This window comes from Stenella coeruleoalba, assembly GCF_951394435.1.
Source record: "Stenella coeruleoalba genome assembly, chromosome: 1".
Lineage (NCBI taxonomy): Eukaryota > Metazoa > Chordata > Mammalia > Artiodactyla > Delphinidae > Stenella > Stenella coeruleoalba.
Genome location: NC_137169.1, coordinates 6,793,179 through 6,931,330, shown reverse-complemented (window position 1 = coordinate 6,931,330; position 138,152 = coordinate 6,793,179). Strand labels below are relative to the sequence as shown.

The 138,152-nt window shown below is 51.1% G+C and overlaps 1 protein-coding gene across 3 annotated transcripts; it reads left to right on the top strand.

Annotated features, from left to right (window-relative positions):
* Positions 1–73,207: 73,207 nt before the first annotated feature.
* LOC307195692 (solute carrier family 2, facilitated glucose transporter member 5) lies at positions 73,208–132,444 on the top strand (the record flags this gene model as incomplete). Of its 3 annotated transcripts, XM_079940038.1 has the most annotated exons (14): positions 73,208–73,691; positions 86,057–86,270; positions 117,170–117,268; positions 118,063–118,223; positions 121,561–121,685; positions 126,542–126,694; positions 129,398–129,523; positions 129,638–129,825; positions 129,944–130,054; positions 130,528–130,629; positions 130,925–131,000; positions 131,452–131,579; positions 131,672–131,901; positions 132,031–132,444. In XM_079940038.1, the coding sequence occupies 13 exons, from the start codon at positions 73,309–73,311 to the stop codon at positions 131,873–131,875; spliced, it is 2,070 nt and encodes a 689-aa protein (XP_079796164.1). In that variant the 3' UTR covers positions 131,876–131,901; positions 132,031–132,444. The 3 variants fall into 3 exon arrangements, with proteins under 3 accessions (XP_079796164.1, XP_079796165.1, XP_079796166.1); XM_079940039.1 differs by lacking the exons at positions 73,208–73,691; positions 86,057–86,270 and adding an exon at positions 99,788–99,841 and having other exon boundaries at positions 131,672–132,444; XM_079940040.1 differs by lacking the exons at positions 73,208–73,691; positions 86,057–86,270 and adding an exon at positions 109,781–109,813 and having other exon boundaries at positions 131,672–132,444.
* Positions 132,445–138,152: the final 5,708 nt, after the last annotated feature.

The following is a 138,152-nucleotide window of genomic DNA, read 5'->3' as shown; positions in this document are numbered from 1 at the left end:
TGTCTTTGTTGCAGAGCACGGGCTCTAGGCGCATGGGCTTCAGTAGTTGTGGCTCGCGGGCTCTAGAGCACAGGCCCAGCAGTTGTGGCGCACGGGTCTAGTTGCTCCATGGCATGTGGGATCTTCCCGGACCAGGGCTCGGACCCGTGTCCCCTGCACTGGCAGGCAAATTCCCAACCACTGTGCCACCAGGGAAGTCCCCCAACTTTATTCTTTTGCATGTGACTATCCAGTTGTCCCAGAATGCTTTGTTGAACTGTCGCATAATGTGCCCCAAACACATATGCTTGGATTTCTATGCAACACTGACATGACCAAAGTCCCTCCCTGGTGCAGTAAGACAGACCCCAGCAGACCAATGCCTGGCAAGCAGCAGATCCTCAAAAAATGTTTGTCAGATGAATGCCCCCAAGTTCAGGGGTTGGAGTCCCCTTCATTCTGTGCATGACTCTGGAAATGTTTCCTCCAAGCGGCCACTTGGCCACAGTCTAAAGAGGTGCCTTGGTACCCTTGAGTAAAGGGGCAAACTAGCAGCGCTCCTACTGCCTGAACCAGATCTCAGGAAAAGAAATCCCAAATTTTTTTTTGAGGCTGCCAGGGAACATGGTGGGTCAAGGGAAAGGAAGAGAGAAGATTGGGGAGCCGCTGGCTTGGATGTGAAACAGGACAGGGGACCTTGAGTAACAAATGAAGAAGCACCTGTACTCAAGGTCAACATTTCTTGCCTTAAGCTTCAAGAGGCAAAAGCAGGGGAAAGCTCTTGGCTGGCAGATGAAATGAAAAGATAAAAGCGCTGGCAGCCACCCCAGACATCTCTGCACCGGCAAAAGCTGCATCATATCCTTTGGGCCAAGTGGAGACGCAGCCTGGGGACAGCCAAGCTTCTGGAGCAGGGGACAGATGAACCTGGGGTCTGTGGAAGGAGAAGGCACCCTTGCAGGGGAAATGTGCTGGTCAGCAGAACCTCACGAGACAGAGGCTGGCTTCCCGTTGGCTTCTCCAGGAAGCAGGCACTGTCTGTCTCTCTCAGCCCTGACACTGCAGTAGCCTGATAAGAGGCCAGGAGCTGGGGAGCCTCTGGTGAGCCAGCAGCTTCCAAGTGGCTGCAGGGTCACAGCAGGGGACAACTCCTTACTCCTCAGCCCCTTCTACTCCCCTCTCCAGTCCTGGAAACACAGGTAAGGTACCCCTCATTCATTCATCCAGTACGACATGCCAGGCTGTCTAGGCTTAGGGAACACAGCCATGAACAAGGCTCCCGTTCTCAAGGAGCTTATGTTCTACTCCATGTCGGGGTGTGGGGTAGAGAGATGGACCATAAAGCAGCAAAAGAATAATTACAGAGTGACGAGTGTGATGAAGAAAATAAAACAGAATAATGGAACAGGGTGTCTGACTGTACAGTTAAGGAAGGCCTCTCCAGGGGTGATATTTGACTGAGACTAGAGGGAAAAGGGCCAATCACACAAAAGCTAGGGAAAGAGTGTTCCGGGCAGAGAGAACAGCACGTACAAAGGCCCCAAGGCAGGAAATAGTTCGGCATCTCTGCAGAGCTGAAAGGAGGCCAGTGTGGCTGGAGCACTGAGCAAGGGGAGACCTAAGAACAGGTTGTAGAAGCTGGGACACGTGGTGCCTTCCAGGCTACGGAAAGGAATGTGGATTTCATTCTAATTTGTAGTGGAAGCCCCTAGGGAATTTTAAAGAAGAGGACACAATCCGTTTTCATTTTGGAAAGTCCCTGGGCTTCTGGGCTGCAGGCCTGGAGGAGAAGCACATTGAGTGGATGGGGGTTATTGTAGGGTCCAGACAGGCTAGGGGCACAACTCCAGGATGTATTAAAATGTAGATGTTATTACTATTCAGGTACGGCAAGGCCAACAGATCAGGAGATGACTGCCATTGAGAAGGTAGTTTGTTCCAGTTCCCAAGAAGAGTGGGCACGCCCTGCCGCCCACGCAGGGCCACGTGGGGATGCACCAGGGTCAGCCAGGAGGCAGAGGGAGTGAGGGAAAATGTGTACAAGGGCCTTTATAGTGGTTTCCAAGGGAAGCATGGGCAAGGCAGGGTCAGCAGGCTTAGGATTGGCCAGTTTGAAGAGTTTCAGCAGGCTCCAGGGCATAGGGGCTGTCCCCTAGTTGGCTGTATCGGGTCCCGGGTGAGTAGGACAGGTAGATAGTGGCCTGAGTCTGAGAGCCTGATAAAGAAGGAGGTCGGAGCTTAGGGCTCCGGACGGGTTTGTCTGCATATGAAAGGCACTTTTTGCGCCAGAGTGAATCACAGACTATTTCTAGGAATTGGCTAGCCCTGGGAGGGGCAGTCCCTCCAGGGTCAGCAAGGCCCGGATGTCAAAGGATCAGAAACACATGGTCAACATACAAGGGACATCTGTATTCTGTGGAGAGAGGCTTCCGGAGAGGAAATTGATGGGATTTGCTGATGCGTTAGACGTGGGTGACAAGGGAGGAGGAATAATCAAGGATGCTGCTTGGCCTTTTGGCTTAAGTAATTGGTCCCCCCACTCTCAAGCAAGTCTTTTTTTTTTTTTTTTTAATACTTTATTATTTATTTATTTTGGCCACACTGCACGGCATGAGGGATCTCAGTTCCCTGACCAGGAATCGAACCCGTGCCCCCTGCAGTGGAAGTGTGGAGTCTTACTGGACCGCCAGGGAAGTCCCTCTCAAGCAAGTTTTTGAGGGTCCAGGAGACACAGCTACCCTCAAGGAGCTTAAACTCTCGTAGGGGAGCGAGGTTTCAAGTGGGGAGAGTTGGCAAGTTAAGTCAGTGCCATTAGGCTCCCTGGAATATGAGTGTACGTTGCCTTAAGCAACAAAAATGTTGCTGGAAAACAACATGTAATTCAGATGCAATATTTCCCTCATGCACTTGTATCGCCATTTCAGCAGCCATGATTTCTGATTGGCTTTCACTTGTCCAGGGCCCAGGACTCGTGATGAGGGTCTCTGCTGATATTGTCCAGAGATGTTTTTTTTAATTAATTTATTTTTAATTTTGGCTGTGTTGGGTCTTCGTTTCTGTGCGAGGGCTTTCTCTAGTTGCGCGAGCGGGGGCCACTCTTCATCGCGGTGCGCGGGCCTCTCACTATCGTGGCCTCTCTTGTTGCAGAGCACAGGCTCCAGACGCGCAGGCTCAGTAGCTGTGGCACACGGGCTTAGTTGCTCCGTGGCATGTGGGATCTTCCCAGACCGGTGCTCGAACCCGTGTCCCCTGCGTTGGCAGGCAGATTTTCAACCACTGAGCCACCAGGGAAGCCCTGTCCAGAGATTTAATGCTTCTATAAAACCATCTTATCTGTGCCAGAAAACCCCTTCATAAGAATTTAAGATGAAGGCTTTCAAAGCTACAGACTCCTTTGATTATATAAATGACTGCCTTTTAACTTTTTGGTTTTGTAAGATCTACTTCTGTTAAACTCAATGATATATAACAGTAAATAACTTTTATTATTATTATTATTTTAAGATCAAGATTAAGAAAACAGAGCACCCATGACATAAATTAGGCGCTCAATAAAAAATGTTCCTGTAATTTTTATTTATTTATTATTATTATTTTTTTTTTGCGGTACGCGGGCCTCTCACTGTTGTGGCCTCTCCCGTTGCAGAGCACAGGCTCCGGACGCGCAGGCTCAGTGGTCATGGCTCACGGGCCCAGCCGCTCCACAGCATGTGGGATCTTCCCGGACCGGGGCACGAACCCGTGTCCCCTGCAGCGGCAGGCGGACTCTCAACCATGGCGCCACCAGGGAAGCCCTGTTCCTGTAGTTTTGATGATGTAGCCTCCATGAAAGGTGGGACTGCTGATGTATTTATATGTTTCAAAGCTACAAAGGAGCTCTTTCCCCAGAAAATAATAATCTTGACCTGGTTAGGGACCAACTGAGCTGGGAATGCTGTAACACCTAAAGTTAATGTTCTCAAGTTCTTGCTAGCTTAGATGCCATACAGCGTATGGCCTACGGTCCAGATGCTATACTGTGAGGATGGCAATATTGATTGCTGGTGGTAAATGTGATCGTGCGGTTTGGGGCAGGTGATGCGGAGTTGTGTGGCTTCCCCGACCAACCTCCTTTGGTGCGGGGGCACTTCCTGTCACATCCGATTGGAATTCACACATTTGAAATGATCGCATGTCAGTTGCCAACATCAACTGTGGGTGTTTTTCAGCCTCTCTGTTTTACAGGAAGTGACTTGTTAACTAGACTATAAATGCTTCGAAGGGGAGCTGTCTAGTGGCGACTATATCTTGTGAACATAAACCCCAGAACGAGGGTCTCCTTAATACACACTTGTGGGTTAAATAGATGAATTAATTGACATGACATAGCTGTCAGCTGGCAGATCTTTGTCAAATCAACTTTTTTTTCAACGTATGCAAAAAGCCCCATTTGATTGTGCATCGAAGGACCCTAGAGAGTGAAAAGATAACCCACAAAATAGGAGAAAATATTTGTAGTGTTTAGAATATATAAAGAACCGCCACAATTCAGCAACAAACGAAACCAAACAACCCAATTCAAAAATGGGCAACGGATTTGAACAGACATTTTTCTAAAGAAGATGTGGGAATGACCAAAAAGCACATAAGAAGATGCTCAACGTCATTAGTCATTAGAGAAACGCGAGTCAAACCATGATGAGACGCCACTTCGCACCCACTAGGATGGCTGTACTTAACCAAACAGAAAAAGGGAAAATAACAAGTGTTGGGGAGGACGTGAAGAATCGGAACGCTCATGTACTGCTTGTCGGAATGTAAAATGGTGCAGCTGCTTATAGGGAAAACAGGTTAGAGGTTCCTCAGAAAGTTAGACACAGAATCACTCTATGATCCAGCAATTCCATTCCTAGTTACATACCCAAAAGAACTGAAAGCTGGGACCCAGATACTTGTTCACCAACATTCGTAGAAGCATTATTCACAATAGTCAGAAGGTGGAAACAACCCAAGTATCAGTGAACAGATGAACAGATAAACAAAATGTGGTACGTCCACACCATGAGATATTATTCAGCCACGAAAAGGAACGAAATTCTGATACATGCTACAACATGGATGAACCTTGAAAACATTATGCTAAGTGAAAGAAGCCAGACACAAAAGGACAAACGTTGTACGGTTCCATTTATTTGTGATGCCTAAAACTGACGCATTCATAGAGACAGAAAGTAGAATGGTGGTTGCCAGGGGCTGGGGGAGGGGAGAAATGGGAGTCGGTGTTTACTGGGTACAGAGTTTCTCTTTGGGAAGATGAAAAAAGTTGTGGCAATGGATGGTGGTGATGGTTACTCGGCACTGTGAATACTTAATGCCACTGAACCGTGCACTTAAAATGATTAAAGTGGTGAACTTTATGTTGTGTGTGCTTTATCACAATAAAAGAAAATACTGAAAAGAAAAAAGAAAGTCACATTGGGGCAGCATCCCGTAGATGAGGATCTGAGAGGTGTCTGGCTTGTGCAGTATCATTTAGCCCAGGATACCCTGCCCACCTGTCTCCCCTATGCCCTGGGATTAGAACAAGTCAGTCATCCTTTGACCTTTGTATGGGGAGTGCTAGACACACAGAAGTTTATCCCCAAGACTGACACTTTTCAGACCTGGGACAGCAGTCAATGTCCACACAGCAAAAACCTCTTCAAGGGCCCAGTTCTCGCTTCTACTTCTGTATCCCTCTCAACGCCTCCTCAACTGCCCAGCTGCAATTTTATTGTAAAAGGTAATTATGTGTTAGCTAAAATCAGACACTTTGCCTTGATATCAACACCAGTCCAGTGTAGGAGAATGTTGAGTACGTGAGTCCCCATTACAAAGTAAAAGGCATATGAAACTCCAACATGTGCCAGGGTCTCTGAAATACTTCATTCTTAGAACCCATGCAATTGGGTAACAGGCTAATGACGTTCTCCTAGAATGAGTTTATCTGTATTAAGTTCCAGAAAGTTGGCTAATATTAGAGCATGGCTCCCAGGTACTTAAAGAAATCCGAATTACAAATAGAACAGGAATGAGTGCAGCCATTAGAAGAACCAGCTCCCCATAAACAGGTGCTTAGAGGTGAAGCAAGAAGTGTAAATGGAGCCCTAATTAATGCCTTATTGTGCTTTGCTGCAACTGGGAGATTAACCCTGAGATGTTTTTAAAGTTTTCACATGTAGCTGGTGCCTTGAGCAAGTGGGACTCATTGGGTGCAAAAGACGAAACTTCATCTCGCCCCACCGCCGGTTCAAACCTGCTGGGACGCTTACTCCACCTCTGGATGAAATCTGAAACTGAAATCTTGGATGAGACGTGACTTTCTCAGCCTCTCTCTCCAGCCAGGATTTAAAATGTCTAGTCCCATATAATAGTCAGAACCCCAGAGTTACAGCTTTTCCCTGCCCCCAGCTCCTGGAGGGGAGGGGCTAGGGTACAGTTTTTCTACCTGGGCTGCTCTCCGGTTGCTAGCCGTGGCCTCTGCCTGCTCTCGAACTGCAGGAAGAAGACACGAGAAAGCGACAGATGAGGTTTACCTGGGCTCAGCAGATATTCAAAGCTTATCACACCAGGCACTTTGAAGGGTCTTTGGAAATTTCAATAGGGAAGAGCTGACACCTGCTGTTCTTTTGACTCCTGTGAAAATGCCTTCTCTGGCTGGCTTTTTGTTATTTGTAATTCTATCCCCAGTCCCTGGAGATCAGACCTCTTCCTCTGAGGTCTCTTTTCCCCTCCAGGCGATCTATTGGGAAGATCAAAGACTCTCCCAGGCGCACACCTGGTCCCCAGAAGCTCCCACCTTGAACCGGCTCTCAGGGAAAGAATGTCACTGCCAGGGGGTGCTTTAGCCAGGCGTCCCTTCTCCACCTTTCGATTTCTCAGGCGGGAGTTGCACGGGGCCCTGGGGCACCTGTGTTGCCCTCTTGAGCTCTTTACGTAAAGATCCCTTCAGCCCGCTGGTGGTAAGGGGAAGCAAGTCCCCGATCCTCCACGTGGGGGCGATACTCGCGGGACAATGACCCCTGAAAAGCATTCTTCCCTCGTCTCAAATGTGATGCATCTTTTTCTCTCTCAGAGTAGTCATTGAGCTGACGGATGCAAAGCAGTCACTTGACCCCTCCTTCGCATGTTTGTCCCCGTGGAGCTGGGAATGGTGGCCTCCCAAGACTGGACCCATGACTGAAACGGAGCCGGTGAGTCCCTTTAGAACATCTCATTACACACGCTTTTAATGATCCAGATTGAGGGCAAAGCAAGGATTTCTTTCTTTCTTTTTTTTTTTTTCCACCTTTTAAGAGTTTTGCTTCGTACGAAATCTAAAAGGTGAAATATTCTCAGCAGAATTCAAGAGACCTATGCAAATCACTGAGTGATTTCAGGAGACGCAGAAAATTGCCCCAAAACCTGTCACTGAGAAGAGCTGCAGCTGCTAATGAAGGTCTTTACAGCCCGCGTGGAGCATCATAGGACCGGAATTCTCCTCCACTGGATGAGTTCTGTCAGGAATATGAGTGATTTCCCCACCCAACGTAACCAGTCTCTTTCCTCACCTAACCTAATCAGGAAGGAACGCAGGCACTATCTCAGGCCATTTCACACCCATGTATCACCTCCCAGAGAGCAAGCACCCCGTGGGTGGGCGCCACGCAGCCCTCCTTTTATCCCCTGCTTCTACACCATGTCGGGCACATAGCAGGATCTGGGCAAAGCCTGAATTGAATTACGATCTAAGGGGAGAGCCACAGAGACCTGAAATTTATTCTTCAAGGAGTTTACTCTTCTTAAAAAATTCTTTTAAATTAGATTTTAGATATAAAAAGATCAATCTGCTGCTTTATTTTATTACTCTTCTGTCATATTAAACTGTAACCCTTGGTGACTTAGGGTCGTAACAAGTGAAGTCTATAAAACAAAACAGCAGGTGTGTTAAAATTGCCTATATTTTTCAAAAGTGGGCCCTTAAAGTCGTCCTGCGGAAAGGCCAGGTGTTCTAATATGCAAGGAAAGAAGACATAGTGTTTTATTGTCTACTTGCCTACCTAATATCCATTCTCCCCTTCTTCTACTAACAAATCCTTGATTTTTTACAGTGTGGCAATGTACACAGTTATAACACTACATTTCCAAGCTTCTCTCGCCGCTAAATAGGGCCACGTGATAAAGTTCTGGCCAGCGAGTTGTAAGCAGAAGTTATCAAGTATTACAGAATTTATGAAAAGGGGGATAGACAGCTGGCATGTGCTTTTTTCATATTCTTCCTCCACCTGCTCCTTGCTTCTTGCCTGGAATGCTGATGTGATTGCTGGGGCTCCAGCAACTCTCTTGGCTCATGAGGTGACAGTGAGTCTGGAAGTCACAGGCTAAGAATGAGAGAAGAAAAAGGTAGGAGGAGCCCAGGTCCCTGATGACACTGTGGACTTTTGACCTCTGGAATTTTTTTATATGAAAGAGAAATAAACCTCTATTTTGTTTAAGTCTCTACTTATGGCTTCTGTCATTTACACAGTTCTTCTCTTTTTTTGGCCGTGCTGGATCTTTGTAGCTGCATGCGGGCTTTCTCTAGTTGCAGCAGGGGCTACTCTTCGTTGCGGGGCGTGGGCTTCTCGTTGAAGAGAAGAGTAGCAGGGGCTACTCTTCATTGCGGGGCGTGGGCTTCTCGTTGAAGAGAAGAGTAGCAGGGGCTACTCTTCGTTGCGGGGCGTGGGCTTCTCATTGAGGTGGCTTCTCTTGTTGCGGGGCACAGGCTCTAGGTGCATGGGCTTCAGTAGTTGCAGCACACGGGCTTTAGTAGTTGCAGTGCATGGGCTCAGTAGTTGAGACTCGTGGGCTCTAGAGCGCAGGCTCAACAGTTGTGGCGCACAGACTTACTTGCTCCGTAAGGCATGTAGGATCTTCCCAGACCAGGGATTGAACCTGTGTCCCCTGCATTGGCAGGGAGATTCTTAACCACTGGACTACCAGGGAAGCCCCCATTTACACAGTTCTTATCTGTTACATCTGTTACAAAGGATCACTTGAGCACTCATCATTTTATTTTACCCATTTTGGAAGGAACTCTCTCTAGAATACATTGCACATTCTCTTCCTTTTTAAAATCAAACATGTAGTGAACCTAGGGTTGCTAGATAAAATACAGGATGTCCAGTCAACTTGAATTTCAGATAAGCAACAAATAGTTTTGGAGTAAAAGCATGTCCCAAATAATATATGGGCCATACTTAGACTAAAAAATAATTTGTTGTTCATCTGAAATTCAAATTTAACTGAGAGTCCTGTATTTGTCTTTGCTGACTCTGCCAGTCCTCACGGCACAGGCTCTTTTCCTGCTGTTCTCTATGATCAGTGTATGGTGATGCCTTGGGGACCTTTAGAGGATTGGAGGACTCTTAGCCCTTATGGAAATGGACCAGGTTGCCATGCTTTTTATTCCTATTCTGCTCTTTCTAATGTTGCCATCTCTTCATTGGTTGCCAATCTATCGACTGCCCTGTCTGTTGCTCTCTAAGTGAGCCTGCCTGTCCTAGCCCCTCACCCCACCGATGATGTGCCCTGGGAATCTGTGGGCAAACATGGTGTTTGGAGCACATTCCCTGAAGCTGAAAGTCTGGGTTCCACTCCAGGTCCCCCCACTTTCAACTCTATGACCTGGGGCAGGTCATTCGACCTGTCCAAGCTTGGTTCCTGCCTACATAATATGGGGACAGTCAGAGCCCCCTCCTGGGTTATGTGAGGTATAAATGTGGGAAGTGCGGGGGCAGCACCAGCCCTTAGTGAGTGCTCAGCAGACGGGGTAATTGCTGTGCAGTGGGCTGAGCAACCGGATGGCCAAGCCCGAGAAACAAGGATCTGAGCAGAAAGCTTCTATAAGCAGAACGTGAGCAATGGGGACACTCAGATAAGTAGGAGTGGGAAGGAGAATGGGGGCCGAAGGCCAAAGTCAGAGAAGAGTGGGAGAGCTCACGCAAGGCAGCCAGTGATGGCGGGGGTGAGTGGATAGCAGGTGTGTTATGAGGTGCCCCCCGCCAGATTCGTATGCTGAAACCCCACCCCCGGTACCTCAGAGTGTGACTGTATTTGGAGATGAGGTCTCTAAAGAGGTGATTACCTTAACATGAGGTCCTTAGGGGGCCATGATCCAGTCTGACTGGCATCCTTATACGAAGAAGAGATTAGGACGCAGACACACACAGAGGGAAGAACATGTGAGGACACGGTGAGAAGACGGCCGTCTGCAAACCGAGGAGAGAGGCCTCCGGAGAAGCCAACCCTGCTGAAACCTCGGGTCTTGGAGTTCCAGCCTCCAGCACTGAGAGAACACATTTCTGTCGTGTAAGCTGCCCAGTCTGTGCTGCTTTGTTACGGTGGCCCCGACAGGTCAATACAGGTGTCGAAAGAGAGGGCTGTGGCGACACGGACATAGGCTGCCCGGGAGCAGTCATGTGGCCCTTGATCCAACAGACATTCTCGTTGATGTTGGAGGGGGGTGGGGCTGGCATTGATACCAGGTATTCCTCCTGCACAGGGTATCCAGGGATGAACACTGTCCTTCTCCTGAGAGAACAGATGAACCAGAGAATCACAGACAGTGACAGACGCCGGGCTGCGGGGACTGATTGGGAAAGAGCAGGGAGCCAAGAGCCACTCCAGGGAGCCCATCAAAAGAGGCTCTTCCAGGAAGGGTGCCGGGCTGACACCTGAAGGTGAGAAGGGGCTGTTCAGGAAGACCAGCAGGAGGCCAGGGGCTGCTGGAACTGCTGAATCTGAGCAGGAGGGAGAGGTCGGCCAAGAGGAGGTGGGAGGCTGGAGGCAGGGGTCAAGGCTGGGCCTCACAGCCTCCTGGGCCTTGGTACGGTGTTTGCATTTTATTCGGAGATGAAGGGCAACTCCAAAGGGGTGCACTATGGGAGAGGGACGGCCTGCTCGGCCCGCCCTTCCCCCCGGCCCACGTGTCGGGGAAGGACAGCAGTGACTTTCCGTGGGATGTGATCTGCAGAGTCGTCATGTGGGCTTGTGGGAAGCCAGCTTTCACTTATGGGGGAAAATTAGAAGTCCCCAAGTGGCAGAGATCGTAGGTTTGCCTGGAGATGAAGAATTCCACTGGCACAGATCAAAAAGAAAGGGAATACGTTTGTTCATTCATTCATTCAGTCATTCATTGACAAAAACGTGAAAGGGAATATGTTTGTTCATTCATTCATTCATTCAGTCATTCATTGACAAAAACGTGTGGCGCTTCTACTGCCTCCTAGGCACTGTCCTAGTGCTGTGAACACAGCAGTGAGTGCAACGGCCAACCTCTCTGCTTTGGGGCAGCTGGCACCTCGGTGTAGGGACGCAAATGCTAACGAATAAACAAATAAGTGTACAATGTCAGGTGCTGATATACCCGCTCAGAAGGCAAGGAGTAGAGTGAGGAGGTGGTCCTGGTGTGCTGTTTTGAAGAAGAGAGTGACTCTGATAAGGGGACATTTGGGCACAGGCCAAGAGATGCAGGTTCCATGGGCACAGTGAAAGATGCTTATGGCCGAGGACCCCAAGAAGGCTTCCTTGCACTGAAAATATTTTTCATCAGGCAGCCAGGGCCTGAAGTTGCCCCCATCATCCCTTGGCAGTTAACACAGACATCCTGGGGAAGAATCTCAGCTTAAGCTGTGAACCTCCAATGTCTCAGCAAAGATACATTAACAATCTATGGAGCGCAAGCTCACCTCTAGCCCAGTGTGGACGGAATGTGTGGCTCTCTACTGCTCTGCACATAGAAGGCGCTCAATCAACACTTTTTTTTTTTTTTTTTTTTTGGCCGTGCCACACAGCATGCGGGATCCTAGTTCCCCGACCAGGGATCGAACCCGTGCCCCCTGCAGTGGAAGCTCGCAGTCTTAACCACTGGACCTCCAGGGCAGTCCCTCAATTAACACTTTTTAAATGAACAACTGAGAAAACTCACAAAGTGCATATGTAAGCTGGCAGATCTAATATTTGAGCATTTATGGTTTTTGTGTTTAAACAGACTACGAGACAGATCAGGAGGGTAGGAGATTGCTGTCCCCCAGCTGACCATGAAGAAGTAGGAGGAAGAAGCAGTGTGATTGTTTGGGGTGGAAGAGTTCTCACTAATGATAAAATGCATTTGACTCTGCCATCCTTGTGCCCTCACATGGCATTTCTCGGAGCAGAAAGCACTCTGCTCAGCACAGCTGTCAAACAACGTAGGAGATTCAAGGCGGGCAAAGCCTTTATCTTCTGTTGAAGAGGATGAAAGCCACCCTCTTGGACCCCTCCCTAGTGATGGTGATTTTGTGTTGATAGAGAAGAGGCCAAGCACATGGAAGTCATCACAGAAAGCTTTACTCATCCGTAAAGAAAAGCCACTGTGATGCATTCAACTGATGTTCTCCAGGCCCAACCCAGATGCTTTGCTATGTAAAGGTCGAGGGACTTTCTATGATGTAAGAGGCAGGGAATCTCCTGAGTCAGATGGCCATCTCAGCTTATCTCCAGGCAGCACTTCTCCTGGGCCTTCAAGGGTTCTGCCTTGTCCTTAAAAGGGAAAGACCCTGATCTAGAGTAATATTTTAGAACAACTTCCAGATAGGACACTTTCCCTAGGTTGAACCTAGTTTTCTACTACTGCTACTGAACATATAATATAAGAGACAGTGGTATTGTTGCATATTAACCCTGCATACGGCAGCCAATGAAAAAAACTGGGGCTGTATCTGCCTTCCACCCAGCAGTTTGTGTGCAAAGTGCTCAAGTTATTTCTCAAGGCCTAAGAAGAAATCTAACACGGATTAGAACTTGTTCTTTCTTTTTTAAAATTTATTTATTTGGCTGCATTGGGTCTTCGTTGCTGCGTGCGGCTTTCTCTAGTTGCAGAGAGCGGGGGCTACGCTTGGTTGTGGTGCGGGCTTCTCATTGCCGTGGCTTCTCTTGTTGCGGAGCACGGGCTCTAGGCGCATGGGCTTCAGTAGTTGCGGCATGTGGGCTCAGTAGTTGTGGCACACGTGCTCAGTAGTTGTGGCACGGGGGCTCAGTAGTTGTGGTGCATGGGCTTCAGTAGTTGCGGCATGCGGGCTCAGTAGTTGTGGCACACGTGCTCAGTAGTTGTGGCATGGGGGCTCAGTAGTTGTGGCGCATGGGCTTAGTTGCTCTGCCGCATGTGGGATTTTCCCGGACCAGGGCTCGAACACGTGTCCCCTGCCTTGGCAGGTGGATTCTTAACCATTGAGTCACCAGGGAAGTCCCCTAGAACTTGTTCTTGAAGAAAGTGAAAGACTCACCAGGTTTGCTAAACCAGCCTGGGAAAGAGGATCCGATGCAAGAACCACGATGTCGGCATCTCCCAAAGACCACCGTTGTTCCCAAGCTTCTTCTTTCTTGTTGTTTTGAAAATGGTTGCTTGTTTTTGTTTTTGTTTTTTTCGGTACGCGGGCCTCTCACTGCTGTGGCCTCTCCCGTTGCGGAGCACAGGCTCCGGACGCGCAGGCTCAGCGGCCATGGCTCACGGGCCCAGCCGCTCCGCAGCATGTGGGATCTTCCTGGACCGGGGCACGAACCCGTGTCCCCTGCATCGGCAGGCGGACTCTCAACCACTGCGCCACCAGGGAAGCCCGGATGCTTGTTTTTGTTTCATGTTAATTACTGACCTGACAGGTGTCTTGTTGATCATGAGGGACAAAGATGTGCAGTGACATGTCCCCTCCGTTCTTAAGGTAACCTCGTGGGCTTATCTGCGTGGTTTACTTTCCTGAGTCCCTCCCGTGTGTCTAAAGGCTGAAGAGGCATCCCTGGTAGGGACGGCAAAGGACAATGCCCAGAATTTAGATCAGCACAGAGCACACATTCAAACATGCCCAGTAAATACCCGTAAACGAAACAAAGCAGAGATGTGGGTTGGATAGAAAATCAATGGTGTCAAGTTGAGAGAGAGAGAAGGATCTGCAACCCCAGCACGACTGAGCAGAAGTGTGGTTAAGGGCACGGGTTCTGGAGCCAGATGGCCTCCATCCTGCTCCTCAGTAGCTGTGTGGCCTAAACCTCTTTGTGCCTCAGTTTCCTTGACTGTAAAATGGGGTTGATGATGACAGTACTTACCACAGAGGGTTGTTGACAGAATTAACTAAGTCGACACAAATAGAGCACTTAGAGGCCAAGCATTACGCACACGTAGCTCTTAACTCCTTTTTTTTTTTTTTTTTTGGCTTCACCGCAAGGCTTGTGGGATCTTAGTTCCCCAACCAGGGATCGAATCTGGGCCCTTGGCAGTGAAAGTGCAGAGTCCTAACCACTGGACTTCCAAACTTCTCTTTTTTTTTAATTTAATTTTTATTTTATATCGGAGTATAGTCGATTTTCAATGTTGTGTTAGTTTCAGGTGTACAGCAAAGTGATTCAGTTATGCATATACATATATCCATTCTTTTTCAGATTCTTTTCCCATATAGGTTATTACAGAATATTGAGTAGAGTTCCCTGTGCTATACAGTAGGTCCTTGTTGGTTATCTATTTTATATATAGTAGTATGTATATGTTAATCCCAAACTCCTAATTTATTCCCCCCCTCCCTGCACCTTTCCCTTTTGGTAACCGTAAGTTTGTTTTCAAAGTCTGTGAGTCTGCTTCTGTTTTGTAAATAAGTTCACTTGTATCATTTTTTTAAGATTCCGCATATAAGGGATATCACATGATAGTTGTCTTTCTCTGTCTGACTTACTTCACTTAGTATGATAACCTCTAGGTCCAACTATGTTGCTGCAAATGGCATTAAAGGGCTCTGTGTTACGGCAGCTCCAGAGACTGGGATGGGATCAGACCGTGATATTCCATTGCCGGTGCCGCTCATGTGAAAACTTTCAATGCACAACGCAGTGGGTTGAAGGACGCCCCCCACCACAGAAAACAGATGTGGAACCTGTGATGACCTTATGTGGAAAAAGGGTCTCTGAAGATATAATTAAGGGACTCAAGACAAGATCATGCTGGATTAGGATGGGCCCTAAACCCAATGACAAGTGTCCTTATACGAGAAGAGACAAATGAGAAGGGAAGACATCACACAGAGGAGAAGGCCACGCACATGAAGACCATGCCTCACGCAAGGTCACCTGGCCAGTGAGAGGCAGAGATTGGAGCAATGCATCTACAAGGCAAGGAATGCCCAGAATTCCCATCAATCGGCAGAAGCCGGGAGAAAGGCATGGACCGAATTCTCCAGAAGGAACCAGCCTGCTGACATCTTAATATCAGACTTTTGGCCCCCAGACGGTGAGACAATAAACTTCTGTTGTTTTAAGCCACCACGTTTGAGGCAATTTGCTCCAGGAGCCCCAGTGCGGATGACCCTGTAGGCCTCACAATCGGAGGAGACTGAAAAACACTTGCTTTGGTTCCTAAGCCTTAAGTATGGTCTTGCCTCTGAAGGCGAGAAAATGACTTGGTATTTTTCCCATTTTCAAAGAGCTGAAACTCCTTGGCCTAAGTCTGCATACCATCTAGGGAGGGGAAATTGACTCACAGAACAGAGAGGCGATCCTCAAGGTCATATGAAGAAGGGGAGAGGAAGTGGGCTCACCTAAGGGGCAGGGGGATGGCAAATACAGGGCGGAGTTCACAGGACCAAGGATCTGGAGATCCAAATTCGAATCCAGGTTCTGCCTCTCACTGGCCAGGTGACCTTGCGTGAGGCCCTGCCGTTTCTTGGGTGTCAGGACTACCTGTCTGTGAAATGGGGGGATGGGGCTGTGTGCTCTCTGGGGTCCCTTCCACGGGGACCCTCCGTGAGTCTGCGGCCACCCCTGCCACAACAAGGGGTGCAGCACGGAGGGTGCCAACAGCCTGACCGTGGCTGGTCCTTGGGTCTGCCTGCCAGCATAGCCCATGCCGCACAGCCTTACCTGTCTGCCAAAGCCTGAGAGCCAGGAAAGTGGGTGAGTGGCCGGCGGATGCGGTGCCCACTTCGGTGCTGGCGCACTGCAGCAGGGTGGCCCTGTGTGCCCCAGGCAGGATGCCGGCAGCACAGCCTTCCCCCTGGGTCTGTTTAGAAACCAGTCACACAGCAGGTTTTACTTCAGTAATGAAATGTACATGAACTTGATGCAGTTGGTCCTTCTGAGCAATTGGTTTAGGAGTCTTAGTTTTTCTCCCTGCCTTTCTCCTTCATTGACTTTTCTCAGACTCTCAGTCTGCATTAAGTTCAAAATCTGGGAATCCCTTCTTCTCCCCTCACCCTGCTCTCCATCTCAATTTATCTAGTCTGCTTTATCTCTCGTAGATTATATTAGGATGTGCTATTTCAACCGTATCTGCATTTAAAGTGCTGCTCTTTCCTAGAATTTTCCCAATTAAATCCCTATCTCAATCTTAAAAGATATTAACTTTCACAGAGGTAGGAGCAGAAACTTTAAGAATCACAGACACATCAGAACAAAAATTTACACTTTGTGGCCATCTTGGACATTTCATGTGCCTGCCAATTTTTAAAACGGGATTTTCTTGAAGGGAAAGCAAAAATAGAGATTTTCCCAAACTGTTGAAAATTTGCCAGCAGACAGAGAGGAATTTTCCTATTCTTCTTACCCTGTGTCTACCTCTGTCCTTTTTTTGGTAAAGTGATGGTATAGACTTTTGTCTGAAGCAAAGCAGACTTGTCACTCGTTGCTTCTGCTCCCTCCTGGGCATCAGGCTGCAGTTCTCAAACTTCTGAACAAGTCACACCTTCTCTAAAATGTGGTCCCAGGAAGGAAGGAATTAAGGATTCTGCAGTCCCTGTCTTCTTTTCGTTGTTTTTTTTCTTTTGCCGGAAAAGCACCTTCAGGTGAACAAATGTGGGAGGTGGAGCAAAGCCTTGGACCTGGTGGTAAGGAGGGTTTTTGGAGATGCGCCTCTGTAGGAGCGGGCATCTTGCAGTGTCAGGGGTTTAAATTAAACCAGGATGGGGGAGGGAGAAGGGGAGAGACCATCCCCGCGCCTGCAGCGTTGACTCCTGGCATCATTTCGGTGCAAGGACCCAGCTGACACTTCTTATTTTGGGTCCTGCCTTCCCAGCAGAAGTCTGCAACTTGCCGGCATCGGGGCAGGACGGCAGCCGGCAGCCGCTGAGCAGAGGAGAGAGGTAACTTTCCGGGAGGGGTGTGTGGGTTTCTTGATGCTAGATCATCAGCTCATTTTACCCGCTCCTTAGGTAGCCGGCAGAACGATTCCCTTTTCTTTGGGTTTTTAAAAAAGCTTTCTTTTCTAAGAAGCTGAAGCCCTCTCCCTGCACTTTACAGCAACTCCGGGCTCCATGAAGTTCATCCAGGTCCCTCCCCGCATGGCTTTCCGTGCAAGGAAAGCTGAGTCAGTTGCTCACAGGAGTAAAATTTTCCAAATAATTTTTAAATGCTGTTCGAATTATTTTTTTTTAATTCGGTTTCTTTCTCATGTTGGTTTTATGTTTGCACCTTGTGTTTTAATTCAGCTACGATGAATATAAATTTGTGGAGGCAATTCTGGTGGTGGTTTTGTGATTTAAAAAAAACTACTCCATTGCAGTCGTGCTGCAGTCCCAGCAACCTGGTTTAACTGCAGAGGCTATCACGGTGCAGTCTGCCTCTCCTCTTTACCCTCGCTAGAGTCTGAGTCTCTGATTCCCACCCGCCTGGCTTCTCCAAGCAAGCCTCCCATGCCCAACCTCCTTGCCCACCCACCCTCTGCAAAGGACCCCGGTAAGTGCGCTGATGTCTGTGACACTTGGGGTTTGAAGGAGAATTTGGACACTGCAGCTTTAAGAATGCCGTACTGCGAAATCTTTCTCCTTCAAGTGACTGCAGAACCTCAGTAGCGGGGGGAGGAGGAGAGAGAAAGGGATACCCACTCTCAGGTCAGCCCGTTGGGTAACTCAGACTGGGGAGCGCCGAGCCCTGGGCGAAATCCAAAGTGCGTTCAGGACCTGACTTCGGGTTGGTTCACATGCTTGGGCACAGGGAGACCCCACAGACTCACTGATGAGTTTAAGCGTAGTCCTTGCCTCGGCGCGTGCGTGCGTGCGTTCGTTTGTGTCTGGTTAACTGGCTCTTTAAGCCGTATGGAATCGGGCTGGAGATTTCTGGTCTGATCTCTGTTGTGATCTTTCTAGCCTGGCTTGAACCCTGGGAACACAGAGGCAGCCTTCACTGCCTTATTCACGGGGCGGGGTGGTGGTGGAGGTTTTCTTCTTGTGGGTTTATTGAGATGTGCTTTGGAGGGAAATTTGAAACAATGATTTGCGACCGCAGGGGCAGAGGCTGTAGCATTTAAGAACGGATGAATTCACTGATGTGTTAGTAGTGGGTGTTGAATTATGATGCACGGGGTGCCAGGCCATTGTGGGGGGGGGGGCTCCAGAAGACGCCCATCTAGATGGGGATGGGGTTCGCACAGAAGCAGCAGAAAGCACACTTGGGGCAGTGGCTCTTTCCGGGGGAAATGCACAAGGAGCCCAGGGTGTCTGAACTCTGGTCTCCGGCACCAGACTCCTCCCCATCTGGCCAAAGGGCCGCCCCAGAGGCAGTTGCTGCCTCAGTAGGTGCCGGCTGGAGGAGCGCCAAGGCTGGCACCACTGGCGTGGCATTCCAGGACGTGCAGTGCCTGGATCCAGGTCTGCATTGGGGGTGATACCACGCAGGGCCATGTGGCATGTGCCCAGGTGGTCCCGGGCACTGGATGGGCTGAGCTCCTGTGCAGTTCTCCCCAAAGCAAAACGGTATCTTTTTACCAAAAAAAAAAAAAACTTTAGGTCTCTCACTAAATCTGCTCTAAGGATGTGCAGCAAACCTCTCAGATATAAGTTATCCAGGCGAGTCCCTGAAACAGCAACTGGGCCAAGGCTGGCAGCGTGCCATGACCTCTGTGGGTTCTACACTGTGTTCTGGGTCTTGCTGTAGACTGGAGCCAGACTTAGAGGCTCATCTTTAGAAAACCCTGCCTGCCCTCTGGCAGGGGCTGCAAGAGCTGAAGCTCCTTGGGGCATGGGAGGTGGTCCCATTGAAACCTCTGCAGGCATTTGGGAAAATTCGGGCTCATAGACAGATATTTTATAGGGTCTTAGACCACATAATTGCCTAGATTGGAAAAGCCCTCTGCAGGTGAAAACAAACCTCCCCCAAATTAGGAGTACCTTGATACTTCTCTGCTTTCAAAATCCCTGTCTCTCTGACTCACTCCACCCGCTTCTATATATTCCCTGTGTCTTTAACACCATCTTTGACCTCGGCTCACAGATCTGTGGCATGGGCTTGCACAGCCTCCTGAGACATAGAGCAACTTAATTCTTCCAGACTGACCTCCTTGGATGTGGAACACTTTGAGCCTGGTGTACCCAGATGAATCACTGGGGTCCCGCACACTAGGGTCTTTGGTGGTCAGTATCGTGTGGTGCTGATGATGGAGCCTCATTGGTGCAACAGGCAGAACTTGCCCCTCCCCCCAGAAAGCTGCTAGGATGTGCTGTTTGGACAAACCTTGACGAATTTTCCCTTATCAGTGGGATGGAGGTGTCAGCAGGCTCTCTGCCCCGGGGAGCGAGAGGCTAGAGCTGGCATGCCCAGGCAAACTCCTCTCCCATTCAGTGCCTCCCTCCCCTGCCTGGATGACAAACGAGCCTCCTTTACATCTGGAATTATTTCCTTTATATCTGGAATTAGCCAAGAGAAAGGACTCTTGTCCGTGGCTGCAAAGCAAATGCCACTGTTGGCCCCAGCATCCCACCCACATCCACTAGTCTCTGGTCCCCTAAGGGGAGGTCAGGTGAGACAGGAACTTCACAAATGTGCCCCAAGGAGAGCAGGTGACCCCAGAGCCCAGCCCTCAGACATCACTGGAGCTTGTGAGATGAATGACATGCACTACCAATATGAGATGAAAAAAGGGGTTTCTACAAGCTTCTCATTGTGAGAGCTCTCCTTCCCTCTGAGGTGCCGTCGGGGCCAAAGGGACCCCATCAAGGCGGTCGGGGAAGAAGTGGCGCAAAGGGGCGCAAGAGCCTCAGGGATGGACAGGTGGGTCTTAGCCCCTGCAGGCCCCTGGACGCCCTCATCTCTCAGGGAGTAGAATGGGGAAGCCAGCTGCTGAGGAGCTGGTATGGCGAGAGCTGGCCCCATGCTGGACAGCAAGGGACCAGCATTTCCCAAGGTTTTCCTCAGGCAGAAAATCCAGTGCAATTGATGACGACCACTACCCTTTCCCCATTTCCGCCAGGCCCGACCCACTAGTCCAGGGGCTGCCGGAGGGTGGGAGCAGGAAGAAACTCTCCCCCACCCGGCCCACGGGTCAGACCTAGGGGCTGCCATGGGCCTGGGTTGATCTTTAAAAAGAATTCTCTCTTTCCATCCCCCAGATCACTTAGAGCAGGCGCATCCTAGCCCTGCGATTGTGGCAGGGAAACAGTGAGACTAGAGCTGGTCCCTAAGTTCGGTGGGAGGTGTGCCTGGAGGGGCAGGAGCGGGTGTGCGTCTCGGTCCCAGGCTCCCCGGCGGCGGCTCGCAATGCACCAGTGCTGACTCAGTGCTTCCCGCGCGCTCTCCTCTCCCAGCCCGTCACCTGCCCCGGCCTTGGCCCGCGGAGCCCGTGCTGCTGGTTCTCCGGGTCTCCTTGCGCAGGGGCGGTTGGAACCCAAGCTGCTGCAGGCCCTCCCCCGCCCTCCCCGCCGCCCGGGCCAAGTCAGCAGTGCTGGCTGCCGCGGGGCTGCAGCAGCGGGCGGTGCAGAGGCCCTGCACCACTGCTCCGGGCTGGCGGGCGGCGCGCCACTGCCACGCTCGCGTCCCGACGGCCACCTCCCGGCGGCTGCGCGCAGCCAGCGCCGAGACAGGACTCGGTCCCTGATTGGTGCAGTGAGTGAGTCTCGGGCTTTATTTATACAACATTTTCTGCACGACTCTACTTCATCGGAGTTGAGGGCTGGGGCCGGAGGCAGCCTCCCCGGTTGGGAAGGATGACAAACGGAGGCTCTTGTACAGACCGGCTTCGCGCATCCTTGGATGGGCCATTTTCACAGGCGCTTCTGTATGGAGCACCCAGCAAGAGTGAGGCGTGATTTGCCGAAACCTCCCTAGAAGAACAAGATGTGTGGCACCTCGGAAGGGATGGGAGGTTAATGAAGCCTTTGGGATGAGCCCAGGGATGCTGTGACTGGGCCCTGGCTTTGGACCTCCAGCTCTGAATCGTGAACACCGGTCTGGAAAGTGAGACTGTCTTCCCAGTTGGGGTGGGGGGGGGGTAAGAAGGGATTCCCAGCCCAGGCATCCTCTTGGGTGAGGGCAGAGGGACCTTCTCGGGACGTATTCTTGAATGCATCACTCAGGATGTCTGGGAAAGCCTCCAGAGACAGATTGAGGCACAAAGGCGCTGGCAGAAAGGGTTTTTCCCAGTGTCGAGTTAGTTGCAGAAGGTTAAAGTTGGATGTGGAAGAAGTCCAGCTTCCCCTACAGAGGGAAGCAGGGCCAGCAGATGTGGGTGGGGTCTGGTAGCTGCTGACCCTCCTGGGTGATGTGAGGGGCTGAGGTGGCAGGAGGCAGGGGCTGGGGATGGAGAAGGCAGCCCCAGGGAGCCCAGACAGCACCTTCTGCCCAGAACAGCAGCCTCTGGTGCAGGTCTTCATTTATGCCAGTGGCATGAAAATGCTGCCCGACTCATCCCCTGGGGCCTGTTCCTGGCAAAAGCCCTGTCTCCTGGCAAGATGGGAAGTGATGTCACACTGCACACACGAGCCTGCTCTTCCGGGGCTGTTTGCAGCTGTGAGACAGTTCGGAGACCGGTGCCTCTCACTGTCCGGGACCCTGGACTTCTGCGGGGAGAGCCTGGGTGCTGGTGGCTGCTTCCTCCCATCGCTGGCTTGAGTCTCCACCTTGGAGGCTGCCCTTGGAGCCTGCATTGTGCTGGGAGGGGGAGGGAGATGGCAGAGGGGGAGGAGGAGGGGGAGATGGCAGGGGTCAGGGGTCATGGGGCCTGCAGACCCTGCTCCCTGCTGATGTCATCAGTTTGGGGGCCTGCACAGATCTGACATGAGGAGCCTCCCTGCTCAGCCTGGGACAGGCGCAGTGCTGAGGCTGCCAGTCTTCCTGCCAAGGACATGGGGACAGGCAGCTCTCGGGGGACTGCCTGCGCCCTCCAGGCAGAGCCAACTGGCCAGCCAAGTCCCTGGGGCTCCTGCAAGGACTAAGGTATAAGGCAAAGGTAAGGGCCATGAGAGCAAATGGCGGGCCTGGATTTCAGCAGGAAATGGGACATTGGAGGTGCCCCCACCTGGTTAAGGAGCAGTACCCCAAATCCCGCAGGCAGGGAGGGCCAGGAGGCAGGCTGGGGTGGCGGGAAAAGGCTCCAAGGTGCTGCTGGGACCCTAGGGCCCCAGGGCCAGGTCCTGACCCATGGCACTCCCCCACTGACCGTTTTTGCTTTTCACCCAATGCAGAGTCAGCGGTTTCTCTGCTGTGCCCATCCTCTGCAGATCTGATTAAGGTTCAGAACCTGTCTTTCCTCTTATGAGTGCAAATTTTAGCCCCACAAATGAAAGGTACTTTGAAATCATCTGATGCCAGCCCCGAGCTCAGAGGCAAGGACCGGGAGGCCTAGAGATTAACCGACTTGCCCAAGGAGACAGAAAGCTCAGGGCAGGCCTGCGCGTCCCTGGGCTGTGTCTCGGCCAGCATGTGAGACGAGGATGAAGTCGTCAGCGCTGGACCCCTCGAGTGCCCCGACTCCAGTGAAACAGGACAAGGTAAGGAGATGGGGGACCTGGAGGTGACACAGACCTGAGGTCCTAAAGGCCATGGGCAAAACTTACTGGACGTCAGGAAGTGCTGCTCCGGGAACTGAACCCTACCTTTGAGCAGGTTTGCAGCACCTCTGGCTCACTGGGCAAAGTGTCCAGGGGAGAAAACATGGGGCTTCGTTTATAGTTGTTCCTCTTTGCAATTCCGGGAAATCGGGGCCCCTGGAGTCTGGCGGCTGCCAGTCTGGTTATTAGTGCTGTAACTCAGGATCCCTCCAGCAGAGGGCGCCCGAGGACGCAGGAAGGAAACGAGCCTCTCACTGCGGGGCTGGGCGTTTGCGGAATTGGGGGTGTGCGTTTTACTCGGTCCCATGCATTCAGGCAGAAGAGTTTTTCTGCATTGTGTTTTGACGCATGAAACAGAAAGTTCACCTAGAAATTTCCCTGCCATTCAGGATCTGTGTCATCTCCTAGGTCTGCCCACACTTCATTTTGGCCTCGTAGAAAGGTTGTGGAACACAATACAAAGGGGTGCGCTGTCGCTTTCCTTGTTCGCTGTTCTCAGAATGGGCTTGATGGGTCGTTTGCGCCTCTGTTGTCCAAGGAAATTTCACAGAATTCCCAGGGAGAGCTGGCCATTCTTGAATTTAGGAACGCAGCTAGAAGTTGACCTGTCCCATGCTGGGGCTCACATTCCTACTGCAGTGACCTGTCAATACCTGTCACTTGATTTCTGGGGGCAACTTGTTTCAGGATCTATCTGCTGGGAGTGAGGCCTCTGGCCTGGGCTTCATGTTCAAAAAGGTTTTTAGATTTTTTAGGTCATTTCTAGCAAACAGCTCAATTCTCTCATATTTGAGTCGCGTGTTAAAAGCATTCAATTTTATTTTATTTTTTTAAATTTTTATTGGAGTACAGTTGATTTACAATGTTGTGTTAGTTTCAGGTATACAGCATAGTGATTCAGCTATACATGTACATAGATTCATTCTTTTTCAGATTCGTTTCCCACCTAGCTTATTATAGAATATTGAGTGGAGTTCCCTGTGCTATACAGTGGGTCCTTGTTGGTTATCTATTTTATATATAGTAGCGTGTATATTGTCAATCCCAAGCTCCCAATTTATCCCTCCCACCCATGTTTCTCCTTAGGTAACCACAAGTTTGTTTTTGAAATCTGTGAGTCTGTTTCTGTTTTGTAAATAAGTTCATTTATATCATTTTTTATTAGATTCCACATACGAGGGCTATCATATGATGTTTGCCTTTCTCTGTCTTACTTCTAAAGCATTAAATTTTAAATGTTTAAAATGCATTTTTCTAATCCTGTTTTGACATTTCTTCAGTCTGTAACCTCCCAGGTCCCCTAAGACACGGCAATGGCCTGGATGTCTCACGTCCTCTGAAAGGCCCTGCCACGTGCAAGGCACTGCCCCTTTGTGGTCTGAAGGTCACCTTGCCCTGCAGCCCCAATATTGTAAATAGTCCATTCAAGGTCTCAGAGATACCAGGCTTCCATCTGTGTAATAAACGTGCTTATTTGACAACAAGGGCTAGACCGGACATAAATGGTTTTTAAAGAAAAGTACAAATTAGGTTTCTCTTCAAAACAGAAGGAGTGAGATAGGGCTGGCTCACGATAAAAATGTGAAATGCGCCCAGCTTGTCTTTGATGTTCCCCTACTGCCTTCACCCCACTGGCCTCCCAGGCTACCCCGGAGGCTCAAAGGGACCCCGGGTCACCAAGGAGCCTCCACTCAGCGCCTCTGCTCAGCCTGGCTGCCTGAGCGCCACATTTCTGTGGCGTCTGACCCGTCTCTCTCTTCCAACCTAGAAATTTTCAGAGGTTCCTCCTGGCAAAATCCCCCTCTGGAGAGAAGGTTGGTGAGGGAGACTTGAACAGACCTGCCAGCACCTGCAGGCCGCCTCCTTGCGTACCTGGTGCTGGAACTGGGTTGTTTTTCACAACTGCTTTGCTTCTTGGCTTCTCTAGGTCCCCGGAGGTCAAAAGTGGCTGCTCTCCTGGGGCGTTCCTACCAGGCAAGTGGGAGAGACACAGCTCCAGCAGAGAAGCCCCGTGAGTGCCGCTCGTCTCTTCCAGATGCTTGCAACACATGGTTTTCTGAGGGCTGTGCTAAGCATTCTTCCTATTTATAGAAAGACAGGGCGATGCTAACCTGCAGCAAACTACGGTGAAAGGAGCGACGGCGGTAAATACGTAACTTGGCAGCATCCATCCAAGGGATTGAGGATGTTGCTGCGGCCGCTCAGAGAAGGGGTCCCACTCAGGACAACGGTCCGGTGCATCATGGGTGAGAATCATTCCTGTGGTCCTCGTGTTCGAGATGCTTACGTAGTCTAGGATCTGGGAGCCTTTCTGGCTTTCTCGTTGATCTCAGCTATCCTTTAGGGTAGACTTACTTTAGGTGAGCAGCCCCTTCCACCAATTACTGCGTCTTTTTAGAATCTGTCCCATTTCACAGGGGCCCCACCTGTCCTCGGCATTTCTAGAGTATGCGCCACTCAACAACCTCAAAGCCCAAGTGTGGAATTCTGTTCAACTCAACCCCCAAGGATAACCCTCTCTTCTGTAAAACAATCCACATTTCCTACTGGCGTGGGTTGACTTTTCCTTTCTTTTTCTTTTTTTTCTTTTTCCTTTCTAGTTAATCAATAGAATAACGTAGTTATCTATGTCAGAAATAAAGTGCTTTGGGGAATTCCCTGGCAGCCAGTGGTTAGGACTCCGTGCCTCCACTGCAGGGGGCCCAGGTTCGATCCCTGGTTGGGGAACTAAGATCCCTCAAGCTGCGTGGTGCGGCCAAAGGGAAAAAAAAGTTAAAAATAAAAAAAGTAAAAAAAAGAAAGCGCTTATGTTAATATTTTCTGAATTAGAAGAGGACTATCACTTTTTCCCTCCATGGCCCTTTGACTGTAAGAAATGACTATTGTAACCATGGGCCTAAGGGCCTCCCTAGTGCTATTTCCTCCGATGTCCTCCCGGAGGCCAGGATGGAAACCGGCTTAATGGTTTCAGCCTCTGGTCCTCACTGCCCATTGATAACGATGATGGTGGTGACCAAGGATGGTGGATTTGGGCCTCCAGTGTCCCTGTCTGGTTCCTTTGGCCTCAGGGAGGGGAAGAGGACTTCTTGGTGTGTTCCAGGACCAGCAAGGGGGCTAGTGTGGAACAGAGTCAGCAAGAGAGACAGTAAAAAGAAGTGAGGTCAAGAGTCGGTTGGGGACTGATTCAGTTGAACTTTTCTGGCTTTGACTCTGAGCAAGGTGAGGTACCATTGGAGGGTTTGGAGCAGCAGAGGGACGCGATCGGATTTCATTCTAAACAGATCCGTCCTGGTTGCTGGGTCGACGACAGACTTGGGGAGCAAGGGCCGAGTGAAACCAGTTAGGAAGCTATGACAGTCGTCCAGGCAAGAAAGTGATGGTGGTTTAGAGTGGAAACGATGAAAGTCACGAGAAAAAGCAGAGAATGGTCTGGATTTCTGCTGTATTTTGAAGGTGGAGCCAGCAGGCTCTGCTGAGGGACTGGATGCAGGAGAAGAGAGACAGAGGTCAGGGATGAGCTGCAGAGTTCTGGGAGGAAGGAGTTGCCATGTGTGGAGATGGGGGAGGCTTCAGAGGGGGAGTCTGGGGAGTCAGGGTGGAATCAGAACTGTAGTTTGGAATGTGCCGTGTTTTTGGATTCTTATTACACGCCCGCAAGGCTTTGGATTAGCATTTGGCCATTGGAGGCTGGAGGTCGTGGCTACGGATGTTAATTGGGGAGTTGTCAGTGTATAGATGTGATTGATAAGCTTTGAGGCTGGACGGGATCACCCAGGGAGGGAGGGTAGGTGACCCGAGCCCTGAGGTCCTTGAACACAAAAAGGGTGGCAGTAGGGGAGGAACCAGCAGAGGAGACTGAGAAGGAAGGAGTGGTGGGTAAAGTAGGTGAGAACCAAGAGACGGTGGCACCCCAAAATCCAAATAGAGAGGAAAAAGAGTTTCAACGATCAGGGAGGGACCAGCTCTGTTAAACGATGCTGATGCGTCATGTAAAGTGGGGGCTTGGAATTGATCATTGGGTTTAGCAACGTGGAGGTCATTGGTGACCTTGATGAGGGATGAGCAGAACAAAAGCCAGCTTCAGTGCTGCCTTCCTAGACCCAGTGGGCAAGAAGGAGCATCTGCCAGACCCGGGCCCATGGCAGCAGAGCGGGCGGGCACTGACCCGGCAGCCTTCAGGTCCTGAAAGCCTCATGGGCTCAGACAAGTCCCCTCCCTTCTGCCATAGGTCTCAGCAGGTGCAGCTGCAGGGCCAAGGGGCCTGTCCTCTTGTCTCCAGTGGCTGCAGAGAGACAGCCTCCGGGCCATTAGTCTACGGAGCCATCCAGATCTAGTTCTGGTCCGATTGGGAGCTGCCGGCACAAGTGACCCATCAGACCTTTCCAAATATTGTGCCCAAACTCGATCACGCTACTACCTGTCAAACACCCTCGTGTTCATATCCAGACGGCTGCAGTATCGTCAGAGCACATCGGTTGGCTTGATACTGAAAAGCCTTCTGCCTTGAACTAAGTTAGAGGACAATTTGGTGATCAAAGAAAAGTCTCCTTACCAGGGTGCATCTGGGTATCCCAGCCCCCCAAAGTGGATGGTCATGGAGACCCCTATCAATACCCATTATGCTTCATGTAATGAACAGTGTCTTAGAGTAAAGCACAGTGGGTAGGGAACCCTGTCTTAGGTCTCTTTCCCATAAGACCCTAAAACACAAGCCAGCGTGTGATGTGGCCCAGGTTGGCAATTCTCTGATGCTCTGGCTTAACTCCGGATACACTTAGAGCTGCGTTGTTCCATACGGTAGCCACTAGCCACGTGTTCTAATGCACTGAGGAACTGAATGTTACATTTTACTTAATTACAACAGTCACACGTGGCTAGTGGCTACCGAATAGGACCGCAAAGACGTAGCACTTTTCCACCAACACAGACAGTTCTATCGGACAGCATCACGCCGTTTTTAACCTTTTAAATTTGATGCGAGGAGGAGATAGGGAGGATGCAGGCAAGGCGTCCTCTGAAATTGTAAGTAAAATTTTGTGTGATGGGAGTTGTTGGGTTTTTTCTTGGAAAAGGTTAATAGCTTTCATCAGATTCTCACAGGATTACGTGACCCAAAAAAAAGTGAAGAACCGTCGAGACTGGCAGCCTTGGCGTGAGCTGCGGCTCCAGGGTTCTTTGGGGGGATGGGTCCTTGTGCTTCTCACAGGTCTCTGGAGGGGCGCTTGGGGCCCTTGTCAGTTTAGACATTGAAAGGAAACTGGCCCTATTTTCCTCTTTGAACTGGGAGACATGGGAGGTAGCAGGTATGTGTATTTAATGAAAGCTGCAGGCAGCAAACAGACCTGGGCAAAGTCTCCCTTCTCTGGACTCAAGGTAGGGGAGTTTTCACTCATCGCAACAAAAATGGCTGGGGTGCCCTCGTGCCTGCCGCCTTTGTCAAATCGTGCCCTTGTGTTTGGAGGTTAACTGCCTTTGGGATTCAGCAGAGGTCCAAACCCCAGGTCTGTTGCTCAGAGGCTGTATGATCTTAGATAAGGCCGTGGGACCGAGGCTTCTCTGAGGCTCAGTTTATCACCTGCTAAATGGGCATAATAGTAGGGATTTCATAGACCTGCTGGGGGATCAAATGAGATCAAGTCTGTAACACACATAACAGTGCGTAACGTATATAATAAGGACTTGATCGATGGTAGCTAAATAATGTATGTATCAAATATCTATCGATCAATCAATTGCTCCAAAGATGGATGTCTCCTAAGAATAAGTTGACCTCTCTCTGTCCTCAATTAGGAAAAAGGTGAATTTGATGCATAAGCCACAGGGCAACTTTAGGAGCTGGAAAATAAAAGAAACGTAAAGCTATGTTTAGTTTAAATGCCCAGTCAGCATAGCAATGAGTAAACGCTTAAAAGTAACTCTCCCCTTTGTACAGCATTTTGACTTCTTACATTTATTTGCTCTTTTTAATCCGGTGGCGATTTCTTCACCAACCCAACAAGTCAAGTTGCCCTTCCTTATTCAGAGGTGGGGCTTTGAAGAGTGCTTGCTGACACAAGGGCTTCGCAAGTGCTAGGTAGGCTCCCTGGAACACCCCCGCATGATACACACAGGTACCCACCCTGGCCTGTCCACCATCACCCCACCAAATGACTCTCTGATGTGCTGACTGAAAAAAACATGCACAACCTAAAAGATGAGAGTTATAGTTTATTCGGCAGACATTCTGAGGACTTAAGCCCAGGACACAGCCTCTCAGCTCTGAGGGGCTGCTCCAAAGAGGCAAGAGGGAAGCCAAGAGATCTAGGAGTTTTTGCAACAAAGACCAGGTAGTCAGAACATCAAAAGATGACTGTTAAAGAAAACCAGACATCTCAAGTTCAGGACTTTAGCACTTCTCTATGTATGGGAAGAGGCAAGAGTCTGGGCTCACTGAAATCATTCCTTTGATATGCACCTCAGCTCTCTGGGGCCGGTGTCCTGTGCTTTCTCATCCTGAGGTTCTTCAGGGTGCACGGTTGCAGGGTGACTGCAGTAGTTGACTGCTAGAAGCTGGGGGGGGCACCCTGCTTCCATCCCGAGTTCCCTCAGGGCTCACCATCAGGACAACTGTAATATGGTGGCTTGGTGGCCCCAACACCCTTTGCTTACTTGTATGGCAGGCAACATTTTTCATTCACAGATGCAGGGTTGCAAAGAAGAAAGTCCTCCCCCAAACCCCCTTTCTTCTGCAGGGTCCAGTCTAGGAGGACCCTGTCTCCCCATAGTTCTGTATTCGAGGGCATAAAAGGCAGGCTGCCTTGGACCTGTGGCCGCTTGTTCCTGAGATGGCCACAACCAGGGCCCCAGCAGAATGGCTGCAGCCATAGGATGACTGACCCCCTCGTGTTACCCACACTGGGATTAGATCTTCTGTGTCAGGGGAGCTACTGTTTATCAAGAGTGCCGGGGCTTTCATGCTGGGTTCATGCCATGTATTTCCAGGCGGTAAGGAAGAATAGTGACTCCTTTTTTTTCTTTTTTTCCTACTGAGATATAACTTACATACCATAAATTTCACCATTTAAAAGTATACAGTTTGGTGCGTTTTAGTATACAGTCAGCCCTCTGTATCCGTAGGTTCTGTATCTGTGAATTCAACCAACGGTGGATTGAAAAAAATTAAAAGAAACATTTCCAGGATGTTCCAAAAAAGTAAAACTTTAATTTGCTGGTGCAACTATTTACATATCATTTACATTAAATTTACAATTATTTACATTGTGTTTATATTGTACTAGGTATTATAAGTAATCTAGAGATGATATAATGTATACGGGAAGATGTACCTAGGTTATATCCAAATACTACCTCATTTTATATAAGGAAGGTGAGCATTCTCAAATTTTGGGATCTGAGGCGGGTCCTGGAACCAATCCCCCTTGGATACGGAGGGATGACTAGATTCACAAAATTGTGCAACCGTCAGTATGATCTAATCCCAGGACATCGTTATCCTATTTTTTAATTCACATTTTTGGACAAGATCAATCATCATTAGGCCGACTGGGGAACAGCACACCTGGGGCCTCGGTGGTTAGATTTAAGACATGAATGCCTCCCGGGTGCACTGTTTCGAAGCTGTGTCTGGGGCGGGGGGCATAAATGGAAGCTTGTCCTTGTTCCTTCTGTAGCCCCTTTCTCCGTAGCCCCTTTGCTTGTTAGTCAGGGGCGTGTGTACATCCGGGTGCTGGATGGATTCTAGGGGAAATACAAATGGGCTCAACATCCTGGGGTAGGAAGTAGTGAGACAGACTTTGGCACATGGAGAGGCCTTTGTCAGCCGGTCCTCACTTCCACAAAAATGATTCAAGACAAAAAAAATGAGGCCTAGATACGGTTTGGCTTCTCTGGATGGAAAAGTGGATACAAATCTGGTTATTTCAGTCCTCTAGTTACCAGGGTCTGGTGTCTCCCAAGTGTACTTATTCATCTGTTAGTGGCCCAGGGCAAGGCATTTTGGCGGCTTTGAAAAGAAAATGAGAAGAAAGAACCAATGAGGGCGGAGGTCTCAGCTGGAAATGCTCCCAAGTGTCTATACACCTGGAGCAGGAAACTATTGCTTCCTTGGGCCTGTGGCTCCATAGAGGTTCCTTTGATGAGCTGACGAATGCATGGGAGTGCCTGCTACGTGCAGGAACTCCACTACTGCAGTCCTTACAGTTACTCTGAGGGCTGGGGGGGGGGGGGGGTCATTCATTCATTCCACCAATATATATTGAATCCATACCATGGGCCTCACGCTGTCCGTACACATGAGGACACCAAGGCTTGGAGAGGCTAAGCAACTCGCCAAATTGAGGCCGGATGGCAGGTGCTTAAGGAGTGAGGCTTGGGGGTCAGAAAGGCATGGATTTGGGTCCCGGTTCCACCCCCGCACTCTCCTCCTTGCGATGGTGGCCGAGTTTTACCTTCTGGTCCTCGATTTTCTCACCTGAAAATGGGGCAGTACTAGTACCTATCTCATAGGACTGTTTTGAGGATTGAAAGAGATGATCTGGGGTGGGTTTAGGGTGATGCCTGGCACACTGAACACTCAATGTGACTTAGCTTTACTATTTTTTTTAAAATATTTATTTGTTTATTTCTTTAGGCTGTGCCAGGTCTTAGTTGCGGCATGCCCATGGGATCTAGTTCCCTGACCAGGGATCGAACCTGGTCCCCCCTGCATTGGGAGCACGGAGACTTACCCACTGGACCAACAGGGAAGTCCTTATTATTATTATTATTATTGCCAGAGGTCACACACTGAATCAGGATTAGAACCCCCTTTTCCCTTCCATCAGCTTGTGCTCAGGATCCTCAAAGCCTTCCCCACCCCATCTACTCCGCGGCGATGGCCACCCTGGGGCGAGGGTGGGCGGGGAATTGTCCTCTCCCCTGGACTGCTGGTGTGGGGAAAGGTAGACCTGACCTGCAGCTATCCAATGCACCTGGGTGTTCTCACCTGCTGACTGGCTCTTTCCTTCTCTAGGACTATTCTAGAAACCCCGGGAAGTCTGGGAACATGGACTCCACGCAGACTCATCCCTGTGAGCCTCGGGACGGTCGTCTGTCCAATGGGGACAGCTCACACCTGGCCTCCTCCTGCCCACCCCCCCCCCCGTGTGCCCAAATGGGATTACCCGTCTGGACAGCGGCTGCTTCCCCCTCAAGGACCATTTTCTCCCAGTGCGAGCCTCATGAGTCTCACGGGGCCGAGAAGACCTTCGCCGTCAGCTTTGCGTCTGTGGAGGAGACAGGTGCCTGCCGGGTCGCAAGCGCTGAGGCTGCGAGGAGGGTTTGCTTCGGAGGAAGCGATTTCAGTCCTGCAACAACCCTGAGGGCAGAAACGCTCGCATGGGGAGGCCCCGGGAACTCCTCTTTCCTTCATACCTGGGCGCGCGGGCCGCGGGGCAGTTCGTCTCCCAGGTCCAAACCTGGTCGGACTGGGTGTGATCTACGGTGGTTGGGGAAGGGAGAGGGGCTGGGGAGCCCCCTCCGCACAGCAGAGAGGGGTCTTCAGGGCCACTGCTGCACGTGCGCCCCCATCTACCCCGAGGGCGTCCCGCGCCACGCGCAGGGCAGCGTGGAAACGGGAGAAAAGGGAGGCGCGCACTTCGTGGGCTGTGCGGCGCCTCCCAGAGTCTGCGTTGGTGCCTCCGGGAACCTTTAAGGCCGATGCTGGGGGCTGCGCCCGGCCCCTCGGCTCAGCCGAGCCCTGCCTCACGCGGTCCCCGCCCGTAGCACCCGACTCTCGAGCGCCGCGCCTGGGCGATGCCCGCCGCCGGCCTCTGCGCCCCGGGACGCGCGAGCCCAGACACCCAGCGGCCCGCAGCGCCGGAACTTGGAGGCGAGGTGAGTGGGGGTGGGGCGCCGGGCCGGCGGGCGGTGGCCCCAGCGGGGTGCCAGTTTCTGGCCCTATAAGTCCTTTCCCGTCTCCTGGAATCGGGGCTGCGTAGGGCTTCCTAGCTCTCCAGGCTGGCAATGTCGCGGACACGGCAAATCCAGACCCAGGGCACCTCCCTCGCCCGCGCCCGGGACGCGGGTTTCTCTTTCCCTCTTCCCGGGGAGAGGCCCGCGGGCTGGGCATCGCGGCGGGCGGCCGCGTGGTTTCTGTTTGCTTTCTTACAGGCCCACTTCGGCCCGCCCGGGCTTCGGTCCCGCCGCGGAGGGGCGAGGAGCTCCCGGATGGGTCGCGATGGCCGTGGAGTCCGGTCGTCGGCTCCGGGAGCGCGCCCCGGGATCCCGCCCCTGAATCCCGCGGCGGGCGGAGGCGAGGGGCGCTGCGCTGTCCGCGCTGTCACCAGGGCAGCACCAGCCCAGCCGGGCGGCTGCGGTGGAGGGCCCGGGACCCGGTGCCCGGGGGGACCCGCTCCACGGCCGAGCGCGCCCGGTCCCCCAGCAGCGCTCCCCGCCGCCGCGCCCCGGGCCTCTGTCAAAGCGTACACCCCCCACCCTGCCCCGACGTGACCCGGGCGCCTGCGGCGCTCCCGCCCTGCTCCGCTGGGCTGGCGCCGCCCCCAACCGCCCCTCCTTGCCCTACCTGGGCCCTTTTCCTTTTCAGTTGGAGGAGCTGCAGGCGCCCGGCCTGTCTGGAGCGAGTCGACTCCACCTGCCCCTCCTGGGGCAGGAGAGACGCGTCTCTCGCCCCGGGGCCGTGTGGTGCGCGCAGGAGGGAGGACCAAGAAGCGGACTCTGCCTGGACTTGCCTGGGCTTGTTCAGAGCCGGGCTGCTTCCCTCAGTGGCCGCGCAGATCCGGGGCGATTTCGAGATTTTGCGGGAGCCTTGGAGCCAAGCCCCGGGGAGGAGGAGGCTGGAAGCCCGCGCGACCTGCTCGCCCCGTCCAAGGCTGAGCCCAGGTAAACGCTTGAGTTCTCTGTCAGTGTGAAAGTTGGTAAAGGAGGCAGGAGCTAAACTAAGTACTTTAACAATAATAATAATGGGAAGCCTGTTGAATTGTGTGGCCTCCGAGTCGAAAGAAGAATGTCCAAGAAACAACAAAATGCTCTTCGATTTCATAATCTTTGGAGAGAAAGGATTCCTTTTTCGGGTTTTGCATGGCTGGTTATTTCTTTCTTCCTCACTCTCCGTCGTGGGTGCAGGAGGGCTCCCTGGTCTGGGGGTGGAAATGGGAACTCTGGTCTTCCTGCCGCTGCTCAGCCACGTGCTATCGGAGCAAATGCCTTGACCTCCTGCAAGTGGGGGCATTGAAACTGCCCCCAAGGTGGTCGTGAAAAGTCTCAGATGTGAAGAGTGCTTTGGTCGCGAAAGTAGTGTTATATAAGAAGTCGAGTCCGCCAACTCGCGTTTCAAAGAGAGGAACAGGAGAAAGGGGTTTCAGACTTGCAGTCCCGCCGACCGTCTTCCACCCTCCCCCCATTCCCTCTCCTGCCCACGCCGGCCTTCTACCCCCCCTCCAGTGGTGGGAACAGCGTCCAACCTGGGAGCGGCAGGTCAGGACGAAGACTTCGAGGGAGGGCGCTTCTGGTAATCCACCCTCCCGGCAGGGAGCAGCAGGCGGCAGTGCATGGACGCCCCTTCTCCCAGCTTAAGTGAATGAGGCTGGTAGCGCCGATGGGCACCTGCTCCAGTGCCTTCACCGTTTCTGTGCCTGGTGGGGCACAGGGAGCAAAGGGACAGCATGGCTGGGCAGAAAGACCCAGGGCCCGTGCCCTCCTGTTACATCCGTGCTGGTCTCCTGCAGCAGGAAGTGGCTGGGCGTCCTGGATAAGTGCCTGTGGAGCTCTGTAGCCAGGAATCTTGTCGGGAAGGCAAAGTGGTGCCCTGTAAGTTATGTGGGCCCATTTCTGCCTCTGCCCCCAGGCCCAAGAGAGCTTTGGGACAAATGGCCGCTCCCCTGAGCCTCTGTGTAGCCATGGCTGGGGTGGGTGGGCTGAGCAGGAGGCGGGGCTCCTGTACTCCCTGACATTTCCCTTGAGGGTCTTTCCAGGAGCAGAGGGCTGATGGGGCAGCATCAGCTGGTACCCTGGGGCCCACTGGCATCAGCTGCCCTGTGGGTTAGTGGCCTGTTTCCTGAGCTTCCCAAACCCTAGGACTGGCCAGGACCGTCCTGCTCTGCCTGCCAATCCAGATTTCTCCCCCGCCTCAAGAATCCCCTGGTTAACAGGCTGGGCAGTCCCAAGGACCACACTTTTACACGCCACCCCGGACCCCTGGCACACAAATCAATGATGCTAAACCTAGACCGGCCTCCGGGTCCTTTTTGTCACAGCACGCCAGGCAGCACCTTCCACTGATCATGCAACCTGATTGTCTTCCCAGCCCTGAACTTGCCCTTGTAACTGGCCGCTGGGCTAGGAGGTACAGGAAGATGAAAAGATGTACAAGATGCTGCCTCTGGTTAGAGGCTGCTCAGCCTCGGGTTAGAGGAGGTCAGACGTATGCAACGAGAAAATGACTAGGCAGCACCCGTTCATGCATTCACTCAGCAAATACTTACTGAGTCCTTGCTGTGTGCCTGCATCACTTAGCGTTGAGAATACAGCAGTGAACTAGGCAGGCAAATCCTTGCTTTTGTGGAGCAGCTGATCTTCTGATGGAGAAAAGAGGTGATACATGAACAAAATAAATATTTCAAATAATGTTAGGTCGTGATAAATGCTGTGAAAGGATTGGAGGATGAAGAGTGCGGGGGGAGCTGTTAAGTCACTGAGGTGAGGGGAGGGCTTTTCAGGGTCAGCAGGTGCAAAGGTGCATTTGAGAAATTTGCAAGGAAGCCAGTGAGGCTGGAGGTGCGTGGTAACAGGTTAAGTCAGGCAGGGGCTTTGTATGCCTTGAGGACTTAGAATGAAATCCAAAGGGTGACGTTCAGCAGCCTTTGGAGGGTTTTGAGCTGCAAACATCATGATCTTATGTTTTAAAACAATCACTCTGGCTGCTGTGTAAAGAAAATACACAAGAGTGGCAGCTGGGAGACCTGCTGGAGGCTGTTCCTTGGTCTGGCTAGAAACCACAGTGGCTGGGCTAGGGCTGTATCCTGGAGAGGATAGAGGCAGTAGGTTTTGAAGGCAGAGCCGAAGGAGTCTGCTGCTGGATGGACATGGGGGGATGGGCAGAAAGAAAAAGAGGAGACGACGATGACTCTGAAGTCTGTGGCTCGCACAGATGGGTGAATCATTTATCGAGGTGGGGAAAACTGGGAGGCGCAGGCTGCAGGGTTTATGGGGGATCTGGAGGTCTGATCTGGCTACAGTAGGTCACCTGTTAGCCATCGGAGTGTTGGAGAGAGGTCAGCGCAGGGGGTCTCAGTGACTAAGATGGTACCGACGCCGTGAGACCGGGTGAGATTGCCGAGGGAGGGCGGGGGGGAGGTTTGCGGCAGAACAGAAGGTGGGAAGGAGCCACCTTGGGAAATGAGGAGAGAATGGACAAGGGAAGTGACAGAACAGTGCATATGGTACGTGCTTAATAAATATTTGTCGGGTGGATGGGTGGACACGTGAAATGTCAGAGGACTGCTGTGCAGTACTGAGTATCTATAGGCCCAGTGGGGAATGTAATGGGTTAGTAAATGGGCTGGGATTTCAGGGACTCAACAGGGCTGGGGAGAGGTCATGGTAGTTTGTGGAAGTAGAAAGGATTTGATCTGAGCCTGGGAGAGCAGCCAGGATTCTGAGACAGTTGGAGAAAAGGGAAAGGTAAATTGAAGGGAATGGCATTAGCAAAATTAGGGATGCCTGAGGCGTATTTAGGAGTCTGATACAGGTAGTGGAGTTAGACTGGGTGGAGGGTTCTTACAAAGGGGGAGTTGGTAGAGTGGAATGGCTGAGGTTCCCTCCCCCACAGGGGTGGCTGGAGGACAGACAGCCCATCCCCAGGCCCCGTCTTCATTCCCAGGCCTACACCCTGTCAAATATTGGGTGAACAGGCCCGCTTCTGCCGCCCGGCCTAGGCAGAGCACCTGACATCTTCAGGTCTCTGTTTGCCAGGGAGAGCGTGGGGGGTATGATCTTCGTTTTGTTTTGTTTTGTTTTATTTTGATATCGGTCTTAGCAATATTTTTTTGGTTTTGTTTTCACTGAAGTACAGGTGATTTACAATGTTGTGTTAGTTGCAGGTGTACAGCAAAGTGATTCAGTTATACATACATATATATGTATCTTTTCAGATTCTTTTCCCTTATAGTTTATTATAGAATTTTTTTATTTATTTTTATTTTTTTGCAGTACGCGGGCCTCTCACTGCTGTGGCCTCTCCCGTTGCGGAGCACAGGCTCCGGACGCGCAGGCCCAGAGGCCATGGCTCACGGGCCCAGCCGCTCCGCGGCGTGTGGGATCTTCCCGGACCGGGACACGAACCCGCGTCCCCTGCATCGGCAGGCGGACTCTCAACCACTGCGCCATCAGGGAAGCCCTATTATAGAATATTAAGTATAGTTCCTGTGTTATGCAGTAGGTCCTTGTTGGTTATCTATTTTGATCTTCATTTTTGATTGCTGAAAAGTGAGGAAGACCTTGGAACTCACCTCCCTAGGGAGTGATGTGGATGCAGGCTCCCCCCAAAACTCGCCATCCAGCAGTTCCTGCTGAGTTTGCCCCGGTGGCCATTGCTGAAGGGATTGCCTGTGTCTCATGTTTGTACCCCATCTTGAGAAAGAGAGTCCTGGCTCCAGCACCCAAAGAATCGGCATCATTTTGTTTTAATCTGTCTGACAACAAGGGCTGTTGTGTGTGTGTTAGTCAGCTGGGGGGGGTGCTGGCAGGGGCTACTTTAAATCCCAATTTCAATGAAAGAGTCCTTAGGAATGAAAGCATTTGGTGGCCAACCTTGGGCGTCCCCTCCCATTCTGGGTCTGGCTGTGGATGCCATGCAGATGCTGCCGGATGCTGGGGTCCATTAGCAGGTATGGGTCTTTTCTCTCCATTCAAAGGCATCTCAGTTCCCCAACGTCCATGAAGCACATGGCTTCAAGTCAAGGGCTTGTCTTCCAGGCCCATCTCTGTCACTGGCTGCTTGAATCTGGAAATAGGACTTAACCTTCCTGGATTTTAGTTTCTCATCTGTAAAATTGGGCTTATGTTAGGGCCTACTTCGTAGCGTCACCGTGTAAAATAAATGAGATAATGTACATCAGCCATGCAGCAGGGCGTTGTGGTGGCCATTAGGTATCATCAGTGATAGCGAGCTTTGCTTTCACAGATATTTAATACTTTCACTAAATCAGAAGAACCTTCCTTTACACTGATATAATGTAGTGAGGTTTGGGAATTTTTTGTGTGTGTTGGATTTTTGCATTGCAAATATCCCTTTCTTCCCCTTCCTAAAGATTGATGCTTTCGGGCTTCCCTGGTGGTGCAGTGGTTGAGAGTCCGCCTGCCGATGCAGGGGATACGGGTTCATGCCCCGGTCTGGGAGGATCCCACGTGCCGCGGAGCCGCTGGGCCCGTGAGCCATGGCCGCTGAGCCTGCGCGTCCGGAGCCTGTGCTCCACAACGGGAGAGGCCGCAGCAGTGAGAGCCCACGAACCGCAAAAAAAAAGATTGATGCTTTCATTTTTGTTGTTAACTAGTGTTGCAGATGTTGAAGTGGAGCAAAATGCCTTGGGTGGGTGCAAAAAGAATACACTCTGCTCCCATAGCCCTGGCTGTGGGCAGGTGGTAACCAACCCCGGGCAGCTCTCATGCATGGCGCCCGTGGTTGACCAGTCTAGTCCTGAGGCCCCACCCTGACCTCCATGGTACCAAGTGACCTCTTACTGCACTGTCATCTGACAGTGACCTCTTACTGCACTGTCATCTGACGCTTGTCTTGTCCCTTCCTGAGAAGGGTGCTGACTCACTGCTCCCAGCCTCCCCACCTCACTTAGCATCGGGCTGGGCAGCTCCTGCCTGATTCTCATCGCCTCCTCTGAGCGGGCCCATCCTCCTCCTGGCAGATCAGCCGCGGGCTGGGTGCATCACGGCTCCCTATGAAGAAAGTGGGTGGAGGAAAGGGAAGTTCCATCCAGAGGAGAAAGAGCCGGCCTGACAGTAGTGGGGGAGGGGTGTCCATACTGGGGGAGGGGTGTTAGGTGACTTGAGCTGAATTGATTACTAAACTTGGCGTTAAACTTATTCTGAAGCTGTCACATCATCTCACAACAAAATTAATTAAGCTAGACTTGAAAGTGGGTGACTACTGCCGTTATAACCCCCTTTGATTATGAAACTCACCACCAGTGATGGGGTAAAGCAAGTTTAAATTCCTGGACCATGTCATCGGCCACTGATGGATACAGTTCCTCCTCCAGGATCACCGCAAGGTAGGTGGTGGTTCTCAGAATTATCTACCCAAAACCCAAAGCAAATTCAAATCCCTTGCCTCCAACCTGGAGCTACAGAGAAACAGTTCTGGATAATCTGCTGAGAAACAGCTACTTGGGGGCCTGTGTTGAATTTACTTACCCTGGGTACCACCCAGCCATCTCCCTGCCCTGAAAGCCCACCTCCCTGATGGGGCAGAGCCAGGGGAGGGATGTTGGCTGGGATGTAGAGAGACCCTGCGGGGGTGAGCAGGCAGCTGTGGTGGCCTTTTAGCAGGAGAGAAGGGAGGACGGGCCCAGAGTAATATTTCACACCAAGCCTGCACCGTGGGGCCCGAGAGCTTTCCACCTCAGCACCCACTGAGGACTGTCCCATCCCCTCAAAAGCCGTTTAACCCCAACGTACTTCAAAACTTCCCTTCCCTGCGAGCCACTCCTAAGCCACATCATTCTACACCGAATTTTTTTAAATAAATTTATTTATTTTATTTTCTTATTTATTTTTGGCTGTGTTGGGTCTTCGTTGCTGCACGCGGGCTTTCTCTAGTTGCGGTGAGTGAGGGCTACTCTTCGTTGCGGTGTGTGGTCTCTTGTTGCGGAGCACGGGCTCTAGGCGCACGGGCTTCAGTAGTTGTGGCACGTGGGCTCAGCAGTTGTGGCTCACGGGCTCCAGAGCACAGGCTCAGTAGTTGTGGTGCACGAGCTTAGTTGCTCCGCGGCATGTGGGATCTCCCCGGACCAGGGCCCAAACCCGTGTCCCCTGCGTTAGCAGGCGATTCTTAACCACTGTGCCACCAGGGAAGCCCTGAATTTTTTTTTTAAAAGCAAACCCTTCCCAGCCTCTCATTCCCTCCTCTTCACCAGAGAATCACACCTTCTCTAGAATGCTTCCAGAAATGCAAGCTTGAGTGTGTACACATAGTGCTAATTATGTTCAGTTATGTGAATTGTTTCCATTTAAGTCTAATTACCGTACTGAAGGCTAACAGTTATCCTTAAATACGTGTCAGATTAACTTTGTTAGAAGTCGTGTTAAAGGCAGTGGAGAAATAGAAAGAACACTGTTTGGTAGTGCGATGGCCCTTGTTTTACCCCTCATTTCCTCTGTGCTGTTGGGTAAGAATTTAACATCTCTCAGTCCATCTTCTCGGAATAAAAAATTCCCGTCCTGCCTGCCTCACAGAGGATCGCATCATTCACAAGTATTCTGTGATCCACCCCGTGTCCAAGGCTCTGTGCAACCGTGGGCAGGACAGACCATCGCTGCCCAGACGGACTTTACCGTCCAGTCAGGACAACAGAAGGTGAATAAGTAATGCATAAATAGCAAACACTTATTGAGTGCTTACTGTGTGCCGCACGCTGTGCTAAGCACTTTTCAAATATTCCCTTATTTAATCCTCGTAACGAGGCTGTGAGGAAGCTACTATTGTACCCATTTTACATATGGGGAAACTGAGGTGTAGGGGGTTTACATTGCTGGGCACAAGTGTGGTTATGGCTGAGGCCGGGCTTGAATGCAGGTAACATGGCTCAGAGTCTGCAGTCGTGGTCATTCTGCTGCTTCACGCACGATGTGCGGGAGACTGCAGGGCCACCTAGAACCCGAATGGTGTGAAGGCACTTTGAGATCCGCGATCCTGCCACCTTAGCCCTCTTCTCTTGTTCAGAAGTAAGTCCCGGATCCCATCCATACCCAAGGGGAGGGGATGGCACAAGGGCCTGAGCACTAGGTGGCCACAGTCACGGGGCCTGAAGGGTCTGTCCACCACCATTTCTAACTCTATTGTGGACCTTTTGTTCCTCGTAGTTTCTTGTCCTGCCAGCAATTTACAATTTTTAAAAAAGTTGAGACACTGGCGGCATTTCTTACAATTTTTCCTGATCCCCCTGGATTTTGAGGACTGCCCTCGTTAATATCGTCACGGCTGTTTCCATGGTTAAATGGTCCCAGGAATTTTATGAAAGAGAAACAGAGCCACGGGAGCTTGAGGCAGAGTCAGCAGAGAGAGAGGCCAAGCCCAGTGAGGAATTCAGACATTTAATCAAAACTTTAAATTCACCCATCTCTTATTGTTCCTTTATCCATTCATTTATGTGTTCCCGCGGCTGGCACGCTTGGTGAGCCCCTTCTGGGCTGTGGTCCCAGCTCTGCGCCAGTCCCCTCACTGCATCCAGGGCAGAGTTCACAAGAGGAGAGGGTGGGACACCCTCTGCCTAGGACCGTGGGCGGGGGTCAGGCGGACAAAGGGAACAGTATGCTTCTTAAAGCAGAATAAACACTGTTTTACCTTCTCCTGCTGAGCCAGACCATCACTGAAGGTGCATGGCTGTGCTGTGCAGTGTGGGACGACGGCCTCAGGGCGCTGGGCTGTTGTACGCGTTAGTAAGTGTGCTCTATAGCATTCGCATTTCTTCTCTGGCTCTGCAACCCTCACCTGTCTCTCCTCGGTCTTGTCAGTGAATCCGATTGCAGCAAACCTGTTCCTCCCTTCTGAGTGGCTGCTTCTAAATTGCTGCGGGACTAGAAACCCCCATCCCTGCAGCAGGTTAGCACTGTGTGTAAGGTACGAGTTACTCAGTGGGTCTCAAGGGCAATCGTGCCCCACCCCAACATCAGAATAAGGGAGTGGGTGTCATTTGCAAACAAAGCTTTGATGCGTTGCTTTTAATATTAGTCACGTCGTTTACTTGATTTTGACTTTCATCTAACTGTAAAGTTGGGGTGACTAGGTTTATCCAAGGAGAGTACTGATAACAGAAAGTGAGGATATGAACAGAGCACAGTATTGGGGGTAACAGTACATTCTGAGGAAGGGCAGGAGTTTCAGGCTGCTCAGAGGTCTCTTCTCACTCCTCCCCCACAAGCCCCTGTCCCCTCCCTCTTCCTGTTGCAGTGAGTTCCCTGACGACCCCAGGGGTATTTGAGGGTCTTGTGGCGACCGTAACAAATGACCACAGACTGGGTGGCTTAAAACAACAGAAATGTCCTCTCTCAGTGTCGCAGAGGCGTTTCCAGATGCCTGAGGTCGGCTCCGAGCACAGGCGCTCAGTCAAGTGGACTCCCCCCAGCTGGGTCAGCGCACCTGCACACTGACACCGTTGTCCCTTTGGGCTGCGGCATTCCTGGTTCCAGGTACCCAACGAACAAACTTCTGAAGAGTCCAAATCACTGTTACCTTAGGAATCACGTGTGCTCAAGAGGGTCTAACATGTAGACATGATTCCTTACATTTACGGTTTCTGAAATACGTTCCCATCTGCTGTCTCAACCAGTGTTGTGCGTCCTCTCGTACAGACGATACGCCTGCAGCTCAGCCTCATCATTAGCGAGCAGAGGATGTGAACCAGGGCTTCCGGACTCTGACAGCAGCCCGGGACACTGATGGGTGATGCTTGGGGTGGGCATGGGAGCCCACGGCCAGGGCATGTACCGTGCCTCCCCCAGGAGAGGAGGGCTGACCGAGACTTGAGGGACGAGTAAGGGTTGTTGGTTGAAGCTGGAAAGTGGGTGCTCAAAACAGAGAGGCCGGCCCCGCAAGGCGCAGAGGCAGGAGAGCCGGCATCCGAGTGAGCCGAAGGTTCTGGGCTGCGATCTCGGGGAAATCTCCGTTCCGCTGCCACCCCAGCCCAGTCCCCTTCAGTGAGCTGGCTTGTGGCTCAAGTTTACAGATTAGAGCTTCATTCTTCTGGCTTAAGCCAGAAGGCAAATTCGCTCTACAGTCAGGTGCAAAATCCCTTGAACCGGCGAGGCTGTTGCTAAGCCAGCCAGTTTGCAGGTTGTGGTGTCCGGTTCTTCTGAGGACAGGTTTTGCTCAGTGGATCAGCGGTCAGGCAGGGTTTGAGGACGCTGAATACTTGTGGGCGTAGGTGGAAAGTGAGCCATCAGTATGTAGGGACAGGAGCAGAGCGGACGGCACTTGGGGTCCACAGATATCCCTCCTTTATAATTCCTGGCAGGCCAGCCTTGAGCTGTCTGATCACATGGGGACGTCGGGTCCTCCTGCCCTGCCCTGCCTCATAAACTAGACTAGATGTTCGAGCCTCCCTCTGTGGGGCCGTGGGTAGGTTCCCCCGTTAATGTACTGCTCCGTGCAGTGAGTTCATGTCTGCTTGGCTTCTGTGTCTCTTCCATTCTCCCACCCCTGCATTCCAGACCCCAGTTAACTTCCAGAGTCCAGTTCCCAGACTGGGGCTTTAGGGAGCTGCTCCCTTCTCGCGGGAACCAGAGGGGCAGCATCTCCGTAGCATCCAAGGGGCAGCATTTTCCGTCTAGCCCACTGGGAATACTGGTTTTGTTTGCCTTTGTACCTGCATATTCTTTTTTTTTTACTTTTTTTAAATTATTGTTTTATTGAGGTATAGTTGATATATAATATTAGTTTCTGGTGGACAATGTGGTGATTCAAAATGTTTACACCTTATACTCCACCTAAAGTTACTTTAAAATATTGGCTATATTCCCTGTGCTGTACAATATATCTTTGTAGCTTTTTTTTTTTTTACATAGTACCTTGTACCTTTATTCCCCTCCCCCTATCTTGCCCCTTCCCCCTTCTCTCTCCCCACTGGTAACCGCTAGTTTGTCCTCTAAATCTGTGAGTCTGCTTCTTTTTTGTTATATTCATTTGTTTTATTTTTTAGATTCCACATATAAGTGATAACTAATGGTATTTGTCTTTCTCAGTCTGACTTATTTCACTTAGCATAATACCTTCCAGGTCCATCCATGTTGTCGCAAATGGCAAAAATTTCATTTTTTTTTATGGCTGAGTAGTATTTCATTGTGTATATATATACACCATGTTTTCTTTATCCATTCACTTGTTGATGGACACTTAGGTTGCTTCCATATCTTGGCAATCGTAAACAATGCTGCTGTGAGCACTGAGGTGCACGTATCTTTTCGAATTAGAGTTTTCGGGGGTTTTTTGGGGGGAGGGGGGATATATACCCAGGAGTGGAATTGCTTGATCTATGGTAGTTCTATTTTTATTTTATTTTTTTGAGGAAACTCCATACTGTGTTCCATAGTGGCTGCACCAGTTTACATTCCCACCAACAGTGTAGTGTGCAAGAGTTCCTTTTTCTCCACATCCTTGCCAACATTTATTTGTGGTCTTTTTGATAATAGCCATTCTGACAGGTGTGAGATGACATCTCATTGTGATTTTGATTTGCATTTCCCTGATGATTAGTGATGTTGAGCGTCTTTTCATGTGCCTGTTGGCCATCTGTATGTCTTCTTTGGAAAAATGTCTATTCATGTCTTCTGCCCATTTTTTAATCGGGCTTTTTGGTTTTCGGGGGGGTTGTTGTTGTTTTTTTGATATTGAGTTGTATGAGCTGTTTATATAGTTTGGATATTAATCCTTTATTGGTCATGTCAGTTGCAAATATTTTCTCTCATTCAGTAGGTTGTCTTTTCATTTTGTCAATGGTTTGCTGTGCAAAAGTTTTCAAGTTTAATTAGGTCCCATTTGTTTATTTCTGCTTTTGTTTCCTTTGTCTTAGGAGACAGATCAAAAAAATATTGCTTTGATTTATGGTCAAAGACTGTTCTGCCTGTGTTTTCTTCTCTGTACCTGTATATCCCTAAGCTAAAGACACACACACACACACACACACACACACACACACACACACACACTTTAGACCATTTATTTTGAATATTCTTTTATCAACGTATCCCTTTTTCTTTACATTTTGCAATGTGTACTATACTGTTAAAATGTGGTGTTGTTATGGCTAAACATTGCATTTCTAATCTTCCTTTGATGTTAGTGGTGAAGTAGACGCCCAGAAGAATGTGAGAGCATGTGAGTTGTCCTACTGGGTCACCCCTGTCCCCCCAGCTCCAGCCCTGTCTCTGGGTGTCTGGGTCCCCCCCATGCGGGACAGGGGAACCTGGGAAGGCAAATGGTCTTGGGGACACCTGTGTGTGAGTTATTCAACCAGGCTGTGGGTAACAGAGTCAGCAGAGGGGAGCCCAGAACTCCAGGGGTGGAGAGAAGTGAGTGGTTGAGCCATGGTGACAATGCTGGGTCCCAGGCCAGAAGCTGATTGTACGTGGTAAACCAGTTCTCGGGTTCCGCGGGTCCGAAGCGAGGTACACGAAGGTCAGCGTGGCAGTTCAAGGAGGCTGGGCCTTGTTCCAGTCGTGAGCAGACTGGGTGGCGAGAAGGCGCTGAGCCTAAAGGTGTGGTGGAGGCGTGAGGGGGAGACACGTTTTAGCCGTACATGACCTTCCTCCACCATCATGGTGACAGCCAGCTGCTCAGCGAGTGTTGGCAGGAGATGCAGGGATGTCGGGCCGGCAGCCTCCCTCCTGGCCTGGACTCTTCTTGTTTCCTGAGGTTAGCGGGAACTCTGGGTTAGGTTGTCTCATCCCTTTCTCTCTGGCCTTTGCAGAGTGTCCTTGGGGCAGCTTTCTGGGGTCTGGTGCCCGGGGTCAGCAGCCCGATCAAGGTAGCGGTGCAGAGACTCCCGGGCAGGTAAAGCGTGCTCCCAGGAAAGGAGGCGTGGACGCGAGATATTCTGCCCTCATTCTTCAGCTGTGTTAATGTTCTTTTCAAGTTATAAAATGAGTAGCAGTGCTCATAAAAAGTCACACAGTTCAGAGGTAGATGAAGTTAATGGGTGGGGCCCCTTCCGACCTGCCTCTCCCCTTAGTCCCAGCTCCGCAGAGGCGGCCACTGTCGGCCTGGGCGTGGGGCCTTCCCATCCGCCCAGCTCTTGCGGTGGTTTCTGTTGACTGTTGGCTGAGCCTAATGGCAGAAAACCCTCTGGGAGCGTGATGGGCTCTGTGTCCTTCCAGAGCCCCCGTCCCTGCGGGACTCACATCCAGACCCTCGGTTGCAGAGTCTGCAGATAAGAGCCAGGTGACCCCCAGATGCTGTGCCACCGGCCCAGCTCCGGTCCCTGGCGGCTCACCCGGCAGGAGTGACTCTGCGAATCCTGTTCCTCGATGCCCCCCACGCTCAGGGGAGGCAGGGGATGGAGTCTGGCTGGACTCAGCTCGGGGGTCTCGGTCAGCTCCCAGCTTCCCTCAGTGCCCTGCCTTCATGTGATGAGAAGGTGGGCACAGGCTCTCCCTGCCCCATCCCCCTGTGCACTTGGACGTGTGGCTCCGGCGTGTCCCACTGGCCTGGCAGGTCAGGAACGCAGAAAGACGGCTTTAATGGGCAAGGCTCTTATTTATTGGGGCGAGACAAAGTAAGTGAAAGGTCGTTGACGCCCGGGAAGCACCTGCCACAGGTGAGGTCGTCTGCTGTGGTGGTGAGGACTCTCCATGGCTTTACTGGGAGGTCTCCGCAGCTGAACAGTGGCGGGGGGCGGGGGGTGTCAGTTCTGAGGATCGGGACCCTTGGCTGGGGGCAGCTGGCAGCTCGCCCAAGCTGGGGTCTGTTCCTAGAGGCCCCTGCAAAGATACTGACCTGTGATCGCCTGGCTCGGCAGGTAGCAGGTGGCCCTCTGGGCTGAGGGATATGGCCGGTGATTAAAGGTGACCATTTGTCCAGGACTTTTAAAGAAGAGAGGAAAATCTTTTTCGTGGTATTAGAGGCGTTTCCCGATCGCAGTACTCTTGCCATTTGGGGCGGGTCATTCTCTGCTGGGGGTCGGTGCTGTGCACGGTGAGATGTTATCAGCACGCCTGTACCCACGAGTTGCCAGGAGCATCCCCGCCTCCACTCGTGACCACGGATAAGGTCTCCAGACATTGCCAGATCTCCCCCCGGGGGGCAAAATCGCCCCCATTGAGAGCCACCGGCCTCGAAGATTCAGAATGGGCTTTCAGTGACCACTGCCTTGGCATCGTAAGCTGCTTCTCGCTTGGGTGCAGTTTTCTTTGTTCCTTTTCCAAGAAGCTGACCTCATCGAGCTCATTTGTTTGTTTCGTTGACTCATCCAGCTCTAACCACAAGCAGCCTTCCTACTTTGGGGGATCCCAAGTGACTTATCATGGGACTTTGTACGTAAATGTGAAAGATTCCTGTCTACCAGATTGGAGGCAGAGCGTTCAAGGGCAAGCAGGGCTCCTGCTGACAATTTTATTGTGAGCACCCTTGCAGTTCAGTTTTCTGAAATCGCCAAGCATTCCTCTCCCATTCGTTTAGGTCTTAGCCCAGTAACTAGCAGATGATGTAAGGGTCAGGGCGGTCTGAAGCTGGCCAGTGCTTGGGGGATTTTCTTGAGACCTCTGACCCAGGACTGGCGGGAGAAGAAGGCAGAGGACTGGCTGTTGGAGAGGGAGGATGGGGAGGCAGTCAGGTCCCCGGGGGACCCACCCAGAGTCACGCCTCGCTGCCGTGCGTCAGGACCCTTGAGCGGCGCCTGGCCTGTTTGTGGCCTCTCTTGGGGCCCCAGAGAAAGCCGCTGGCTTTGAGACGGGGCTTCACAAAGCACAGCGTAGACGTAACCCTGGGGTCGGAGGCCACGCCTTCTCCTACCCACGTTTGGTGATCGAGGCTGTAACCCGGAAGAAGGAGGCTGGGTTCTGTCTGAATTCCGCCACTGGTCCTCTCTTGGGCTCCTTTTCCTGCCTCAAGTTTTATAAATTTTTATAAAGCGTAAGTGCAGAGGTCGGACAGCTTTGTGGTGGGTTATATCCAGGGCTCAGCAAGGTCAAGGAGTTAAGCTCTGTCCCTCACCGACTCCTTAGGGAAATGGGTTCCGGTTTCCTAGTGGGGGCTTTAGATCTTAGAACCTGCCTTGCACTCGAAAACTCTAGTTATCGGAAGATCTCAGTGTGCCCAGAGGCTCGACTTAATTGGCTGCCTCAGAAGCACGCGATCCCCACTGCCCACACCCCACCCCCGGCCCCCTCCCGCCCGGCACCGCCTGTGGCCTCACACTCGGCCAGTGCCGAGAGTTCCGTGCTCGCTGTCAACTTACGCTGGACGGGCCAGAGAACAGTGCAAGGGAACAGAAGGGAACAAACAGAAGCTAGATCTGGCCGCCAAGTGCACTTCATCCTGGATTGGCAGGACGGTGATAACCAGCGATGCTGCTGGACCAGATGCCACCAGCCCCGCCGGCCATGCCCATCAGCCCCAGGTTAACACAGCAAGTCAGGACCTCCTCTCACAAACCAGACAGTTCCTGCTCCAGGTGCCCAGAGATCTTCACTAAAGGGTTGGAGCCATGAGGCATGGGTGGGCCTGTGGGTGCTCAGAGTGGAGTTTCCGGGGCGCCCGGAACTTGCCTTTTGTTCTGTGGGGCTGTTATCCCTGCCTTCACCTGTGCCGGTGCTGGCAGAGCTCTGAGTCTTCCGGATTCCAGCGTCCGCAGTAGCCAGTCTGTCGACTGCTGGCGCAAAGCTGCTTTCCCAAAATAGCCACCCAGAGGGAAAGAGCAGCCCTGGAATTTGACCTTGACCGTCACCGTGAAGGCCCTGCCCAGGCTCACTGGTCCCACCTGCTTTCACCTTTGACCATCACTGAGGCGCTGGGCGGACGTGGGCCTGGGTTTTCCCTCTTCCCCTCCCTCCTTCCTCTTCCCTTTAGATTTAGAATCCAGATGACTCAGGAGAGATGTTCCAGTGCCTGATTGGCTGGGGGGGCAGGTCACAGGGTGGGAGCAGAGTGGGGGAGACCCGTGTGCCGGCAGTTCTCCGAAGGTGAACGCACACCTATGGCGGGCCCGGGCACTGGCAGTGAGCCCAGGCCTGGAGGTGTGGCGGAGAGCCTGGCAGGTCGGACAGGTGGAGCCAGCCCTGCGGCTGTAGGGCCACAGCTGAGGGTCTCATCCCGGGTCCTCCCCCAGCCCACAAACCAGGTAACCCACCGTCTTATCTTTTCTGCTGGTTCAGTTTGCTGTCAACTTCAGGCAACACTTATGACTTGAGAAAAAGGCCTTTGGGATTTTCGGGGGAAACCGTGAGCATGTTTGGAGAGGATTTGCTCTGTCTGTGTGTGGGAAACTTGACCTTGACGTTAGAAAAACAGGTCTAATTGTCCGGTCCTTGGTTCTGAAAAGCAAATTTCTTATGGAGCCTGGATGCTGAATGGCAAATCAGGAAGGCAGGGTCCAGAAACGATGAGATTTTTTTGTAACTGCAAATGGAGAGCCCGTGGAAGACTTTGTCGTGGTTAGGTGGGCTGTTTTCCTTTTCCATAAGGAGGATTCGGGCTGGGGGCTGCCTTGCCCTCAATCCCTACTCAGAGAAGCACGGGGAGTGCTGGGCTTCTCCCAAAACTCAAAATTTATATTACAGCCCTTGGGCTGGGTTTTATTTTGAAATTGTTTGAAGTTTCAAATCACCTCTCCTGTTCAGAAGACTAGACTTGTGAAAGCCGGTCTCCAGCACTCTCACCCAGATTTTATTTAGCCAGGGAGCTGTTCCCTTAGTCTTTGGGGGGATTTCTGGCCTGAGGGCAGGAAGGGAAAGAGCACAGGTCTGAAGAACAAACCCAGGACTACCCACCCCAAACAGGGACTGGTTTTGTCCTGTTTGGCGTCATTAAATCGTAAGTACCGCTTCCTCTCTTCCTCTCTTCCCCTCCCCTATCTGCCAGCATCCCGGAACATCACCCGGCTGCTCAGAGCAGATGCTGTGATGGTCTCAAATTGCCCTTGCACTTTACAGGGAGAGGACAGGAAAGCTGTTTCTGCTGTTGAAACTTTTGTGACAGAGACTTTTTTGTTAAGCGGTTTGCTTTTTTTAAAATTTTTATTCCAAGGTAATTTGTGGTGCCTGAATTGCTTAGATCATGCGATATATTGATTAGGATTCTTTCCTCTGCAAGTAGGAGAAAACTCTACTCAAAATGACAATCAGAACATTAAAATTTTTATAAATCATAAGTGCAGAGGTCGGGCAGCTTTGTGATGGGTTATATCCAGGGCTTAGCAAGGTCGGGGAATTAGGTTCTGTCCCTGTTTCTGCTCTGCCGTCCTCCACATACTGACTTGTCTCCCACCAGCTCCCCTCCTGCCTGGCTCTTCCTGGGGTCTCTCATTATAAGTGAGGAAGCCCTTCCCAAGGCCCTCCCCCGCTGACTTGCCCACACATCTCATTGGCCAGAATTATGCCTCGTGTCCAGCCCCAGCCAATTAGTGGCAAGGGAGGGGGTTACTGTGATGGAATTTGTGAGGCCCATCAGGGAGAGGAGGGTGGGTTACCTGAACCAAATCAGGGTCTGTGAGCAGAAGAGATGGTGTGGATTTGGGGCGCTACCTGCTATCTGGAAATTTACATTTATTCAGATTTGTAACTGACTTGGGGGCAGTACCACAACTCTTGCTCCTAAAATATGTGTATTTTTTTATATTCGATCCTTAATGCAAGGGCAGTTTCAGATCATTGTGGGGTCCACTCTTAGCCTTTCACCTCCCAGGAGGCCCTCTTCCTTAAGCATCTGGGCCGGTGGTTTTTAAGAGTTTGAGTTCTCCTTCTCGATGAAACTGCTGCTCGAGGCTCCGTCCCTAAGAACCGGAATAGGAAACAGTAGGAGTTCTAAATATTCAGAGGTGTTAGGTGAACACGTCTCCAGCTCTGCAAAGGGCAGCAGCAACAGGGTTCTGGCTGGCAGCTCCCCAGAGCCATCTGCCATTTTCCCACAACACTGTGGGGTCCGCCAGGGATGGGCCTGCACCAGCATCACCTCCCAGGAACTCGCTGGAGTTTTCTCTTTTCTCCAGGGCAGGCACAGGTAGCTCCCAAACCTCAGGGAAAATGGAGGTGGTGGCTGCAACGCTGGGAAAGCTGGTTCCGATGGACACGGACCTGACAGTAATTTTTGAGGTCTTTTTTTTTTTTTTTTTGCCCCAACCCTGAGACCCCACTCTTAAGGCAGGTTTGTCTCTGCCCCCACTTTGACCTGGACTGAAATCACCTGAAGATCTGGAAGGATCTCTGACCTGCCATCACCTTCCTGCCACGGGGTCAGGTTTTCTGGATGAAATCAATGCAAGGACAGAAAAATTTCTTCCAGCTTTTGACATCACTGTGAAACGCAAGAGGACATTAGGGCTGGTATTAAACATCACGGATTCCTTTCAAAGCCTTTGCGGAGGTGTGTGCGATGCAAAACTGTGAGTCTTTCTGAGTACCGTGCTTCTTCCACCGGGACGGGCACTTCCAAAGCACTTGTTCTTGTGGTTCAGAACTGCTCACGGTTGTGATCTTGCGTGTCGTGATTTCCTGCCTGTCTCTCTCTCTCCATGGATCCCCCAAGGCCCAGGACATCCTCCTCATGGAGTCCTCAGCACCCGGTACATCACAGGCTCACAAGCCCATATGTGACGGGTGGGTGCATGAAGGGGACATTCGTGCTTTCCAAAAGACGCGCTGTGGAATTAGGAAGGCTTCCTGAGTGAATTTCCACATCTCCGTGGACGGAGAGGGGGTCCTGCTTTCCCAGGCATCGTAACATCCAAGAGCCTTGTTACCAGAATCCACTTTTTCTTTAATGCTTAGAACTTAAGTGCTAGGTACTTAAAACGCCCCTGGTGAAGATGACTTCTGGTTTTCTTGTCTGCCCCCTGGTTCCCTGGCCCAGCAGCAGTGGCTTTGCAGCAAGATGTGTTAGGCTTGGGGCTCCAAAGGGCCCCTGTAAGAAGAGAAGTGAAGTCTGTTTAACATCACAGCTCTGAACTGAACTCCGGGCCTTTTAAACATCTTGTGTTAATGCAGCAGAAGCTCGCCTGGTAACTGGACCAAAGGCCTTTCAGTAGAAAGGAAAGTACATTGAAAAAGTATGTTCACTTGGGTTGTGACTTTCCAGGAAAGTCTGATTTGGTGAAAGACTGCTGACTTGGTGTGTTTTGTATTTCATGGAACACAGGAAATTGGGGACATTGACTGATTATTCACGCTAGCCTCCTCTCTCTGACTGAAGACTGTTCCTGAGGTCCCGGCCTCCTCTCTCTGGCTGAAAGATTGTCCTTTCCAGCTGAGGGCCCTGGCTGATCAGCCCTTGGTGCCTGGGCTGGGGGGTGGGGGGAGGCAGCCTCCCTAGGCAGACCCCTTCATCCAGGTAACTGCCTAGATTCAGAAAGTGGGGTTCTGCATGGAAATCGGGGGCAGGGTCTGCTTAGCTGTAGGAGGTCCATCTGGTTTGGCTTGGAGGCCTCCAGCTCCCCATCATGCTTTTCTGAGCCATGGTGTTTTTTGTTGTTGTTATTTTGTTCTGTTCTGTTTTTCTGTTTGCTTTTTGTCCACTCCACAAAGCCTGCAAGATCTTTGTTCCCCGACCAGGGATTGAACCCGGGTCCGGGCAGTGAAAGCACCGAGTCCTAACTGCTGGACCGCCAGGGAAGTCCCTGAGCCGTCTTTCCTTTCAAGACTGTTTCTGAGCCTGAGGGTGGGCTGGACCAGGACGTGGCAGGTCCCTTGTCGCCATCTTGCCACACTCTGTGACGCCGGCTCCAGACCGCTCGCTGCTGGGTTCAGGATGTGCCCCGCCCCAGGGAAACTCACTGGCCCTTCCACCTGAGCAGCAGTGCCACGTGCAGGTCTGCAGCCGGAGAGCTCACACCAGCCAGGCGTGCCACAGCCCCTTTGCTTCCCCGTAGCTGTCTTTACCTTGGGAAGCCTGCCTCTGTTTCCAGTTTCCAGGGTCCTCCACCTGGGCCGGCCTAGGCTGGGAGTCCAGGGTGGGGGGAGCCTTTACTTGGACTCCTCTTGTCCCTGTATTTACCGGAGGACACGGTCACTGCAGAAAGTGCCTTTGGCCCCTTCCCAGACCTGCTGGATCGGAAGCTCCGCTGTGGGGCTGGGAATCTGCCCCTTTCCCAAGCTCCCAGGCGACTCTTTTTTTTCTTTTTTTTAATTTATTCATTTATTTATTTATGGCTGCGTTGGGTCTTCGTTGCTATGCGCGGGCTTCTCTTTAGTTGTGGCGAGCGTGGGGCTACTCTTCGTTGCGGTGCGCGGGCTTCTTATTGCGGTGGCTTCTCTTGCTGCGGAGCACGGGCTCCAGGCGCGCGGGCTTCGTTACTTGTGGTTCGCGGGCTCTAGAGCGCAGGCTCAGTAGTTGTGGCGCACGGGCTTAGCTGCTCCGCGGCATGTGGGATCTTCCCGGACCAGGGCTCGAACCAGTGTCCCCTGCATTGGCAGCCAGATTCTTCACCACCGCGCCAGCAGGGAAGCCCCCAGGCGACTCTCATGCATAGGAAAGCTGAGAACCGGTGCTTTAACCCGATAAATGTCCTCTGCCTGAACTTACCTTTGGGGTAGAATTGGACATATTGGGACATTTTTTCCACACTGAAAGATAACAATTAAGGTCTCGCCTGGCTTTTTATTTATTTTTTTAATTAAAAAAAAAATTGGGGGGCTTCCCTGCCCCAAAATGCCGCGGAGCAACTAAGCCCGTGAGCCACAACTACTGAAGCCTGTGCGCCTAGAGCCCATGCTCTGCAACAAGAGAAGACACCGCAATGAGAAGCCCACGCACTGCAAGGAAGAGTAGCCCCCGCTCGCTGCAACTAGAGAAAACCCACGCACAGCAGTGAAGACCCAACACAGCCAAAAATAAATAAATAAATGAATTTATTTTTAAAAAGCTGCGCTGCGCGCCACGTGGGATCTTAGCTCCCCAGCCAGGGCTTCAACCCGCACCCCCCCTGCAATGGAAGCTCAGAGTCTTAACCACTGGACTGCCAGGAAGGTCCTCCCTGGGTTGCTTTTTGGACATAGCATTATGCGTTCATCTGTCTGGGGGCAGAGGACTGAGGTAAGAGGGCGCTCCCATCAGCCCCCACTGGACATTTCATAGCCAAGAAAGGACAAGCCTGCACCCTCCCCCTGCGGCGTGTGTGGGAGGCCCTCCCAGGGGCTTTCTCCTCTCAGGCAGAGAGATGGCGCTGGCTCAGGAGCTGCCGCCACCTGCACGCCCTTGCCTGGAACGCAGGTTTCTGGGACCTCCTGTGCTGGGGTAGGGGTCACACTGAGAACACCCCCTACATGTCCCCCCACCTACACAGGAGAGGAACTGTCCCATGGGTGGTCTGCATCCAAAGCTGTGAGTCATGAGATCTTTAGGCTGCCTCTCTGTGATGGTCAGTTCGAGGCATCCAGGTGGCCAGGCTGTAGGACCCGGGAACCCAACCAAACACTAATCTAGGTGCTGCTGTGAAGGCTGCCATCCACCATCAGTTGACTCTGAGTGAAGGTCATCCCAGAGAACTGGGTGGGCCTCATCCAATCAGATGAAAGCCTTAAGAGCACAGCTGGGGCTCCCGAGAAAGAAGAAATTCCGTGTGTGGACAGCAGCGCCGGCTCCGGCCCAGGAGTCTCCAGCCTGTGGATTTCAGCCTGGCCTACCAGCCCCTGCCATCACATGCGCCCATTTCTTGACATAAATCTCTTAATCCATGCCTCCTCTTCCAGAACTCTGACGGATCCAGTCTACCCAGTGCCAGGGATCGGGGAGCAGCCAGTGCCGCTTTATTCTGTTCCTTTTCATGTAGGCATGTGGATTTTATTTTATTTTATTTTTAATTAATTAATTTGTTTATTTTGGCTGCATTGGGTCTCTGTTGCTGCACACGGGCTTTCTCTAGTTGCAGCGAGCGGGGGCTACTCTTTGTTGCGGTGCGCGGGCTTCTCATTGTGGTGGCTTCTCTTGTTGCGGAGCACGGGCTCTAGATGCGCGGGCTTCAGTACTTGTGGCTCGCGGGCTCTAGAGCGCAGGCTCAGTAGTTGTGGTGCATGAGCTTGGTTGCTCCGCGGCATGTGGGATCTTCCCGGACCGGGGCACAAACCCGTGTCCCCTGCATTGGCGGGCGGGTTCTCAACCACTGCGCCACCAGGGAAGCCCAGACATGCGGATTTTAAACTACCGTCATTTTCAAACTTCTTCTCTTCCAGTGAAGTGCTGACTTGTTTTTTTCTCCTGGTCAGTGGGCCGAGGGCCTGCCCTGCTGGGATGTGTTGCCGGTCTCAGCTTTCTCCTCCAGTCTCTCTTTCCTCCCCACATTTCTTTATCCGCAGGTCTTAGGGAGAGGCAGGACAGGCCTGCACGCCGTCATCAGCGGGGCCAGCTGTGAGTGTTTCTTTGGCAGTGTCTTAGCTGGTTGTTGTGAGTAATAATGAAGGAAGCAATCAGCAAGTATACTGCCCTAGAAGTGCTGCACGTTGTTGTGCCCAAGAGGGAAGAAACAGGCAAGACACTCGAGCCACGTGAGACGCCGGGACAGGACGTCGGAGGCTCTGCCCCGCCGTGTCGGCTGGTAAGGGCTGCCGGGGAAGCAAGCTCTCCGGCCCCCGGAGCCGGCCTGCTCACGAGTGTTGAAGGAAAAAGGCGCACAGCCTGGGCCATGGGTGGTTTCTGGCTGGGAGAAGCTTGCACGTAGGAATGATGATCACCAGTGTTATGAGCACTTTCTGTGTGTGAAGCCCTGTCCTAGGCATCCTAAATGTATTATCTCAGGAGTAAGAGTCTGTTGTTATCCCTGTCTTGCAGAGAAGAAACAGAAGTACAAAGAGCAGAAGTAACAAAGGATGGGAATTCCCTGGTGGTCCAGTGGTTAGGACTCCGCGCTTTCACTACAGGGAGCACAGGTTCGATCCCTGGTTGGGGAACTAAGATCCCACAAGGCGCACAGCGTGGCCAAATAATAATAATAGATTTTTTTTTTTAAAGTAACAAAGGATGCAGTTGATAGAAAGAGGGCCCAAGAGCCCAAGTCTGGCTCCAGACTCTGTACTCCTTTTTTTTTTTTTTTAATTTTTGGCTGCACTCTGTGGCATGTAGGACCTTAGTTCCCTGACCAGGGATCGAACCTGCACCCCCTGCATTGGAAGGCGGAATCTTAACCACTGGACTGTCGGGGAAGTCCCCAGACTCTACTCTTAACCGCGGGCTCGTGTCCTTAGAGATGGGCCTAGGGTGATGTCACTGTCCTGCGGACCCGCTTTGCCGAATGATTTGAACGTGAATACCCTCCACTCTCTCTCCGCATGAGGCAAATTTCAAATGCAGTCATACGCTTTGGAGAATGTTCCTGTGTGGGTATTAGGAGATGTGTCTGCCTTGGGGAGAGTTTTTCTTTTCAGCTGAAACCGGGCCCAGGAAGTTGATAAGGATGAGAAGCTGGTGGTGTTTTCTGCTCTGGTGGCTGATGAGAAAGGTTCCTCTAAGGGAGCTCAGCTGAGACAACAGTTCGGTTCTCTGGGTCCCACCAGCTCCACCTACCGATGCCAGCTTTGGGTCCAGTGGGCTGTGTGGCCACAGGAACTCGACCCAAGCCACCAGAAGATGGAGAACCAAGACACAGTGGTGGCTCTTCCAGGTCTTGGACCACGAGCCCGGGATAACTCATCAAGGGGCCCTGCACTCCCCCAGAGTCTGCTAAACCAGCCTTGGGTCCTTGCCTTTCTGCCCTTGGTGTCCGTGCTCATTGACACTGAGCTGTGAGTTCCCCGGTTCTCTGTCCCACTGATTTTCTCCATTTTTCTCCAATCTGGTGCTTATAGGAATTCACCCATGTCCCTGAGGCGAAACCACGTGCCAGTGGCTGACGCCTCTGACCCCAATGACTAAGACAAAGCCTCCAAGGTCCAGGAAGCGATGGGTAACTTTCATGCAGACCAAGGACAGCGCTTGCTGTGACCCCCCCCCCCCAGCCTCTGCATGTCCCCTGCTGCTACCCTCCCAGGGCACCTCCCCTGCTCGTGCCCACCCGCCTGGACCCCATCCCTTAGCTCTGTCTTGCCTTTCTCAGTGCTTCCAAACGCTGGAGGAGAGAGGAGCCTATTTCCATTCTGACCACTTTATAAGAACCAGAGGGCTCTTAGAGAGGTTTTCTGGGATTTGGAATTGACCCTTGGTCCTGACACACTCTGGCGGATAGGCCCCTCCTCCAGCCTAAGCCAGTCCTCTTTCTCTTACTGCTGGAGAGCAAAGCAAGCAGCCAAAGCGGATTCCTGTGGGGACTGTTCTGTTCCTCCTCTGCTCCAGGGGCTGGCTTCAGAGATGGTCCCTTTGTCATGCATATTGCGCCGGCCACGCCCACGCCCATGTGGCCACAGCTCCCCCTCTGCTGCGCCACGCCCCACCCCCACCCCCACCCAGCAGTGCGTGGGCTGCAGCGGGGCCACCGAATGCCTGGGATGCCGGCTGCAGTGACAGAGCGGGCCCCGATCCCTCACGGGAGTTTTGACCGAGGCAGCATTTGGGATCGCTTATGAGCTGAAATCTTTACATTTTTCCCCAGTTTTAGGCTGAAGTAAAGAATGCCTGCCTTTTCCAACCACCAACCCTTGAACTTCTAAGACAAAGGGACCACACCCTTGGATTATGATCTAACTAGGCTATGAATTTGAGTTCAGGTAAAATTATTTGCAAAGTAACCTCTTTTCCTACCTAGCTAGAAACAAGAAAAATCATCCTTCTCTGACAGGCAGAGGTCACCTGTAGACATTCCTGGATAATCAGTCAGGAAACAGAAACAGCAGACAGTCTCTGCTTCCCTGCGGGTCTTGGATAAAACTGATGTCTTTGTGGCAACTGAATTCACTTATGCAGTCTTTAGAGCAGATGGATAGAATATTTCCGTCGTCTTTCTATTTGATAGTAATAGAAGAAATGTAGTGGGATATACATCTAGCTCTTTATCTCCACTCCTGCAGAGACAGGAGGGATGATGTTGTGAGTTTAGAATATATTGGGACAAAGAGAGCTACTTCTCTCTCTCTGTCTCTCTCTCTGTCTCTGTCTCTTTCTTTCTCTCTCTCTCTCTCTCTCTCTCTCACACACACACACACACACGCACACACACACACATTCGTGTGCACGCATGCACCCTGGCCCCGAATTTGGGGAGTTCAAAGTCCAGTAAGTTGAGGATATCCAGACCCGGGGCAGAGTGCACTTCTGCTTTTGAGAACGAATGGGCAGATTCTAGTTTGTAGTTGGTGGGTCGGAGAGAGGGATCAAGAATTTCATAGTTGGACTTGGCGTTTGGAGGCAGGTGGAGTTAGATGCAAATTTTATGTTTTGGGGGAAAGTATTTGATCTTCTTGACTGTGAGGCAAAGTGAGGGTTAAAAATATATATTTGATTAAAAATATATATGCATATATATTTAATAAGCTCTGTGGATCATACTAATATCAATTTCCTGGTTTCAGTATCGTCCTATAGTTACACAAGGTGTTACTTCTGGGAGAAACTGGTTGAAAGGTACACAGGATCTCTCTGTACCCTTTTTTTTTTTTTCAATTTTCTGTACATCCATGATTATGTCAAAATAAAAAGTTACAACATATATATTTGACAGAATGCTGTGTGGTACCCTGGATTGGATCCTGGAACAGAAGAAGGACATGAGTAGAAAAACTAGAAAACCCAAGAAAGATCTTTAACATTTGCCAATGTTAATTTCTTAGTTTTAACAGCTGTACCATGGTTGTGTAAAACGTTAACATTTAAAAGAAACTGGATAAAGGATATGAGGGAATTCTCTGTGCTATCCTTTGTAACTTTTCTGTAAATCTAAAATTATTCCAAAATAAAAAGTTGATTAAAAACAAAAATGTGTATATATACACATATGTATTACATTTATATTTAAACACATCTACGCAACCAGTGCCTTTAAAAATACACTTTCTTTAGACGAGGCATCAGATGGTGCCTCTGAGATGAGTTGATAATTAAGGGCCCTTTCAACAAACGAACTGCAGGATCATTTTGTTCCCTAATTTGTCTGTATGGCCAGAGGGACCCTACAGAGCTCTTAAAACCCAGTAGGAACCCTGAATTCTCCCGTGTCTGAGTCACACATTAGGGAGAGTTCATTGGAATACAGTCCCACTTTCTGGATCAGAAACTGAGGCACGGACGAGAACTGATGTAAGTTAGATTGAGATTTCCTGGAAGATTTAAAACCAAATTCTTTTCTGCTTTCCAAGCTTGTGCTCGCACACGCACAAAATAATCTATAAACTGTAGCTGTTATACATTTAAGGGGGGAAAAAACCGAAATGACCTTTGTCACTCTTTTCTGGGGCTCTCCGAAGGATCCACGGTTAAAATTGGTGGGTATGATGGGGAATCCAGTCAAAATGAAAGTATTAATTCAGCGCCTAGTCCATGCCCTCCACTTGGCAGGGTACTACCAGGGATGCCCAAGGACTAGTGGGCATTGGGGGTTTTTGCTGCCCAGCATCCTCTTCTAGCAGCACCTGCCCAGTCCTTGGGAAAACCGCTCATCCCACTAGATGCAGTCCGGGGGCTCCCCTGGCCAGTGTGAGTCTTTGTGAGCTTGGGGTGCAGATGAGGCATGCTTGCAGTTCACTGGTCCCACTGCACACCTTCAAAGGGGCATCCCTCTGGCCCCCTGGGTCCCCCAAGCTCCCTGGCCCCATCCTGGGCCTTAGTATTCCTGCCATACTAGGAGCTGCCTTATTTTCCAATAGATATGAGTGCACTAGAGTCCCAATTATTGTTTGAAACTCACAAACTCTAACCGATATGCCTACACGGAGGAAGGAAACGGGGGACCCTCACTCTTCATCCTGTGCGCCTCTCACTGGACATGACCTGAGACCACTTTGGACAAATGCCTCCATCCTTCTTCAGTGGGACTGGAAACGTTAAAGTAAACTACCAAACACGAAGGCCCTTGTACTCTAGCCAAGAGGTGCTCTGTGCCCCGGAAGTATTTCCGTAGTGATTGTTCAGGCTGGTCCCACCTCTCCCCATCCCCAGGATCCTCGAGGCGCCATTCTACAACAAAGCATCAGGCCATGGCAATCACAGATTATCCTATCTCTAAATGACAAACTTTGAAGACTGTCTCTTTCTATTTGAAGTCACTCCTAAACGACGGAACCCAGATAGGAGAGAAGAGATGAAACTAGTAACTATTAATGCAGAAGCAGCGTAGAAGCCGTCTCCCTCAGGTTATTGTCTGGAAGCTTCCACAAGCCTCAGATCCAAGGGGCAGGGAGCTGGTTTGCAGCCCTTGTGATAAGTCAGTGGCTCCCGGTGACATCACTGTGCCCTGGGCGCTGGCCTCGCTCTTCCCTTAGCTGTTCCCTAACAGCAGAGCCAGTTTCGTGGGAGTGCAAACCTGCACAGCCACACAGGACCCTGCGCTCAGCAGAGCCTGCCTCTGGTCTGTCGCCAAATTGAAATTAGTAACGACTTTTGAACAAGGGCCCGCATTTTCATTTTGCGCCAGGCCTATGAATTGGGGAGCCGCTTCTGCCTAACAGCTTCCACAGGCCTTCCGGCTGCAGGTCATGAGGATCTGGTCATCCCACTTCGAACTCCTAACCCAGTGCGGAATCAGGACTTGGTGCCCATTTCCCCAGAGGGCCTGGCACAGAGCAGGTGCTGCAGCAAAAGATGGGGACCGACCCACCCAGAGGGTCGGGGCAAGTGGGGCTGGGTGGGACCAGAATCCTCCCTCCCGCTGAACCCAGGGCCCCCCAGGGGACACCTACAAATAGAGAACCCGCATCCAGTGCTTGGGGCTGGCCAGAAACTGGTTCATCAGAAGTCAGAGAGGGGTTTTGCTGGTTTTGTGAATTGTATCCATTTGGGGATTGTATAAGTCTGCTAGGGCTGCCCTAACAAAGTACTGCAGAAAATTTGTTTTCTCACAGTTCTGGAGGCTGGAAGTCTGAGATCAGGATGTCAGCAGAGCTGATTCCTCCTGAGGCCTCTCTCCTTGGCTCGTGGATGGCCGTCCTTTCCCTGTGTCCTCACATGCTCTGCCTTCTATGCCTGTCTGTGTCCACGTTTCCCCTTTTTATAAGGACACCAGTCATATTGGATTAGAACCCACCCTAATGACCTCATTTTAACCTAATTACCTCTTTAAAGACCCTATCTCCAAATTCAGTCACATTCTGAGGTCCTGGGGGTTAGGACTTCAAGTATGGATTTGTGGGGGGAGGAGGGGGTGACACTGTTCAGCCTGTCACTGGGATTTTTCTGGACACTTCAAAATCGTTTTAATAGCTTAATGTCTTTCCAGCCGAGAAATGATCGACCCTGGGGTCTGTTCTCTACCCACAGGAAGAGGCATCGAAAGACCTGGGAGCCAGAAGAATGGGGCTCTGGGAGATTGCTCAAGGGCGTGAGGCTTGGTTACTGAATCCTCGCTTCCAGATAGACACAGAGGACAGGGGCCAGCTGTGCCCGAGTCCTGCAGGGCTTGAGGAAGAGGAATGATGTGAGCTAGATGATTTGGGTCAGAGATGGGAAAAGACCTAGGGTTGGGGGGGAGGGGTCGGAGGCTGAGGAGGTTGTGAGACCCACACTGGGCTGGAGGTAGGAGAGCATCCCAGAGGCGGGGCCAGGTTTGTAACAGTGGTTCCCAAACGGCCTGGGAGCTTTGTAAGCCCTGAGACTCTGTTTCCCCCATCTTGGGTGGGGCCTGAGCATCTGCACACTTAGAAAGTTCCCCAGGTAGGATGTAAGTGAAACAAGACTGTTGAAGTTGGCTCATAGCTCCCTGGGGGTTCGTATACTTTTGAACATTTTGATATTTTCCATAACAAAGTTTTTTGTTGTTTGTTTGTTTGTTTGTTTTTAAAGAGAGAGTGGATGGGGGAGGGAAAGAGAGGGACCTGGGGGAGGAGAGAATGAGAATAGGAAAAAAACTTGCAGGAGGTTCCGTTACCAGCCCCGGTAAGGACAAAGATCGAAGGAGGAAACCCTGTATCTGCCCCGGGCTTCATCTGACACGGGGGAAGCAGCGCCTCCTGGTGGCGAGAGGCGGCAGTAATAGCCGGGTCAGGACCTGGAGTCTGGGTGTGAATCTGAAACCAGGAACGTGATGACCAGGGATGACTGTACAGGGGGAAGCGGGGCAAGCCCTCGGAGCAGGCTTTTGACCTTGGTTATACCGTGACCCCTCTGCGCATCTACCAATGCCTATAGACCCGAAAGATAAAGGCGAAAAAAACACATGGATTACAAAGCAGAATAAATATAGTGTAATATAATTATCAAAATAGTTGATAAAAGCAAATTTGTTACAGTGGTACATGTGCCCCTAGTAGCACATTAAATAAGATCCAGCAGCAGCTGGTCTAATAACGATTGTAATTTAAAAGCAGTGATGAGCATGAGTGGTATTTTGAGAAACCTGCAACGTGATATGAAAATATTTGTGATTTCTATTGTTCACAGAATCACAGGCACTGCTAAAACAGAAAACAAAAAAACAAGAAAAACACAGACTCCTGGGACTTGTTTTCCAGGTTGGTAAGTAAAGGAACCGCTTAACTCCTGTGGGAAGTTGGTGAAAACAGACACACCTGGTCACCCTCTAGGTTACTGCCCGCAGGTAAGAACCCTGCCTTACAAAGGCAGTCAGGGCCACTGTGCTTCCCTCACTGGGACTCCAGCTACTGTGATCTGACTGTTCCATACACCCATCAATTGTCCCACAAACACTGACCAAGGACCTGATGTGTGACAGACACCATGCTCTATGCAGAACAGGTCTCTGCCTTTATCAAGTGCGCTTTCTACAGAGAGACAGGTGATGCACAAGGCATAGCACAGCTTGTACGTGCTCAACATTTAGGTCACATGTTCCTGTTGAATATATATGTAATATAGAACAACATTTCCTGCCTAACTGAGATATAATATTTATTACTGAAAGTTTTCTAATTCTGTTCACTTTAAAGCCAAGTTCTCAACCTAGGTTAGCCCATACTCCTTTTTTTATAGAGCAAAAGAAATCCTCTGGAGCTTCCCTGGTGGCACAGTGGTTGCGAGTCCGCCTGCCGATGCAGGGGACACGGGTTCGTGCCCCGGTCCGGGAGGATCCCGCATGCCGCGGAGCGGCTGGGCCCGTGAGCCATGGCCGCTGAGCCTGCGCGTCCGGAGCCTGTGCTCCGCAACGGGAGAGGCCACAACAGTGAGAGGCCCGCATACCGCAAAAAAAAAAAAAAGAGTCACTGCTTATTCATAGCAGCAATAGCCAAAAGGTGGAAACAACCCAAGTGCACATCAACAGATGAATGGATAAGCAAAATATCCATCCAATGGGATGTTATTTGACCATAAAAGGACATGAAGTGCCATTACATGCTACAACGTGGATAAACCTTGAAGACGTTCTAGTAAGTGAAAGAAGCCATGCAGAAAAGGACACCTACTGTCTGAGTCCACTGACGTGAAATGTCCAGAAGAGGGAAATCCAGAGAGACAGAAAGTAGATGTTGCCAGGGCTGGGCAGAAGAGGCAATGGGAGTTATTGCTTAAGGGGTACAGAGTTTCTGTTTGGGGTGATGAAAAAGTTTCGGAAATACTGGTGATGGTGACACAGTCTTGTGAAGCTTATCAGTGCTGCTGGGTTGTCTACTTCAACATTGTTAAAATGGCAATCTTTATGACATATATTTTGCCACAATAAAAAGAGTCCCTGCTTCACGACATCTTTCTGGTCACACTGGCTCACCCTAGTTTGCAGTGCCCGGGGTTCCCTCCACAGATGTCTCTTCTGCACTTGGTCCCTGGGAGCTCTCAGGTCTCATGGCTTAAACATGATCTTTACGCCAACTGCTTCCAGATTTCTATCTCCAGGTAGGACCTTCCCCGAACTCCGACCTCCCCCCACCACTTGGCTCATCCAGAGGGAATGGAACACATCCAGAACCGAGCTCCTGCCATGGCTCCCCATACGTCTGCTCCCTCCAGAGAAGAGCGGCTCCGACTTTCCACTTGGAAGTCTAGAATCTTCCTTGACTCCTCATCTGCTCACACTCACATCTGACCCCTCTGTAAACCCTGTCATCTCTGCATCTAGAACATAGCCATGACCTCTGCCTCCGTCATCCCTCACCTCGATGACGCAGTAGCCCCTAAGCTGGGCTTTGTTCCTTACAGGGAGCTCACGGCACGCCCCTGCTCAGCTCCCGTGTCGCTCCGTGTGAAACGCTGAGGTCCTCACGTTCACTACGGGGCCCTCACGATCGCCCTGCCTCTCTGCCCTCTGCTCCCCGTCCGCAGGCTCCTTGCTGTTCCCTCAGCATAGACTATGGTCCTCCCTAGGGCCTTTGCACATGCTGTTCCCTCTGCCTAGAATGTTCTTCCCCTGGGTCTCCCAGGACTCAGTTCCTCACTTCAGGATCTTGTTCAAATGCCACGCCATCAGGGAGATCTTCTCTGCACGCCTGTACAGAGCACTCTCATCACCCCCACCAGCATGCCAGCGCCCCATTATTTACTCTTCTCTCCCACACTTGTTGCTAATTGACACACTATATATTTGTTGGTTGTTTATCATCTCTCTCCTGACCAGCAGGAAAACTCCTTGAAGGCGGGTGTTTTGTTTTGTTCAATGTTATATCTTCAGGCAGTTAGTAGGGGCTCAACAGATATTTGTGGAATGAATAAATTACTAGAATCCCTTGATTCACTGAACTGCTAGAATATTCTTTAAATAATATTTATTTAGAAGCACTGACAAATCACTTGGGATTGTATAATAGCTCCATTTTACAAAACAAAATCCTGGGTGAAAAGGGGGCTCTGCGCTAATCGACGCTTACATGGCATCCCCAAGTTTTCACTGCCACCCTTGGACGTGTTTTCCCTGTACAGTAAGTCCCCTACATACGAATGAGTTCCGTTCCGAGAGCACATTTGTAAGTCCAATTTGTTCGTAAGTCCAGCAAGTTAGCCTAGGTACCCAACTAACACAGTCGGCTATATAGTACTGTACTCTAACAGGTTTATAATAGTTTTCACACAAATAATACATAAAAAACAAACACAAAAAATAAAACGTTTTCAATCTTACAATACAGTACCTTAAAAAGTACAGTAGTCCAGTACAACAGCTGGCATCCAGGGGCTGGCATCGAGTGAACAGAAAAGAAGAGTTACTGACTGGAGGTGGGAGATGGTGGAGCTGAAGGGCCGTCAGCAATAGGAGACGGAGGGCGAGCTGCAATGTCACTCACGCCTGAATGCACATTCGCATCTTTGAAAGCTTGCAACTTGAAGGTTCGTATGTGGGGGACTAACTGTATTAGTTGCTTGAATTGGTTAAGGCAGAGATCAGGCTGCGGTAACAAAGAGGCCCCCAAGGCGATAAGGAAACACATGTTTATTTCTCTCTCACATGCGAGGTCAGTGGGTGACTCAGCAACCCCCTCGCTCAGGGACCTGGGTTCTTTCCTTCTTCTTTCTCCACCATCCTGGAGGTCATGTTCCCCGTCTGCTTGTTGAAGCTGTGTGGCTGGCACCTCACTGTTCCAGTCATAGGAGGTGGCAGGACCCGGAGGGCATGTGCCATGTTTTAAGGTCCACCCTCAAAGAAGCCCACATGCCTCACTCTCCTTTCATTGGTGAGGCCTTGGTCAGGTGACCACACCTCCTTGCAAGGGGTTCTGGGAAATGTAGTCTCTGGCTGGATGGCCATGAGCCCAGCTACCCCTCAGTTACTAAGGAAATAGCTGCTGTTGGCTCCATTTTAGAGGTGCGAAAACTGAGACTAGGAGAAGTTAAGTAACTCACTCAAGGTGACACAACTAGCAACTTTGGGCCTTTTAGCCCCATCTCCAGGGTTCTGTCTACAAGCCCCAAAGTCCCTTATTCAGCACAACCCTGTGGATTTTCTTTTTTTTCTTTATTTCTTTTTTTGCGGTACGCGGGCCTCTCACTGTCGTGGCCTCTCCCGTTGCGGAGCACAGGCTCCGGACGCACAGGCTCAGCGGCCGTGGCTCATGGGCCCAGCCGCTCCGTGGCATGTGGGATCTTCCCGGACCGGGGCACAAACCCGTGTCCCCTGCATCGGCAGGTGGACTCTCAACCCTTGCGCCACCAGGGAAGCCCAACCCTGTGGATTTTCTGTCCTTGTTTTCTGGATGAGGCAATGGGGGCTTAGAAAGGTTAAGGAGCCCCTTCGGGTCATGTGGTGTATTAGTTTTCTATTTCTTTGTAACAAATTACGCCAACTTGGCTGCTTATAGAACAGCACCAAGTTATTATCTCACAGACCCTGCAGGTCAGAAGTCCGTCATGGCTCAACGGGTCTTCTGCTCAGGGTCCCACGCTCCAGCGTTGGCGGCTGTGTTAGCTCGTTCATGTGGCTGGCGGTGTTTGGGTCTCTCTCATCCCCAGCAGCATTTCACAGGCCCTCTCACAACGTCACGGCTGGCAGCTGGGTCCTCACGCGGAATCTCCCTCGTATGGAATCTCCCTCACGCTTCAACCCTCTTTGACTTCCTCTTCTGCTACTGGCCAAAGAAAACTTTCCGCCTGTTAGAGGGTTCAGGCTAACCTGGATCATCTTCGTATCTTAAGGGGCCACTGACATGGGACCTGACTTAGCTCAGGCTGCTGTAACAAAATACCGCAGACTGAGTGGCTTAAACAGAAGACAGTTATTTCTCATGCTTCTGGAGGCTGGAGGTCCAAGATCAGGGTGCTGGCAGATTCAGTTCCTGAAGAGAGCCTACTTCTTGGCTTGTAGATGGCTGTCTTCTTGCTGTATCCTGACATGACAGAGATAGGAAGCTCTGGTGTTTCTTCCTCTTCTTACAGAGACACCAGTCCCATCATGGGGGCTCCATCCTCACACCACATCTATGCGTAACTACCTCCCAAAGACTACCTGCTAATACCATCACATGGAGGTTTAGGGTTTCAATATATGAGTTTGGTGAGGGGTGGAGGTGGCAGGGAGTGAGAGCATTCAGACCATAACAAACCTTTAATTCCATCTTCAATATCCCCTCACAGCAGTACCTGGATTAGTGTTTGATGACATGACCAGGGCACAGGAATCTTGAGTGGGGAGATCTTTAGAATCCTGCCCATCAACGAGGCTAGGACAGAGGTGCAGGGCTAGAACCTGGGTCTTCCACACTCTCTTGGTACCAGTAATGTACTTGCAGCCAGTCCCACCTGCAAAGTGAGTCCCCAAGTAGAGAGGTACAGACCAAAGTAGACTTTCCCTTCAGTGGCTCGGCTATTCTTTAATTTGGCCCAGGTAGCTGGAACTGCAGTGGCGGCTACTCCGAGAGCTGGTGCAATGTAAGAGCCTGGCAGAAGCAGGGTCTTCAGGGTTTCTGCAGGCAGGAGGGCGGGGTACACAGCAAGCTGGGGACTTTGGGATAGGGAGAGGAAAGGCTCAAGGTGATGGGGAGGGAGGGGGGAGGGTTTAAACACATCTCACTGAGACCTCAGTGTCTCATCTGTAGGAAAATACACCCACCAGCTGTGCCCCTTGAAGAAGAGGCCCCTGACTGTGCAACAGGCTGGGTCCTGGGACCCTTTGCTATAGTGTTTGCACCTGGACAAATGTCTCCTCGAGCTACAAAATACAGAGAAACTATAAGGGACTAAAAATAGCTGTGTGCATGCTGTTATGGACAATAAGATACAAAAGACCAAAAATCCAACTGCCACTTCTGAAGAGCTGGGAGCAAAAAGAGGGTACTGCGCATGCCTCCTGCACACACCACCACCAAAGGGGTGGGCAGACCACCTAAGCCACCTTCTGGCCAGACCCCTGGACGAGCCCCTCCCCTCACCCCATATAAGGAGCCATCTCACCCCCCGCCCCCAGGAAGCAAGCAAGCAAGGGAACCTGTTGCTTATTCTTGCAACCTCCCTGCCGCAGCAGGAGCCCCAGTAAAGCTTTGCCTGAATTCCTTGTCTGGCCTCTGATCAATTTCTATTGATCAAGGAGGCCAAGAACCCTGATGGGTAACAACTGCACAAACGTGGCTGGTCAGGTTGTCCTGGTCTTCCATCTGTGTGGCCCAATGGTCACATGAGCGTGCCAGGGGCTGCACTACCTCCTTTGGGGATGCTGGAGCGGGGAGTATGGAGAGGGGCCCACGTGAACCAGGTTCCTTTTCCGTGGCCGTTGCTTTCTGTGGTACCTACGTAGAAAAGGGCAAGATGAGCCATATTTACCTTCAAAGAGGGAAATGAGAAAGGTGACCAGCCCACATTTCTACCAGTGACGTGAGGAAAAGTCCCTCTTCTGTTCTAGTGTTAAAAATCACATACATGGCTTGTTACTTAGGTTGGAGTTGAGCTCAGAAAATCATTTACAGCCCCTCCAATTTAGGGACTCCAAATTGCCACCCCTTTTGCCGTTGTCAGAGGAGAAGCATCTTGTGCCAGTTACTGGGGTGGGAAGACAGGGGAGAAGCCAATCTGCTCCCGAACCGCTGGCCATGGCCATGGGGCCTCTCTGGGGCTGGGCCCCTTAGTTCTGCAGCCAGGGCTACTGCAGGGCAAGGGGGCCTGTCATGATGTGCCAGGACCTTTAGACATGGCCTCTGGGACATTGGACATGCAGCAGCAGGCAAGGACCGGCTGGCTTGGCGCAGACACTAGGGAGATGACTCAGGGTCACAAGAAGAATCCCTCTGGGTTTCTTACCAATTCCTCCAAGGAAGGAGAGGGAGAGGGAGGACTGAGATACCAGAAATTTAAAATATGGCTCATAGGACATCGTGTTCCATATGGGCAGGAACCATCAGTGGAAGCTTGGAGCCTGGGGTTTTTCTGGGTCTGCTGTTTGGGTCATGCCTCCCTGGAGGACCAAGCCCCCTGGGATGGGAAAAGCAGAGCCCGGGAACTCTGTTGAGAGCCAGGGCATCCGGAGCCCCTGGTTCCCTTTGGTGGAGACCACACTATGTGGCTTAAGGGCACCCAGCAACTTGAGAGTCGTGATTCTCACCTCCTGCTTAGTCCCTGCACCCATCCGGGCAATATCGGTGCAATCGGACGGACTACGGAAAATTAGCATCAAGCTTAAATCTAAGCGATCTGAAGCTGTATCATTGAATGTCTTTCCCATTCTTTCCCTATAGTGGGAAGTGTGACCATTATTTGAATGTTGTTTTCCAGTGCAGGGAAAACCAAGCATTCTCTTGATCAAACTAGTTTGTAAAATTACCAAGGGCTCACCTGGGGAGGTGGGCAAAGGGGTTTCATCTCAGTAAAGCAGGAAGGATATAGTCTGGCTTGATCTGTGACCGAGATGCTTGAGAAAAGTCCTCTCCTGTGCCCTGTTGTCCCCACAATACCCTAAGGATTAAATGACTCTGATCCAGGAAGAGTCCATTCCAGTCTCTTGCATGGCCATGTGCCAAAGCTGAGGCTGGTTGCACAATCCGAGCTGAGAACTATTCAGGCCAGTAAAGAGCTGAGAGGCTTCGTTGACAGCCCGGGTCTGTTCACGGTCTGGGGTCCTCTCAGGAGGAGGTCAGGGGCTTCCTAAGTGACTCGGAAGGAAAGCAGCTGCTCTTCGACCTCTGCAGAGCAACGTCCATGAATACGCTTGCTCCAGCTGCTGAGAATTGTCCCTAGTAACTTTTTTCCTGATTAAAAGAGAATATATGCTCATTCCAGCATTGCTTGTCCAACAACCCAACATGTCCAAAAACAGTAGAATGAATAAATATTTTATTTATATGATGGAATACTATATGGCAATGAAAATGAAAGAACTGCAGCTTCGTGTGAGAACATGGATGAATCTCACAAAAATAAGTTGAGCAAAAAAAAGAAGAGACACAATGACACAAATGAACTTATTTACAGAACAGAAATAGACTCACAGACATAGAAAACAAACTTATGGTTACCAAAGGGAAAGTGGGGGGAGAGATAAATTAGGAGTTTTGAATTACAATATACGCAATACTACATATAAAATAGATAACCAACAAGGACCTACTATATAGCACAGGAACTATACTCAATATCTTGTAATAACCTATAATGGAAGGGAATGTAAGAAAAAGAATATATATATATATATATATATATATATATATATATATCACTTTGCTGTACACCTGAAACTGACACAACATTGTATATCAACACTATTTCAATTAAAATTTTTAAAAATACATGTAAAAAAAAATAGAAGACACAAAAGGGAACATAGGGTGTTATTCCACTTATATAAAGCTCAGGGAGTTCCCTGACAGTCCACGCTTTTGCTGCTGAGGGCCCATGTTCAATCCCTGGATGGGGAACTAAGATCCCACAAGCCACATGGCGTGGCCAAAAAAAAAAAGTTCAATGACAGTCAAGCTATACTATTTTGTTTAGGGATGCATACATGAATGGTTTTTGAAAAGCAAAAAAAAAAATGACTAAGGGGGAAGAAAGAGGCTTGGGGGGAGGTTTCTGGTGGGCTGGTAATGTATTTCTTGCTCTGGGTGGGTATTTGCTTTATAATTATTTATCAGATTGTACATTTGTGTTTTAGGTACTTGTCAGTATGCATAGTTCATAACACAATGTTTTTAAAAGTTAGGTGCAAAAAGATAATCTATGCAGATGATAAACTTTGCCTTTTATGAATCACATGCAAAATCAAATCTAATGCAAACTGAAAACTACAAAACATCATTGAGTGAAATTAAAGATGACCTAAATAAATGGAAAGACATCCCCCGGACATAGATAAGAACATTTAATATTATTAAGATAGCATTATTCCCCCAAGTTTATATACAGATTCAATGCAATCCCTACCAAAATCCCAGCTGGATTTTTTTTTTCAGAAATGGAAAAGCTGATTCTCAAATTGATACTGAATTGCAAGGAGCACCAAACAGCTAAAGTAATACTGAAAAAGAACAAGAACGTGGGACGACTCACACTTCCCCACTTCGAAACTTACTACAGAAAGCTACAGTGACCAAAGTTGTGCCATCCTGGGAAGAGAGAAAACATAGGTGTAAATGTTCATGAGCTTGGATTAGGCACTGGCTCCTTAGATATGACAGCAAAGATAATACACCAAAAGCACAACAACCAGAGGGGAAAATAGGTAACTTGGACATCGTCAAAATAAAAATTTTGTGCTTCCTAGTATACCCTGGTGGCGCAGTGGTTGGGAGTCCGCCTGCCGATGCAGGGGACGCGGGTTCGTGCCCCGGTCCGGGAGGATCCCACATGCCGCGGAGCAGCTGGGCCCGTGAGCCATGACCGCTGGGCCTGCGCGTCCAGAGCCTGTGCTCCGCAACGGGAGAGGCCACAACAGTGAGAGCCCCATGTACCACAGAAAAAAAAAAAAGAAAAGACAACCCACAGAAGGGGAGACAATTTTTGTAAATCACATATCTGATAAGTCTAGTATCCATAATATACAAAGAACTCTTATCGCTCAATAACAAAAATACAACTTATTTTAAAAATAGGCAAGGGATTTGAACAGGCATTTCTCCAGAGAGGATATGCAGGTGGACAGTAAGCACAGGAAAAGATGCTCCACATCACTATTAATTAGAGAAATGTAAATCAAAACCGCAATGAAACACCACACCACTAGGATGGCTAGAATCAAAAAGCAGATGATAAATAGTGTTAGGAGAATGTGGAGAAATTAGAGCCTTCATACATTGCTGTAGGAATACAAAATGGTGCAGCCACTTTGGAAAAAAGTCTGGCAGTTTCTCAAAAAGTTAAAAATAGAGTAACCATATGACCCAGCAATTCCACTCCTAGGTATATACCCAAGAGAACTGAAAATATATGTCCACACAAAAACTTGTATATGAATGCTCATAGCAGCATTATTTATAATAGCCAAAATATGGCTATCAATTGATAAATGGAAAAACAAATGTGGGATATCCATACAATGGAACATTATTCAGCCGTAGACAGGAATGAAGCACTTATGTATGCCACAACGTGGATGAACCTTGAAAACAAGCTAAGTGAAAGAAGCCAGTCACAGAAGACCACCTATTGGATTCCATCTCTGTGAAATGCCCAGAAGAGGCAGATCCATAGACACAGAAGGTGGATTAGTAGTTTCGGGGGACGGAGCGGGGGGGGGGAGTGACTACTGTTAAAAAACAAAATCAACTGAGTAAATTGTAAAGATCTTATTGGCTTTATTCACCGATCATGAATCACTCAGCGTCCCATCTAGCAAATAGAAAGGAGCTCTGAAGCGCCGTACAAAAGGGAAGACTTTTACAGGCAGGAAGAGATGGGACGAGGAAATGAGTCTAGCAAAGAGCTGAGCCTTTCAGGCAAGGTCGCCTTCCTTTGGGGGATGACAGGGATCTACCAGAAGGATTACTTCACTAGTGCTGACCGGGAAATTCCAGACTGACTGGTTAAGATTACATTCGTAGGAGAGCTTGAAACAGCAGTTAGGTTAAAGTCTTGGTTTGGTGACGCGTAGCACAAGCGACACCACTTGGGACCTGTTACCTCTTTTTTGACACGACTGTGTTTCTTTTTGAGGCAATAAAAATGTTATGGAATTAGATAATGAGGATGGTTGCACAAACTTGTGTGTATGCTATAAATAACTGATTGTACATTTAAAAGGGCCAATTTTACGGTACGTGAATGGTAATCCAAATTTTTAAAAATGAAATTTTCAAAAAAGAAAACCCAGTAAAATTGGGAATTAATGTTTCAATTTCTTTAAAACAATTTCACACAATAAGCTTTATTTTAAAAAATAGCGTGCTCATTGTAAGAAAAGTTGGAAACACCCCGTTCAGGAAGTAACCACCGCCACCCTAACCAGCGAACACCTCCGGTGTGGCTGCTTAAGGAACGAGGATCACTTTGACAGCTGCTGTTGCTACCAGTGGAAAGGCTGCCTCCACCCCCACAAGATACCCCCCCCACCCCCCGCACACATGCTGGCCGTAAAGAAAGAAGGTAATATTAGCCCAAACTGTCAGTGCATCCCTCCCCAGGACTGAACGTCCTAGTCGGCTGGCAAGAGCAGGGGCCTCTGGAGGATGCGCGGGGGGGTGGGGGGTGGGGGGGAGGAATGCGGCGCTGCAGACGACGTGGGGACTGCAGGGTGGAGCGTGGGCGCCAGGGGTGTGGTGGGAGGTCAGGGGCGGGGACTTGGGGATGGGGCCGGAGGTTGCGGGGAGCGCCTAGGGACGCGGGCACAGGGACGCGGCAACGGGGCGTGGGTGGGGCTCGCGGGAAAGGCTCCGGGGCCAGCCGCGGGTCCGAAGTCGGGACGTGAGGGCCACGGGGTGGAGCGTGGAGGACGCAGGGGCGTGGTGTGAGGGCGAGGGTGGGGCGCGGGGGCGGGGCGCGGCCGGGGTCCGGACGTGGGCGCCGCGGGGTGGAGCGTGGAGGGCGCGGGGGCGTGGCGGGAGGCGTGGGCGTGGCCTAGGAATAGGGGCGTGGCGTGGCCGCTGGGCGGTTGGGCGGCGGACCTGGAGGGCCCGGGAGGGGCCGAGACGCGGGCGGGGTGGTCACCGGGATGTGAGCGGCTCGTTGGTTTGTGCCCAGACGGCGGCGGCGGCGGCGACCCGACCCCGGCCCGCTCCGCTCCTGACCATGCCACCTCCCGCGCCTCCCACAGAGCTGGTGCCGTCGGAGCGCGCCGTGGTGCTGCTATCGTGCGCGCTCTCCGCGCTAGGCTCGGGCCTGCTGGTGGCCACGCACGCCCTGTGGCCCGACCTGCGCAGCCGGGCGCGGCGCCTGCTGCTCTTCCTGTCGCTGGCCGACCTGCTGTCGGCCGCCTCCTACTTCTACGGGGTGCTGCAGGACTTCGAGGGCCCCTCGTGGGACTGCGTGCTGCAGGGCGCGCTCTCCACCTTCGCCAACACCAGCTCCTTCTTCTGGACGGTGGCCATCGCCCTCTACCTGTATCTTAGCATCGTCCGCACCTCGCGCGGCCCCGGAGACGGCCGCCTGCTTTGGGCTTTCCACGTCGTCAGGTGGGTGGCGGCGACGCTGCTTTCCCTCGGGTCCAGTGACCCCTGCCTGGATCCTGTTTGCTGACCCTGTGGCCCTGGCCACCCTCTGGGCCCTGCGTCTTGATTGGACCCCTGGCCAGGCGCCCAGCGGGCAGTGTCTGCTCCTGTCCCGGGACAGCCCTGGGCCAGCAGAATGATGCTAGGCTTGCCTGGGAGATGAACTTGTCCTGAACATCGCCGCAGGGGGCGCCCCTTTGAAGCGGCCCCCGCCATAGCCTCCCAGTGAGGTGGGCGCCTCAGCGCAGCCCCTGGAAGGTGCGAGGGGCCAGAGCTCGCCCTCAGAGCGTGGCCCTGGTAACTTGGAAGCACCTGGAGAGCTGGCGAGGCCACTCTGGGCCCTTGGCCTCCTGCTTCGGTGCGTTCCTGCCATCTCTGCTGACCATGGGGATCGGGGGAAGCAGCTGGTCAGGCTGGGAGATGAGTTCGGTGTGGTGCATTGAGGCTGCCGTCCACCCAGCCCTCTGCCAGATGCAGTGCTTCCGCTGTAAAATTTAGGAAGGACAGTCTTGTTTATCTTTGCTCATCTCTAAACCGCAGGCCCCAATCTCTTGTTATCTCTGTTCTAGATGATCTTACTTTCTTTCCAGAGTTCAGCAACTCTGAAATTGAGGTCAGAGGCAGAGGCTGGTCTGGAAGAGGGCAGCCAGCGGCCTGGAGTCTCTGAGAGTAGAGAAAACCGAGGCCTTGTCCTGCCCTGGCATTGAAGGGTCTCATCCAAGTAACCCTCATCTATGGAAGAAGGTTGGCCCCTTCCTGGTGTAATTTCAAGATTCAAACATCTGGTGGTGTCCTCTGGTGAACCCAAGGCAGGAATTTTATAGAGCTTCTTTCCTCTTCTCCTTCCTCCAGATAAGAGTACCAAATGCTGCCCTAATTATAGGTCCTCTCTGTTAAATACTTGAGTTCTTTCCAAGGGACTGAAGATAGTCAGCACTTTGGTAGAGACAGGTCACCTGGGTGTCACAGCAGTGAGGTCACAAGCCTGCAATAGTCACTTGACCTCCAGGTCTCAGAGCTGTTGGATGGAGGCCAGCTGGTCCCTGGGAAACTAAACGGCCTGCTTCTCGGCTGTTCAAGTCAAAATGTTTGTAGCAAGCCATTCAGATGTGCCTCAGGTGCTGCAGAGACCCACAGAGAGCGGGGCTGCCTCCCCCCCTCCCGCATACAACCTGATCCCACCAACCATTTCGGAGACCCCGTCCTTGGCAGGCTGGTTGGCTGTGGGCAGCGTGGAGCTCATGTGTACTTGAAAAGGAGCCCAAGACTTTCTTTGCAAGATTGTCTTGTCTTTTTCCCCCTCTTTTGAAAAATACTGAATACAACGTATTTTTCAAGTGATAAAGAGAACCTGCTGCAGCTCCTACAGAAAAGACATTTCCTAAGAAACCTTTCTTTTCACTTCTAGGGATGTTTTCTGTGATGCTTAGGGAAGGCCTCCTAAGAAAGCCCATGTGTCCTTCTCTGGCCATAAAAGGGAAGCGAATTGTTCGTCTTGTCTGTTGAATGTGATCCACCTGCTTCTTAAAAGAAAAAAAAAGAAGAAAGAAAGAAAATTACTTGTATCCAAGCTAGAAAGGGACTTTGACAGTTTATTCCCTGTCAGAAGTCAGCACTCATGTTGCTGGTGTGAGACTTGGTAAGACCTGTCCAACAGGTTCATGTATTGACCTAGGTCCTCCCAGACTGTATTGCTAAGGACCCTTCAGTGTCTTTCTTTGGGGGATGAGTTTGTTGCTGCTGAAGGACCTCTTGGCATGGGAAATCTCATCTTCAGCCTCTGGCAGCCCAGGCACCCACTCGCTAACCATTTCAAATGACTGCAAATCAGTCCTCTTCTTCAACCCTTCCAGTCTTGGGAAATATTTTATTTTTATTTATTTAGTTTTTCATATTTATCTATTTTTGGCTGTGTCGGGTCTTAGCTGTGGTACGCAGGTTTTCTAGTGGCGCGCGGGCTCAGTCGTTGTGGCTCGTGGGCTCAGTAGTTGCGGCACATGGGCTTAGTTGCCCCGCGGCATGTGGGATCTTAGTTCCCTGACCAGGGATCAAACCCACATCCCCTGCATTGGAAGGCGGATTCTTAACCACTGGACCACCAGGGAAGTCCCCCAGAAAATATTTTAAAATATGACAACACAAAGGCTTGCTCTCTCTGTTCTTATGAGTTGATTTTTTTTAAAAAAAACTGACAAATACCTTGAGAAACGGACAAAGGACATTCTGACGAAATAGTAAAAGCATGAATACTCAAAACAATACAACAGTGAGGTACCATTTTCTCATTAAATTAGAGGGAAAAAAATAGTAAGGCAGGATACTAATGTGATAAATGCAGAGGAAACTGGCATTTTACTACATTATTATTGGCCATGTAAGTGGGAATAATCCACGTAGAAAATATTTGGTTCCTACCCCTTGATCCCAGCAATCCTATCTGTAGGCATCTAGTCTAAGGAGATAAACCAGATTACATGCCAAGTTGGACGCACAAAGGAGTTTGCGTGGCATGTTAGCCAGCACAGTGATGAGAATTTGAAAGCAACCTAAATGTTCAAAAAGTCAGGGCTCAGTAAGTTATAGACTACACCCCACCCAGAAGTGTTATGCTGCCAGTAACTACTGGCCATGAACTCTATAAGTCATATATTTTTTAAACGGTATGATACAACGTTAAGTGGGAAAAGCCATCTATAAAACGAAATGCAGCCATGCACCGCAGGAGGCTGGAGAGAGTCGCAGGCAAGTTCCCACAAAGCGCCTGCCTGGCCCCTGGGACCCCATCATAATGCCTGACATAGTTTCCTTTACAGAAAGACTTTTATCTCGTTGGGGAAGGAGGGCAGCTTAGACTTTATCCTCAGAGAAATTGCCTGGCATCACAAGCTGCATCAGGCTCCTGAGGTCTTGCAAGGATCAGGCTTTGATCCTCCATAACCCAGGGGATTCACCCAGAGATGCTCACCCTCCAGCCACAGCTGATGAGACTTTCCCAAGCCCACAGAGCTGTTAGCAGGAGGCTCAGGGTTAGAACTTCAAGGTCAGTGCCCCTTTTAGGATTCCATCTTGTCTCTTGGCCTTGATAATAATTTTTTAAACTGAGAGATAATTCAACAATCGTTTATTTTTAACTTTCCAGATTCCCCCCATCATTAACACTTTACCATGTTAGCTTTACTTATCCTCTCCAATTATTTTTTTCCTGGAACCATGTAAGAATAAGTTACAGGGACTTCCCTGGTGGTGCAGTGGTTAAGAAACCACCTGCCAATGCAGGAGACACGGTTCGATCCCTGGTCCGGGAAGAAACTAAGCCCGTGAGCCACAACTACTGAGCCCATGTGCTGCAACTCCTGAAGCCCGCACGCCTAGAGCCTGTGCTCCGCAACAAGAGAAGCCACCGCAATGAGAAGCCCGCGCACCGCAACAAAGAGTAGCCCCTGATCGCCACAACTAGAGAAAGCCCGTGTGCCGCAACGAAGACCCAACACAGCCAAAAATAAAATTAAAAAAAAAAAAGTAAGTTACAGACCTGATGCCCCCAACTCCTAAATCCTTCAGTGTGCATTTATTTCCAAAAGACAAGGACAGTCTCTTGCGTGACCACGTACACCTCCCCAAAGCAGAGGGTAACGTGGAGCAGTGCCAATATCTGATTGTGTTATGTGAAGAAGGAAAAAGGCAAAGCAACTAAAAAAAAAATATGTGTGTGTGTCTGGTAAGAAACAAAATCTGATTGTGGATCTGTTGAGGTTTTGCCAGTTGTCTAATAAGGTCGCCGATAGCAAAGGGACTTGGTTTTCATGTCTCTTTATCCTCCTTCAGTCGGGAGCAGTGTTGCCGTCTTCCTTGGTGTTTCACGGCTGGTCTTTTTGAAGAGTACAGGCCCGTTATTGTGTAGGACGTCCTCCCTCACCTGGGTTGCCTGATGCTTCCTCGGGAGTGGATGCAGGATCTGCACCTTGGGCTGGAATCTCACAGAAACCTGATCTCGCTTCCTACCTGGTGGTGGCTGGCGACTTGGATTTGTTCCGTTCCCGGTGATGTTCACTTTGATTGCTTGGTCAAGGTGTTATCTGCCCGTTCACCTCCTGGAACTCCTCGAAGTCTCACCCAAGGGTTTCCCATCCCCTGATTCCGACAGCATTCGCGGTGACTCTTCCGGATGTTGCCGCATTTTCAAAGTGTGAGAATATTCTGTGTTCAGGGAAAGCCCTGCGATAAGCCCCTTTCTACTGTGTCTTAGCTGTGGAGGCGGCGCGGTCCCGACACCACGTATTTTAGTGATGGACTGCAGTAGAGTTGATTTACAATGTCGTGTTAGTTCCAGGTGAACAGCACAGTGATTCCGTTATATATTTATATTGTTTTTCAGATTCTTTTCCCTTATAGATTATTACAAAATATTGAGTATAGTTCCCTGTGCTATACAGTAGGTCCTCGTTGTTTCTCTCTTTTATATAGTGTGTGTGTTTATGTTAATCCCAGACTCCTAATTTGTCCACCCCCCTTTCCCCTTTGGTAACCACAAGTTGCTTTTCTAAGTCTGTACCCATATCTTACATGCATGTGGATAAGCATCTGTGACCAGTGTGTTTGCAGTTCTCACCTAAGAAAGGGCTGGGCGGCTTAGCCTGCAGCAGCTATGGGCGGGGTCATTTCCTTTCAGATAAGATAAGCACGAAACCGTCTCTGTCTCCCTGCAGAAGGTGACCTGCCTATCAAAAGCAGTCTTCAGCCCTTCTTCCCCTGCAAGGTGGTGGGCTCCTTCTGAACCAGTACGGCAGGGTCATGGACTGTCCCCTCACCGCTGGGCCAGGTGTGTCCTGTGATTGCAGGGGGAGGTCAGGCTGGGGCGCCTCGTCTCGCCGCGTCAGAAGGGGAGCCCAGGCCGAGCTGGCAGCCTCGAGCAGCCTTTGGGTTTCTTCTGGCCCCACTGAAGTGGGGATAGGTGTGGGCATGACCCCCGGCCCACGTGCCCACCCACCCTCTGGCATTTGCTGGAGGCTCTGGAGGAAGAGAGAAGTCTATGGCATCCCAAGTTCACCATGAAAAACCCTGCTGTGGGGATTGGGAAGTTCCAGCGCAGAGAAAAGGGAACCCGTGGGCCCCGAAGGGGAGAGCCTGCAAGCTCTCTAATCAGACACCGGCTCACTCACAGCAGGGCCCAGTGACAAGGCCCCAAGTGGGCAGTGTCTGAATGGGGGGGAACCCAGTGGTTGTGTGAACAGCACCCCACGTCAGACAGTGCTCCCCAAAATGACAAGAGCTAAACCGGCTTTGTTTGCTGAGGGCCCTGCTGCAGTGAGGTCTCTGCGCTGCATTTGCGTGTCCGTGGGACACCCGCTGCGGCACCAGAGGCTGCCCCTTGACCCTGCCGGGGCAGAGTCAGAGTCTACCCCGGGCCCAGGTGCGCAGGAGAGCGTCCCTGAGTGCTGCACAGTGCTCCTTGGCACCCACAGAGCCAGGGCTGCAGAGGCCCGTGCCAGGGGCTGAGTGTTTAGAAGTTCCCTTGGACGCCTTTCCCCACCTCTGCGGCCAGGGCTACCGAGCGACCGACCTCGCGGTGGCCTGGCCGGTGGCTGACACCCTGAACTCCCACGTCCTGGCCCCTGCCCCACCCATAACAATAAGAGCCCATTGCTGGGGCAGAAACCTCCAGGCGGCCTCCTCGGGCCTGGATTCCTTGCACCAGGCTGTGCCCCCTGCAGCTGCATCCCTCCGGCCCGGGCCCGGCTCTGTCCTGCTCCCAAGAGCTTTCAAAACTGGCACATGGTTGCCGGATAGTTTCGTTCTCAGAGCATCTTGGGGTCATGGTCACATTCAAGGCCTTCCATAGGCCGCAGGCACATGGACCAGGCTCTGCTGTTTGGGGGAGAAGACCGTCTTGTGGCCTTCCCATCAGGTGCCACCCCGCACCAGAGATCTGTAGGAAGGGTGAGGTTTGGGGGGAGGGGGGCGTGCAGGAATCCAGCGGTGGATTGAGCAGACCTTGAGCCCTTGGTGCGGAGGGGGAAGGGTGTTCCCAGCCCTGACTGTGAAAGCGGCTCTGTCACCACAGGTGTCCCCCTCCCTGACTGGTGGGACAGGTTGTTTCAGAAGATCCCCAGCTGGGCAGACCGGGAACTCTGAAGGAAAGCCAGAGCCTTGCTCTCAGGGGCACCGGCCGCCTCTCGTGATCGTCTGACAAATGCCACGGAATCCAGGTGTGGGACGCGGCCTGCTCACCGACCGCCTGATCCCGCGGTGCTTCAACTTCTCATGGGGCGACTGAAGAACAAAGTGAATGTCGAGTTCCAAAAGCCAAGCTCATGACCAGTCTGCAGGGCGTTTGTCAGTTTACCCCTCCCCTAAGCCTGCTGAGGGCCCCCAGCTCTGCTGGTCTGGGTGTCAGGGGGTGTCCCAGGGCTGGGCTGCCGTCCCCTGCCCTGGCATGTCTCTCCCCCAGAGTTGGTAGAGAGCACCTGCCCTCATCTGCTGTGGCAGCCCTGACAAAGCCTGCAGACTGGGTGGGGTGCTTAAACAACAGACATCCCTTCTCTCCCGGTCCTGGAGGCTGGAAGTCGGAGGTCCAAGTGTAGGCAGGGTTGGTTTCCGCTGAGGCCTCTCTCCTTGGCTTGCAGACGGCCGTCTGCACCCTGTGTCCTCACACGGTCATCCCTCAGTGAGTGCCTGCATCCTAATCTCTTCTTACAAGGACACCTGTCCTATTGGATTAGGACCCACCCAGTGACCTCATTTTAACCTAATCACCTCTTTAAAGACCCTGTCTCCAGATACGTCGCGTCCCAACGTACTGGGGGTTAGGACTTCAACACAGGAATTTGGGGGCAGGAGGGGACATACTCAGCCTATAACTGCCTCCGAAGGGGGAGGAAGCCAACTTGGAGTCTGGCCTCGGTTTCCACACAAACACACGTGAGAGCTGGGGCCTGGGCACCTCTGGGAGCAGCTCTCGGTGCCCCTCCAAGTGGGGGATTCTGCTCAGAGAGTGGTCTGCAGGCCCTCTCCATCTAGGTGACCCCAGCCATGCTTCTTCTCTGCCTGCATCACAGGTTTGGAGAGAAGGAGCCTCATTGGTCACCTGCTTTAACCATGTCCCTCCTCAGTGCCTTTCGTAGCATCCCCTGCACGTGGTCACATGGCTTCCTTCCCCTGATGGGGGACGCTGCCGGTTTAGCCCTTGGCTTTGGGACTGAGCAGGATGCCTGTCCTTTCCTTCAGCCGCCTGAGTCTGCTCTGCTAGCAGGATGTCCCCAAGAGTCTTCCAGTACTCGAGGCCCAGCTCCAGGCCCAGCACGCCCTCACATGCCCGCTCTGGTGACAGCTTCACAGTCTCAGGTTTAGAATGTGGGTCCCAGGTGTCCACACGGAGGCAGGACAGTTTGCTGGCCGTTCTCCATCACCCACGTCTGGGCATCAGGGCAACCCCTCCGACCAAACACCTTCTGGGTCCCAGTCAGCTACAGCCCTTGGTCTGTTTCTCATGTGCTGTTGTTAAGCTGTATCTTACTTGTTCTGATTTTGTTTGTTTGTTGATTGAGGGCTGCTTTTTATTTTTTTGGAGGGATAAAAAACTTAGGTGGTGCATGTCAGAAATTAGCAGTAGACGTTTCTGGAAAGTGAGAATTAGGTCACACATGTCTCTGTAGAGTTCCTCCCAGAGTTGGACACCACCTAAAACTCAGGGTGGCCACTTGGCCAGAGAACAGCTTGGCGTATTGAGGTTGCCAAAGAGATTTTCTCCTGGCTCTATAGGTGAGAGCCTGGGGCGGGGCAGCTTCAGCCCCCTATCCTTTTCATCCTCTGTCCGGTGGTGGCCTGGAGCTGGCTTGTGGGACCCGATTGTTAAATTTCAGGGCATTTTGTGGGCTGATTGTTAGATAGAACATCGTTAAAAATTAAATTATATAAACTTACAATTAAATAAATTGCATTAAAAACAAAAGTAACATACTCAAAACTCCTTAGGTCCTAATTATACTTTTTAAAAAAATTATTTTATTTATTTATTTATTTATGGCTGTGCTGGGTCTTCGTTCCTGCGCTTGGGCTTTCTCTAGTTGCGGTGAGCGGGTGCTATTCTTCGTTGTGGTGCGCAGGCTTCTCACTGCGGTGGCTTCTCTTGTTGGGGAGCATGGGCTCTAGGTGCGCGGGCAGTAGTTGTGGCTCGTGAGCTCTAGAGCGCAGGCTCAGTAGCTTTGGTGCACGGGCTTAGTTGCTCCGTGGCATGTGGGATCTTCCCGGACCAGGGCTCAAACCCGTGTCCCCCGCATTGACAGGCGGATTCTTAACCACTGTGCCACCAGGGAAGTCCCCTAATTATACTTCTGTTGATTTGTAGAGCAGACGTCAGCAGACTTGTCCTGTACAGGACCAGATAGTATTTTCAGATCTGTGGGCCATGCGACCTCCGATGCCACTGCTCAGCTCAGCTCTGGCAGCTTGGAAGAAGCCATGGATGATGTACAACGAGTGAGTGTGGCTGTCTGCAGTAAAACTTTATTTTAAAAAACAGACGGAATCAGGAGCTTGGGATGGACACATACGCATGGCTGTATATACGACCGATAACTAATAAGAACCCACTGTAGAGCACAGGGAACTCTGCTCAGTACTCTGTAATGACCTATATGGGAAAAGAACCTTAAAAAGAGTGGATATAGGTATATGTATAACTGATTCACTTTGCTGTACACCTGAAACTAACACAACGTTTTAAATCAACTATGCTCCAATTTAAAAAATAAAATAAATAAATAAATAACAGATTGGGCCGGATTTGGTCTGAGGGCCCTAGTTTGCTGGACCCCTGTTCTAGATTTAAGAAAGTGATAGAGAAAGTGTTAGTAGTAAAGATTAAATGCAAAAGTGTTTCTTGTCTCTGTACTTAAGCCCTGGCGGCAGCCACGTCGGGGCAGGTGGGAAGCCGCATATTTCAGGGGGAGGTGATGAGAAGGGGCCATGTCCCAGAGCAGGAAAAAAGAAGAAACATTCTTCCAGTGTTGGAAAAGTATTACCTGATCCACAGAGAGGTTGCTCACGTCAAGTCGACCCAGTGAAGTCCCAGCTCTCGTCTGGTCCCCCAGGTCTTCCTCGTTTCACTTCCATCTTAGTCATTAAGGAAAATGAAAAGGTCAGCCACCTTCTCATCACGGAACTACTCTCATTGGCTGACTGCGACCGCAGGTTGGCTGCAGATACCAGAGTTCTGCAAAACTCAACAGAAGCCTCCTGTGAGAATCAGTTGGCTATGTGGAATGTACGATAAGGAGTATTGTGTATTTTATTATTATTTACAAATTGTGTGCCCCGCGTCCTTTAGATCAGTAAAATTCATAATCAGTTTATGTTTCTGTACGTACACACACACACACACGCACGCACACACACGCGCGTGCGTAGATGGCTTTCTGATGTTAAAACATCACCAGCACACCATTGTCCGTACCTGTACATTACGAGTCTGGTAGAGCCTGCCTGGCGGGGTTATTAGACCGTCCCTCCCACTCCATTCCCACTGCTCTCTGAGGTCACCTTTTCTTCCACCTCCACTCAGGTACCTCCCCAGGCAGCTTCTGGCCTCAGCAGAGCTGCTGTCTGTGCTTGAGTTCAAACAGCAGCTCTGATTGATCAACCCACGTGCTCAGCCCTTTCAAAGCCGTCTATTTGGTCTTCCCTCGAGCAATTTTCCATCACAGGTTCAGCTCCAGGCACAGCCCAGTAACACAGAGGAAATACGTCACTGGGTAGCTTTTGTACAACAAACCTAAAGTTGTGAAATGTGGGGCTGTCACCAGGGGCCCTGGTCTCCAGGGGCCGTAGAGATGCTGAGGAGGGAAAGAAGCTGCTTCCTCCCACCAAGCCTGTGCTCCCCCATCCCGCTGGGGTGGGAATCCTCCGCTCCAGTCCTGCCGGGTGTTGGTCCCTAAGCACTGCTCTCCCATCTCTAACTTCAGGATTTCCGGTTCAGCCCTTTAAAAGCCTTTCACCTCCTTTCAGTAAAGTCCTTGCAGTGAATATTTAAAGAGTAAATTGGGAAAAGCTGTCTCAGTCACTTGGTTCAAACTTCATTTGTTCACTCATTCATTCAGTTCATTCATTCGTTCATTCATTCGTTCAGCAGGTCCTAGTTTTGCCCCTGTCGTGTGCCAGGCACTGGTGTAGATGCCAAGATAGAGCAGTGAATCCACATGGCCCTCGCCTCGTGGAGCTCATAGCTGACATGTGTTGTCCTAAAATCCCAGGATGGCGTGAGTTTTAAAACAGTAACCCTTTGGTTTGATACTAATATACATTAACTCACCAGATCAATAACTTTGCATAGCACAAACATTTAAAATAGACACACTCCATCCATTTGAAGTGTAACTTGGTACCTTTCTCATAATCCTTGTTTTTTTAATAAATTTATTTATTTTATGTATTTATTTTTGGCTGCATTTGGTCTTCTTTGCTGCGCGCGGGCTTTCTCTACTTGCGGCGAGCAGGGGCTACTCTTCGTTGTGGTGCACGGGCTTCTCGCTGTGGTGGCTTCTCGTTGCAGAGCACAGGCTCTAGGCACAGGGCTTCAGTAGTTGCGGCACATGGGCTCAGTAGTTCTGGCTCGCGGGCTCTAGAGCGCAGGCTCAGTAGTTGTGGCGCACAGGCTTAGTTGCTCCGTGGCATGTGGGATCTTCCCGGAGCAGGGCTTGAACCCGTGTCCGCTGCATTGGCAGGCGGATTCTTAACCCCTGTGCCACCAGGCAAGTCCCCACCATCCTTTAATTTCTATGGGGTTTTGGCCCCTTCCGTGCTCTTGTGACTTCAGGGAGGATGTGCTGCTTCTGTCTCTGCTGGGCTGTCGGGGCAGCAGAGCTGAGGGTGGCACCCAGTGGCCCGCCCCAGGCTCTGGTCCCTCCTGCAGAGGCCAGTGAGGGGAGGAGGTACCAAGTCTTTCCTGGGCCCAGGAAGCGGACTTTCTCCCTTTCCTCGCCATCCCTGCCCTGCCTCGTCCCCGGCCCTGCGGCATTTGGAGACCCTTATAAAATCACAGCCCTTGTAGCCTCGTTTTGGTAACAGACTAAGTGCAACTGTGTCCTCATCATTGTTCTACGACCTTCTTTCAGAAAGAGCCGATATCCCTTACACAGAGCCCTCAAGACAGAACCAGTTCTGAACTAAACGTTTTCCTGATGACACTGTCCTATTTACTTACTGCTTGTTCTCTGGGCGGCCGACCTACCACGTAGGCCCGTGTGTCCTCCTGGGGGCAGAGACCGCGCAGGCCTCATCATCCCTGGTGGCTACACCGCAGGCCCGGATCCTGGGACCTGGGGACAAGCCTCACTGACAACACTGGTCGTAAATGCGGACACGCTCACCCCGTCCCGCATGCTGGATGTAACGCTGATGAGTTTATTCTCGTGACAACCAGCAACGAGGCTCTGCTCCAGGCACCGTGGTCACCCCACTCTGTGGAGAAAAACACAGATGTGTTGCAGCCGCGTGGGGCAGGGCCGAGACTCGGACCCAGCCTGCTGCATCGCAGTCCAAGCTCTTAACCACCCTGCCGGGCCGCCACATAGCTTCTCTGTGTTTTAAAAGGCTGATTTAAAAGGCTTGGCGAGGAGACTCGCGCGGGGACCACTGGGGAGGGGCCTTGGGGCTCAGCCCTAATCCCAGCTGTGTCGCCACTGCAGCAAACTCTAGAAAAGTCAGCCCAGCACTGCGCTGAGAGGGGGCCCCCGCCCCAGGGTCTGGGCTTTAGTGGGCCCCTTGGACCCTTGCCAGTGCCCGCCCCTTCCCGTAGAGCAAGGAGGGCTCAGGACCGAGGAGACGTGTCCGCCCGGAGCCCGGGGCCCCTCTTCTGGTTCCTGCTGTGGGTGCACGGGACCCAGACAACCCCGGGCCACCAGTGTGTGCACCCCTGGGCCCAGGCTGGCCGGGGGGCCTGTCGGCGGGGTGGTGGGTGAGGCTTGTCCGCGTGGGCTGGTGTCTGCAGGCCAGTGCACAGGCCCCTCGGTGCGGGAAGGAGCCGGCCGTCCCCATGCCACGGCGTCCCAGCGCCCGTCTCCGAGGAGCCTGGCAATTCTGAAATAGAACCCGGCCTCCAAGGGCTTGGGAGGGAGGCCAGGGCACCCCGGGCTTGGCAGGGCTTGGGCAGAGCAGGGCTGGGTGGGGGGGTTTGAGGACGCCCGCCCCTCCTTTCTCCGGGAACACTGTCTGCTGCACGCTTGGGAGAGCACCGTCCTTCTTGCCGACACGGCATCCCGGTCCCTTCGCCCTCGCTGGCTTTGCCGGGAGCCGGGTCTCACCTCACAGCCCCCTGTCTGCTCCTTGTTCCTCAGCTGGGGGATTCCGCTGGTCATCACCGTGGCGGCTGTCACTCTAAGGAAGATCGGCTACGACGCCTCGGACGTGTCCGTGGGCTGGTGCTGGATCGACCTGGAGGCGGAGGACCGCGTGCTCTGGATGCTGCTGACCGGGAAGCTGTGGGAGATGCTCGCCTACGTCACGCTGCCCGTGATCTACCTCCTCATCCGGAAGCACATCAACAGAGCGGTAGGTGCCCCGCGGGGCCCCGGCCCAGAGCTCTGTGTGGCCACCGTGTCCCGGCGTCGGGCTTGGCTGCCGTAGGGGACGGGACTGGTGACCGACCAGAGTGACGGAGGCTTTGCTGTGCCTCAGGCGCCGTGACGTGCACTGAATTAATAAGCATCGTGGCTTGACTGGTTTGCTAATTATGCAGCCCTGTCGGGAGCGGGTCCTGTTATCCTCCGTGTGTGGATGAGGAAACGGGGGCTCACCGAAGTTAAGGGGCTCCCCAGACTCGCCCAACTCTGACTGACCTGCTGTGAAGCCGAGGAGGCTGCAGGCTCAGCCTGTGTTCTGGGCCGCAGCTCTCTATTGCCCCCTCCTGGACAGATCACCACGGTCGCTTAACCTGGAGAGGAATTTGGATGAAAGATGAACTAAGAATTGAACTGGCGTGCCCCTGGGGAGAGGAGGCCACAGGCTTTCACAATCAGCGATACAAATAACTCACTTCTTTCTCCTTGATGATTAAAATATTATAAGTGGTAGACTTTTCAGGCTGTCAGGAATTCATAAATCAATAGGCTGGGCTGCTCTGAAGTCTCCTAGACTTCTGGCCAGAAATTCTAGGAAAGAATGGTTTCCCTCTGATGATCTGGCCAAATTGTTCCTTGCTCTGGACTACTGGTTCCGCACATATAAAGTATGGGCTTTCTCCTAGCCACAAGCAAACTGCTACCCCAAAAAGCCTCAGGTTAGCCCATCCGTTGATCCGCTCAACCATTCATTCAGTGTGTTTTTATTGAGCATCTACTATGCACAAAAGCTCTGTGTGTCGGTGGGAATGCTAATGAGAGCTCAGGCATGGATCCTGCCCTCCTAGGAGGAAGGAGAAGTGTAATTACGATGGAAGATGAAACGGGGCTGGAGCAGTAACATCGTGAAAGCTCTGGGGATAGACTTCCAAGCTCATTCTGCTGGTGTGGTGCCTGTGTTTCTGTTTTGCTCTGAGTTTTCAAGGCTGTAATCGTAGGCGAGAATGTCCCCAACTTTTGACTTTCGGGTGTGCTGCTGGCTCAGCGGTCATTTCCAAGTGTGTAGGGTGCTCCTCGCAGCTGACACGTGATCGCCACCCTGTATGTGGGATGCACACTTTGGGTTCTCTTTTTACTCCAGAATTCACCTGATTCTCTCCCCTCCCTGCCGCCCTCTTCTGGCTCAGCTTGGAGTCGTTGACAGAGATGCTGGCAGGGCTTACCGGTGGGTCTGAGATCCTCTTTGTCTACTTAGAGTTTTTTAGCTGGTCTCCTGCCTGGGCCGGGGCTGCCCTTCTCACCTCCTCTTTTCCGTTGCCCTGGGAAGGTTCCGGGCTCCCCGATGAAAGCTCCCAGGAGCCCCACCAGGCTCTGCCCAGGACCTCCCCATGCCCTCCCCCAGCTGCCTTTTCATGTGTGTGTGTGTGTGTGTGTTTTTGGGGGGACCATGCTGCAGGGCATGCGAGATCTTAGCTCCCTGAGAACCCGTGCCCCCTGCAGTGGAAGCACAGAGTCCTAACCACTGGACAGCCAGGGAAGTCCCCCTGACCACCAGATTTTAAATTGGCACCGCCAGCTCTCCCTCCTGCCCAGACTCTTAACCACTGGAGCACCAGGGGAGTCCCTCGTGTGTCTGTCGGCCTCCCTGCCCTTCCTGTAGCGGAGGCAGGAAGCCTGGGGTCCTGCCTGTGAGGCTGACCCCCCCCCCATGTGAGAATGGTCCTCTCCTACAGCTCTGCGGGTGTTTCCAGAGAAAAGGAACACTAGTGAGCAGGGAGGTGAGAATGTGCGGGTGGTTCCCTGCCTCTAGCTAGGAGGGAGAGCTAAAAATAAATGAACTGGGCGAGCCTTGCCCTGAGGAAGAGTGGATCAGCAGCCCTGGCTAGTGCCCAGCTCCCCCGCCCACCCGTGTGGTCCTGGAGGGGATGGGTGGTGCCGTTCTCTGGGTGCTGAAGGCCCCGGGGAGGAAGCACGTGCTCTGAGCAGGTGAGCTGCAGCAGCTTGGGTGCTCAGAGATGCCAAGGGGTGTGGCTCTTCTCCTTACCTGCGCCTTCAGTGTCCCCCACAGAGGACCAGGCTCAAAAACACACCTTTGTTATGGAGCAGTGTTTTCTTCATCTATTTTTAGAAATTCGGTTGTGATCTGGAACTGCCTTTCCTGTCCCTGAAGGGCATTCCGAGGAGCAGGGAAACCAAAGCTGGCGGCTGCTCCCCTTTTCTTCCTGTCCCAGCTTCGGGCAGAGCCCCTGCTGTGGGGCAGGCGGTGGGGTGGGGGGACACAGCAGGGCCGGGGGGCAGGGGGGCTTGCCTTCTGGAGGAGGATGACCGTGAGCGATGGGCCTGATAAACGAGGGTGAATGGCGTCCAGGAAGGAGGAGGAGAAGAGCTATGAGAAGCAGACAAGGATAAAGAGCTGGAGGTGGGGACAGGACCACCTGGGAAACGCCTTTGCAGTTTCAATAGGTTGTCAGGATAGCCCTTATCCAGAATTCAACACTGGAGCAAAGACTTGAAGAGGGTGAGGGCGTGAGCCACGTAGGCGGTTGGGAAAGAGCATTCCAGCTCGAGGGAACAGCCTGTGCAAAGGCCCTGGGGTGGGGTGTGCCTGGCATGTTTGGAGCATTCGGACGCCCATGTGTCTGGAGAAGAGTAAACAGCGGGTACGTAACAGGAATGAGGTCAGAGCTAGACTAGGGTTGGGGACATCGTAAGGAACGTGTGAAATGGGAAGACACCAAGAGCTTTGAGTGGAAGACTGGCTTGATCCGACTTAGGTTTTCAACGAGCCACGCTGCTTCTGTGTTGAGAGTGAGACTGCAGTGGGGACGGGGTGGGGTGGTCAGGGAGATAGAGGGAGACCTGTGAAGAAGCAGTGGCAACTCTCCAGAGAAGGGGTGGTGGTGCTTGCACCGTGGCAGTGGACGTCCAGGTCTGGGTCTGTTTTGAAGGCAGGGCCTGCAGGGCTTACCTATGGATCGGACGTGAGCTGTCGCACAGAGAGAGGGACCAAAGGCCACTCCCAAGTTTGGGGCCTGGACGGCTGGAAGGACGGGGCTCCCGTTAGCTGAGATGGGGAAGCAGGCAGCAGGCTGGGGGTCGAGAGCAGGCATGTGTTTCGGACCTGAGAAGGTTCCGACGTGCTTTAGACACCCACGTGGGGTGTGGAGCAGACAGTGGATGGAGGAGACCGGGCAGAGGTGGGAACCTGGGCTGCCGGCCTCAGGTACTGCGCGGCTCACGACCTCCGCGTCCCGGTGGGAGGGCAGCCTGCGGTGAGGCTGGAGGGGGCGGGAGGGCCCCGTCGCTCACGTCTGCTTTGTGTGCTCCTCGCGCAGCATGAGGCTCTCTCCGAGTACCGGCCCCTCGTGTCCCAGGCGCACCAGCTCCAGCGCCGCACCTCCGCGGCCGATAGGAAGCTGGCCCTCATCCCGCTCATCTTCATCTGCCTCCGGATCTGGAGCACCGTGCGGTTCGTCCTGACCCTCTGTGGCTCCCCGGCAGTGCGGACGCCAGTGCTCGTGGTTCTGCACGTAGGTCTGCCCCGCCCCCGCCCCGCCCCGCCCTCGCGGCTCCCGGCCGACCGCGGGGGTCAGCAGGGTCAGATCCCTGTACCCGGCAGGCAGGCAGGCAGGCGGGGGCTCTGCCCCACCTCGCCTTGCTCGCTGCCCCACAGGGAGCCTTGATGAGAGAAGATGGAAGGTCAGCGTGGCTCGGGGGCAGCCCGGGGGTGTTGAGTTGCTGTCCAGTGGCCTAGGAGTAGCCCCGGGAGAGTTGACTGACCCTGAGTCCTTCCCAGCCCAGAAGACCCGGGGACACGCCTGCAAGTCCAGGCCTGCCCGGTGCTCAGCCCAAGGCCCACGTGGACAGGGTCCCCCGCAGACCAGCCTCAGTGGTGGAGGACCGGTTCCTGGGTCCCCAGCACTTCCCGGCCTCCCTGCGTGTGCTTCTCAGGCCCGCCCCGGCCCCGGCACTCACGCCTCTCCCTTTCTCCCTGCCAGGGGATCGGGAACACCTTTCAGGGGGGCGCCAACTGCATCACGTTCGTCCTCTGCACCCGCACCGTCCGGACTCGTCTCCTCTCCCTCTGCTCCTGCTGCTGCCCTCAGGCTTCCGCTGCCGCCGAGAGCCCGCTGGGCCCCCCAAGGCCCCTGCGCCCTCCACAACGGGCGGGCGAGTCGCAGGGGCCCAGGCGGGCCGCGGATGAACTTCCAAGCACCTGAGCTGCTGCCCCCCTAGTTCTGTGCGTGGGTGCTGCCGACCTGGGGCGGGCGGCGCCGAGTCCCCTCTGCAGGGAGCGGGGCGTCAGCTGCGCTGTCCGCCTTCGGCTGCCGAAGCTCAAGCCCCGTGGGGAGCAGCGCAGACTCGGCTTGTCTACCTCCTCGACCCTCAAGCACGACCCCCTCACACCGCATCCTTCTGCACGCAGGGGAGTTCGCCAGCATGAGGGCTGCACTGAGATTCAGGGAAACCCGTGGGACCCGATCACTGCCAGGTTGCCTGGCGGTCCGGGCGTCTTCGGCCTCATGACCACACAGCACTGTTTACAGCTGGAGGGACCCACACTGGTGGGAAAAGCACATAGAGATATATGTACACTGGGCACCCATCCTCAAGAAAATGTCAGGGGGTACCAGCGACGTGGCCCCCACTGAAGTATCACAGAGCAGACTCCTGGTTTGTCAGGGCGTTGAGATTCCCCCGAGAGCCTGGCTTTTCTCGGATGGCTTTGCTGGTCAACGAAAGGGCCAGTTACCTTTCACCAGGAGGTTCCCCCCTGGTGACCAGCATGAGCACAGCCGCACACAGCTGCAGGGCAGCTGGTCTCCTGGGGCCTCCTGAGTCCTCTCCACGGGCTGCCAGCCCTTGATGTATGGATTGTGTTTGAGTTTCAAGCAGAGGCCAGGATCCAGACTCCTGTCTCCCCCAGGCACTTAAAATTAAAATGCAGGCCCCTCCTCCAATGCGAGGGCTGGAACAGGACAGGAAGAGGCCACTGCAGAAGTCCCCGCAGACGCCCCACTGTCACTTGGGTCTGTTCTTGTAAAGACTGAAACGGGTGAGTCGGGGAAGGATCTGGCTTGTTCACTTCCTAGGTTAATTTTTTATAGGAAAGGCGACCAGAGGGTTAGGGAACACCCAAATACTGATTCCTCCCTGAAGGTGAAGGTTTGGGGGATTGGTTGGGGAGAGTGACGCATGCATCATGGGGTGATTCAAAAGAAAACGGATTTAAAAGAAGCATCCGTATCTCTATAACCTATGACTCTTCCACCAACCCTTTCGTCTTAGGTCAGAAAACAATTTCTCTGTTCAGTCACAGAAGCCACTGGCTAAGAGTGGGAGGTGTAACTGTCACTGTGCGTGCGGGGCCTTGGGGAAGAAAAGTACAACTAACCTGATAGGTGCCCCTCCCTTGGGGCCCATGAGAACTCTGCAAAACTGCTTTTCTGAACCTGTAAAAGGGTTCTGGATTAAAACCAAAGCCACACCCTCCTGTTGATTCCACTTTTACTCTCAAAAGCAAAATCTGTAATAGGAAGAGACTCTGAAAGTAATAGTTCTCTACAGAACTAGGTCCAAAACGCTCCTTTTGGGTTCCCTTTTTAAAAGAAGGTTTTATGAAAATCAGCAAGAGGTGAAACATCCCTTTAGGATTCAAAGAAAGCTCTGGGCTGCCCTACAGAAAGCTACTTGTCAGTAAGGCGGTCTCCTTACAGAAATGGCCCACGTGAGGGGAGTCCAGGGTTCCCCTAAAGACGTTACAGCTCATCATGGGTGCCTAGCTGGTAGAGAGCCTCACGTTAGCTTCTAGAATGGAGCAGAAATTCAGGAAGTTGCCTGCTGCAAAAGAGAAGGTGACTCACGGCTGAGCTAGAGTATGGGCCCTGGGGGAATGATGCTCGAATACCTCTTGTTCTGAAGGGGGCCCCAGAGGCCTTGGCTCAGATGGTGCAACATCGATGCCCGCTGGGCATGGCCTCTAAGGACAGGCCTGAGACCTGGGATTCCCCAGACCGGCTGCAGCCGGAAAACACCCGCAGAGGGAGTCGGGGCTCAGAGAAGAACATCTCCGTGTGCCCGGGCCTCCCTCACGTTCTCATTCCACCTGTGAGTTGCCGCTGCTGAGTATTTCCATTTCCCTCCCTCTGCTCCCCACCCTGTCTCTGCAGACGGGTGAACATGTTACTGCGAGTGGCGGACACATGCGGGCAGGGGAGGGGCTCGTGCTGGTGCCCGGAGCGTTGCAAACAGCACCATCGTGAAGCCCAGGAGGGTCTCCTGCCTCGGATCAGAGCCAGACAGAAGCGCGTTCCTCTTACACGTGGCTGGGCGCCCGTGGGTTCTCTCTCTCGGCCAGTGTACTTAATGTTTATCCACCCTCAGCCCCCGGGCACAGCTGTGTGGCCTCGGCCTGGACAGGGGCTGTGTCTCAGCCCCCAGCCCCTCTCTTCTCAGGCACTTGCTGAACCTTGGTCTTTTCCTCAGGTTTACGAAACACTTTCTGCCTCTTTGTGCTTCAGAGTCGTGTCTGTCTGTTTTTGTTTTTTAATAAAGATTATGATTTGGCCCAGCGTTAAGGGTGCAGACAGAGCTCTGCCTGTGTCCATAGCAAGAAAAGAACATTTTTGCAGGCTTCCCATCTCGGCATAATGGCATCGCGGGAGGTTTCGTGCATGTGCAGAATTGTAATGCAAACCCTGACCGTCTGGGTCAAGGCCAAAGTCTTGCTATTTTAAATTAAATAAACTATATTTCTTTTGTGTATTTGGTAAACCGACTGCCGTTGATGTGGGTGCGGGTCGGCAGTGCGGCTCAGACGGGCCTGTGCTGTGGGGCAGGTCCAGAGCTTTCCACACGGTTGGGCCCTGGAGACCACGTCTGTGTCCTTCTCTCTGGGCAAATGCTGTCGGGTAGGTGGCCACCTGGTTGGTATAGCCAGCTTCTCCTGAGTTTGCCTGATAGAATCCCTCGTCTGGGTTGGGGAGCAGGGGTGGTGGTGTTTAGAATACAGATTCCAAGGCCCCGTCCCATATGAGGATCAACAGAGCCAAGTTCCAAGGACCCGCAGCTTAGGGCTAAACTCTCACGAGTGAGACACTCCAGATACTGGGCCACCAACCATGTCTCCCTTCTTGCGTGATTCTGTCCCGACACCCGGTGACCCTCTGCAGTGGCAACTAAGGCTCCCCGGTGGCCGGGAACTGCTGGCGCACAAGGGCTCTTCTCTGAAGGAAGCAGCCTTCCAAAACCAGCCATCGAAGCCAGCTGCCTCGTTCGGTGCAGACCTTCGCAGCCCTGCAGCCCTGCCATCAAGTCTTTTTTTTTTTTTTTAACTGCTACATCTTGGGAACTTTGCTCCCAGAAGCGTTCCTTTTTTATTTGTTCTACTTTCTGGATTTTGTAAAGCTAAAAATACATCAACTGTCAAGAGGATGAGAGGACAAGCCACAGACTGGAAGAAAATATTTGCAAAAGACATATCTGTGTATCTATACAAGATGATGGATGCTAACCTATTGTCATCATTTCACAATGTATGTGAATTGCCTTCACACTGTACACCTTGAACTTATACAGTGAGGTGTGTCAATTATTTTTCAGTGAAACTGGGGATTGGGGGGAATACACATCTGATAAAGGACTGTTACCAAAATATACAGCAGACCCTTTTTTTTTCAAATTTTTATCTTTATTTATTTATTTTTGGCTGCGTTGGGTCTTCGTTGCTGCACGTGGGCTTTCTCTAGTTGTGGCGAGTGGGGCCCACTCTTCGTTGCAGGGCACAGGCTTCTCATTCTAGTGGCCTCTCTTGTTGCAGAGCACGGGCTCTAGGCATGCAGGCTTCAGTAGTTGTGGCTCGTGGGCTCCAGAGCGCAGGCTTAGTAGTTGTGGCGCACGGGCTTAGCTGCTCTGCGGCATGTGGGATCTTCCCGGACCAGGGCTCGAGCCCCTGTCGCCTGCATTGGCAGGCGGATTCTTTTTCGTTTTGTTTTGTTTTGTTTTTTGTTTTTTTGTTTGTTTTTTTTTTCCAGTACGTGGGCCTCTCACTGTTGTGGCCTCTCCCGTTGCGGAGCACAGGCTCCGGACGCGCAGGCTCAGCGGCCGTGGCTCACGGGCCCAGCCGCTCCATGGCATGTGGGATCTTCCCGGACAGGGGCACGAACCCATGTCCCCTGCATTGTCAGGCAGACTCTCAACCACTGTGCCACCAGGGAAGCCCGGCAAGCGGATTCTTAACCACTGCGCCACCAGTGAAGCCCTACAGTGGACATTTAACACTCAGCAATAAGAAAACAAACAACCCGATTAAGAAATGGACCAAAGACCTTAACAGCCGCCTCACCAAATAAGATACAGAGATAGCAAATAAGCACGTGAAAAGATGCTCCACATCATGTGCCACCAGTTAACACAAGTTAAAACAGCGAGATACCGCTACCCACCTCTTAGAGTGGCCACGATCCAGGACATCGACAGCACCAAATGATGGCGAGGATGTGGAGGAACAGGAACTCTCATTCACTGCCGGTGGGAATGCAAAATGGTGCAGCCACTTTGGAAGAGAGTTGGGCAGTTTCTTACAAAACTAAACATACTCTTCCCAGCAATCACGCCCCTTGGTATTTACCGAAATGAGTGGAAAACTTATGTCCACACAAAAACCTACACACAGATGTTCATAGCAGCTTTATCCATAAGTGCCCAAAACTTGGAAGTAGTTAAGATGTCCTTCAGCAGAGGAATGGATAAATAAACTGCTGCCTCCAGACAATGGCGTATTACGCAGCACTAAAGAGAAATGGAGCCCTCAAGCCATGGAAAGACATGGAGGAAACTTACATGCTTTACTGAGCGACAGAATTCGATCTGAAAAGGCTGCATGCTGTACGATTCCAACTATAGGACATTCTGGAAAAGGCAGAACTATGGAGACAGTAAAAAGATCAGTGGTTGCCAGGGGTTGGGGTGAGGGAGGTGGAGCACAGGGGATTTTTAGGGCAGTGAAACCACTCTGTATGACCCTATGATGATGGATACCTGTCAATACACACTTGTCCAAACACACCATGTCCAACACCAAGAGTGAGCCCTAATGTGAACTCTGGACTCTGGGTGATAATGACGTGTCAGTGCAGGTTCATCCCAGGTGACAAGGGTACCACCTGGGTGGGAGGTGGTGATGCTGGGGAGGGCTGTGCAGGTGTAGGAGCTGGGGGCACATGGGAAATCTGTATCTTCCCTTCAATTTTGCTATAAACCTAAAACTGCTCTACGAAAATAAAGTCTTAATATAATTAATTAATTTAAAAATACATTGACCAGCCCCTAGAAATGCCTTGCATCTTTTTTATATTAATTTTGTTATTAAGATGCAACTGGCGGGGAGGGATAGATTGGGAGTCTGGGATTGACATGCACACACTGCTGTATTTAAAATAGATAACCAACAAGCATCTACTATAGAGCAGGGAACTCTGCTCAATACTATCTAATAACCTGAATGGGAAAGAATTTGAAAAAGAATAGATACATGTATATGTATAACTGAATCACTTTGTTGTACACCTGAAACTAACACAACATTGTTAATTACGCTCCAGTATAAAATAAAAATTAAAAAGAAATTAAAAAAAATAAAAACAATAAAATTATTACACTCAAAAAGATACAGCATACACAAACTTAAACAATACAAAATTAGCAGTGTCCTGTCCTGTTTCTTCCGGGCAACCACTTGGGAGGGTGTTTTAGCTACTCTCTCTTGCCTTGGTCTCCATACCTTGAACCAGATGCTACGTGCTTACCTGTGAGAAAATGGAAGAAGCCTTTCCCGGCCGGCGCTGAGAGACCTTCCCGAGACCCTCCACTCATTAGGTGCTGTGTACCTCTCCCCATCCACCCCATCTCCCCTCGGTGACCCTTCATCACCTCTTCCCCGACCTTCCCACCAGCCCCCTCATCCTGCTTAGGGAGGCTCTGAGCACCACCCAAGGCACAGTCTGGCCAGGCGACCCGGCCTGAGGGACTCCAGGGGATGCAGTGAACAGTCCAAGCCCTCAGGCCTCCTCTCTGGAGTCCCCCTCTCTGGAGTCACCTCCGCCTTCCTCACTCCAGCAAACAGCACACCTTTCCATGCTGGTGATGCTTGTGGTTTCTCCCAACCCCAGCAAGCAATCGTCTGACACCAGCTGTAGGACCAGCTGGGTGTCCTGCAGTTCAGTTCTGACACTGTCTACCTGGAGACAGCATCATACCCACAGGTGAAGGTCTCAGTCCCAAAGACAGTCTCCCCACTTCAGATACCAACTGAAAGTCCAGGTTGTCACCTGGGCTTCTGCCCAACCACCGTAGGCTGGAGATTCCCACTGGAGACCCCCTCTTTGGGTTCGATTAATTTGCTAGATTAACTCACGGAAGTCAGAGAAACATTTTACTTATTAGATCACTGGTTATTACCATGGACATAATTCAAGAACAGCCCGATGGCAGAGATGCACAGGACAAGGTATGGGGAAGGGACACAGAACTTCCATGTCCTCCAAGTCCTACTCTCCCCAAACCTCTGTGTTTTCCTGTCCTTTTGGGTTTTTATGGAGGCTTCATTATATGATTGATTAAATCACTGGCTACTGGTGGTTTATTCAACCTCCAGCCCCTCTCTCCTCCCAGGAGGCTGGCGGCGTAGGACTGAAATTTCCAACTCCCTAATCACAGGGTTGGTTCCCCTGGCAACCAGCCCCATCCTTTGCTTACCTAGGGGCTTTTCCAAAAGTCACCTCATTGACATAACAGAGACACTCTCAATGCTGAGGAGATTCCAAGATTTTAGGATCTATGTGCCAGGATGGGATGAAGACCAAATAATGTATTTCTGATGATAAATCACAATATCACGGTGCTGCTCCCTCCTGCCCCATGCTGTCCCCTCTCCCTGGAAAGCCCTTCTCTTCCCTTCTTGCTTGGCTCCCTGCTTCTGCCCTTAGCCAGCAGACACCCTGAAGACCACCTCCCTCTGCTCCACGGCCTTCTAAGCAGACCTCTGAGATGCAACGGTGTCCATAAAGACCAGAAGTTCCAGGGACCACTCTACCTGGCCAGTTCCCCCAGAGCCTGCCCGGTTCTGGGCACAGGGTGAGACGCTAGGGCCAGCCCAGCATGCACGTGGGGCTTAAGCCTTTCACATCCAAAAAGTTAGAAGTTTGGGAGGAAGAGGTAAATGACTTCTTTTTAAAAAAAATATATTTATTTATTTGTTTGTTTGTTTTTGGCTGCGTTGGGTCTTGTTGCTGCGCACAGGCTTTTCTCCAGTTGTGGCGAGCGGGGGCTACTCTTCGTTGCTGTGCGCGGGCTTCTTATTGCGGTGGCTTCTCTTGTTGTGGAGCACAGGCTCTAGGCATGCAGGCTCAGTAGTTGTGGCTCACGGGCTCTAGAGCGCAGGCTCAGTAGTTGTGGTGCACGGGCTCAGTTGCTCCACGGCATGTGGGATCTTCCCAGACCAGGGCTTGAACCCATCTCCCCTGCATTGGCAGGAGGATTCTTAACCTCTGCGCCACCAGGGAAGTCCCTAAATGACTTTCTGAATGAAGCATGTGGGTTCCCCCACCAAAATAAACCCCAAAACTCAGAATCACTTATTGGAGCAGAATCCAGGCTCCATGAAGGAAAGGTTTGCCTGGTGTTATGGGGTCAGGACATTGATAATAGCTGACAGCTAATGTTTACTGAGCTCTTATTACATCTGGGGCCAAATGAGGTCACGCTTCTCAACAGAGGCCCTAGTGACCACACAGGTTGCAGGCCTCCCATAGAGTCGGCCCAGCCTGTTGATAAGGCAAAGCCGTGCATTGCTTGCAGGATAAGGAAAAGCACTCCCAACAGGGCCTTAATAGGGTCTCAGAGTGGGAGGGACATTTAGTGGGATATTTAGTGAATTTTTTTTTTTTTTTTTTTTTTTTTGCCGCACAGCACAGCTTGCAGGATCTTAGTTCCCCAGCCAGGGATCAAACCCGTGCCCCCTGCGATGGAAGCATGGACCCCTAACCCCTGGACCACCAGGGAATTCCCTTTAGCAGCATGTTTGAAGTGTGGTTTAAGGTGGGCCTTTTAATGTGCTGGGGATTGGGCGAGGGTCACGACATCCCAGTTTTGCATCAGTGGGCATAGTAGGGTAAGCATCTGGAGGTGAAGAATTTCAAGAGTTTTGGGTGGAAACTGTGACGATGCTTTCTGTTCAAGAATGCATGGTTTCTTAAAAGTTCTTGGAGGGAAGTAGAAGTTACTTGTGGAAACAAAAAAATGTTGCCCACAATTCCAGTTCTACAAGGATGAAGTAATTAGCCCCTGACCTATAGCAAACCCTGAAAGGAATTCAGGATGAAGTACTCTGTGTTTTGGGCACATGGGGCCCAAGATAGTTAAGATACATGTCTGAGAAAGAATTTTGATGACCCCAGATTCTACGCACCTTCCCATGCATAGCAAAGCACTAACATCATTAACTGGAGATATCTGTTTTCTGTGATTAGCATTAATCTTTTAACAAGATGTAGGCTTGGCTACATGTATTTCCCAGTCAAAAAATTTCATATATATGCTCCTCCAATACCTTTTTCGGAGCAGTTTCTCAGAGCTCTCTGAGAGGCTGTATCCTGGGCCATAGTCATCAGTAAGATACTGAATAAAACTCAACTCACAGCCCTTACGTCGAGCTTTTATTTTTTTCCAGATGACACTTGCAACTTATATCTTTCTGGGCCAGTCTCCTGGGGGTAGTAAAGTGATGCTGATGAGGGCAGCCACGTCTTTACCCAGCCATGTCTTGGCAGACAAACCATGGTCCAAGAAAGGGGGTCAGGAGAGACAGGTGTGTGAACAACGAGGCTCTGGAAGGAGAGAAACCGGGTCAACCAGGCCTCTGCCGTTCCTAATGGTGTCACTCTGGGCAAAGAACTGTGACCTCTCTTAGTCTCGATTTCATCTAAAAAGGAGATAATAATGAAACTAACATGAGACCCAGTGCTTAGTACAAGGACTGAGCCAGAGGAAAGCTCTACAAGACGCAGCTGTCATTATTCTCCGTCAGCTTTTCTTGTGTTACCTAAGAGCCCCTGAAGGGTCTACTACTTCCTGCCCCTTCCCCACAGCTGAATCCTCCCCTCTGTTTCCAGTGCCCCAGGCCCAGTTCCAGACGGAACAATCTCACACCTGCTCTTGTTGAGCAGTACCTATTTAACAAGCATCTGGGGAATTTCCCATGACCATTATGTCAGAGATGGGAGCAGACTCTCCCTTTCGCTAACATTTTCTGTAGCTTCTCTTCTCCCTGGCACCCAGCAAATCACTGGATTTGCCTGGACCTGTTGCATCTGGGAGAGCTTCTCTCAAACACCAGCAGACAGCGTTTGTCTCTTCCCTGTCTCGGCACCACCACCCCAGGAGGAAAAGCAGACGGGGAGCGTTGGGCGTCGGAGGGCAGGTGCTGTCTGAAGTTACCCAACCAGCGCCATGATGAGTGACATGAGTGACGAGGAGAGCATTGGGGACGCTGTGTCAGCCCTGGGGGTGAGTCCGCCCTGGCTGGGCACAGATCCAGGAGACCTCGGGGCTGGGTGTCCACGGAGAGTCGCCGATGCCACGTTCAGGAAAAGCGTGGAGCAGTGGTTCTGACTTTCTTGAGAGCCGGGACCACCCGGGGTTCTGGTTAAAATGCAGGTTCTGATTGAGTGGGTCTGGGGTGGAGTCTGAGTCTGTATTTTTCACAAGCTCCCAGGTAAGGCAGCTGCTGCAGACCCAGGAGACCTAGAGGAACTCTGGTTCCGGGGGCTTCAAAAGCGTGGGCGGATGCTTGCAGGGCTTGGCTTCAAGGAGAACTTGGGTGGCCCGGCAGTACCCACTGGGCTTCTAGATTCCGTAATATGCTCCTTAAGGCCTCAGGCTGGACACGTAAAATGTATTCTCTGGCCCTGGGGCGTCACGTAGCACTAGATTCTGTGGGACGCTGTAACCGTTCAACAACGGACCAGCGGGAGGCGGGGGTGGCGTTGATTTACAGCCTGTGCTGATATCTGCGATGCTCCCACCGAGGTTCTTTTCAACGGACTGTAGGGAAGAGTGTGAGCTTCAGGGGAAAGTCGCGCATGGTTTACAGCATCCTTCCCGCTGGTACAGCACTCTGCCCCTGTACTACCTTTGAGCTTACAATTCTGCAAGTTGTAGGTAACTGATGCTGGAACTCACACAACTCAACATCAAAAAGCCCCAAACAACCCAATTTTAAAATGGGCAGAGGATCCGAATAGACATTTTTCCAAAGACATACAGATGGCCAACAGGCACATGAAAAGATACTCAGTATTACTAATCATCAGGGAAATGCGATGAGATATCACCTCACATCTTTCAGGGCGGCTGTTATCAAAAAGACAAAAAGTAAGTATTGATGAGGATGTGGGGAAAAGGGGACCCTCGCACTGCTGGTGGAAATGTAAACTGGCCCAGCTGTAAACTGGCCCAGCCACTATGGAAAACAGTATGGAGGTTCCTTAAAAAATTAAAAATAGCACTACCATATGACCCAGCAATTCCACTCCTGGGTATTTATCCAAAGAAAATGAAAACACTAATTTGAAAAGATATATGAACCCCTATGTTCACTGCAGCATTATTTACAATAGCCAAGATATGGAAGCAACCCGTGTCCATTGAAATATGAATAAAGAAGAGGTGGTGGGAATTCCCTGGCGGTCCAGTGGTTAAGATTCTGCACTTTCACTGCCAAGGGCAGGAGTTCAATTCCTGGTCAGAGAACTATGATTCTGCAAGCTGGGAGACACAGCCAAGAAGAAGAGGTGGTACACACACACACACACACACACACACACACACATACACACACAGTGGAATACTACTCAGCCATAAAAAAGAATGAAATCTTGCCAGTGGAACTAGAGGGTATTATGCTAAGTGAAACAGGTCAGACAGAGAAAAACAAATACTCTAGGATTTCACTTATATGTGGAATCTAAAAGACAAAACAAATGAACAAACATAACAAAAGAGATTCAGAGTCATACTTACAGAGAACAAACAGGCAGTTGCCAGAGGGGAGGGAGGTGGGAGGAGGAGAGAAATAGATGAGGGAGAGTAAGAGTACAAACTTCTAGTTACAAAATAAATGAGTCACAGGCATGAAATGTACAGTGTGGGGAATATAGTCAATAACTATGTAGTATCTTTGTACGGTGACCTATTTCATGTAACTAGACTTATCGTGGTGATCACTTTGAAAAGGATAGAAATATAGAATAACTGTGTTGTGCACCAGGAACTAACATAGCGCTGTAGGTCAATTATACTCCAAAAACAACAAACAAACTCACAGAAAAAGAGGTCAGATTCGTGGCTGCCAGAGGCAGGGGGAAGGGAATTGGAGGAAGGTGGTCCAAAGGTACAAACTTCCAGTTATAAGATAAATGTTAGGGATGTAAAGTACCACATGATAAATATAATTAATATCGCTGTATGTTATATATCAGAGGTCCCCAACCTTTGTGGCACGAGGGACCGGTTTGGTGGAAGACAATTTTTCCACGGACGGGGCTGGGGGGCAGGTGGGGATGGTTCAGGTGGTAATGCCAGCGACGGGGAGCAGCAGGTGAAGGTTCACACTCTCCTGCTGTGCGGCCCGGTTCCTAACAGGCCTGGACTGGTACCGGTACTGGGGGTTGGGGAACCTTGTTATAGATGAAAGTTAAGAGAGTAAATCCTAAGCATTCTTATCACAAGGAAAATATTTTTTTTCTTTTTCTTATATTTTGTATCTATAGGAGATGACGGATGCTCACTAAATCATTTCGTGATGCACGAGAGTCAAACCATTATGCTGTACACCTTACATTCAAACCGTGCTGTCAGTTACATCTCAATAAAACTGGAAGGAAAAATGTCATAATTTTTACCTTTTTTCTTGAAAATTATCCTCTAACACTATTAATGTAAGGTCACTAACCCCAGAGTCAGAAAGACACGGGCAAAGAAAGACACGGGCAAAGACACGGGCAAATTTCTCCTTTTACTAAGGAGAAATTCACAGAAAATTAACCTTTTTAAAGTGTACAGTTCGGCGGCATTTAGTACCTTCACAGTGTTATATAACCACCACTCTATCTAGTTCCAAAATATCTGCATCACCTGCAAAGGAAACCCCACACCCATTAAGCAGTCACTCCCCATCCCCTCTCCCCGCAGCCCCCGGCAACCACCAATTTGCTTTCTGTCTCTTTGGAATTACCTTTTCTGGATTTCTCATATAAATAGAATCATACAGTATGTGACCTTTTTGTGCCTGGCTTCTTTCACCTAGCATAATATTTTCGAGGTTCACGTAGCTTGTGTCAGGACTTCATTTCTTTTTATAGCTGCATAATCTGTTGTGTGTATATATCACAATTTGTTTATCCAGTCATCCATTGGTGGCCGTGTGGGCTGTTTCCCCTTTCTGGCTATTGTGAATAGCGTTGTTGTGAATATGCAGATACATATATTTGCTTGAGTGCCAGTTTCTGTTTTTACTCTTTTGGAATTAAAAGATATCTAGGAGTAGAATTGCTGAGTCACATGGTAATTCTGTTTAACTTCTTAAGGAATCACCAAACTGCTTTCCACAGCAGTTGCACCATTTTACGTTCCCACTGGCAACATACAATGGTTCCAGTTTCTCCACATCCTTGCTCACGACATGGATGAACCTTGATGACATTATGCTAAGTGAAATAAGACAGTCAAAAGGACAAATACTCTACGATCCCACTTATAGGAAACAACTAAAGTAGTCAGGTTCATAGAAACGAAAAGTAAAACAGAGGTTGCCAGAGCTGGGGGGAATTATTGTTGAATGGATTTAGAGCCTTAGTTTAGCATGATGAGAAAGTTCTGGAGACTGGTTGTACAACAGTGAGTATACTTAGCACTACTGAAATGTACACCTAAAAAAGCCAATTTTTGTTATAAGTTTTTTACCACAGTTTGAAAAAAAAAAGAGCTGTCTACCCAAGGCAATGTGTAACCAACGAACCACTTGGGTCCCTGAGAAGCTTCCTGAGCCCCTGGCTTTCATGCATTCTGTCCATGATTCCCAAAGGTCACTCTTTAGTGCATGGGCACTCTGATAGGTGAGGTCAAATTCTATTCTTGGAAAGAAAACTTAGGAACCTTGTATCATCTCTGAAGTTTACTCACCGGGTGTGTCAGCATGAGCCACAGCCTTTCTGCCTTGGGGGCATCTGATAAAATCTTGGCCTGTGGAGCAAGAAGGTTTGGACCAGGCTTGGTTTCTCCCTCTTCCTTCCACCTACGTTGCAGAGTTGGGTTCCGATGGCCAGAATCCAGGCAGGCCTGGGTGAGGTGTAGCTGGCCCCACTGGGCACTGGGCTTGGGAAGTCTTGTGTCATCCTACCAGGCCCCCTGCAGCAGGAGCGCTGCCTGTGTAGATAGCTGGATGCATGCCGGGACCTGCTAATTACTTCTTCCTTATCTACACCTGGAATGGGGATGACCCAGAGCTCTTTCCTGCCTTCCCACCCCTCCCTCCAATCAAGCAATCCACACTCACTCTGCACCTTGGTAGCAGCCTCGTTTTGTGCCCTCCGAGGCACGTGCAGGCGCTTCTGCTATAATGCGATGCACATGTTCCTAAAGAACTCCACTTTCTATCATATGCCACATAAGTAAATAACCGGATTTAAGGGGAAAATAGGGTTGCGGCAGACCCCCACGCAATTTTAAAATCTGAACACAAAAAACAAATACAGTCCTAATGAAAACAGCAGCCTGGGTAAATCTCCACTGACATTTGCACCCAGCAGCTAGGGGGTTCTCACTTTCTTCTTTAAAATGAGTGTTCTTAGGCCATTCGCTTCCAGTTGAGAGCCATGTCATCACATTTTAAAACCCGATTTAGGCTGTAGTCAAAACAAACAAATACATACATACATACATATATATATATATATATAGAGAGAGAGAGAGAGAGAGAGAGAGAGAGAGAGAGAGAGAGAGAGAGAGAGAGAGAGATGTCTTCACAGCTTCTTCAAGGGTCCTTTCCCATTTTCTGTCCTAACAGACTTTCAGGCAAATGTTTGATGGTTATATCAGTAAGAAATGGGTTTGGCCGCAAGTGACAGAAAATGAAAAGGAGGAGTGTTTTTCTTTCATGGAAAGTCCAGGCAGTGGTCTGGGCAGGAGCAGCACTTTGAAGGGGAAGGGACCCAAGCTCCTTCCATCTCCTTGCTCTGTCCTGTGTGGCTTCAACCTTGTGGCCCAAGCTGGTGGCACCCGTATTCCAGGCAGCAGGATGGCAAAAGGAACAAAGAAGAGAGAAAGGTTCTTACAAGCCAGTACGCGACACCTTCACATACGTCGCTTTAGATAGAACTTGTCGTATGTCCCTGCCAACCGCAAGGGTGATGGGAAACCTAGTCTTTCCTTTGGGCAGCCTCAGGTCCTGCCCCAAATTCTATTACTAGAAGGACTGGGCAAATGGATTTGAGGATGGGTTGGGGGAGCCGCAGCAGTCTGTACAATAGAGGCCCACGACAAAACTTTAAAATTCCAGAACATTCCTAGGAGAGATGAGACCAAGAGTGACTTAAAGTCCTGGTATCATCTGGTCTCAGAATGATGCCGGAAACTCGGTATCTGTGGTAGTGCCAAATCTCGGAGAGTTTTGGATGAAGTAGAAAAGAATGGCTTTACTGCTTTGCCAGGCAAAGGGGGACACAGTGGGCTCGTGCCCCTCACAAACTGTATGTCCCAACCCGGGAGGATTTGGTGAGGAGTTTTATAGCTATAGTTCAAGGATGGGGTTGCTGATAAGATTAGGGTGTGTGCAGGGCCTGTACTCCTTTAATCTGGTCTCAGGTAATCTGATGAGCTTCTGTGGTTCCTTTAATCTGGCCTCCTGTGGCCTTCTTGAAAACCTTCTCTGGAATGAAGAATGCTGACATCTTCCATTTGTTGGGGGTTTTAGTTCCATAAAGAGCTTAAAGATATTGTCATGTGCATCCCTGGAGGCAGAACCAGGACCTGCCCCAAGGCTGCACTATTGTTTCTTGGGTGTTCCTCCCTTGTCTCTGCATCCCTTCCCGTCCCTGATTGGCAACTGTTCAAATCTGCCCTTTGGAACTGAGGGACGGTCATGGAGGCTGGAGTCTGTTCCCTACAAACAAGAAAGGGGGGGGACAGAAAGGCTTCTGTGCCCAAGAGCACCACAGGGTCCTGCTCGGTTTCAAGAAGAGCCCAGGGATTTGCCGACCTGCTTTGTGATGCTAATTCAACAGCTTACATCCTGGTTAAATTTTCCTATACAAACTTTTTTTTTTAATTCTGAAAAGCTTCATTTTCAGATAGACCATTTTTATTGTTTGTTTTATTTTAAAAGTGATACAAAAATCCTCTTAATTCCCCTTGGTGTCAGTCACCTAGTTTTGTCAATTTTACAACCTAAATGTCTCTCAGATGCATTTGCTTCTCTAATCTCTGCCACCACGCAGGTCCAAGTCACTGGCATATTTCACTTGCTCTGCAGCAAAGAACACCTCCCTCTCCTCTTCCCCAAATCCACTGGTCTCTTGTCCCCTCATCAGTTCTCCTCTAGGCAGCCACAGTAAACTTTTCAAAACACCAATCTGGTCACCCTCCACCCTCTAAGGCCTTCTTTCTGCTCCTAGAACAAAAATGAAGCTCCTTCACATGGTCTATAGGTGCTAAATACAGTCTGGCCCTGCCTACCTCCCCAGCCTCCTTCTCCGTCCAGCCTTCCTTTCTGCTTTGTGCTCTTCAGCTACACTGATTGCAATTTCTCTTGTACCACAGGACCTTGGCACATACTATTCCCTATCTGGAAGGCTCTCTCCACCACCCCGTCCCCACCCCACCCCCCTTTGCTTAGGTAAGCTCTATTCATCCTTCCTTCCCATCTCAGCTCAAGCTCACTTTTGTTTTGTTTTGTTTTGTTTTGTTTGCGGTCCGCGGGCCTCTCACTGTTGTGGCCTCTCCCGTTGCGGAGCACAGGTTCCGGACGTGCAGGCTCAGTGGCCATGGCTCACGGTCCTAGCCGCTCCGCGGCATGTGGGATCTTCCCGGACCGGGGCACGAACCTGTGTCCCCTGCATCGGCAGGCGGACTCTCAACTACTGCACCACCAGGGAAGCCCCAAGCTCACTTTTTTAGGAAAGCCTTCCCTGACCAGCCCCTCAACTCCCTTCTTTAGAGTTCTTTTGTAGTTATAAATTCATCAGTGTATTTATCTGACTGAATTCTGCTTTCTTAACTGGAGTCTAAGCTGCTTGAGGACAAGGCTTTGTTTTCTTTTTTGCACCCTGTTGTATCCCCCCTCTAGGACAGTAGTAGACTCAGTACATATAAATGTAAACATATGCTAGGATTGAAACCATTCCTAATCTCACATCCCAGAATAACCACTGTTTTCAGATTCTGATAAGTCTTCTAAAATCCTGTGCTAACATATTTACATTTTATGTTAATAATAACGTTTAATAGTAATAATATATGTTAATAATAATGATTTGGGAATTGAGATCTGGGACCCAAATCTTCACGTCAGAATCCTTGACAAGCAAGGATCTTAGCAAGCACTTTCCCCACTGTGACAGGTTAGGGTGGACCTAACACACAGCCCTCGAAGAAAGAGGAAAACTAGCTTTGGGTCCTCTTCTCCCTCAACGATAAAATCCTAATATGATTTCCCTGTAATGAATCAAACTGTATGGAGGATGGGAAAGAGAAAGTCAGGAACGCCCTGGCAGAACGCGGGTCTGGTCACTTTCCTTTGACTTTAAAAGTGATTCTTTGGCTCTCAACAGAGGTAGTTTCAAGCACAGGTCCGTTTCTTGGAAACATTAGTACGTGTTCCTGTGACACACCTTGGCCTGCTATGTGCAATTAACCAAAATATCCTTGGGTTAATCAGTGTTGTTTATTATTGTCATTTTAAACCCCAAGGCAAAAATAGGTTTCAACTGGCAGGTCCCCTTCCTAGTGCAGGCAGGACAGAGACAAGGGCAGGGTGGGGAGGGCGAGGGCCAGAGATGGGACACCCTGTTCCTCCCCGCCCCCGTTTTCAGCTCCCGCGGGTAAGAAGTAAACGTGGAAAGTTCACAAAACCAAAAAGACACTTGCAGTGGGCGAGCCCGGCCCACACACCTCAGGTCGGCCTGACGCTAGGGTCCTGCAAGACCCCAGCAGGGACAGTCCCTGCCTCGGACCAGTGGGCCACTCCCTATTCTGAGCCCCCAGATCCCTGGGCGCCCAAAGGACCCCCTTCCCCCAAGGGCCTAAAGGCGGCCTGAGACCCCGAGGCTGCTGTGCCCGGGTCCCGGGGCCTGGAAGGACCGGGCAGGGGACACAGAGGACTTGGGTGGGGACAGTCCCCGAGCTCTGGGCCCACTCCCGACCGTTCCCGGCCCTCCGGGGCCCCCAGGTGCCCTCCCTGGCCCCCAGGTGCCCTCCTTCGGTGTCTACTGGCCGCCGCGGGGCTCGAGGGTCCCGGGCTGAGGAGGCCGCGGGCAGGGTTGAGGGGAACCCGGGGCAGGGGCGAGGGGACAGCGCCCCACGGCCCAGCATCCCGGCGGCCTCCCCGCCGCGTTCTCTCCGCTCGCGCTGCGCTCCCGCCGCTGAGGCGTTGGTGACGCCGAGGCTGTACCTGTGCTGCCCCGGGGCCGCCGAGCCAGGTACTGCGGCTCCCCCCTCCCTTCCCCCTCCCCTCCCCTCCCCCTCCCCTCCCCTCCCCTCCCCCTCCCCTCCCCTCCCCCTCCCCCTCCCCCTCCCCTCCCCCTCCCCTCCCCCTCCCCTCCCCCTCCCCTCCCCCTCCCCCTCCCTCCCCTCCCCCTCCCCCTCCCTCCCCTCCCCTCCCCTCCCCTCCGCGGGACAGGAGAGCCCCCTCCGGCCCAGGCCGGGCCACCGGCTCCTCCCACCACCTCCACTCCAGGTGGGAGGTCGAGGCCGGGGGAGGGGAGGTCTGCATCGGCCGACACCAGCCCCATCTCTCAGCTTTCAGCTCCCCAGGGAGCGAAGTGGAAGCTCTGGGCCTAGAAGTGGTTCTCTTGATTTCCTCTGGACCTGGCAATGACCCATGGTGGCAAACTTCTGACAGCTCTTTTTGCTTTCCCAACCTGTCCCCTTCCCTTCACCCCCCCCACCCCTCTCCTGCCCGCCGCCCTGCAACTAAAGTGCATTTTCTTTGGAGAATTTTTCAAAACTCTTTGAAATAATTGGGAACCTCTGGTCTTGCCAAACCTCAGTGGGAAATCATGGTATTAGGGCTGTGACCCAGGAGAAAAAGGACAGGATATGAAGTTAGAGAAAGGAAACGGTCAGTCCCGCCCCCCACTGCTCCCAACACCTCCCTATCCCCCCAAACCACCCCCCCCACGTGAATGGGGAAGCAGGGACCAACACACACACACACACACACACACACACACACACACACACACACACACGCTGTCACCTTCCTCTCAGCCTCCCACACAGAGACACCTGATGACAATTCCCGAGTTTGGCACTGATGCCAAGACCAGTGCCCGACACACAGTGGACCCCCAGTTAACTGTCATTTGAAGGTGAACAGGGGAAGATGTGACTACATTAACTGGATTTGCGCCACAGCAAATAAAACAGGGAACGTGTCCTGTAAAGATGAAAGCCCATCGGCTTTGCGAGCCTGCCCTGGATTTTGGCCACTTGACCTGGTGTGGTGGCCGCATGGCAGCCGCACACGTGCTGAGCACAGGGGGCCGACAGGGGCCTGGCCACGCATGGAGGACCCAGACGAGCAGCTGTGACTCACTTTCCCTGCCCTGCAGATAAAGGGATTTGAAATATTTACTGCTTTTGCAATAGTGATGATTACACGGAAAATCTCATCTCTAGGCGACTCTGAGTTCCTTAAAAAGGAAAATAAACTTTCTGAGAAAAGTGTTGCGTGGTAGTTTGGGCAAAAGCCGACTTCCTAGTGGAGAGATTTGGCTGCAGGCTTCCTGCCAGGGACCACTCCTGAGAAGCCTCTAATGACCCCATCTCCTGCCCCCATGTTACCTGCTGTGTTGTAGGGTCACTGGAACCTGCTGCTTTCCATGTGTTTGTGACGGAAATAACCCTTCCAGTCACTCACCACGAGCCTGACTTTCGCAGTAAGGAAATACCGCAGACTGTCCCAATCGGGAAGGCACTGCGCCTGCAGTCCCTGGGGGGTGCCCACTTGCTGAGTTAGACCCCAGACATCTCCCTTAAAAGAAGAAGCGAAAACGAGACAAACCTCTGGGTTCCCGAAAGGGTTATTCTGCCTTAGCCCGCCTATAAAAATGCTATTGGCTGTTACCTGGCTTGGCCAAAGTACAGCCAGAATGTCTTCTCTCGCCATTCAGTGCATTTGTTATTTGGGCTGAAAGGAAATAAGCAGGACCCTGCGCTTCCAGAGCAAAGATGGAGCAAGAGGACGCAGTCAGGAGGGAAGGGGTAAGTTTGCTGTCCAGACAGCAAGCGGCAGCCCCACGGCAGGGCCTGTTCGGCGTTGCTGGGGATGCCCTTCGGAGCTCTGTGCGCGGCGAGGACCACTGGGGCGCCTGCGCCTCAGAGCTCACCCAGCAGCTGGACTTTCACAGGCACTAGAGAGAGGAGACATTTGGACATATTGAGATTTAGAGGTTCTTTGGGCTGGAACCGAAATGATGAGACTCAAAGGAAGAGTTTGTCACAACTTCCCTCACCGTAAGAACTTGAGGTGAAGGGCTTCGGAAACCAGCAACAAAATCCTTACAGTAGGGCCTGTGAGAGTTTTTTGATTTGTTTTGATTTTCGCTTCAGGGCATTTTCACTAACCTTTTCAGCAGGTGAAGAACTAAGCCAGTACGAAAAGAAGATAGAAAAGATGTTGCAGGATTTGAATTGAACTCAGATCTGTAGCAGAGTTTCCCTCCCTTTTAGATAATCAGAATCCTTTTCTTTTAGAGACGAAAGATTTTTCTGCACCTCTTCCCACCCACCCTTGCCCTCCATATAATTGCTGTTGTACTTTTAGAGTCTTTTTTTAAATAAATTTTTTAAATTTTTATTTATTTATTTTTTTGCTGCGTTGGGTCTTCGTTGCTGCGCACGGGCTTTCTCTAGTTGCGGCGAGCGGGGGCTACTCTTCGTTGCGATGCAGGGGCTTCTCATTGCGGTGGCTTCTCTTGTTGCAGACCACGGGCTCTAGGCGCGCGGGCTTCAGTAGTTGCAGCATGCAGGCTCAGTAGTTGTGGCACACGGGCTTAGTTGCTCCAAGGCATGTGGGATCTTCCCGGACCAGGGCTCGAACCCGTGTCCCCTGCATTGGCAGGCGGATTCTTAACCACTGCGCCACCAGGGAAGTCCTAGAGTCTTTTGATTGAGGAAAATGCATAAGGACAGAAAGGTAACATAAATTTATTAACACTTTTAAGAAATTTGCATTTTATTCATCACAACAGCAACTGCTTATATTGATGGGGGAGGTACTTATTTGTGCAAATTATTATTTATTCAGTCGTGGACAGGAGAGCCTTGCCGTAGACAGGTTGGGTCCATGCTCTGTAGCTCACAGATTAAGGACAGGTCTGAGAGGTAGAAGTACCTGGGATCCATTCCTGCTCCATCCTATTCTAGCTGTGGGAACTTGGGCAAGTTATTTAACTGCTCTGTGCCTTGGTTTTCTCACCTATAAAATGGGAATAATAACCATACCACCTCAGAGGGATGCTGGAACAAGTAAATGAGATCATGGGTGTAAATTACCTGGCACAGAGTGGATCCCCCATAAGTGTTATTATTTTGTGACCATCCTTTAGAGCAGAGCACTACTGACTTTGGGGGCCGGATAGTTCTTGGCCATGGGGGGCCGGCCTGGGTGTTGTAGAATGTTGAGAAGCATCCCTGGTGTCTACTCACTAGATGCCAGTAGCACGCTCGCCCACGAGATTGCCTGCTTTAGAGATTACTGCATCACTCCACAGGGATTGTCTTGTGGACTTCATGACAACAAGAACATGTTAGGTCAAATGTTATCGCCTCTACGTTATAGAAAACGAGCTGTGAGGTAATAAGAACTCAGGGATTTGGGGGTCAGGGGGGCCCTGGTCTGGTCTGTGCCGTCTCTTCAAAAGAAGTACACCGCCCAGCTGTGCCCCCAGGTGGGGCTGCAAAAGAACAGAAACACCCTGCGTGGTGGTCCCTGAAAACGCACGATACATTTTGAAAGGAGATGATTCAACGGTCACGTGCAAAAGATATGGGCTGATCACAGCCACCTGCTCCTGCAGTCCCCCAAGGAAGGGGGCCTCCTCCAGGGATCCATCCAGGGGGATGCAGGCTGCCCCTTCCCAGGTGCCTGAGGGCAGACCTGGCCCTTTGGGTGAATATACGCCGGGTGTCCCAGGAGACGTCAAAACAGAACTATTCCAGTGGTGACTGTAAAAGAACCTTCAAACCACAAAGTAAAGCCAAGGAGGGATTTAGGAGCTGAGTGGAAGCGGGGCGGCAGCTCAGGCCACAGAGGCTGGGCTGCCCAGGGGCCGCGCAGGGCTGGTGGGGAGGGCCTGGCTGGCTGTCCCCTGGTGGCTGTGTGACCACGGCCTCACTGGACTTTGGGTTCCTCATATGTAAAGAGAAAAGACATGAATCTGGTGGGCATCAAGGACTTTCCGCCGGGAAAAAGGACTCTTGGCCTGAAAGAAACAAATAAGATGATTAGAAAAACATGCCAAAATGCTTTGGAAAGTGAAAACAGAATTTTTCGTGGAGTGTCTCCACCACCAACTAGTTGAGTGTCGTTGAGATACTAACTTCCCGTCTGGGTCCTCACTGTTAATAATTAATATTGATAGCAAACCGTGATATAGTGTGTAATGCTTGGAGTGTGTACCACCACGAGCCAGCTGCGGGCCTGTTTCACATATATGAACTCACTTATTCCCCATATCAGTCCTGTGAGGAAGGCAGTATCACTGTCCCCATTGTACAGATGAAGGAGCCAAGACACAGAGAGGTTTAGTAGCTGGCCCTAGGCCACACAGCCAGCAGCAGGAGAGGCAGGATGCAACCCCTTGCTCTTGGGCTGCAGTGGCCACGCTGTAAACCCCCCGCAGCGACAACACCTGGCCCCTCCAGCTCTAAAATGTTATGACGTTTGTCTCTCCTCTCTCCCCTCGTCACTCGGACCTCAAGGAATGTTTGTGAAACTTTGGGTTCATTCCATAGTGTGATAGAGTGACTTACAGTGTTAATAATTCATAGGGACTCACTTTTCCAGGCATATTTGCATTCTGACTGGAGACGCCTGACAAAGAAAAGTCTGAGACTGAGAGTGTCTCTCTGGTGGTAGAGAGAGAAACTGGAGACAAATTCTTAAGAGAGAAATGGTTTGGGTGGGGCCTTCTTCCCAGAGAGCTTGAATCACACCCTGTCAGAAGGCTAGCCCTGAAGGTGGCTGCTTCACTGAAGTCTCAGAATGTTCTCAGCATTTTGAAAAACAGGAAGCCAGTTTACCTTGGGCATGAGGGATTTGGTTCCTAGTTTTTCTCAAAAGCACAGTTCATAGTCCCGGCTTCCCTTGGCCTCTGAGGAGGGTCCCCTCTCATGTCTTGAGGCCACTGAGCCATTTGTCATTTTCAATAAGATGGTCGGAGACCTGGACATCCTCCCTCATGCCCTAATCCTGCCCAGTACCAAATTCTTTTTTTTCCCCACTTGGAAAGGAAAGAAAAGGAAAAGAGGAGAAAGAAAAAGAAAGCTTAAGCCCTGAATTTCTCTTACATGCCTTTTTTATATAGTAACTTTATTGAGACTATAACTCCCAGACCATACAATTCACCCCTTTAAAGTATATAATTCAATATCTATTCACAGAGTTGTGTATCCATCACCACAATCAATTTTAGAACATTTTCGTCACCCCTAAAAGAAACCCCCTACCCACTGGCAGTCACTCCGCATTTCCCCGCATCTCCTCCTCTTCTCCCCCAGCCCTGGGCAATCGCTGATTTATCTCTGTCTCTGTGGATCTGCCTGTTGGGAACATTTCACATCGATGGAACCAGGTGGTCTTCTGTGACTGGCTTCTTTCACGTAGCTTGTGTTCAAGGTTCATCCACTTGGTAGCGAGTATCAGTGCTTCATTCCTTTTCATGGCCAAATAATATTCCATTGCATGAATAGCCCACATTCTGCTTATCAGTTCATCAGCTCATAGACATTTGGGTTGTTTCCGCTTTTTGGTTATGATGAAAATGCTGCCATGAACATTTGTGATCAAGTTTGCATGAATATGTGTTTTCATTCTCTTGGGTATATACCTAGGAGTGGAATTGCTGGGTCATATGTTTACGCTGTGTTTAACTTTTTGAGGAACTGCCGGCCTCTTTTCCGAAGTGGCTGCACCATTCTACAATCCCATAAGCAATGTGAGAGGATCCCAATTTTCTCAACATCCTCCTAAACACATTTACCTGTCTTGTTGGTTTTAACCATCCTAATGAGTGAGAAGTGGTATCACGTTGTGGTTTTGATTTCCATTTTTCTCAAGGGGTACCGAATCCCTTGATTTTACTTCCTAAATAGTCCTCAAAGCTGGTACCTCTTGCTCCCCTGCCTCAGCCACTACCCTACCCGGGCCCCCATCCTCTCTCAGTCACTTTCCTGACTCCCCTCTTTAACCACTTCTGTGGATTTTCTTCATAAAACTTACTCCAGTTCTAGTTTCATTATTAAATTATTAGGAAGTTTTAAAAACATGTCTGTCTTTCCCATTGGACCACAGTCTTCTTGAGGGCAGCTGTTTTGCTCACTGGACTACAGCATGGTACACAGATCATAGACAGCTGTCAATAAATATGCAATGCAACGTTTATTGCACCGTCCATGAAAAAAATTAATCAACGGTCAATCTAAGAAAGAAAGGAAATTTTTATTCGACCCAACTTGAGGATTATAACCTGGCAGCTAGTCTTTCAGAAAGCTCTGAGGGGGCTTCCCTGGTGGCGCAGTGGTTGAGAGTCCGCCTGCTGATGCAGGGGATGCGGGTTCGTGCCCCGGTCTGGGAAGATCCCACATGCCGCAGAGCGGCTGGGCCCGTGAGCCATGGCTGCTGAGCCTGAGCGTCTGGAGCCTGTGCTCCGCAACGGGAGAGGCCACAACAGTGAGAGGCCCGCGTACCGCAAAAAAAAAAAAAAAAAAAAAAGAAAGCTCTTAGGACTGTTCTTCCTGTTAGAAGTCAGAGCACAGTTATATAATTTTTGAGACGAAGTGTTATACATCAAAGTAACATATGACAGTTTACATAGTCTAACAAGGTGAGTAGTGAGTTATTGTGGCCCCTTACAGGATTGGGAAAGGAATGTTATCTCCTAAGGATTTAGCTTGCTGGTGCCAGGAGGGTATTGTTGTTGTTGTTCTTTTCTTTTTTTGTGTGAGTAGGCATTCCTGTGTCTTCTAAGGGGATCTAGTTAATGTGTAATGCATATGCTTAATGCACACTAAAGGGGAGGGGATAGTAGCTCAAATGGCAGAGAAAATTTTATGTTAAATTTTTCTTTTCCTGCCTTAAAAATAATTTTGTTTCATAAGAATGAAGGCATTTGGACCAGCAAGGTCGGTAAGAACTTGAGAACTTACCCAGAATGTCTTTGCTATTTCCACAAAGGGTGAGCCCTGATTCCTACGGGTCCTTAGAATGTGCCTATGGCTTGAATTCAAGGAGGAAGCCAAGGAATAGAAGTTGAATTATGTGCTCTAGGCTTAGACACTCTACAGCGTGAGGTCTCTGATAATTTTTGCTAGAATTCCATAAAAGCAGTCAGAGAGCTGGCTATCCACGTACCTGGCAGGATCCCCCCAGTCTGGGCCATGAGGCCCGGGACACCAGCCAGCTCCCCCACTGAGCTTTGCTAAGGACTTCAAACCTTAGGACCCATCAAAGCAGAATGTTGGAGTTGCACCTGCAGTATGAATGAAGCCTGGTGCATTTATAGTTTATCATTTACTGGGAAGGGAATTAGAAGAGGAGAAATTTTAATCAACTTTTTTTTTCCTTCCTCACCTCCTTCCCTCCCCTCCTTCCTTCCTCCCTTCCACCAAATCAAGCAATAGGACAGCTATAGGGCAGGGATCTTTGTTTTCTTCTCCACTATATCCCTAGTAGCTAGAACCTAGAACCATGGCTGGCTCACAGTGGGTGCTCAATGTGTGAATGAATGAATGAATGAATACCTAGAGCACTTCAGGAGGTGAAGTGTAACATGGTTGGCCCTATGCTACCTCCTGGGTGGGGTTTTGGGGGTGGGGTGGGTATGCCTACTTGTGCACCCCCTGCCTTTAGAAAACACGGTGTAGCAACAGCCCTGGAACCCACCTCCCCTCCTGGGCACCATCCCCTGCTCCCCCCACTTCTGTCACCTGCTGCCCCCTGGCCCGAGGGGGTGGTGGGGCCTGAGGAGAGACTGGAAACCAGAGCCCGCTGCTCCTTGATAGGCTGCCTTGTCTGTGGCTCTTATCATCTTTACCAGAAACTTCCTGTGAATTAAGCATTTGTTAATTATTTGGTGGAAGAGGTGAGACGGGCAAAGTTTCACTTGCGGTTCTGCTCTTGACCAGGACTCCTGCGGGTCCTGCACCTGCTCTGCGGGGTCGGGGAGGGGGTCACTAGCTCAGCAGTCCCCGCCGGGCGTGAGGCGAGGCCCAGGTGCCCACTGTTTCTCTGCCTGTCCTGCTCCTACTTGCCTCTCTCAAGAGGTTCCCCCTTAGATTCGGGGGGATGCTGCCCAGGGGAGACATGAGGACCTCAGCTCGCCACCAGAGGGGCTGAGCCTCATGTGATGGGGACCTCGGTTGTAGTACAGGACGAAGGGCGTCAGTGGTGGGTTCAGAGAGCCCAGGCCCACCCCAGTCAGTGGATTCACCTCCACAGCTAGACGCTTCCATAATGAATCCTTGCAATAACTCCGAGAGGTGTTACTATCCTAACGCTAAAGATAAGGAAACTGAGGATCACAGAAATTAAGCCAGAAAGTGGCAGTGAGCAAATTCAAACTGAGATCCATAGATTCTAAGAGCAAAGCTCTTTCCACTTTTATTTTTCTCCCAATTTTCATTCTTTTACTAATGAATTCCCACGTGTCATTAAAGATTGTCTTAAATGAGTGTTCAGTTACCCAGGTGTCAAAGGGCATATCGTCACAGGATGTGTGTGTTTTAAGAGTCCCCAGAAGTCTATATTTAAATATCTCTTTCACCATGCCTTCTGCCTCTTAGAGCAACAGTCCAGAGGCTAAAGGAAGTTAACCAGTGGCCCTAAAAAATTTTAAATTTTCACATTTTCTCTCTGACTTTTTGGGGGGTTTGTGTTTGCAGCAGTGCCTGAGTGCATTTGCTGCAATCAGCAGAGGCAGTCCCGCGCAGGAATGTCGCAGGAGCAGCTCAGACATTAGGTGGTGTGTTGAGGGGGTGACCCTTCGGTTTTGTTGAGACCCAGTGATTCTCAACCAGGGGCGATTCCCCACCTGCCCCCAGGGACATTTAGCCATGTCTGGAGACATTTAGGTTGTCCCAGATGGGGTGAGGTGTGTCTCTACAGTGCACACAGGACAGCCTCCCACAACAAAGGATTATCCAGGCTTAAGTGCTACGGTCAAAGAAACCTGCTCCACCCAAGGTGCGTGGAGGGTAGGTTTCCAGACACGGAGTGGTTGAAAGACCACGGGTCTTCAGATCCCATTACATCCATCTTTCTGCAAGACTCTGAGTAAATCAGGAGCTCCCTGGAAGCCCGGGTTGCTTCCTTACCTAAAGCCGTGATCTCTCCTGCAGAGGCTGACACCAGTGCTTGCCCTGGCGACGCTGATAGCTGCCTTTGGGTCATCCTTCCAGTATGGGTACAACGTGGCCGCTATTAACTCCCCTGCCGAGGTAGGTCGCTATGGTGGGCGAGACGCAGCCCCCCGGGAACAGGGAGGTGCGTTTGGAGCAGCCGGTTCCCCGGGTGGCCACTAGGGTGGGACTGTACAGACGCTGAGGGCACACAGTGGGACCTCAAGTGAAGGGTGGGGGAAACCCATGAAATAAACAGCGCAAGCCCAAGGGACTTGCACAGGCACAGGGTCATGGGGACACACCAGGTTCTCGTGGAGAGCCAGGCCTGGCTGGACACATGGTGGGCTGGCCTCCAGGGGTGGGGGGTAGGTTTGGGGGTACTCTGATCTTCCGCAGCCTCGTAATCCACAGCAGAGTCTGGAGGGGCCAGGCTCATCCAGCATTGATTCCGTGATTGGAAGCCTGGAGTCATTCCTTTCTGGGGTTAGAAACATCCTGGGCAGGGACTTCCCTGGCGGTCCAGTGGTTAAGACTCCAAGCGTCCATTGCAGGGGGCACGGGTTGGATCCCTTGTCAGGAAACTAAGATCCCACATGCTGCGGGGCGTGGCCAAATCAATAAATAAATAATAAAGAGAACCAACCAAATTCTTTAAAGAAAAAAAAAAGAAACATCCCCGGCAGCTTGCCCATCAGAGGCCTCCCAGCCGCCCACCCCGGCATGGGTGCCCCCTGCTAATTGCTGTTAATCTTCATTCCTCTCCTCCACTTAATCGTGTTGATGTTCCAACATGCCCAGCTCATCCCATCGGGTGGCCCAACAACTTACACTGTTCTTTCTGCAAAACCAGCTCAAATTATTTTGGTGTTCTGTTTTGCTTTGCTCTCCAGCTCATGAAAGCATTTTATAACGAGACCTACTATGACAGAATCGGTGAATACATAAACGAATTCTCCTTGACCTTGCTGTGGTCGATTTCTGTGTCCATGTTTCCCTTTGGAGGCTTCCTCGGCTCCCTCATGGTCGGCCCCTTGGTGAATACATTAGGCAGGTAAGGCAAGGTGAATGTTCAACTCCCTGAAACTCATAGACCGCATCAGAGTTTAAAACCTGGGCCTAAAGCAGAAATCATTATCATAAAACCAGGTAATGATTGCTGCGATGATTTCTGTTTCCTGGGCTTCCCTGCTGGTTGTTTCCTAATGTGGTTAAGAAGACCAGACATTGACCAAGTGTTTGGGGACTTAGGCAATGAAGGTCTCAGGGCTGGAGTTGGGTGGGGGTGATGGGTCTCAGGGTCTGGGGTGGGCATGGAAAGAGCAGAGAGTGCTTCAGAGATCAGGACTCACTCCCGCTCTTACCCTCTCTTGCCTTGAAATCGTCCTTTCCAAAACTTCCTTCTGGCCTTTAGAAGAGTCAAATGCCAGATGGCATGGCCAAGACATCAGGCCCAGTTCAGACCATAGACTGGTGCTCCTGAGCTCTGCTTCTTAAATGAACACAAGCTAACTGCTCTGTTCTTTCACCTTGGAATCCAGTTACAGGCAAAATGCAGCCCAAATTAAATTCCTGTGAAACTCTGAAATGGCTGAGATTAATGTCAAGCCCTTCAGTGTGAGACCGTGTGGTCCCAGGGCGACCCTCACTGTGAGTGTCATCAGTGGCAAGAGCAGAGCTTAAATCTTTGCCCCTAATTCTAGAAGCATCAGAGATTCTGTATTTGATTCCAAGAAAGGTCCTTAAGCCCTCCCACCCCCCTGGTAAATTCCATGGGCGTGAGAGAGCAAGCAGCCTTGTTATGAACAGTATTTAAGAGTTCTTCCCCTCCAGGCCCCTCCCTTTCGAGGATGGGCACGCGGAGGCGGGTTGAGGTAAAGTGCCCGTTCTCAGCCCCAGATCTAGTGAGCTCAAGGCCAGACCCCAGACCTTGGTCCCTTTTCCGGTCTTTTTCAAAAAGAATCTGAGAATAGAAACATACAAGCTGTGGTTCAGGATCTAAGGTCCTGAAGTCTTGCTGGGAGGTTGGTGTTGAATGCACAGTTCTCCCTGTGGACCACCGGTGGGCAGAGCGTCAGTCAAGTCACAGATCTGCAGGATGCTTCTCCTGAGTGAAGGACTAGCCGTCTGGTCTGAAGATGGAGCTGACAGTTGCTAGTCCAATTGAAAATGTGATAAATGCTATTCAGTTGTTTGTGGTTTTCTTAAAGATTTATCAGTGTTATTTAAATATCAGTAGCAGCTAACAATTAATTGATGGGTTCCTACTTGCCAGCCTCTATCCTAAGTGCTTTTAGGGGATACTAATTGCACTAATCCTTACAAAAGCCCCATCCCCTCGTCACACATGGGAAAAGGAGGCACAGAGGGTGCTGGGAGGAAATTTCACTTCTGAGCACATTGTGCAAGTAACGTCCACACTGTACTCTTGTATCCGGCACATGTCTTCTCAATCCGTTGCCTTATTTATTTATTATTATTTAATTTATTTATTTTATTTATTTCCTTGGCTTTTTGGGTCTTCATTGCTGCACGCGGGCTTTCTCTAGTTGGGGCGAGTGGGGGCTACTCTTGTTGTGGTGCGCAGGCTTCTCACTGCTGTGACTTCTCTTGTTGTGGAGCATGGGCTCTAGGCACACGAGCTCAGTAGTTGTGGCACGCGGGCTCGGTAGTTGTGGCCTGCAGGCTCTAGAGCGCAGGCTCAGTAGTTGTGGCGCATGGGCTTAGTTGCTCCGCGGCATGTGGGATCTTCCCGGACCAGGGCTCGAACCCATGTCCCCTGCATTGGCAGGCGGCTTCTTAACCACTGCGCCACCAGGGAAGCCCAGTGTACAGGTTTTTGGCATTAAATACATTGACACTGTTCTGCACCCGTCACCACCACCCATCTCTATAATTTTCATCTTACAAAAATGGACACCATGTACCCATTAAACAATAACGCCCCTTTCTTATCTTCCCATAAGTCACCAATCAACTTTCTGTCTCTGTGCATTTGACTACTCTAAGGACCTTATATGAATGAATCCTACGAGATTTGTCCTTTTGTGACTGGGTTATCTCACTTAGCCTAATGCCCTCAAGGTGCATTCAGAATCTCTTTCCTTTTTAAGGCTGAATAATACTGTTGTATGAATATACTACATTTAGTTTATCCATTCATCTGTCGATGGACATCTGGGTTGCTTCCACCTTCTGGCTGCTGTGACTAGTGATATTATAATCCTCCCTATCTTAATAGGTCATACTTCCCATCTTCTCTCTCTCTCTCTCTGTTGCTTTCTATGTAACTTCCTCAGGTCTGCCTTCCTATTCATTAATTCTTTCCTCAGCTGCAATTCACCTACTACGTTTTTATTTCAATGACTATATTTTTCATTTCTAAGTTTTATTCATTTGCTTTTAAAATCTATCTTTTTTGCTATTGTTTTGGGTAGTTCTGCTTTATGCATGTTCTTGTTCTTTCTATAGTACGCTTTTGATTCCTTATTTTATGACACCACTCATTTAAAACATATTTGATGGCTTCTATCTAATCCTGTTGTCTGAATCTGTGCTGTTTGTATGTGCGGCCTCTTGCAGGTGTTGGATTGTCTTGTGTGTCCTGTAATGGTGACGCTTCATCTCAGGGGGTGGGGGTCCCTGGCTGGGGAACTCCTGGGGAGCCCAATGGGAGGGGCTTCTCCAGAGAAGCTTTCCCTTTGCCTTTGTCTGGCTCTCCAGGGCCCAAGTCCTACTCCAGTCTTGACTTAAATTGGACTGTTTTGTAAGTTTTATCAAGTTTGATTTTTTTATAGGTTTTCAGGAGATACCCTTTATCAGCTTACATAAGTTCCCTCATTTTTATAGTTTGTTAAGGTTTTCTTTTAAATCATGATAGATATCAAATTTTATTGACTTGTTTTGCTACTTCAATTGATAATCCTATATTTTTCCCCAGTACAATCTTTAATATGGTGTTTTTAACCTTGAAAGAGTCCTATATATGCTGTTGAATTCAATTGGCTAATATTTCATTTAGGATTTTCACATCTATGTTGATAGGTGAGATTGGCCTAAACCTTTCCTTTAATGTCCTCATCCAGTCTGGGTTTCAAGATTACACTAAACTCATGTTAGTTTATGGTTGCAGAACCCTTTACTGTATTGTAATATGGGAGCCTTTCCCTCTGCTCCTCACTACTGATGCCCTCTGCATTGGGTCATTTACATCTGCTCCCACAGAGAATATTCCCACACCAGGCCATGCACTGGACCTGTATCCATCTTAGGTCAACAGCAAATCGAACAACACAACAGCAACTGCTGCAACTGAGTAGGTGCTCGGCAAACATTTGTTAAAGGAGTGGCAGATCCTTAAACCAAACCGACTGGTATTTTGTCCTCTGCAGAAAAGGAACCTTGCTGTTCAACAACATCTTTTCCATCGTGCCTGCGATCTTAATGGGATGCAGTGAAGTTGCCAAGTCATTTGAGATGATAATTGTGGCCAGACTTTTGGTGGGAATATGTGCAGGTAAACCATTCTGTGATTCGGGATGGTCAGAGGGAGGGAGAACAGGCACCTGGTGTCTGAACCAGTCTGGGGTCTCTGAAGCATATAGGGTCACGCTGTTCCTACACCTCTGCTGTGGGTAGACGCTTAAGCCCCTGCGTGATAGGGATGTGTGTGGACCGCGGGCAGATCTTCACTGTGGAGTTTCCTGTGAAGAAAGCTGTTCTTTGAAAGACTGAGATACAGAATCTTAGGACAGGACTGGTCCTTCCAACCAGTTCTTTATCTCAATGTTTTCTAAACTGCAGGCTGGGACTGATACTGACCAGGGTTCTTGGCCTTCCCCAATCAACAGAAATTGGCTAGAGGCCAGACAAGAAATACAGGCAAGGCTTTGTTGTGGTCCCTGCAGCCGCAGGAGGGAGCAAAAACAAGTAACAGGTTCCCTTGCTCACTCCCCGAGGTGGGGGGCGAGCTCGTTCCTTATATGGGGTGAGGGAAGAGGTGTGTCCAGGCATCAGGCCAGAGGGGTGGCTTGGGTGTTTTGCCCACCCCTTTGTGCTGTTGAGTGCAGGGGGCATGCGCAGTACACTGCTTTTGCTCAAGACATCCAGTGTTTTCCCCTGGCTCTTCAGAGGTGACAGTTGGGTTTTCTTTGGCCTTTTTGTCCATAATTTGCCCCAACTACACATGCACACAGTTATTTTTAGTCCCTTATAGTTTCTCTGCAGCTTGTTGCTCAAGGAGATGTTTGTCCAGGTGCAAACACTGCAGCAAAGGGTCCCGGATCCCAGCCTGTCTCAGGATCAGTTGGTGGATCAGCAAACAGTATTTTCTTTTTTTTTGCTTTTAACTAGGGTAGACTGTGTCACATGTAGTAAAGATAAGGATTGTCTTTTTTTGTGTGTGGTACGCGGGCCTCTCGGCCCAGCCGCTCCACAGCATGTGGGATCTTCGCGGACCGGGGCATGAACCCACGCCCCCTGCATTGGCAGGCGGACTCCCAACCACTGCGCCACCAGGGAAGCCCAAGGATTGTCTTTTGAAACGTTGTTTCAGTTCTTTATCTTTATACATATGTGAGAACCAAGTTGGATGTAAAATGTATTTCTGTATTTCTGTAATTTCTGTATTATTCTGTATTCTGTCCAAAAAGCTTGAGAAATTATCAGATGCATGAATCCCTCTACCAGAAAAGAGTTAATGGTAGTAACCTCTCCAAAGCCATGCTGCCTAGGCCGGGTTTCCCTGGTTATGGACAGTTCCCCCATGATGGCTTCAGACTGGAGAGACATGGTTCAGCCATGCCGTGGCCTTCCTTCAGGTTGGCTTCCTCTGTAGGCAGAAGGGCCAGGGCCGTTGAGGCAAGCGAGGTGCCCACTCTCGGGGCCGTGCACTGCAGGGTGGGCCCCCAAGGGTAAGCGCCCCTGGAAATGCTGCACCCTGGACACTTCACTCGCCCCCCACCAGGCTGTGGCATTTTCAAGTGACTCGTTCTCCTTCCAAACACAGGGATGGGGATGAAGAAGGGATAATTTGGCTGGATGTCAGTAAACCCCTTCCCTGGAGTTTACTGACAATAGAGGAGACAGCAAGAAGCCTGGTATTGGGGGAAGTGGCGAGGGATTGCAGGGCTGGGGAGATGAAGAGGAAAACAAGATTCCCGAAGACAGAAGAGGTCACCTCAAGGAGGGACTGATGGGCCCCCTGGCAAACTTCATTCATTCTAGCTTTCCCTGAGAGCACCGGACATTCATCTACCATCTGGCCAGGAGTCCCGAGGTGCCTGGCCCTGCTCCTGCACTTTTTCCCTGCAGCCGGGCTCAGCGTTATGAAAAATGGACGATTCCTGGAAGTTGTCAGCAGCGGACAGGTGCTGTGACGTTTCTATTGCCAGCCAACAATTCAGAGCTGGTTTCAAAAAAGAAATGTTAGGCTCCAATAGAAAAATCACAGTTTAACATCCCAACCTTTGCTTTTTTTTTTTTTTTTTTTTTTTTGGCCATGCCACACAGCTTTCCGGATCTTAATTCCCCAGCCAGGGATTGAACCCAGGCCCTCGGCAGTGAAAGCACGGAGTCCTAACCACTGGACCGCCAGGGAATTCCCAGCCAACCTTTGCTTTTAAATAAGCATGACTTCTGGTCAACAGTTCTCAAACTTTTTGGCCTCAGGACCCCTTTACACTCTTAAAATTATTGAGGCTTCTAAGGAGCTCGTATGGGTTATACTGATCAATATTTACCATGTTAGAAATTGCAACCAAGAAAGGTATTAATTCATTTTAAGATAGCACTAAGAAGCCCATTACATGTCTTTATGAAAATAATTCTAGTTTCTAAAACAAAACAATTTAGTGGTATTGCTTTACATTTTTGCAAATCTCTTGAGTGTCTGACTTAACAGAAGACAGCCAGGTTCTCAAACCTGCTTCTGTGTTCTGTTGGTGTGACGTCAGAGGGCGTGTGATCTCTGGAAAACTGGTCAGGGAACGAGAATGAAAAGGACAAGTAACATCTCAGGACGGTTCTGAAAACAGTTTTGATCTCACAGACCCCCTGAAAGGTGTCAGGAACCCCCTGTGTCTTCAGGTCATACTTGAAGAACTCCAGCAGAAGCCTAATCTATTTGCTGTTCATTCCTTCACGTATTTCCTGAAAAGTCAGGAAAGGGTGTCATCAAGCCCCGTGGTACTTAGACACCCTAAAAACGAAGTAAACGGCCACTCTGACCAAGGGGGCTCAGGGTCAATGCAGCTTGGACCCCCAGATGCTCAGTTTGCTGGTTTGCTGTTAGTCAACACCTTTGATAAGAACGCTTCAGACTTTCACTAACGGAATTTAAACTTTAAAAGCTGCTTCTCTGGCTTTGGTGTCAGAACAGGCTGGCCGGGGGTTGCCCCATGGAGTTGTTTTTAAGACAGAATGAGACTGTTCTCCACCGACATGAAGGGAATCCCATCTCTTCACAAACCTCCTGGTGTTTGTCTCTCCAGTGTTGCTATTAACTAAGTTCAGAAGCACTTGGACTTGAGAAGCGACCACCAGGGCCTGAATGGTGACCGGGCAACATGAGGGCCTCGCTTTCTCCATAGCCCTTTGGGCACTGGGCCTGCAGTGTCCCCCCCGTCCACCACACAAGACACCTAGGAGCTGCTCTAAAGACTGTCTGTCTCTGTGTGAAAATCAGAAAGAATTGGTATTAATTAATGAACTGTGATGCCCCTTTTAAAATATGAAGCAGAATCCCACTACTGAGCATATACCCTGAGAAAACCATAATTCAAAAAGAGTCAGGTACCACAGTGTTCATTGCAGCTCTATTTACAATAGCCAGGACACGGAAGCAACCTAAGTGTCCATCGACAGATGAATGGATAGAGAAGATGTGGCACATATATACAATGGAATATTACTCAGCCATAAAAAGAAACGAAATTGAGTTATTTGTAGTGAGGTGGATGGACCTAGAGTCTGTCATACAGAGTCAAATAAGTCAGAAAGAGAAAAACAAATACCGTACGCTAACACATATATATGGAATCTTTAAAAAAAAAAAAAGGTTCTGAAGAATCTAGGGGCAGAACAGGAATAAAGACGCAGACGTAGAGAATGGACTTGAGGACACGGGGAGGGGGAAGGATAAGCTGGGATGAAGTGAGAGAGTGGCATGGACATATATAAACTACCAAATGTAAAATAGATAGCTAGTGGGAAGCAGCCACATAGCACAGGGAGATCAGCTCAGTGCTTTGTGACCACCTAGAGGGGTGGGATAGGGAGGGTGGGAGGGAGACGCAAGAGGGAGGAGATATAGGGATATATGTATACGTATAGCTGATTCACTTTGTTATACAGCAGAAACTAACACAACATTGTAAAGCAATCAGACTCCAATAAAGATGTTAAAAAAAAAGCCAAAAATAATAATAATAAAATACTAAGCAGAGATGCCCTTGAGCAGAATTGCAGAGCTGAAAACTTGGCCGTCAGTTTCCTCTTATCTCAGTGCTATAAAATACCCTCCCATCACCAGTGGCTCCAGCCTCCCCTCACCCCACACTGTCTCCCTTGGTCTGCCCTTGGCCACAGCCTCCCTCTCAGACCCCACGTCTCTCTGAGCACCAGCTTGCCTCTGGCTCCACGTGCGATACTTGGACCAGTAACAACCCATCTGACCTTCCTCCCAGACCCCCAACCTTTCATTGGACTTTGAGGAGAACTAAATGGGATAATATCTGTGAAAATACTTTAGAGCCTATTAAATTGTTTCACCTATTCATAAGGGGGTCAGATATCAGTAAGACGGGAAAACCAACAAGATCAAATACTGAGGAGTCAGAAGTAGTTCAGTCATTACACAAATCCCAGAATGCAGTTAGTCTACAATATATATTTAAGTTTTCATTGCTTACTGACAAATAAAGCTTGTGCTTCGATGTCTGTGCATCAGCCTATTATGTAATATACAGTCTCAGAAGGTAAAGCTGGTGGGCAGGGGTCCTTGGCCTTTTAGTAACAGGTTTCCCCCCGAAGGAGCAAGAGAGGAGAGAGAGTCTAACCACACCGAGGCTTTTCCTCTCCGAGACCAAGCCAATCAGGAGGGAAGACCTGAGGTCCGGGTGGCCTGTGTCCCCAGGTGACACCAGTCTGGAAGCAAACGCACTGTCCATGAACTTCTTTGGTCAGACTATTTTCTCTCAAAGTTAAAAGGCCTAAGAATTGCAAGAGGGGTGGTTTGCTTAGTCCTGCAGTTCTGAGACAGTTTCAGCCCAGCTAATGCGATTGCTGAGGAAGAATAAATGTGTTTGAAGACAGAGCTCATCCCTGCCAGATTCATGTTTCCTGATGGTGTCTTTATTTCACCCTCCCTCCCAGGTCTGTCTTCCAATGTCGTCCCTATGTACTTAGGGGAGCTGGCCCCTAAGAACCTGCGGGGGGCCCTGGGGGTGGTGCCCCAGCTCTTCATCACCGTCGGCATCCTTGCGGCCCAGATCTTGGGTCTTCGGAGTCTCCTCGCAAACGAAGCAGGTGAGCTCAGGACACCTCAGACCCCCAGCCCGTTCCTATGAGCTGGTCTTTTCTCTCTAAGCGACGGGGCCCCTGCACAGCCCTGACCCCACGGTGCTGAGCTGGAGGTTGCCCAGAGCGGGCCTGAACAAGCTGGTGGGGACAGACTGACGTTCTCTAGACCCTCTTGGGACACGGATGAGGGAGTTGTGAGGGCGCAGGAGGTGCTGCTATCTTTCTCTTGTTGCTTGGTGGCTGTCACACAGGGACCCGGGGCGTGGTAATGACGGCCACCAGGGTGCCAGGCTCTGTGCTTAAGGCCTCCGGCACCATTGCACTGGAGCCTCCCAGCAATGCAGCTGCCCAGGGGCCCGCGATCATCCCATCACAGACCAGGAAAGAGGGTCACAAGACCCAGCCTCCGTGGGTGAGGTGGTGAGTCTCAGGGCTGGTATCCACACCAGACCCAGACTTCAGAGCCGCACATCCCCCCACCCCAAGAGCCTGGGGCCTGGCACACAGTAGGTGCACAGCAACTCATAACTGGCGTTGTTCTTGCATGACCTCCCTTTTCTTCGTCTTGGGTCTCGAACCTCTGAAAGGGAAATCACCACTAACAAAGCACCAGTCAAAACATATGGGCCAGACATGATGTCTTTTATATAAGCCATTTAATCCTCCAAACAACCTATGAAGCATGTACTATTACTATACCCATTTTACAGGTGCAGAATCTGAGGCATAGAGAAGTTGGATCACATGTGCAATGTCTCCTTAGGACACAAATGCAGGCAGTGCAGGCCTGAGTCCGAGTTTAACTACCAGCTCTCCCACCTTTCAATCGCCCTTGTAAAGAGCTGGGCCCAGGAGTGGAGGAGCTAGGTTCCTGTCCCCCGCTGATGGCACGTAACCAACCAGCTGCACCCAGAAACAGCCACGGATCCCTGGCGCCTGCGAAGTGCTCTGTGGTGTGTGGGAGGCAGCCATGGTTCCACCCAGGGAGGGGGTCTCAGAGAGGGCCTGGGCTTGGGGGGGCGGGTAGGACCAGCATTCCAGATGTGGGCAGAGGGGATGGAAGCATAAAGTTCTTTGTGCATGCAGGGAGCTGCAGGTGTGGTGGTGGACTCTCACTTTGTCCCTCCATCCTTCATGGTGACTAACCAGCCCTCGGTACCCTCCTCTAGACAAGAGTGTGGAGGGCAGGGCTTGGCCTTCCTCATCTTTGTGTCTCCGGCGCAATTCATGGCACATACTAGGTACTCAGTGAAGAAGGAAGGAAGGCCAGAGAGAATAGTCAGAGTTCTTGGAAGCGAGTGGGCAGTCACAGCACAAAGGCTGCATAGAAGTCACGGGGGTCAAGATTGGAACAGGGTGTCTGGGTTTGGCAGTTAGGGGTCACTGAGATCTCATGAGAAGAGTTTCAGTGTCGGGGGCGGGGTGGGGGCCAGAGGGCAGATGGCAACGGCCCGAATGGCTGGCACGTCCATACTCGCTGTAGTCCGTGCAAGGGTGATAGAAGGGGGACCCAGATCAGCCAGGCCCTGGATTCAGAGCCAAGAGGTGGGAGAAGGTTGGGAGGATGGGGATTCAGGGTTCAATGTGCCTGAGTTCGAATCTCGGCTTTGCTCCTAAATAACTGATCTCGGGCAAGGGAGCTACATGCCCTCCATGCCTCAGTGTTTGCAGGTGTAACATGGGGTTGATCCTGGTACCTGCCTCCAGACATTGCTATGATGGGGAAGTGGGCTACATGTGAAAAGCCGTTAGACTCTAGTGCCTGGCACGCAGATGTCTGCAGTTATCACCTCCTGCATAGGAGAAAAGGGGGTGAGTCGGGCATTCACAGCTCCTAGAAGGAGCCTGAACCACTCATTCACTTATTTAACCGTTTCTATTGAGTGATGTAACATACATAAGGGCCCGGAACTAGAACCACGCCGGCCCCCTGTGCGCCCCTCAGTCACAGCCTTCCCGCCCCCAAAGGGAGCCACTGTGCCAACATTTATGATCATCGCAGCCTCACTCTTCCCTAGAAGAGTTTCACCACTTTTCTAGAAGACAGAGTTAATTTTCCCTGTTTCCGGACTTAATACTATGGGACCACATCGTGTGGAACCACATTGCACCCAACATCACATTGGTGGGACTGGCTCCTGTCCTGACTTGCTTCATTTTCACCACAGTATAAAATTCCATCTTACGAATGAACCATGATGTATGCGTCCATTCTACTGTGTGGACATTCGCCTTGTTTCTGGGTTTTGTTTCTATAATCAGTGCTGCCCTGCCCTTGTCCTTCCGGTGTCCTGGTGGCCCAGGCGTGCGTTCCTGAGCGGGACTGCTGGGTTAGAGCACGTGGGTGTCCAGCATCACTAGCTCCTGCCAGACTGTCCCCTAAAGATGCCACGTGTCCACACAGCGGTGTGGACACTTCCCACCTGCCCACATTCTCGTCAGTGCTTGGTGTTGTCAGAAGTTTTCACTTGGTTCGTCTGATAGGTGGGTACTGGCTGTTCGTCAGCTTCCATTCTCTAAGTATTTAGAGTGTCCGCTCTTGGTTAGGCGCCATCCTAGGTGCTGGGGACGGAAGAGAAGAAAGAAACTCCAGCTCCAGAGAAAACCAATCAGGATAATGGGCCAGAGCGGCTCCGTGGGGCTGGAGGCGGAGAGAAGCAGGAGAGGAGGCTGGGCGCCAGTTCTCACGTAGGACTGGTTTCCTTGCAGGCTGGCCCATCCTCCTCGGCGTGACCGGGATCCCCGCGGCACTGCAGCTCCTTCTGTTGCCCTTCTTCCCCGAGAGCCCCAGGTACCTGCTCATTCAGAAGAAAGATGACGTGGCTGCCAAAACCGGTAAGGCTTTCCCCGGAGACCGGAAGAAACGACGACGCAGGTTGCGGCATCTTTGCTGGGGGGCGGGCGGTTGCGTGATTCAGCCCCCAGCGCCCTCCCTGCTCCCTCCCCCAGCGCTGAGGGAACTGCGCGGCTGGGACGACGTGGACGCCGAGACACAGGAGATCTGGGAGGAGGACAGGGCCGAGAAGGCCGCGGGCTTCATCTCCGTGCTGAAGCTGCTGAGAATGAGGTCCCTGCGGTGGCAGGTCATCTCCATCGTCGTCCTCATGGGCGGCCAGCAGCTGTCGGGAGTGAACGCGGTACCAGGGCAGCCGGGGCCGGGGCAGCGGGCAGGCACGGGGTCGGGGTCGGGGAGGGATCCGCCGAGGGGTCCAGGCTGCCCGGCCGGCCTCACCAGCCTCGGGGGTGGCCTTCCAGATCTACTACTATGCAGACCAGATCTACCTGAGCGCCGGGGTGAGGGCACAGGATGTCCAGTACGTGACGGCGGGCACAGGCGCGGTCAACGTGCTGATGACCGTCTGCGCCGTGAGTGTCCCCGGGAGCCGAGTCCCTGTCTGCCACCAGGATGGAGGGCACCTTGAGAGTGGGGAGTCTTGGCCCAGGAAGGAGCCCGGAGCTCAGTGGCGACGTGCCCCTCGGTCCCTCCTCTCTAGCCTCTGGGCTGTCCTCAGATGCCAGCCTGTCTCTTGGCGGGGGGGGGGGGGGGGGGGGGCGGTAGCCTGTGGCCCCAAAGATGGAGGCCCGTCCCCACCGTCCACTCCGGAAGCTACCGCCGTGAGAGGCGGCTCTTCTCCAACGTCTCACACTGGGGACAACTACCTGTGCCAGGGCCACCATGTGACAAATGGGGCCCCTGGACTGCGCAGTGCGGAGGCCCGCTGGCCATTCAAGGACACACACACACACACACACACACACACACACACACACGAGCGGGTGGGCGCACAGGGGAGGTGGGCCTGCTGAGCCTCCCACGTTTCCTCGCCCTTTCCCTCCAGGTTTTCGTGGTGGAGCTCCTGGGGAGGAGATTCCTGCTCCTCCTAGGCTTCTCCATCTGCTTCACCGCCTGCTGCGTGCTGACCGCCGCCCTGGCTCTGCAGGTGAGGAAGGGGGCGCCTTGGGGGCGGGGGGGGCTTGCGCCCTCGTGCGCATGCGCGAGTCCGCTGCTTGGGGATCCCGTGCAGCCCCGATCCCCGCCCCAGCAGCGCACTTCCCACTTCCAGCCGGTATTCCAGGGGCATCCAGGTGGCGCTGCTTGTAGAAGGAGGTGCCTGGCGCCCGCCTTCCCAACCCAGGCAGAGCTACTGGCCCTCCGGGAACCGAGAGTCCTGACGCTCCCGTCCCAGGTTGTCTCCGCTTTGCCAGGTGTGATCCAACTCTGTTTTCTCCCCACAGGACACAATATCCTGGATGCCCTACGTCAGCATCGCCTGCATCATCTCCTATGTCATAGGACATGCCCTTGGGCCCAGTATGTACCCTAGAGCTGGTTCTGTGGTTTCACTGCCCCCTCCTGTACCACCAGCCCTAGAAACTGCTGACCTGAGCTCCTTAGAGAGGCTCCAGGGAGGGGCGAATTCGGCCCAAATGGCTTCTCTGCCTGTGTTCTTGTGGCAGAGGGCTTTGAGCGAGGACGGTAAAGCAGCCTGTGTAGGCTGGAGCACGGTGCCCGTGTGGTCGGCACAGAGAGCCTTACAGGTGGTCATGGGCCCCCTTTAGGGACATCACAGGATGTCACCTGTTGTGTCCGACTCTTGCTAGGTGCCTTCTCACACTGCTTCTCCACGAGACCAGGAGTCCTGGAGACACACCGCTCCGCCTTGGGCCAGATGCCTCTGGAACCTTGCACGGGCAGGGGCTCCAGGACCCTCTGTGGGCTTGCTCGGCCGGCAGGGAAGACAGCTCTTCCTCTTCTTCCCCAGGTCCCATCCCCGCACTGCTCATCACCGAGATCTTCCTGCAGTCCTCCCGGCCGGCCGCCTACATGGTGGGGGGCAGTGTCCACTGGCTCTCCAACTTCACTGTGGGCTTGATCTTCCCATTCATTCAAGTAAGTGCCACCCAGGGGCCCCAGAGGCCCAAAATACTCAAGCAGTAAATCAAGAACCTTTTCAAGAACGCGAACCCTCTCCCCTCCCACAGGTGGGCCTCGGAGCTTACAGCTTTATCATTTTTGCCATGATATGTGTTCTCACCACCATCTACACCTTCCTGGTTGTCCCCGAGACCAAGTCCAAGACCTTCATAGAAATCAATGAGATCTTCACCAAGATGAACAAAATGTCAGAGGTGCACCCAGAAAAGGAGGAGCTAAAGGACTTTCCGCCCTCTACTGCGGGGCAGTAACTCGAGAGGAAGAGCCTGTGAATCAGGTCTGCGTGAAGCTTCCCTCCTGGGCTATGAATCCAGAACTAGGACAAGTCCGGTGTGGAAGGCAGACCCTGATGAGACTGTCGTAAGGGCTTCTGTGCAGTCCTTAAAGGCAGGCTGTCTCTTTCCAGGTTGACCCATCACCAACGCCAAGGCATGCCGGGCAGCTGTCCCTCAGCCATGCTGGGTCAGCCATTGTGTGGCTCCTGGCAACACCGGCTCTTATAATGAAAGCCATTACCATGGTGTTGAGATGGAAGGACTCAAACGTGGCCAAAGAAACTATTTCTTCTCCAATCCCGTAGTCTTCCGGGGGCCACGGGCCCATGTTCAGGGTGGAATCCATCCTCTTGTCAGATCCATCTCCAGAAACACTAGTTTTGAAAAGTATGATGTCGTGAGTGATGAAGTCTAGGAATCTGGGAAGCAGGTCCCTATGGAGACTTTAACCAAGTCAGAGATTATTGTTCCCAAATTATATTATTAGAGGACAATAGAATTGCCTTTGTATACTCAATAAAACAAATATGATCACTTTTCACCAAGACGTGCTGCTTTTCTGTGAGCCGGTGGAAGGCGGGGGGCATTCCCTGCTCCTTCAAACAGCTTGGCTGCACTGGAGTGTCAGCCCCGTAAGGGCAGGGGTTTGGCCAGTTCTGTTTATCCCGGAATCCCCACTGCCTAGAAGAGCCTGGCGTGGAGGAGGCCGCTCAGACGATATTTGCTGAAAGAAGGGGAGGAGTGAGAGATGAGGTGGTCGCGAAGTTGAGATTTTTAAGATTTAAGGTTGGGGAAGCCTCTGCATGTGTTCAGGTGCCTAGCGAACACCGAGGGGCCCTGAAGGTGGACGGGAAAGGGTGTCGGGAGAAAGAGGCAGTGCCCCCTACACACACACACAGCAGAGCTAGAGGCTTTCGTAGAGGGGGGTGTGTGTGTGAAGAGGGTGTGTATAAAAAGGTGGAGAAAACTGAGGCGTAGGAAGGGAAGTGGAGGGACCGCCTGCTGAAAGGCTTCTGACAGGATGTGAACTCTTCTCCCGGGAGTTAGGGAGGCAGAGGCCAGGGGCCGGTGGGACAGAGGTGGGGTTGGGAGCAGCGTTCTTGGGGGTGGAATGGGGATTCCCCAGGTGGTGAATTCCATGACTTACAAATATAGTGAAGGCCTAGACGATCCTGTGGTTGAACCATCCTTACCTTCTGCCACAGGGACCTACAGTGTGAGGGGGCACAGAAAACAACCATAGATGGCAGCTCGCAGTGCTGAGAAACAGTAAGGCCAGAACGTCAGAATTAAGGGACTGTGGCATTATTAATTCCGCTCATGTTACCTGCAGCACCTCTAACCCAGGGGAGGCTCTGGAGCTCACGATTCTGCGGGTCTATTCTCTGGGGTCAACCACGGTTCTGCCACTTAGTAATTGAGCGACTTGGGCAACTTATTTGGTGTTTCTGTACCTCAGTTTCCTTTTTGGTTGAGCTAATAGTAAAGGCCTCACATGGTTGGTTATGAGAATTAAATTCTATCCTTGTAGCTTTTAGATCAGTGCCTGGCGTGTATTAAGCACTTAGTTATTTTTAAGCGCTTGGGATGTTGATCTTGTAGACAAATAAACACACAGGCAAAATACAGTGAGAGACCCCACTCTGCATGAATACTGGGATTAAACAAGTAAGCGGATGGCAGATGCTGGGAACCATCTCACTCTTGCAGTGGGAAATTACAGATAAGCCGAGAGAGAGAGTCTAGAATGATCCATGTGGTAATAGACTAGAGTTGGAGATATTGTTCAGCTGAATAGAGACACAGGTGGCTACACACAGAAATATTTATAGATATGTGGACTTACATGAGTTGGTGAAATACAACAGGAGGAGAAAAAGATGGGCCTGGTGCTGTGGTTGCACAGAAGGAAGATGGGGAATTAGGAAAGACAAAAAGGATTTCTCCACGAGAAAATGCAGTAGGAAAGAGAAGAATGGTCATTCCAGGCGAGGAACAGCACAGAGAGATGAGAGGGTTTGAGGGGAACGCCAGGTAGCTTTGTGAAGCCAGAAAGCCCGAGCTAGATTCTGTAGGTCTCTGTGAGCCACACTGAGCCTGAACCTTGTCCTCAAGATAAAGGTGGCGGGACGTCCCTGGTGGCGCAGTGGTTAAGAATCCGCCTGCCAATGCAGGTGACACAGGTTCGATCCCAGGTCCGGGAAGATCCCACATGGTGGAGCAACTAAGCCCCTGCGCCACAACTACTGAGCCCACGTGCCACAACTACTGAAGCCCGCCTGCCTAGAGTCCGTGCTCCGCAACAAGAGAAGCCACCGCAATGAGAAGCCCACGCACCATAACGAGGAGTAGCCCCTGCTCACTCACCGCAACTAGAGAAAGCCCGCAAGCAGCAACAAAGACCCAACGCAGCCAGAAACAAAAGAGAAACCTGGTGGTACGTGACCGTTGAGTTTCAGAGAGTGTGGCTGCAGTAACAAGACCAGGCAGGACTTGGGGAGGGAGACCGATTGGTGAGAAATAATAAGGGCCCTGCAAAGCCAGCAGTGGTGAGGCCGAGAAGTGAGGGAGACTTCAGAGAGACTGGGTGGGATTTAGGGGCCCTCGGCCACTGCAGGTGAGGCATCTGGCATACGTGCCAGGTTTCTAACAGGGGCCAATGGCGAATGGTTTGGGGAGCTGAGCGGCAGGTTTTGGGAGAAGACTAACAGTTTTGGACCTGTTGAGATGGGGGAGCTCACGGAACATACGGCAGACATCTAGAAGGAAGTTGACCGTATGGCTCTGAAGCCGGAAGAGCAAGCATGTAGATTTGGGGGAAACACACATACTTATCAAGCATCTACTGTGTTCCAGGCACTGGGGCTGCAACAGTGAAGAAAACCATGTCACTGAGTGAGAGTGCCATCAAGAAAGATCGGGTAGCGTGAGGGTGACAGGTGGAGAACGGCTGTTTTCCAGGGAGGGGGAGGAAGGCCCCCCTGAGGGAGGGAGGGGGCAGCCACAAGAGAATCTGCGCAGGCACCGGCCTGGTGCAAACGTCCTGAAGTGAGAGAGGGCTGGCCGCAGCTCGGGAGTGACGAGAGGTCGGTGGAACGGCTGCAGCAGAAAGGGAAAGGAAGGAGGTAGCTGGCAGAGACTCAGCAGGCCACCGGGAGGATTGGGGATTTTATTCTGAACGGGAGGGGAAGTCACTGGCTGACTTGAGTCAGACAATTCTGATGTGATTTGCAATTTAAAGAGCCACTCCATCAGAAAATGTCGGGAGATGGGAGGTCCTGGATGCTGTTCAAGGTCAGTCAAGGTCAGGGCAGTTAGCCCTGAGGGATGGCGGTGAGGGGCTACAGACCCTGTTTGTTCGCTGCTGTGTATCCACAGTGCCGAGAGCACGCAGCAGGGCTCACTGGGTGTTGTTTTGAATCGATGAGTCTTGGCCGGGAGGATTTTAAGAGCGAGAACAGAGCAGCGTGAGGCTGAGATGATGTAGGGAGAGCATAATTGGAGGAGTTGCCAGCCACAAGGCAACACGTTCATAACCCCATGAGGCAGGTAGCTTTCACCAGTGGTTTCCACACTTCTGGATTTCACAGACCAAAACTGGGTGAACTAGCGTTGGGCTGCCTACTTTTTATTTTGTAAGTAAAAACCTAAAATAGGGAATTCCCTGGTGGTCCAGTGGTTAGGACTCCGTGCTTTCACTACTGAGAGCGTGGGTTCAATCCCTGGTCAGGGAACTAAGATCCCACACTGTGTGGTGTGGCCAAAAAAAAAAAAAAAAAACCTAAAATAATAACTCTCAACTACTATCATAATGAGAAGTAGGTGATTTAAAAGAAAGGGCATTTTACTATATAGGGAGGATGTGACCACAGAGTAAATTTCAGTCCTTTAAATCGAATAGATTTTTCTTCATGGAAACCTCACTACATTGCCCTCTGTCCTGATGTCACTTAACCAGCAGCAGACAGACTTCAGGAATGGGAGGGCTGCAGTGCTGGCGATGTTTGTTATGGAAGAGCTTGGAGGGCAGCGTCTGAAGTCCCACTTTGGAATGAAAGTGACACAGAGTCTTGCCATCTTCAATCAGCTTCCTCGAGGGCTGGTTCCTCAGTTCCCAGAGGAAGAATGAGGCGGCAGGTGGCTGCCGTTCTGACCCTCACTTGCATGGGTTTCATCGTAAAAGTGCGTGGTGATTTGGTTCTCTTACCCATGGATGGTTCCTCTTCCTCCCCTCCCCTGTTATTCCTTAACCAGCTGATCAAGTGCTGCTGAGGGCTCTCCAGTCACCCAACATCCAGCTCAGCACTGGGACACGGCAGAGTTGCCTATGTGGCATCTGCTGTCTTCAAGGAATTTACAGTCTAGGCAGGAAGATGCAAACCACATGCAAATGGGAATTACGGGGCAATGAGAATCGACAGAAGACTGTTGTGTCTAGTTTTGAGTCTGCTCTGAGCCTTGTCTTAACCATCCGAGCAGCTCCGATAGCTGATTGGGAGCTTGACACTTGTTGGCACTTAGTAAACGTTGACTGAATGGCCGTGACCTGGAGTGGTCTTCAAGGAAAATGTGGTGTGCTGAGCCTGTAAGAATGGGTGAGATTTGCATAGCAAGGGAGGATAAGGTGTTTGGAGGGTAGTGGGGGAGGGAGCATCATGAAGCAAGGACATTCACTCATTCAACAAATATTTGTTGAGCACCTACTATGTGCCAGCCAGTGGATGTAATGGATCCAATGGCCAAAAATACAAGTAAGCAAATACTGGAGGTCATTTCAGATAGTGCTCAGGGCAAAGCGGTGGAGAGCGCTGGGTGAGGGGTGTGGATTACTTTCAAAAGGGTGGTGCTAGTGAGGACCTCCCCAAGGAGGTGACATTTGACCTGAGACCTGGGGGAGGAATGTTTCAAGCGGAAGGAACAGCAGGAAGGAGCTTGGTTTTGCCATCAGCTTGACTTTGTTGCTGCGGTTGACTCAGAGAAAGGAGGGGAGGCATACAGTGTTGAATCAATGTTATTAGACTGTAAACATTGTGACTAGGTATTGTGATTTCTGCCAAAAGGATACAGAATTCGGCTGATAAAGTGGAAAGATGGAGTGGGCTAGCATTCGAGAGTCCTTAGGAACAAACTGAGAGATAACTGTGGTCTGCTAACCCTGAGATGGGAGACTGCAGTGGATTATTCAAGTGGGACTAATGTAATCACAGGGGGCAGGAAGAACCAGAAAGACGGCAGCAAGAGAAAGACTCAGTCTGATATTGTTGGCCTTGAAGATGGAGGAAGGCTTCTAGCAGCTGGAAAAGACAGAGAAATGGCCTTTCCTTACAGCCTCCAGAAAGGCGACACCTTGATTTAAGCCCACTGAGACCCTTGTCAGACTTATGACCTCCAGAACTGTCAGGTAATACATTTGTGTGGTTTTAACCCACTAAATGTGTGGTAATTTGTTACAGTGGCCGCAGGAAACTCATACAGATCTTGGTGCTGAGAAGCAGGGGAAGCTGTAACAAATACCTAAAAATATGGAAGTGGCTTTGGCACGGGGCAATGGAAAGAGGCTGGAAGAACTTTCAGGGACGAGATAGAAAACTCCTAGATGGCCTTGGACAGACGTGGTAGAAATAGAAATGTTAAGATTTCACTGCTCACTGGGGACCAGGCTGTGCAGCCAAGGTTAAAAGGCAGGGAGGTGCCCCCCAGGGGAGAGATGAGCGCATGACTCAAGGTTGCTGAGGACAGAGCACTCACACACCATGCTCAAGGGGTACAGCGTCTACCTACTGCAAAAGAGGAGAGAGAGCACGTGCCAGATCCAGCTCCCGGCCAAGCATCCGCCACCCCCCAGCCAGTGGATGCGCAGCCCTGGAGGCTGCACACGCCCCACTTTGTGCTGCGTGGGAGGACCCCACCTTCTCCCCGCCCCACCCCGTGAGGGCTGAAATACAGAAGCTGGGGGCCTGCCTTTGGCCACTGCTGAACGTGCTTTAAGCAGAACGCTCGAGCACACACTGAGCCTGAAACAGAAAGATACTCCCTCCCAGGGTGAAAAGCCCAGCACAGGCCGTGAGGGCTCTTCATGTCTTGGTAGGGAAGTGTCCCGGGTCCAGGACTTTCCCAAGAGTTAACACTCTGCTAGCAAGGCCTCAGAAGGGATGAGGGGCGCAGCAGACAAAACATGTAGCACTTGGGAGAATACCTAAATTGTCATGAGCAGACCGTTAGGAGAAATAAGGCCCCCATGTTCTCTTATCCC